The following is a 142,051-nucleotide window of genomic DNA, read 5'->3' on the forward strand; positions in this document are numbered from 1 at the left end:
CCGCCATGTTCAGAATGTATCTCCTGAAGAAAAGACTTGCCTTGACTTGACTCTTATAAAGTTTCCTGTCTGTGTTACGGTGCTTATTACATTCTCCATCTCCAGAGCTTTACAACACAGCGCTTCCTGGTGTATGATGCGGTGATACACCGTCAGCTCACCTGCACAATTCTCTCGCTGCATCTTCTCCCGCATCCTGCCCTAATCCGCTCTTTTCATCACATCGCAGGCTGTCGTCATTCCCGTCAGTTTGTCCCGGGGCAGTTTCATTTAATTCACACATTTAGATACTTCCTCAAATATGGATTTTCCCGTGGTTGTGTCATGCATTGATTTAATTACCAAAACCGGCGGGCCAGTTATGATAGAAAAATTTATATTTTCTCGCGGGCTGGATATAATTGTGGCCTTGAGTTTGACACCCGTGCAGTAAACACAGAAACGTGCACATTTACACAATTAAATAAATAACATAAGCGTTTAATTTATTTAATAAAAGAGCAACTGTTCAATGTGAAAAGTGAGTTGTGAATATTAAATAAATAAAAATCAGAGGGGGGCGGGATTCCGTTGGGGGGAGCACAGACAATGGTAGGGGAAGCACTGATACCGCTTTTAATACTCTGAGACGTGATATACTTAAAATTCAATTTTATTAAATATATGGCTCTCAAGGAAATACATTTAAAAATATTTGGCTTTTATGGCTCTCCCAGCCAAGAAGGTTCCTGACCCCTGGACTAGAGTGTAGCATAGATGTAGCATAGCTACGTAGGTTCGTTTTACTTTACTTATGTCATAAATGATCTGCGCGGTCAATTTGAGCTGCAGTCAAGACAGGGTCAGTTAAAAGAAAATTAAATCAAAAATCTGACACGACAGTGAAGGTGCATCGTCCTGATACAGGTGATTCAGCAGCTACAAGTGGTTCAGCCGCAGCGACAACAAGTGGTTTTGTTTGCGTTACTGAGTCCCAGGAGAGTGGTTCGCCGTCCAACCACCACCCGGCTGAAAGCTGTGAAACTCCGCTTGAACGCGGAAAGTCCAGCGCTAAAGTGAAGAGGGAATATCACAGCGACTGCATCAAATTTGGATTTTTTTGGACTGGAGATGAAGAGGATCCCAATCCACACTGTGTTTTGTGCTATCAGTCATTGGCGAACGAGGCTATGAAACCCGCCAAGCTCAAGCGACATTTTGAGAGTAAACACAAGAATTACTTTGGGAAACCTTCAGCATTTTTTGAGAGAAAGCGTGATGAATTTAAGAAACACATGACGAAGGCGCCCTCACAGTTTGTATTTTGCGTATCTCTTAGTAGCAAACGATCTTGCTGTGGGTAAGTTGCGGTACGGACATAAACTCAGTAATAAATGTAGTCTACGTTTCATATGATGTGTAAAATCTATCTGCATTTACTGTTTAAATGCATATGAATGAAATGCTTGTAGAATCCGTAGTTGTATTTGTATTGTTGATCTAATGTGTGAACGAGCGATACAGAGAAGGTCACATAAAGCTGTCATTAGGCTGTCATTTGTTATATATTGTGTGGTAAGCAGGCCTATTGTTTTTGGATATTTGGGGAGTTAGGTGGTCCTTGGTCTGAAAAAGTTTGAGAAACACTGGCCTAACCATGGCTAAAAATGGTTGGCAATAATTTAAATGATTGAAATCCAATTTATAGTTAAGCTATTTGTATGTTCCATAAATTGGTTCGTTTGTGAAGATTTACTGACTCTTTGCCACAAGAGACTGTGGTATTAGTTCTCACTAATTGTTGGCCAACAGTAAACAAACTGTCACGATGTGGTTAAAAAGAGGACCCAAGCCTAGTACACACAACAGGCAGGTTGCAAACCAAAAGCGAGCTTTAATAAACAAAGCCGAACACCACACATTGGTACAGTACAAAACTGATGGAGCAGGCCAGGGCAACAGAAAACAGGACAAACCAGGTTGGTACGAGGGAACACCAGGATCAACGCAGGGAACAACACAAAAGGAAACATAGAAGACGAACCAACAAGGAAGAGTGGGGGAAAACGAATCACAAAAGGCGGGAAAACACACAAAGAGAGTAAATAAAACGTGACATGACACAGTTTTCCAAGACTGGCATGAGCAGAACGATTTCCAATAATTATTTTTCTTATTATTGCTTTCATTGTTTGCAGTTTTTGGCAGTTGTAGGTTTTTGTTTGCAGCATCTCAAACTTGTTTTTGGCAATAGGGCGTTTTTCTCAGCACTCTTGACCAGTTTCTGGCAGTGCTGTAGCTGTGAATGGGCAGTGTTGGACCATGCTAATCGAAAGCGGCTGCGTGCCGGTTTTGGCACCATTTCACATATCGACAGAGCAGCGGATACTTTTTCAACTCCATATTCTTGCTGCAGGACATTTTCTGGCAGAGAGAATTAGCTGTGCAAGCCAGACATGCACGCACATGGGCATACAGACCAATACACGCATACACACACTCAGTCGTACTGAGACTCACAAGTGAAAAGATGTGTGATCAGAAAGGACAAATGAGACACAGTGTTAGTGGGAGTGGGTGCTTTAGGTGTGAACATGCAAATGACAGGCGTATGGACAAGAATAACCAGCCAATGTGTCCCTCTGTTTTCCTTCCCTGATTTCTATGAATACTAGAGGGAACTTTATACACATGCAGAGTAATTTGCTCACATAACATAGGGAGATGATGCGCCTTATACATTATACCTTATACATACCTTAGACATTTTAGTTGCTTGAGTCACTGAGAGATAAACTTCGATCATCGATCCATTTCATCCATGCTTTTTCTCTCACTTCTGGCTCCATTTTACTCTTTTCTCTATTGGTTGTTTATACCTTCAATTACTTAAATGTTTATGGATGTGACTCTATAGGCTTTCTTTACACTGTTTCACTTAGTGTAATCTGCCCTGTGTTTCTGTTCACCGTTGTGCTGTAGTCTCTGTTGTAAATGTCAAAGCAATGTTATAGCTGAAACGATCTCCAGTGGCCAGTGTGGCGTTTAAATCAATGCTTAAACTACACCAAGTTTTCCCTGCAAGGTTTTACAGGCTGGAGCTCACTTTAGCATACACTGAGTTCACTAATAAAAGGCTACAACCATTGTTAAGAATGAGAAATGGAGAGCTTGTATCAGTTCAAGTCTAAATAATGTGCTACTGATAGATCTGGCAATGTAATGTCTCCTGGTGAAATATATTATAATATCCTATTTACATTATGTCAGTTACACATTACAAATCCATGATTGTGTTTTTAGCACACAAATTCTCATATTGTCAATACGATGTCAAAGTGATGGATATTTTTGTTTTCTGACAAGCTGTAGTCTGCAAATAATTGCTATTTATACTAAAAACCACAGTGAACTCTTATGCAACTGGGACGGTGAATAGGCTAACTGTTTTCTTATTTTTATGAGTCCCTAAGGGAAATATTTGATATTTGATTGTCCTGCCATTAGTCTTCCTCTTTGATCCGCAGTCTCTGTGATCATACAGTCTTGGAGACTTGCCTGGACACGAGTTGCATCACATGCTGCTAAGTATTACGGGAAAGCTAAGCAACCACCAGGATCACATTAACCCCCTGAACAAACGCACACAGACATGCACATCAAAACCTAAACTGTGATAATCCTCAAGGAAGAACGACATAAATAGTCAGCTGCACAGGGGTCTGTATCGACCCTTTAAATTGGTAATTCTTTCAATATCTCAAGACTAGGTTAACTACTTGGTTATGCAAAAATATTGCGATCATGGTAAGTTAATATAAATATTAACTCTCACTACTCAAACTCAAACTATTGTTGTCACTGCAACAAATAGAGCAAACACTTCATACAGTCATGCTCACCTTTACTTTTACCTGAACTGTATTTCACATTACCTTCAGCCTTGGCACTGAAGGATATCATTAAAGCTACTACAAGGAGTTTATTCTGGTTATGAAATAGTCTCAATTTAATACTGATGCCTCTATATGACCTTCTTAAGCAAATGAGACCATCAGCGAGAATATTGTCTAAAAACCAAAAAAAGCTAAAAGGGTCAGTGATATAGCACGGGGTGAAAACAAGACTCCTTGTTGGGTAATTGAACAAAAGGACAGAGTTGCCGTATTTGAAAGGATTCAAAACCGTTCCTGATTTGGCCCTCTTCCTCTCAGAATGGTATCTCATTTTTTATTTATGAAATACACTGCGAGACGTGGTTTTATATCAATATTTGAAATTACGTTTGTAGCTGTGATGCTTATGGGAAATGCAGTCTTATTATTCTGTGAAAACACTACCGCTTTTGTCCACAGGGGTCACCAAAATCAATCCACAATGAAAGTTCTTGTAGTTAATTTAAACATAAATCACTCATTTGCAATTGTATGTAACTTGTAATAGAGTGCGCTGGATATACACACATAAAAGGGTGCACAAAGATACAGAGATAGCACACAAGATACTATTAGCATGCACAAACTTGTTTTGACACTAAGGAGGACGTTGCATTGATCAAACACACACACACTTCCTCTTCCTGCCAGATCTTTCTCACAGACTGCTCTCCCGAACGAACCACTTTCACATTTTTCTTCATTGAAAGCTAATGTGGTGTAAACATGATCTTTCATGCTGAGGTACCTCATCTTAGATACACAGGCCAGAGAAAATGTGAAGATCATTCCAGATGACAAATACCTTTTATCGTGTTCGTCATGCTGTTAAGGAACACATGCATGTTATTTCTTGTGTGAGGATTCGATCAGTCAAGTGTTTTGTGTCTTAGAGGAGAAAATGGGCCGTATAAAGCGAGAGGGTCGCCTATATGCAGTTTTTCTATGTGGATTAGACTGTGGATGATTGTACTTTGATGCAAATTTCATACATTGTGAACTGTTATCAAATTCCAATTTTACAGTTCTCACTCATCATCAACCACCACCAAAATGTATACAGCTACACAGCAAAGTGTCCATTTAAAATGTTCTATTAAACCTATAATACAAATGAAAAGGTGACAGCAATTTTCCAGCTAACAATAAAACCTGATGACAATGGTTATCATACAAAAATACCAATCCACATTATTACAGCATATTAAAAAATGCACATTTCCTCAAGTATTTGCCACAATATGTCTGTTGTGACTTGATTTGCCATACATTTGTACAAACATCAATTAAGGATATGTATACATTTCATTAAATATGCTATAACCTTACTGTAAATGTTAGACCCTGAAAATTGAAAATGTTCTGTTATACTGACGGATACTTCGGCTCCCTGTAAAAAACTCCTGAATGTCTGGATCTTCAGTTATCAGCGAAACAAGCTGAGCTAACTTTGGAGTCAACTCGGCTCGCAGCCTCTCCGGGACGTCCGTTCTATACTGTATTTTGTTGAGTTGTGTTCTCACATTGTTCTGAATGTTTCCAACTGTTTTCAAACCTTGAGAAATCCGTCATTTTAATCAAAAGAACGGTCCCTTTTTAATTTGCAAAACAAGCTGAGCAAACATTAGGGCAGCCGAGCAGCATCAGAGAAACACTGATGTTTTAATTGAAACTGTTTTATTCAGTGTTTTTACCTGTTTTAATCCCTTTTTCCATTTGATTTGGAGAGGAGGAGACCTTTGTGGATATTTAGCTCCTAGTAAAAAACACTTAAACGATGAACAATGAAGGAATCCTAACCAGGAGAAGCTGATTGCAATGACGCAATGGTGGTGAAGACAACAACTCCCGGGCTACTTCATGACGCCACCAAACTCCGTCTTTTGTTATTGTTTTGATTGAGAGACCCCCAGTGGCAAAAATGTTTTAATATTGAATAGATTATAGAATAATAAATATATTGACTCTAATCTATCCAGGTTTTAAGGTCCCAAATCCCCAGAAAACAAAACAAAGGGAAAGACTTCAGTGACCTCAGCGGTAGCTGAGAAAACAAGACAAAAGGCATAATGTCTTTTCAGCAAGATTCAGCAATGTACTGTTTCACATAACACTTATTGTGTTAATTTGTTTTCATGAATAAAACTGCAAATGTTAGTGTTAAAATGCATGACTGTGATGGAAAAGATCAACTATCACATGACATTTCCAAGTAAAATCGAGATGCAATAAACGCTTGAAAGCCCTTTTTCAGGAAGGAAGGAAAGAGCAAGTGAGACAGAGAGATAGTATATAGAGAGAGAAAGAGAGAGAGCAGTAGAGCACAGAGAGACAGATATCAGTGTAGGGAAAAGAAAAAGACCAACAGTCAGAGGGAAAAAAGAGAAAGTTATATAAAAGTGCTTTAAGGAGCTTATCGCTCATATGATAATCATCATTCAATTTGATCAGTTGGCAGATAGAAGGTCAAGAAGGCAGATACTCATAATTGTGCCTCCCAGCTCGTCCCAACTGAGTCGTTTCAGGTACCGGGTATCGTGTGCATCTATATATGTGTTTGTGTGTTCTTGTACTTCTATCTCTGTGAGGACCAATTTGAATTGTAGACCTTGTGACTAGGGACATTTTAAGAAAGTGAGGACATTATGGGTGTTCGGTGTTAGAGGGTTAAAGCTGCACACATGACAGGACATTTTCTCTTCACTCACGTGACGTGGGGCGCAGAGCCTTGAGGAATAAGAAGGTAGGCAGTTTTGTTTCTATGGTTACCTCCCCTGCATACTTGTGTCGCCTCTGGCTACTTCACACACAGCTGTTATCTCTGTGGTTCCCCTTTGAAAGGTCAGCCGGAACCAAGGTCAAAGTTGAAATCATTTTTAACTTTGAGCACTGCAGAGGTGGCAATTTCAAGTGTCGTGCCAAGCCAAGGGTAGAGTTTTAAGTGAAGATTTGGTGCAGGTTAGGTAGGCAAGGTCTTCACATGTATAGAAGAACAAATGTGTTTGTGTGTGTGAGACAGATACAGAGAGAAAGGTAAAGATAGAGAGTTAAAGGCCCAGAGAACAAGTGGTGATGGAGCCAACTGTTGCGTGGTCTCATGTCGCCTGTGTCTGGGCCAAATAAGTCGTATTTATGCACACCGCAAAGACAACAGCCAACGGCCAACTAGCATGTACTTTCTACACCTGTGTGAGAGGAAATAATTCTCCATAACAGCAGGCAGTGGTGGTTTGTATAAGCATTTCAAAAAGCCAAACCAAGAGACCTATGACTGCAAATATATGAGCCGTTGTTGTGATACACACATTAAAACAAAGCAGCGTTTGCAGAACATTTTCACATCACTCGCGCTCACCACTTAGCTTCATTTCAGGAGGCCATGTCGTTGTGAGAAGATCAATGTATTGTAATGGTCAGATGAGATGAAGATGAAAAAGAGTCTCTGTGTGTGCCCTTTTGACTTCAGTCGTTTGGTTTTTTTAATCATGTCCGTTTCTCTTCTTGTGCACTGATTCGCCAAGCAGAACAGCCAATCAGAAATCGGTGGCTGAATCTGTCGGCAGGGCCGAAACGTGCTAAAGTTAAACCCAGCCAACTGCTGGAACTTTTTCTTTTGAGATTGATGCTTCAATCTGTTAAAGTTTTTCTTGGCCAGTCAGCATCATCCAATCTGCCATTTCTGACTATGAGGTAAAATCTTCACACAGTCCAGCTGCTGCTTGGGGGCTTATTGCAAAGTCATCTTCAAAATACTCAAGCACATACTGTACAGGGGAAAAAATAATTATTTGTTGGTAGGAAAAGATAATAAGGTAAAAAAAAAATGTAACGTTTTGACATATGATAGAAATACAAAATTCTAAAACTCATGTGGTTAAAACAAATCAAATTGAAAGGATGTGAAAAGAAATCTTAAAAACATTTTTTATCCAAAAGGTCTTGTGAAATACATCCTCCTGTTTTCTTTCTGTATTGCCATTATGTAAGTCTTCTTTGTGCACAACTGAGAGTCCGTATGAATCCGTTCATGTTCACATCAGTTTGCAGGAATAAAGTCATTGTCAAGTAAAGTGATATTGAGAAAAAGTTCAAGCAGCAGTTTCCTCAACTTGTTTATTTTTCAGAACTGAATGCAATTTCATAAAGAGAAACAACATTCATAAAATATCCCACTTTTTTTGTCCTTATTTCCTTAATCAGTAAGAAGTTTGCAGCTTAATTTGTAATCACTCTCTAAATTGTTTCTCCAAAATCTTGGGTATCGACTAGGAAGATCCTGATGCACCATTTTTACTTTCTCTGAAAAATGATTGCTATTAAAAAAAAGAAAGAGAGAAATTAGTTCATCCTTGAAGAACAGTTGTTATCCTTTGTCTTGTTTGCTAAAGTGAATGATGAACTGCAGATAATGACTTTTCTGAGTAGATATGGTACTGTGTGTGTGTGTGTGTGCGTGTGCGCGTGCGCGTGCGTGTGTGTATGTGTCCGTGTGCGTGTGCGTGTGCATGTGTGCGTGTGTGTGTGTGCGTGTGTGTGTGTGTGTGTTTGGCTGTGAGAGAGGCGCAGGTGGTGAGTTTCAGGCATGGAAAGCCTTTGGAGACTCTTCAAACCACCAGGGACCAAAACCAAAACATTTCCACCACTGCTCTTTTTCTTTTCCCATCTCGTCACCACTCTCTTTTTGTCACACTCTTCTCTTCACTCCATATTCTTTTCATTTTTCTTTATATACTCCTACATCTTTCTCAATTTCCCTCTTTATTCAAGTTGTGTACACGTAGCTCCATCTAGTGGCAAATCCTATGGATGCCAATTTTCAGTCTGTGGTGTCTGTAAAGAATCACGATCATATAAAAGTATATTTTGTGTTACATTATTAGAGTTGGAAACCCCTAGACAAGCATTTGTTACTCTTTAAAGTTAGGGAATATCTTATCTTGTTTAAAATCACCTCTGTGCAAACTGTCAAATAAACTTCCTTTTTACAGCCCACAGGTTTGCATTGCATTAAAGACAATGTTACAACCAATGATATATTACAGGGATGCAACTATTCAGTATATATTAAAGGCATAGTTTGACAATTTGAAAATGTGTTTATTTGCTTTCTTGCGGAGAGTGAAATGAGAATGGAACACTGCTCTCATGTGTACGCGTTAAGCATGGAGTTAAAGCTAGGAGGCAATTAGCTTAGCATAGGCTGGATGCAGAGTTGAAAAGCTAAAACCACATTATGTTGGCAAGAAAATGAAAGTGTATTTCCCAAAAAATAAAACAATCAAATCAAAGGCATTGGTTCTGACTGTCCAACTATGATCCATGGAAGACAACATATAAACAAATAAACCCAGCAACCTTTTATGGAGGGTCAGAAAAGTAAAAAAACAATAAGTGCTTCAGAAATATGCAAGCCATGATGTCTTCCTTTTAGAAAATAACACTATCGGAATATGAGGTTCCAAGTTATTGAATACGGTGACGCACTATGAGTCTTGTTATTGGGATACAAATTATTACTTCCCTTTCTTCCACAGCCCCACCCTTGTTTCGTCTTCCACTCTTTCTCTCGGTTCCTCTTCTTCCTCTATCTATCACCCTTGCTTTCATTTCCTCCCTCCCTCCCCTGCCAGCCTTCCTCTCTTATTGTTTCATTTTCCTCCCTCCATCTCTTCTCTCTCTGCCCAGGGCGACCTGGTTGTTATGCTGTTTTAGATCCACTAGAGGGGTAAAGTGTTGGAGCAGAACAAACTCTCCTGTGTGTGTGTGTGTGTGTGTGTGTGTGTGTGTGTGTGTGTGTGTGTGTGTGTGTGTGTGTGTGTGTGTGTGTGTGTGTGTGTTTGTGCTCTCACCCAAAACACCTGAGGACATCCTAAAGACATTTTCTCAGTGTGCGCGTATGTTCCACCTGAATGCCGCAGGACTCTCTTAACGCCTTTATTCATCAAAGTGTGTGTATCAGGTGCTTGCCCATGGGGCTTGGGCTTTACCAAGAGATACAAATGTATGCCTTGCAGCTTTTGATCTATTTCTCTATCTATTAAGGAAGAGAAACAAAGCTACAACATTCAGTATGTATATTGGTTGTGACCGGTTCAACATTAGACTACATTTTTCCCTTGTATGAAATGGCAACATTCACTTTGGTCTACACTAAAATATCTCAACAACTATTGTAGATGTGACCATGTATTCATTGCCCCTCTGACCTTGATGATCCCCTGACTTTTCCCTGAGCTCCACCATGAGGTTGATGCACATTGGGCGGCAGTAGCTCGTTCCGTAGAGACGTGGCTTAGGAACTGGAGGGTTGCTAGCTCGAGTACAGAGTGTGGACTGGCACCTCCTTAGGCCATCGAACCGGTGCCAGTCTACACTCCTGGTCACTGCCAAGATGTCACTTCCTCAAGGCACCGGAACCCTACACCCCTCCGCGGGGTACTAATACTAGGATGGTGTCTACATGTCACTGTGTGTTGTACATGTGTGACGATTCAAAAATCCTCCATTTCCACATTGGTGGTTTTGAAAGAAATGTTTCTATAGCTGTTGGATGGATTTCTATTAAATTTGATACATACATCCGTGACCCCCTCGGGATGATTTGTGATGTACTGTTGTAATCCCTAGACCTTCAATCTACAGTTGCACCATTTTTCCGTACTTTAGTTTATGACAAAAAACCTGCAACGCTTATGACCTTCACGTTAGTCTCAGTTGTACTTTGTTGCATGCTAAACTAATATGGTGAACATTGTAGTTGCTAAACATGCTGACGTTCAGCATTTAATATATAGCCTCACACTTTTCTTTACCCCTTTTTCAGTCATTTATATGTCTCTTTGTGATCGCTTTGTGTCTCTTTACAGCTGTTTTGCATCACTTTGTAGTTGTTTGGTCACTTTGTAGTTATTTTGATTATGTTTGTAGTCTTTTTGTGCGTCTTTGTAGTCGTTTTATGTCTCTTCCTGTTTGGTACGGGTCTCTTTGAGCGACATTTTGTAGGTGAAGATCAGCGGTGCCACTGCCACTTTGGCCGCTCAGCCTGTGTCCGGCATGCTCGTTCAGTAATCTGTCCATGTTTGCAACCCCTTGTGAGGGTCTCGACCACCGGTTGTCAACCACTGTTTTAGACAATAGTGTGCTTCAACTTTGCTGGAAGTTTGGGCAGGGTACTTTCCTGTTTCAACAAAACAATGCCCTTGTGCAGAAGTGAGGTCAGTAAAGCAATTGTTTCTCCAGTTGGGTGTGGAGAACCTGACTGGCCTGCACAGATCCTTGACTTCAACTCTATCCAACACCTTTGCAATGAACTGGCAGGTTCAATAAAAGTAAATGACACAATACAGAGTCAGTTGAGGCCCAATCATAGCAATGGTGCTGTAGGAAATACAACAATGACTTTCGACGGTAGCTAAATATGGTTTTAACTTGTTTAATTAGGGGCAGCCTCAAAGTTCTTGATGCTTACACATCATGTTGGGGAGAGTGACAGTAACTCAACACCACACATCTCAAGACAAACTGCTATAGGTTCAGAGGATGCTTGGTGTCCATAATGATCTCTAATTATTCCATCCAGGTGTTTCATGGCCAGATGAGTGAGCGCAGTGGGTGGACAAACAATGGGCTCTGATGAGCTGACAATATTTAGGGGGAGAAGTAACAGCAATGCCTGAAAAGCACCATCAAGGTAACACTCACTCATACTTCCTCCTAAAAGTCTCACACTTATATTGACTGTGGGTTTCTCTAACTATGACACACACACACCAAGCTGTTCCCTCTTCTAGAATAACATTTCAGAAAGATGTTTTCAAGGTTTTCATTGCTTTCAACCAAAATATACGTGAAATCACACTTTGAGAACACCAATTTTGCAGGTACATGCCTGGCAGGTCTGAGATAGCCTATATAGTCATAACCATGATGAATATGGCAAAAATAAACATTAAGTGATTTGTTGATTGACAACTGAGCAACCAGAATATACTCACATTTACTGTTTTGTTTTCAATCATGTAAAATGCAAAATTCAATCAATAAACTCAAGTGTTAAGCTGCCGTCATAGTTGAATGAGAAATTGAAGGAAAAATAAGCAATATCACAATGTACAGCCGAAACATTACAATAAAGTTGAATCAATATAATATGTAATACCCTTCTGACAAAGTTAACATCATTAGCTTCACTAAAGTAAATTTGTTCAAAAGCTATTGCACTGCATTGTATTTCATATTAAAGGTGTTTGTGGTATTGTGTTCTGCCTGCTCCCTTGTATGACTGTGCTGCAATATGTTCAACTCGTGATTCATTGTAGTTTCAGTGGATGTTGGTTAGGTTTCTGGTTTGTTGCTTCACAAACCAGGGGGCTAATTCAGTGTGAAGATGCTGCCTTCATGGGATCCTCGTAACCTTTAAAATCCCATACTCAAAGTTGTATAATAAGGCTATAAACAAACTGTATGTGCAAATGGGAGAGACAGAAAATGTGCCCTGAAATGGGTAAAACAATCCATGGTTATTTCTGGAAACCTCAAACTAGAACATTTCTGTTTATAAATTGTCTAATTTATATAAAAAGGGAATATAGAGAAGTTGCTTCCAAGTGAAAAGTTAAAAAATCATTATGTATTTTGTGTCCTTTTCTATAAATTGTTTTCACCAACTGGCTTTTAAAAAGTTGTGTGTATATCAAACATTTCTTTGCCTAGATTTCTGTGTATAACCATATCGTTTTTAATAATAATCTGTATTAGCAGCTGTCAGTAGGCTTTTTTCATGTAAAATAATAATAGTATGGACATACTACTGAGAGTACTTTGAGGACTGTACTTTTATAGAATTCAAAATCAAATCAGCTTTATGCCAAGTATTTATGCACATAAAAGGAATTTGACTCTTAATTAATTATTAAGTTGCTCTCAATGTACTTTCGCACAGTTCAAGAACAGGAAAGATAGACATGGACATACAGCTAAAAACAATGTCTACAAACATGTAGCAAGCATCAAACATCAAACTGTTATTGTATACTTCAAATAACAATACAATAGTGCAGATAGATAGATAGCATCAAACATCAAACTGTTATTGTATACTTCAAATAACAATACAATAGTGCAGATAGATAGATAGCATCAAACATCAAACTGTTATTGTATACTTCAAATAACAATACAATAGTGCAGATAGATAGATAGATAGATAGATAGATAGATAGATAGATAGATAGATAGATAGATAGATAGATAGATAGTCAATAGTAGCCAATATGAGCTTCAAAAAGCAATACCGATGGTGGTGGCACGTTATTTTTCTGCTGATATTTTTGCCATTTCATCATCAGTAATTACGGCATTTCCCACAGCACATGAATGCAGCATTAGTATGGTGGGAGAGGCTGGTTTGTTGACTGACTTGGTATTCGGCTGCGCAGTAGCTGCCTCTGACAAACTGGCTACCTTCTCACAGTAAAAGCCATTCAGTTGACAAGATGTCAATAATGTAACTATCGCTGTACAGCTGTTGCCACAGTTTCTGACACAAGAGGATGATTGCCTACAGAGGAATTCCGTGTTATCCGGCCAATGTGTAACGTAGCACGACGTGGTTTTAGGTAGCATTAGCTTAAGTTATGAGATTGACAAGATAGACGGCTAAAGTTCCTCCGGAGAGAGATGGGTAACACTGGGCTGACAAGAGGTAGTTCATGCAACAGGTTAGCCAGCTGACTGCGACATGGAAATAAGAATATTTCCGGATGGACTTCTGTCATAAAATAGTTTTTTCTTTTGGGCTGCAGTCTGAGTGCTGGTTTTAAAGAAGCAGCAGTGTCCGGCTGTAGCTGTCAAACTCTCGTTCGTCCTGGCTGCAGAGCTGGCCTAGGAAGCTAGCAGCAAGATAGCTAGCTACACGCCTGGCTCATCTACCAAAGTAAGTGTTTACACTCATTAATAATTTATTGACAGCTTATATCGTGGTTATTTAAGTGCACAAACAGAAACCTCTAACGTGAGTTGGTTAAGTCGCTGAAATATATTTGCATGCTCTTGTTTGGATGGTAGCTAACACATACATTGGTGGGTCTGTAGGTTCCTAGCGTTAAGTTAATCTATTTAAGCTATAGCTAACGTTAGCACGCCAAATCACGGCCTTGGTGAGTTTGTTCTGCAACTAAGTTTCTGAAATTTCACTGGATATGTCCTGTTTAAATGTCGATTTGGAATTTTGCAAATTTACGTAACCTGTTCAATGAGCACTGAACTTGCCACAATAACAAACTGTTGCATGCGTCCCTTTTTTAGTTCTGACATTATTCACAGTCTTGTAATTGCTCAGATTTAATATGCATTTTGGAGCATTTAGTGTACAGCCAGTCTAAAATGTATAGTGCCAGGCTTCTTTGTGTGTCTTGCAGAAATTAAGGGAATGCACTGCTCTAGGTGCCATGTCCTCTTTCTCTCTTTCTGTGGGAAATGTAATTCCATCAAACAGCATGCTGGATGCTTCTGTGCTCACCGACCATATACGTGCTGACTCGATTGGACCATTATAGGAGTTGTGGGTTGACAGCAAATCAACTGACAAAAGTTTTGATGCGCAATTAGTCACCTTCCAAGTAAAAATGCTGACCTGTCACTATTTTCAGTTCCTCAAATGTAAGGATTTGCTGATTTTCTCTGTTATTTCTTTCTGAATTGAATGTCTTTTTATTTTGGACTGTTTCAATGTCCTCGGGCTCCTGTGGGATCTGAGAAATTGTGATGGATCTTTGTCACTATTGTCTGACATGTTCTAATGCACCATCAATGGATTGGTCAAATACATAATTGATAATGGCAATAATAATTTTCAGCCATTGCAGGTTTTTTATTTATTTTATTTAAAATATTTTACGACTTTGAATCAATATAGATGTGATGACAAAAACAACTTGATCTACATTTAGTATGGTAATGAAGCAGCATAATTAATGGCTTGAATATTCAACGCTTCCTAAAGCCACAGCTTTGCTCATCTGGACGCTGCAAATGTTCTCTTTTTTCATTCTACCATAACGTGTAACTGGTGAAGTACCAGGACAAAATAATTTGTTCGCACAATGTCTCAGCCAAAGAAACCTGAACTCCTTCATAGTTGCCATGGTGTCCTTTTTGCACACATTTTTGTATTTCTTTTATTCCTCTCTTGATTTGCATTTTTCTGTAACTTTGTCACACAATTGTTTCTAATGTTCCTTTTTATGAATTATGGAGTTTTTACTTTCACAGGCAGAAGTATTTTTTTCTGTTCAGGAAAAGAAAAGTCTAATTACAATAATTAAAACATGAAAAAGGAGAATTAATTGTTTTTACTTCAACAACATACTTTATGGGTTTCTTTGAATTGTTAGGATCTCCTTCTTATGAGGATATATCTCTTAACATGCCAAACAGACCTTTTCTCAGTCATTTCATTATTTATAATTCTTTTTAAACTGATAAAAAATAATATATTATGAAGTTTTGTTAATCATTACAAACCAAACTGAGTTGTTTTAATCTACATTTAATTTGAAGTGAGGATGGGACCCCAACAATGACTATGTGTTTTACTTTGTGGAAGAAATACAATAGCCATAATTCAGCCCTCAGTTTGATATAATACTGTCTTTGTGGGAGGGGGAGTAGGTTTGGGCTGAATAGTACAAAATGTTTATATTTCCAACTAAGAATTGTATATAGATTGTTGTCCAATAATACCTCGTAACCCAAGTAGTTACTCAGGAAATGATACATTTGAAACTTAATAAACGGCATTGGAAAATGTGATGTAATTTACAGTGAAACGTCGATGTATTTGATGTCTTTACTTTTTTTCCCAGTTGCCCTATTTTGAATTAGATTTACAAATGTTATGATCTTTTTCCAAACACTGGTTCCTCTGAACTGCAGCTTATGCTGGACGAAAACAGTTTATGCAACAGTTGAGACCATGTAACTTAGCTGTCTACAATATTCAATTCATCGCACTTTATCACAAATGATTCTTTCTGCTGACATTTTGCATTTATCTGATTGAAGGTTTCATGTTGTTGATGGCCTCCCTACCAGCCATGGACACTGTGACTGACACATGCCCCGCGGTGCACCAAAATGGCAACGCCCATCGGGAATCTCCAGACACACGACCACCTGCTGTTGTTCTGAAGCTTCATTTCTACCACAGCAGCCAAGGAGCGGCCGACTGCAGCTCCCTCAGCTACCCACCTGGAAACTATGTTGCTGAGGAGTTGTGTATAGATGCAGCCAAGGCGTGCAGTGAGTACTTCAAGCGTGCAAGCCTGCATAATGCACCCCCATTCATGTGTTTTGCTGTAACCCGGGGCATAGGTCCCGAGATAAGGTTATCAAGAGGCCACAGTGAAACCTATTGGCAGAGAAATCGTTGGCTTGTTCAATATTCTCAATGCTTTTGTTTACTGTTTGTCAAGCTTTCTTTACTCTGTCTTAAGGACTATCACAAAATATGTTAGCTTTGTCTATTTAGTTTTTTTTTTTTTTTTTTTTTTTTTTTTCTTTGCAGCGATAAAATTAAAGAGTCAATAAAAGTATGACGCAACTAATACCCTGAGCAGGGCAGTGCCGGGGGAGGATAGACTAACCCTCATGAATTGCATGTTTTGTGTTTGATGATAAAACAAACAGAACTGACATTTTAGACAATCTTTATTGACCTTTTGGTCACATGTGTTTGTACTAGAAACATATCGTTTTCAAGTTTGTGTCCTAAAACAACATCTATTATGTGCTTCTCTGAGTTTCCTCTAAATAAGCACAGTTTCTACAAGTATACTATCATTGTTTGTCCACTTCATTTATATAAATAACAAAGGAACCATTGGATCAAGCTAGTAACGCACAGTGTAGTTAACCTGTTTGTTGAATGTTGTATAATTGAATTCAGTGCAAGTTTATAGAACATACTGTAGTTTCTCATTCTTTGTTGGTCCTTTGTCTGCCCTAGGTATATCACCTCTGTACAGCAACCTTTTCGGTCTCTTCCGAGAGCGAGACCGCTTGTGGTATTCCCCCAACCACATCTTTCAGCTGGAAGAACTGGCTTCTGAAGATGTGTTTTTCAGAATAAGGTAGCATACATTATGTTACGTATGTTTGCCTTTTCAAGATTTAATTTTTTATATTCTCGTGACTTACTGCATTTTCTTTTTTTTTTTTTTTACCACAGGTACTACTTCCCTGGCTGGTACAGTGGTGGGGCATCCCGGGCGTATCGATATGGGGTCGCCAAGGGGTCAGAAAGCCCCGTCCTTGATGACTTTGTAATGTCATACCTCTTCTCTCAGGTGAGCACTTCTCCTTATTACATAAACAGGTTAGAAATGAGTCCTTTTTGTATGCGAGTCAGTTTAATAAAATGTTGTAATTTCCCAGTATGGTTGATTATGCATCATGTTAGATTGCTAGTTAGGTTACAACTTCAAATTTTAAGTAAATAATAAACAAATCCTGACGAAGATAGAGAAGTAACAAATGCTTTATAAACAAGCGCTGCACAAGCAAGCAAGTGGCACCAACAAGAGAGCTGACACTTTCCTCGAGTGCAGTTATAGCCGTCATGTGAGAGGAAACTCTTTACGAGCAATTTTACAACTTGCGCGCAAAAAATCGGCACCTCAATGAGTGAACAAGATGTAATTCCCATTCACTGTTTTTTGAGTGCATTTCAAAGCTTTATACGTGCTAAAGGTTTCATAAATCACAGCAGCCACACAAAGGAAAGTTTGTTCATATTGAAAGTAAGGCTGGGCGATATGGCTATTAAATATTATCTCCATATGTTTAGGCTATTCACATTTAAAACAACATTACTGTTTGTAACTCTTTGATGCGTAAGGTCATACCAGCGTGATCATTCTAGTAAACTGAAAGGGGAACACGGCTCATATGACATTTTAGAGCGCTTTAATTTTGAACAATTGAAATACAGTTTGCAGGCAGTAGTTGTTGTTTTTTTTCTTTTGAATGAATGTCAAATGGCTTATAGCATTCACTGGAGGGTCACTTTTATTCTCAGTTCTTATTGTCAGTTCTTGCACGCTCTTACCATAATGCCTAGAATATGCCTGTACCGCAAAACATTGTGGGGGCTAGTTTGACCGTCATTTTCGAAGTGGAGGCTGGCATCTTCCATTACTGTTTCTGAACTCGGCACATATGAACTCACTTTGGTCTTCCTCCAGGCTCTTTCCCTGTTTCCTGATTCCCTCCACATACAAAAGTGCACGGCCATACTCTCATCCATGCTCATACACAGCCGAGTGTCTGTTTGAGGGAGAGAGCCGTGACAGAAGCAGCGGCTTAAAAACATGACGTGGCTATTTGTACTCAATGTAGCAATACATATATCATCCAACCATAATTTAAAGGTTATTGTCAGGATGCCTTTAAGGCTCAATAACTGACAGTGTAGTTGTTGGGAGGAATATTCACCAAGTCAGCACAAAATCCACTAAATTGGGCACTGTAATCATGTTACACATTTTTGCCCCATTTTTACTAAACTCTGGATCACCATGGATGCCACATTACCAGAGGTCCCCTCTAGTTTTGTGTGTCTCAATGGAGTACATTTTCTCTGTTGGCTGCTTTCCTTCGACTGAAAACAAGTTCGTAGGTGTGTGTAGGTGTGTGTAGGTGTGTGTAGGTGTGTGTAGGTGTGTGTTGGTGTGTGTTGGTGAATCCAGGTTACTCGAGCCAGTGTTATGACTGGAGCTGCACCCTGAGTGAATTGAAGGATTATGTGGAATTATGCTTGTGAAAATCTGGTGGTTCGGGTCAAGCGTGAAAGGGAGAAGGGAAGCTCGACTGCAGCGGTCATTTGAGGGTGTAGCACATTGTGTTTTTAGCAGCCATTAAGCCTTTACTCATGCTCTGCATTTACTCTGGGCAGATGGTGTGTGTGTGTGTGTGTGTGTGTGTGTGTGTGTGTGTGTGTGTGTGTGTGTGTGTGTGTGTGTGTGTGTGTGTGTTCATCAGTTGGAGGTTAAATAATAGAACTACAAATCCAGATCCTGGATGAGGACGATGGAATTTGTGGTCATTTGATTAAATTGTGCAAGATGAGAAACTGACAGACCTGCACACACCTGTGTGCATTACGTGTCAGATAGGTTCGTCTGTAGCAGTAACCGTGACTGTGTTGCTCTCTGTGTGCAGTGGAGGAATGACTTTGTCAATGGCTTGGTGAAGATCCCGAACTCGCATGAGACTCAGGAAGAGTGCCTCGGTATGGCTGTACTCGATATGTCAAGAACAGCCAAGGAGAGACAGATGTCACCGCTGGACATCTACCACACGATAAGGTAATAGTGAAAAACAAAGGCTGCTTTTTGCTCTGATTCTTGGGGGATTATCTAAAATGAACACCTGCTAAGTGTGAGGGAAAGTGTTAATGAGCAGAGTACTAGAAACCAAAGAAGCTGCAGGAGACCAACGTGATGTCTTACGCTGAAGGTTTATTAGAGTCTTGTACAAGGAGAACAGATAATGAACAGAACGAGTGAATTCAGAGATGCAGTTACATCGTGTGCCACCATCCATTCTGCCAACCAGCCGCTCTCCCTCGATATTCATCCTAAACAAGGCCTTCCATCAGTTGTTTACCTAAAGATGGATCACCTCCATGGCTCACATTCTAAGTAAGACAGTCTTCGCATTGACTGTGTGATTTAATGCACGCTGCCTCGAGCATCACCCTCTGATGATTCTCTGGAGACGTTTCTATCTCCTCACCTTGTCAGTGAATACTCCGGGTCCAACTTAACTCTGATCCTGCAGCTGTGGGCCTTCAGTTAGACTAAAGATGAGCTTTATGTTTTGGAGAGATGACCTGACCAGAAAAAGAGACACTCAAGACGTCAGGGTTTGACCTAAGGCCTACTTGCATGTCCTCTAACATGAGAAGGATAGTCGAGGATCAACGTATGTATAGAGTCTAAGGTTTGAATATATATTTAAATGTATGCATGTAATAATGGAGAGGAGTTAGTCCAAGCACTAATTGTTGTAAAGGTGTAATTGATGAGTTTATGCACTGGTGGCTTCAAAAAGCTTAAAGTAATTTTAGAATAATAAAATTAAGTATTTCAATGAAAAATCCCTTTCTTCTCAAAGTGCTTGTTTTTTTTTTTAAATGCATGATAAAAGAGATTTTAAACAATATCATTTATGCTGACTACGTAACAAAACCAAAAACAAAGTAATGTTTCCCTCTCTCCTTCCTCTAGCTACAAGTCTTTCTTGCCAAAAGACATGAGAGCTCAGATCCAGGATTGCAACTTCTTGACACGCAAGCGAATCCGCTTCCGCTTCAAGCGCTTCATCCAGCAGTTCAGTCAGTGTCGGGCCACAGCGCGCGACCTCAAGCTCAAGTACCTCATCAGCATGGAGTCCCTGGAGAAGGCCTTCTACACAGAGACCTTTCAGGTCCGGGAACCGTCGAGCGGACAGCTCATCATCCTGGTGGCAGCGGACAGCGGCATCCAGTGGTGTCGAGAGAAACTCAAAGATTCTGACCAGGTTGGTTTTGTGAGTGCTGTCAATAAGCTTTGTTCTTTTTTTAAATATGTTTTACTTGTTGGACATTCATCTGATTTTTAAATGAGTGCAGTACTGGAGGCCTTTAGTTCCCAGATCACCTACATAAAAAGCAACAAATAGACATCAGTGCATCAGGTTATAATTCCCTTAAGATCCTAAAATGTCACCCAAAGAGATATCAAATGAAATCATATCACAAAAGGAAATAAGAGAAATGAGAGCTAAAGGGAAGTGGAGACAAGAAACAAAAACACAGAATTTTGTCACCGAGTATTTGCACTATTTCAGAATAAACTACCTCGGGCTTTGTAATGTGAGAAGATGTGTTGTGGCGATACCGACAGCACTTGCTAGTGGGATCTGTTCTTTGTTGGTTTGTGATTATTACAAAAGTTGTTACTTCTGCTGTTCGTCCAGGAGCTGCAGACGTTGTGTGACTTCCCTGATGTCACTGACATGAGCATCAAACAGGCCAGCAAGGAGGGCGCTGCAGAGAGTCGGGTGGTCACCATCAATAAACAAGATGGCAAGAATCTGGTAATTTCCCTTTTTGGAAGTATAAGTATGTCTTCACTCTTTTGTAACCAGCTAAATAAACTACTTTTTGACCACAGCCAGTGTTTTGCTGTCTCAAGAGAGGCCTGTAAAAGCAGAAAACGTATCTTAAATTAGCCGTAGGTCAAGAGTTAGAAGTGTTTTGTTTCTTACCCCGCTTTCAAGGCAGCAAGAAATATAACTTGGCGTTTGGAGTATAGTGGAAGTGTACACATCATGTCTAAAAGTGTTTTTTTAAATATATTTCAGGAGCTGGAGTTCCCCAGCCTTTATGAAGCCCTGTCCTTTGTGTCCCTCATTGACGGCTACTATCGGCTGACGACAGACGCACATCACTACCTTTGTAAAGAAGTGGCTCCTCCCAGGCTTGTGGAGGCCATCGCTTCCCATTGCCAAGGCCCCATCTCGTAAGTGAAGAGTAACAAAGCTTAATTTGTATTTTAAAGCAAAGCATTAGGAAAGGATCTCACTTACTATAAAAATAATCGAGTTTGAATGAATAGGAATAGCACGGTTTATTCATTCGAATGCAGCTAAACTACTTGTTCTGCTAATTTGTGGCTTCCTTCACTGCCTCACTTGTCAGACAAGCTAACAGACGACTCCTCATCAAAACTTTCCCAAACTGATAAAGTCCACAGTAATCAGCCGGGGTAAACTGCCACAGCCGCCAATTATATTATAATTTGCATTATTCACACTCCTACTCCTTCCACTTCCCATGTTTACAGCTGACCTACACCAGACATCTCTGTGTTGGCAGCAGGGAAATTGCCAATTTTGTATCCAGAATTCCAGAATATTGTACAAGATTGCTGCCAAAAGTGGTTTGTTTTTATGACATATCCCGGCAGGTAATACTGTATTTCTCTGCGGAGATACAGGTAAATAAACTGCTGTGATGGTTCTGCTTTTTGTTTATGTTGCAGAGTGGAGTTTGCCATCAACCGGCTTCAGAGGTGTGGAAACAAGCGAGGATTGTACATTTTGAGATGCAGCCCTAAAGACTTCAACAAGTATTTTCTGACTTTCCCTGTTGAGGTGGGTAACGCTCACACGTGATGGTACACACATTTCATCATGTGTATTGATAACTAAGATGAGAGTAAAAACTGCAATACAGCAACATTTCTTGTGTCTTGTTGCGTTACCCAAATCTATTATGGAGGTACTTACCATGGACTTGCATTCATCAGCTGTGTTTGTGCCTCTGTGTTGTGTTGCTCTTGGTTTATGGGACTGGATATTGTTGGAAATATATTTATAGTGGTGCTAATACAAAATGTACTTTTTTTACAAATTCTTTTCACTCTTGTTTTTTATATAAATTAATCACACTTATCAGATGTTTAATGTAATCTTTAATGTTGTGACAAACAGAAGAACTTGTCCTAATATAAAATACAAACTGACTAAATGATAATTTAATCAGGAAATATCTGATCTAATAATAAGTAAACTACGGCCATGCTTAGACTGATGACTCCTGCAACACATCACAACCTGCTTTGTATTTCATCTCGTTACCTGTGACGTAGCAGCAGGCTGCAGCAACACTTGACTGTTTTTATTGCTTGTAGCAAACACAGTTTAGTCGTACAGGCTCAGTACCGAGCTGCACTACATAAGGCTACATATACACAAATGCATTTTTTAAAGAGTTGTTTTTTATTTTAATTGTGCAATTGAATGCACCTGGACTAGTGTCTCAAAGTCAGACTTGTTGATTCCATGACTGAAACGCAAATGTTATGCATCCCCAACCATCTTGCATCCTCCTTGTGTCTGTTACTATAGGTGTATGAGGCTGTCGAATACAAGCACTGCCAGATAACCAGGTCTGCCAGTGGGGAGTTTAACCTCAGTGGAACCAAAAGAAACTTCAGCAGCTTGCAGGAGCTTCTCAACTGCTACCAAAAGGAAACCGTGCGCTCTGACAGCGTCATTTTCCAATTCAGCAAGTGCTGTCCACCTAAATCCAAAGGTAAAACTGACAGACTCTGGATTTGTATGTTTTTAAGAGATAAGTAAACATTAGCAAACGCTTTGTGTGTGCTACTATCTAATGTAAAAATGAAACCATTATATGCTGCAAGATTAATGATGGTATAATTAAAGTATAAGTGGGTATGTGGATGGATGGCTGTCCATGGGCCTCCAGCTGTATGGTGATCATACACTGCTGAATACAGACTGAGACAAAGTTTTGGACTTTTTGCCCCCCAAAAAGGAATCGACTGCCCTGCACAAGTTTTTGCTCATGTAGTGCACCCTTATATTAAAGTAAAGTAAAGCCAGTACAATGTGTTTCAGTCCTTGTGCTTTCGTAATTAAACCAGAGCTGGTCTGAGCTGCTGGGAATTTTAATAACGTAGTGGATCCATGTCCACAGAAATTGGTGATGCATAAATGCAGAGGTCAACATGTCACATACTCCATCTCTCAAGTTTCCGTCAGTTGGCTCAAAATTTGATTACTTTTAACTTCGGAAGCTATGAATCTTTTTCTTGAAAGTTTTCTACAACAGTTTTCTTGTCTCTCCACCAACAGAAAAGTCCTGCCTCCTTGTGTGCAGGAGCAACAAGGGCTCCGAAGTGCCTATATCTCCGTCTCTACATCGACACAACATCAGTCAAATGGTGTTTCACAAGATCAGGAAAGAAGATCTAGAATTTGTAAGCCGAGTTGTTCAGGTTGTCTGTGTTTGTATAATTCATTACATCAACATGTATTAGAATTGTGTTGTAGCACTAACTTACTTTACTAGAATCCTATTCTGTGCATTTTACTAACACGTACTCTGATTTAATTAAGACAAACACCTGTTAAGGGTTACATTTGAAAACTGCAATAATGGTTTCAGATGGAGAGTCTCGGACAAGGGACATTTACCAAGATCTTCAAAGGGGTCCGAAAGGAGGTGGGAGATTATGGACTCGTGCATCAGACCGAAGTTGTCATGAAAGTCCTGGACCAGGCGCACAGGAACTACTCAGAGGTCTGTGGCTTGTAAAGCTGTTTTGTTCGCAGACACACTTCTTACAGCCACAAATTGGTTATTGGTAAAATCACAAATAGTCAAAGGTATTAGAGGTTTCAGCAGATTTCCTTACAGTGCATTGAGGCTGAGAAATAACCAACTGCTGGTCATTTCAGGCAGTGGCTGATCATTTGTTTTACTTTGGCGGGTTTGTAGCCTTTTTCTGGATGTTTGTTTTTTAGCATTCAGAAATTATTTTTCGGTTAATTGATTTAAGCAGTTTTGATTTTTTTTACATTCACTGGTTTGAGCTTCTCAAAGATTTGCTGCTTTTCTTTGTCGTATTAAACAATAGATTTCTATATGATATTATGCAGTTGTGTTCCATTTTGTTTTACAATATTCTGACATTTATAGACAAAACCAAGAATCGAGAAAATACTCAACAGATTAAAGGAAAGTTTCAAAAAATTTCAAGTCTGTCTAAATTAGTCGGGTGCCCATACAAACATTGAAACAGGAAGTGCTTGCTGTAATCATTTCTCCTGCTCATACTGGCCATCAGAGAATCCCTTATTAACATGCTCCCAAGTGAGTGATGGGGATAAAATCCTGAACCCTCGTTTTGAAAAGTCTTTCTGAGGTGATATGGGTCTTTCTGACAGTTAAAGTCTTTCTGAGGTGATATGGGTCTTTCTGACAGTTAAAGTCTTTCTGAAGACCTGAACAATTGTGAAACTCTAGTTTTTAAAATGAAAATGATGTTGTTGTTGGTGTACCTTTTTATGTATATCATGGGCACATAAATAATTAGGTTTTCTATGTTCTCTGTCTTCTTCAGTCTTTCTTTGAAGCTGCCAGCATGATGAGCCAGTTGTCCCATAAGCACCTGATCCTTAACTATGGTGTGTGTGTCTGCGGAGACGAAAGTAAGTCGGCCTTAGAGAAACACACTCAACTTGCTGTCATTTTACTGTATGTCATCGTTTGTCAGTGAGGGAAAAAAAAAAAAAAAAAAGAACGTTTTAATACCCATTAATTTGTCAGACGTTATGAGCTTATAGGTCATTATGATGTCAAGAGTCTACCATGCTCCGCTATAATCTTGACCAGAGTCTGTAAGCTCGGGGCTCAGAGCAGTGATTAAACCACAGGCATGGTGGGCTATTCTTAGAAGGATTACAATACCCTGCACCATAATCTTTCACCTGCTCTGCTCTCTCTTCTACTGTAGGCATCTGTTTAGACTGGGTATCAGAACTGGCATTAACTAATTGGAAAGTTCAATATGATTTGTAAAGAAAGATCTAACCTGGAAACTAAAAGATGTTCAGATTCAAAAACTTTAATGTACCAGAGGTGCAATTTGATTTGACAGTAGTCAATTACAATACATGCAATACATCATAAAATATCACACGCAACAACGCACGTGATCCATATCTCCTGCACTGTCGCCGTGAATCACGGAAAAAGAAGGATGCAATGAGGTCTGGTGTTGTAGCTTGTTAAAGCAGACGGCACAAAGGTCGATCTGTATCTGCTAATGCCACCGTGACCTTTCTTCTTGTTGGGTAGTGTATTATTCCTATTGTTTGTTGCGTTTCTGTGTGCATATCTGGTAACTAAGATGTAAATATTTGGGTAATTATCTGCGCTGGAGACACTAAATATCCAGTTTAATTACAATAGAACATTTTACAGCTGTTTAAAACATCAAGAGTAAACAACCCAGTTTACAGTGAGAAATCCGATGTAGAGGATTCAGTTGAGCCAGTTTTGTCTGATAAAGGATAAAAATCAACTGAGCATACCACAATATTTCTCTCTCTTTTCTTTAACTGAAACGGTGACAAACACTGAAAACAAGTGTGAAACACTGTTGCTGAAAGTCTCTAAAAGATGATCACCAATGAGTGAGGCAGGTTAAGTGACGGTCGGTACACCAAATAAATACATGAAACACAAAGTGATGCTTTATATCAGTGGTGGATAATGTGACAATGAATCACATTGCTCTCTCCTTACTAGTGTCTTAGTAACATTATGTTTAAGTATTGGGTTGTAATCGCAAAATCCTGCAATGATTTTTAACCTCAACTGAAATGTCTACTCTTTTTTTTTTTTCAGATATCATGGTGCAGGAACATGTGAAGTTCGGTTCGCTGGACACTTACCTGAACAAGAACAAGAACAAGAACTCGATAAACATCCTGTGGAAGTTGGAGGTGGCTAAGCAGCTGGCCTGGGCCATGAACTTCCTGGTAGGAATCTGCTGCAGCTGTAGTTTTTGTAGATGCTGCAGAAGTTACAAATCGTAATAAATAGTAAAAGGAAACTGTAAGAAGAGTGACGAATTGTTTTCACAGTGTTGATAAGAGACTGATTTAATGTTTCCATTTCTGAACCTGCAGGAAGAAAAGCATCTTGTCCACGGGAATGTCTGTGCGAAAAACATTCTTCTGATCCGAGAGGACGACTGGCGGGCTGGGAACCCCCCCTTCATCAAACTGAGTGACCCCGGCATCAGCATCGCTGTCCTGCCCAGAGAAGGTGAGTTCATGTCCTCAACTGTAAAATGCCAATTTAATCAGCAGGAGACGGCTGTTTAACAAGGCTGTGTCGACAATGAGACGGTACCTTCTTAAATCCACGTTGCATTGAATTCATTTTGTTACAGAACACACGGGTAAAACTCTGGTATGCTATTAAAAATAAAGAGTTTTGTTATACAAGAATGATTGTGTTGTTTCCTAACTACTGGTTTGCAATCGTTGCATTAAATCAAACTGAATCAACTTTGCCTGTAAATGTTAATGCATAAGTTGACAAAGAAGAATGAACTAACAGTGGTGGGTTAAATGTGTTTGTTTGTGATCAGTCCTGATTGAGAGGATCCCTTGGGTGCCCCCTGAGTGTGTCGAGGACCCTGCCAACCTGAGCCTGACTGCAGACAAGTGGAGCTTTGGCACCACACTCTGGGAGATCTGCAGTGGTGGGGAGAAACCTTTATTATCACTGGACAACTCTAAGGTAAGGCTGGCTGGTATGACCTAGAACATATACTGCATCAAGGTACATATTTAATATTGGATGGTTACTGTGATATCATGTTGGTCAATTCTTTATTTTCTTGTCATAATTGCAATAAACGGTGTTTGAAATGCAGCACATGATGCAGTCGGGCTGTGATCTGCTGGATATCTCACAATTCTGTTTCTGTTTGAAATGACAACGTGATTTATGTATTTAGACTTCATATTCATCATCTCTCAATACAACACTCAACACTCACCCTAAATATTTGTCTCACAGAAAACCCTGTTTTACGAGGATCGCCACCAGCTTCCTGCGCCGAAGTGGACCGAACTGGCCAATCTGATCACCAGCTGCATGGACTACGAGCCCACGTTCAGGCCCACATTTCGTGCCATTATCCGTGACCTCCACAGCCTCTTCACACCAGGTTGGTGTATACGCTCCTAATGGTGTCACAAATCTGCTCATTGTAATGAGTTAATGAATAAGTAGCGACAGTTTTTAAGGAATTCTTCAGCATTTTGGGATTTTACATGTTAGATGAGAAACTCCATATCAATTTAATATCTGTGTGATTAATTTAGAGATTGGTCAAAGACATGATTAGTTAGTTTGTAGATATTAATTTGCTTAATTTCTGAGCTTCTCTCTTGAATGTATGTGATCTTTGTCTTTTTGCCCACAGACTATGAGTTGATCGTGGACAGTGACATCCTGCCAAACAGGACAGCGGGCTCCAGCTGGTCGACGGGGGGCTTTGAGAGTCAGGAGCCGGCCCAGTTTGAAGAGAGACACCTTATATTCTTACAACAGCTGGGCAAAGTATGTCTGCACCTCATGTCCCGCCATCTTTCGGCTAGTTTTGTAGCGATCAATTTGTCAGCCATTTGCAAATTCGATTGCAGATATAGTAACAGACGTCCATAAATACACAAAGCACAACTCTTCTCAACGACACCGTGCTTTGTTCATCAAACGGCGCTTTCAATTTGATGGAGAAAATGAAGAGAATTATTGATTGTTTCTCATCAAGCAAAATGCTTCATTAAAGCTCGGGCACGGTGTGGCATTTTACATGCTTACTTCATCTACTCTCGTTCACTATACGAGACGGGGACGTCCAGTGCTACTACTTCCAGAGCCCTTCAGAACTTCTTCGGCGGAGATAGCCTCTTCTGCCTTTATTCCTGTTTACAGCCATTTACAGAACACGTATGCAAACTGATTAAATCTATGTGCTCCAAATAGAGTAAAATATCAAATAAAACGTAAAGTATGACCGCTCACTTAAGTTGTTTTCTCTTTAAGGGAAACTTTGGCAGCGTGGAGATGTGTCGATATGACCCACTTCAGGACAACACTGGAGAGGTCGTGGCTGTGAAGAAACTCCAGCACAGCAGTGCAGAGCACATACGAGACTTTGAGCGAGAGATCGAGATCCTGAAATCTCTTCAGCACGAGAACATCGTCAAGTACAAAGGCGTTTGCTACAGTGCAGGTAGAGTTCACCTGTAATGAGTACTTTCAGTCTCCTAATCTTTTAGAACTGAAAAAACTCAATTGGGAGGAAAAAAAGACTTGCTGCACACATCCTCTTAAACTACATCCTGGTTCACCGTTTGTTTTGGTGTAACAATTATAATTGTGCTACTACTCAGTTAGTGTCGCCATTATTATTAGTAAATGAGGACGGTACACTTTGAGTTGTCAATCAGGGAAATCTTTACAGTTTCAACACTTTGTGGCCTCTGCATGACAATATATTAGTACAAATATATACAATATATTTTTGGCTTCTCTCAGGACGACGGAATCTCCGCCTCGTCATGGAATATCTACCCTATGGAAGTCTGCGAGATTATCTCATGAAGAATAGGGAGCGGATCGACCACAAGAAGCTTGTGCATTACACTTCTCAGATCTGCAAGGTACCTCCCTTTGTCCTGGTTTGTCTCGTGCTTTGTGGCTCCGCTGTCCACTGGAGCTACACATACCCAAATATATGTTGTTCCTTTCTGTGTGTTCACAGGGTATGGAGTACCTGTCCAGTAAGCGGTATATCCACAGAGACCTGGCAACACGAAATATCCTTGTGGAGAGTGAGCTGAGGGTGAAGATTGGAGATTTCGGCCTCACCTAAAATTCTGCCTCAGGACAAAGAGTACTACATGGTCAAAGAGCCAGGAGAGAGTCCCATCTTCTGGTCAGTCTCAACCGTTCTGTTGTTTTTATATGTGTATTATTGTTGTTCTCTGTAGCAGCAGTCTTCACCCTCCTCATGATGCTGCACAAAGTGCTACCACTAAAAAAGTGTGATTATCAACATTATCATAATCCCAGATTAGGTATTCTTCTACTTTTTTAAATTTGTCTTTGATGGAATATTGTTACGGAATCAAAACCTGTGTTACCCTGTCGTAGTGTTGAAGTCGACTTAGAGGAGCAGAACAGTCAGTCACAGTGGCTGTGTGCTATTTTGTAGGTATGCCCCGGAGTCGTTAACGGAGAGCAAGTTCTCTGTGGCGTCAGATGTCTGGAGCTTCGGAGTCGTGCTTTATGAGCTCTTCACCCACAGCGACAAGAACTTCAGCCCTCCAGCAGTAAGTAATAACACACACTCGCACACATGCATGCGCCAGCCTGTTCAACTTGATTTGTGGGCAAAGCGTAGAATACAGTAAGAAAAGGTGTGCACATTTCCCAAAGATTGTTTTAATAGCAAAACAAAGGAGCAGTGACAACTACAGCAGCCAATTCTTCAGAAGGACTTAATGACAACAAGGTTATCTCTGGTTTGAATAGTTGCAATAAACAACAGACTGCCTGCATACACATGTAGACAGTTTGGATATACTGACAAATACAAAGGCACCAACAGATGTAATTGATTTGAGAAAGAATACTTAAAAAGGACACAGATAAGTAACAGAAAGAAGCCAGATGAGAAAATGTTACTTGGCCCAGTGAATGGAAAGTTTACATTTAATAATCTCCCGGATGTAACTGTTGATACTCCGTTCTGTGAGATTACTGCAGAAAATAATTTCTGTACCATCGCAGAACTTCAAGCCTGAAATATCAGCTCAACGCAAAGCACTTAGCAGCTCGGAGCTAGCTAGCTAAAGTGAGCGACCCGTCTCGTCATCTCTCGATCAGGCGTTCAGACGCAGCATGAGTCGATCTACCTGAGACACATTAACAACTCCATCACCAAATGTATTGCAATGGACTGCAGGTGGTAGAGGACCGGGGGTTAACTTTACAGATGATTCAAATGACACAACTTTTAAACATATTGTTTATTGTGCAATGAAAGATTTTATGCCAGATTTGAAATTGCACTTTATGTCAAACTGTTGGTCTGTGTTGTCTAAGATAATTGTAGCATACAAGATATGGAGAATTAGTATTGAAATAAAAGACATGTTGACCAGTTTATAATGCTACTCATTGATTCACTGATCTTGCAAAATCCATTTGAATATTTTGAAATGCTTCTCACAGCAAATATTGATATATGCGATTAATTTAGATTAATTAATCACAAAGCTTGTAATTAATTAGATACATTTTTTTAATCGCTTGACAGCCCTACTTTTATTACTACTAGAAAATTGTGTAACTGGGGTGCTACAGTAGCCTAGAGGCTAAGATGCATATCATGCAGCGTCTCCAGTAGGAATCCAGCCCCGTGATTATTTTATTGCACGTCATCTCCCTCTTTCCCCACATCTCCTGTTTGCCTCTCAACTTGAACTATGAATAATTAAAGGAAAAAAACCAACACTGATAATGTCTTTTAAAATAGGAATATAGTGTTACTGAATGAAACGGCAAATTCATGCAAGCCGCACATGATACTTTGAAAACACAAGAAGTTTTTAGACAAAGACAAGAAGAGACGAAGGGCAGAGGTGCCAGTCTGTCAACTTCTTGAGAACAGTTTCTACATGTGCATGCAGTAGTTCAGGATCATGAATCGTGACAGCGCCTGCTGACCTGGTCCTGCTGGACACCGGGAAGCCTTATTGACATTTTCCTGGATTCATCCAAACTTTCTATTTCTTTTTTTTTCCAACACAACATAATTTCTGTCAAATGTTGTATTTGTACTATGTTGTTTATCCTGTACACACGACATCTATTGCACGTCTGTCCGTCCTGGGAGAGGGATCCCTCCTCAGTTGCTCTCCCTGAGGTTTCTTCCATTTTTTCCCCTTTAATTTTGGGGTTTCTTTTAGGAAGTTTTTCCTTGTGCGATGTGAGGGTCTAAGGACAGAGGATGTCGTAACCTGTACAGTCTGTAAAGCACACTGAGACAAATGTATAATTTGTGATATTGGGCTATACAAATAAATTTGATTTGATTTGATTCATGTTCTATTAAAAAGAACAAACAAACAACAGTTTGGGTAATAGCCTGACTGTTCCAGGGGAACATGTTCCTCCTCGACCTGACCTGCATCTCAAACTGTGAACAAATGCATTAACTAGACCACCTTTGCTTTGCTTCAAACTGTGTTGTATGTAATAGTTTTCAGTGTCTTGCTCTGGATATTTCCAGTCTCAGCCAGCCGAGCCAGAAATACAGTGAGATTTGTGCAATCTTAAATGTTCACGCTTTTCAGCGTTTTTCCTCGGTACTCGTGACAAAGCAGAGCCTGTGACTCCCTTACTGAGGTCCTGCTGTAGTTTGTCACGTTGACATGAATAACCTTTCTCTGCCAGTGTTGCGCCACATGTTTTGCTTCATGTTTGTCTCAATCATAACAGGTTTTTATTGCTGAAGTTGTTAGGACATCACATTACACAAACAAAAATTCAAAGGATCTTATTCCTTTTTTCCGTGAACCAAATAGATTTTCTTATTGTGTTTCTGTCTTGGCTGTCACCGTTCTCCTCCTCAGGTTTTTATGTCCATGATTGGGAATGACAAGCAGGGACAGCTGATCGTCTATCACCTCATTGAGCTCCTCAAATCAGGCAGCAGGCTGCCTCAACCTCTGGGGTGTCCCACAGAGGTAGGAACACGCTGGTTTCTCTCCGACTAGATACACCCGTCACACACACACATGCTGTAAACATATATATTTAGACTCCTACTCTAAACGGAGACCGCGGCTGCACATTAGCTTTAGTTAGATGCCCTGTATACATTATATTTGTTGCATTGCTTCTTTTTATGTAAAAATGGTTATCTGTATCATCTCTGGTAAATAAACTGACTCATCGATTTAAAAAAAAAAAAAGAATACATTTTTATGCAAATAGTTTGTGACCGGCCAGATGGCGTTGCAGCAAAGGTTGTCTTTGCAATAGCTTCTTTAAGTGTACTGTCAATAACGGCATTTGTCATTATGCAAATAAAAAAGAAGCTGGCACATCAAAACAGACATGACAACGTGCAAACGTCAAGTGCGACACCTAGTGGTAAAGTTTAGTATACATGTCCGGTGTTCGGTTTAATATCGAACCGGTTTGAAGTCTTTAAAACGGCTCAACCCTATGTCAAATTGTTGTTTTCTTATCTCATCCACAAATAATTCTGTCTTCCTGGTCTTTCTCTCAGATACACGAGATCACAGAAGAGTGCTGGGACAACGACCCCGGCCTGCGTCCTTCTTTCAAGGAGCTCGCCCTCCGCATTGACCTGTTCAGGGACAGTAAGGAGTTCTAGACAGAAAAATCACCCAAACTGCCCTGCACCTCTTCAACCGGGTCGCTCTTAACATAGCACAGAGACTAAGGCCAAGATGAGGTCCTTCTCCTGCTAAGTCCCAGCGTGTGGCAAGCAGGAAATGTTCAGAGAACTGTGGAAGGTGATGTTGGTTCAGATAAAGTTTTAAAAGAAGAGTTAAAGAGTTTGTGGAGACTATGAGTAGACTATTGCCAGGCCTAAAGCTAGAGATGCTTGTGTCAAACAAGTTTTGTGTGTGTGTGTGTGTGTGTGTGTGTTGTGAGTGAGTGAGTGAGTGAGTGTATATAAACAGCTAGCAGGGCTAGCTCTTGCCATCCCCTTTTCCCCTCACCTGAAGAGAAATGGTCTAATAGAGCCGAGTTGTATGTATGTATGTATGTATGTATGTATGTATCTACAGTATAATTGTGTACATATGTCCAGAACAATTTTATAATTTTATAAAATGAAAATATAGTAAATACTATATTTGAGCTACCAGCAAGATGTCAGTTTAAATGAAGTACATACAAAGTCGATTTTAAAAATCTGTTATTGTTTTATGTTTTCATTGTGAGAGGTGGTGTGAAAATTAAAGAGCTGATTAATATCTGTGATAAAATTCTTGTGGTGTATCACTTTGAAACTCTTCATTACTTCCACAGCATAAATGAATGTGCTACTGAAAAAAGCCCAACGTATACTGTCAAACTAAAGGGGAAAAGACACAAATCACAAAGAACACAATTTATAGAATCAGTTTGAATTAAAAGCATTTTCTTCAAGTTTCTCAATAACAATCTGAAGCATATCGGACTGTTTCATTTAGCTCATTAAGACTAGAGGATGTGGTAGAGTGTAAACACTACATACGTACATGTGTCAGTGCATCTTACAAGAAGGGAAGTTAATCATAGAGATGTCACAAATGGAATGAGCCAGCTCCAGATTTAAAACACTTTGGTTTACATTTAGCATGTCAGTGACTACTCATTTCAGGAATGTTGTCAAATAAGTTGTGTAATAGCAATTTAAATGTCTACTGTTTAATAATGTACAAGTTCCCTATGTTAAACAAGCCAACTGCCATTTGATGCTAACATAGGAGTGTCAGTTAGATCAAACCAGGACCAACTGCCATTTCATGTTAATACAAGACAGACGCACCCTGATTAAACTGATTAACTAACAAAAGACAGGACACAGCCAAATCCTGATCAAACTAATTAACTCACTGAGACAGAATAGTGAGTGTATCACCCAATATTCTGTTTACATAACTATTACCTTACAAGCATCAAAGGGCAGTTTGGCCCGGCCCCCTGTGGTTTTTCATCACCTCGTCTCCAAACCAAATTGTATCAAATGCCTGTTTTCTTCCAACCTGTGCCCTTCCATAGACTACGCTGTATTCTGTAGAACTGGTGCCTTTGAGATCTCAAATAAATGCACAAAGACAACTCTGTCTCTATCACCATTTATTTGATTTTATATACATCTCTCCAGAGTAAAGCAGGAAAACTTCCACAACAGTTGAGTCTTTAAACAGTTTTAGGCAAATTGTGTCACTTAAGATGTAGTCCACACAGCACTGTAATGTTTATAAATGTTTAACCATGCAGGCACCACGAAAATAATCTAAAGATCAGTTTTAATTTCTTCATTTATAAGAAAGATTTTTCTTTTCATGATCTGCTATTGCTCCCATATTATGGATAGGCCTACAATTAATTCAGAGAGAGAACGAGAGTTTCTGTCAACAAGAAACACATTTTACATGTATCGTCATTTCCGTTTAGTACTTATGAGGTTTATTACTGAACATTTCTGAGCTCCGGGATAGGAGTTACATAATTTCAACAACCACAGTCATATTCAGGGTTATTAAATAATGATTTCACAATCAGAATATCAATAAATACAGACGCAAATAATGAATAAGTAAAAAATAAACGCACCCTGTCAGTAAAAGTGGTTCATGAGCCTCTAAGCAGGCACAGTGCACACTATACAGAGTTTGGGTGAGTGAGAGAGAGATAACTGAATGCATGTATTAGTGTGGTGAAAATGAACAAATATAGAAGTTAGAGCTTTGGTGTCATTCAAGAGTCAGAAGTGTTAATTATTTTCAGCTGAAAGGACAGATAACCTGCATGTGTCTGACCCCGAGTATACAGAAACATTTATACAGTAGAGTTGCATGGGCAGGACTGTAGGTAATGCACATGTCTGTCTACCAAATGGGAACAAAGCCATAGAGACATACAACTGTTAACACCCGGCTGCTGATTGCCTGACAATGGTCACAGTCAGTGGCGCCCTACTGTCTGTCCATTACTAGCAGACAGGAACATCAGACATGTGCATTACAACTGTGATGCACATATCAAACAGCAACTTTATAGAGATCAAATATAACCAGAAGACTATATGATACATTTCCACGAGAAATAGTATTAGCACAGCACACATGTGTGCAGAGATAAACTCCGTCAGAAGTCTCTCCAGCTGATCCAGAGGTGATCAGAAAGAGACTTCCCTAGGAACAGGTTTTGACAGCTGGTATATATATATATACCGGTACTGTATGTCTGTGGAACACGAGCGGCATAACATCGGACACTTTTCAAGCAACAACATGTTGAGGACGACAGGAGTGGGACAGTAGCGGGGGACAAGTGAGCTTGATATTTTAATGTATTTTTGTTTAAAACTTGGTGACTTAACGATAACGTTATTTGTGTTAATTTTTAATAAGCATTGTACGTTTGCGGTATGTTTTAAAAGTCTTGTACAATACAAATACAGAAACATTAATGCAGTCTAAAATGTCCTATCTTGCTTAAAAACTTTGGTTTGAGGTTTTGTGGCTGTACTTAAAGCGCTGTTGTACTCGAGTGGTGCTTGTAGTCTTTTAAATGCATTTTAATTTACATGCATGAAGGAGGAAAATTATTAGAGAATTCCTCAAAAATGAGAGTTATTACTAAAGTGTTTGATTGCATGGTCACTGTGTATTTTACATTACATTACACTACAGTTCATTTAGCTGAAGCGACGTACAAAAAGTGCAAACAATCATGGGGATACAACTCATAACAGCAAGAATCTTGCAAGTACATTAGCTTCAAATAGGTACAATCGTTTAAGTGCAGAACACTGTCTTCAAATAAGCCAGTTTGAAGTGCAACATACAGAAACAATAGAATACAAATGCAACTATTAGCTATAAATAAGCCAAACTAATTTCCCAGTGGTGGAAAGTAACTAAGTACTCAAGTATTGAACAGAACTTAAAGAGCCTACGAAATGATATTTCGTCAGTGATATTGGGCTTGGTATATGATAGAGGTTGCATTTCTATTGTGAAATGTGCCATATATATTTTTTATTATTATTGATGTATTCGTAATAAATCACGATTATAACTGCTTAAAAATTACTTCTGCTAACAACAATCGGTCGCTGCGCCGAGATCATCCACTTCGGCAATGTTCGGGCGATGACATCACAAGTAGAATACATTGAAGCCTCCAGCAAAGACTGTTGTCAATTATTATGAGAAAGAATGGACAACAATCAATCGCCAAGAATAATTGTGAAGCGATGTGTTGTATGAGGATGTGGGACCGTCTCCAAATCTAGCTTTCTGTGGCCAAAGATGATAAAATGTCGCATTTATGGACAAGACAAGTGCATTGATGAAACCAACGATTTGTGGGCAGCACTTTGAGAAATCATGTTTCGAACAAACTATGCCAAGGAAATGAGATTCAAAAAGAATTTAAAACTGAACGCAGATGCTGTGTCCTACAATACTGCCGAGACCCCCGCTTAAACACGTCCGCCGATGCAGAGTCCTCCACCAAAGAGACGACGAAATGCATTCGCCAAAAGGGAGAGAGCGAAGGTAAGCCGTGCTACTGTTTAATTTATCTATTGTTACAAGCATAAAGCCATAATCGGTCTAGGCCTACTGTATGTAACGAGTTTACACCAGGCCCTAGCCGATATCTTTGTGTTATTGGTATGCCATATAGCGATACATTCTGTAACATACAAGATAATACAGGTCAATGGTAATCACTTCAACCTTATTTGCTTATTTATCTATTTATTCTGTAACTTTGCCAGAGTGACCATTCGACTCCCCAAAAATACATCAAAGTTTCTGAGCTCTACACATTTATGCACACAAGTAACTTACTCATTACGTGGCCTGATCACATGCTTGTTATCTGTCCCTCTTCAAATACCTTTGGTAGGCTGTCTGCAACACCCAAACATCCAGACACTTTGATTTGAATCCTGTGTGATCTGTTATGCAGGTTATGTTTGCACCACGTCCCTCATATTCATTGAATTCCTCCATGACATCCTTTTCTTGGCAGCAGCTCTTCAATTGCTTCCATAATTGTACAGTTTTCACATGTACACCTAAATGTACAAAGGAAGAGTGGTAAGGACATGTACACAATATGCAATATCCAGACAAAAGGCCAATATTAACGTCATCTTAATTTCATACTATTCATATACCTGTGTTTCACGACAGGCTCGTAAGCAGCTCATAAGCCTGTTATGGTCGTACGGAGGTCGGATTTATCTAGTAGCAACTTTTTACCCGTTTCACGTAAGTCTCGTAAAGTTACGACATCGTAACTTCCATGAACATCTGGTAAGTGTTACGGCTACTATAGGCAGCCGTGAGACGGTCAGTATACAGACTATACTTTATAAACCAGCGCTGTCCTCCGGTCTGTTTGTTAGCTAATAGCTAATGCTTTATATACAGCCTCGTAATATATGACGTTTGACATCAGACACAACGATAGAACCTCAACCGCAGAAACTTCGAGAAAGAATCAAGTTATCAAGCTTTACAGACACTGATGTGTCCAAATAGAGAAATAATTGAATATTTAGGGATCGAGCAATTTGCGGACAACTAGTCAGGTTTCATAACAATTCAAGGAAACCAAGCTATCGACTCGATATAGGATAGCTTGCGACCTATTTACGATCGAAGATAATGTTACGTTTTATTATGATGTATTTACTATATATTGAGAAGTTCTATGAACTATAGTCAAATGTATATACCTGTCTGTGTTCTGTTGTCTCACAGGATCTCCGCCAAATCCAGAATCACTGTCACCATCATCCACATGTTCGCTCCCGTCTGTGTCTCCATCTTGAATACTGTGTCTCCAGCTGCTCTGTTTCCACCACGTTAAACTCGCCCGCATGATCTAAATCCACGACACCGGCATCCTCTTCAATAAACTCCTCTTCTTCAAAGTGCAACGAGTCTATTGACGACTCACTGTCACTCGATTCTGTCGAAATATCCGAGCCAGAGTCCGACATCGCCACGTCTGCCGTGCTGTCTGTGTATTCAACTGGTGGACTGTGTTCTACTTGTGACGTCAGAACACGGCGTCGGCTGTTTCCGGTAGCGGCAATGTCAATATCGGTGGTCGACATACTAAATCGTGATTTATTAAATACTGCGATCATTGTGTCATAAATAACACATAATTTTACAACACAAATAGCATTTACTATCATCAGTAGAAATTCATGTTTATCATTTCGTAGGCCCTTTAAGTACAATTTTGAGGTACTTTATTTGAGTTTTGTATGATACTTAAGAGGGGAATATTGCACTCTTTACTCAACTGCATCTATCTGAGTAAACTCAACATTACATAAATAACACATTCCTAACATTTTTTGTCTCGGGGCCCCTTACAAAAGACTGTACCTGGATGAGGCCCCTCGTCCCATTTTAATGTATCAGATGAAAATTGAGGATTCTAATCAAATCAACTACTAGATTCAGTTGTTTATATGGTTTTATTTAAACCACTGTTAACAATCTAATAATGTCTAATACTGAGACATGATTTCAGTCACATGGGACATTTTACTCCAGAACCAGTTTGGCTTCTTTTAGATCTCTGAGTTGTTTTGCTTGAAATACTTTTGTGTGAATTTAAACCCAGCACCTTTAAAAACAACAATAGACAACACAACACAACTTTTTATTCAAACTGAAAACAAAAAAAGGATGTTTACCAGATCCAATGTTGGTTGATGTATCTCTGTGTGTTTTGAATGCTCATTTTCATGAGCCCGGCCAACCATTTATCAGTTTGTTGCATGACAACCATTCAGCACAGGCAGGAGAGCAGCCTGCAGAGAGGCGGTGAACATGAAGTCCAGGAGACCCCCTGACGGGGGGTATGGCTGGATGGTGGTCGCATCAGCCTTTTTCATCATAGGCCTTACTGTTGCCGTCCTCAAGAACTTTAGCCTCTTCTTCCTGGACATCCAGAGTCACTTTGGAGTCCTGACCAGCACCACCTCATGGGTCACCTCCACTACGATCGTCACGTTTCACCTTGGAGGTAAAAGACAGGGTTTTCAGCTAAAAGTTCTTTGTTGTTTTTAACTCAGCATTGTTGTTTTGATTTTTGTTCTCAGCTCCAGTGGCCAGTGTGCTGACCATACAGTTTTCTCAGAGAGTGGTCATCATAGTTGGAGGTCTGCTGTCGGCCTCGGGGATGTTGCTGGCGTCTCTGGACCTTAGTCTGCCGTGGCTCTACCTCACCATGGGCATCATGCAAGGTAGCCCACTCAGGACATACTGTGAACCCCAGGAAGCATTGCTGCTCTTTTCACTCACTATGTTTGGTTAGTTTTAGTATGAAGCCAAATTTAAATCTACAACCTAATCAAAGACTTGTTGGGTCATCGTACTTCTTAATGCCGTGGTATGGAACTTTAGGGTCAGGACCCCTCGAAGGGGTTTCAAGATAAATCTGAGAGGTCGTGAGCTGGTTAATGGAACAGAAAAGAAAGATATTGCTCTTCTACTCAAATTAATGTTCTTTGTTTTCTGACTTTTATGGAACTTTGTTTTTATTTATTTATTTTATTTTTGTATATTGTTTTACTTTTCAGTTATTCTAATTAAATATCATTTGAGGTGTAGAGGACATTGCAAGCAGACACTGCTTTATTTTAAATAGTTTTTACCCTATCACCCTGCAATTTATAATATTTACAATTTTTACATTTTTTAAATATCTGATTACATGTTTCCGATTAATCAAATGAAGGCCCTGAAGTTAGTGTATTGTTGCATTGTTGAGTGGGAACAGAACCATAATGTATATCAGAAAATTAATCTGCAACTATTTTGAGAATTGATTTAATAGTTTCTGTAATTTTTCAAACAATAATTCTTAAAATTCATTGTTTCCAGCATCTCAAATTATATGATATTAAACTGAATTTATCTTAGGATTTGGACGGATACAATAAGATGACGCCAGCTTGGTGAAATTGTGATGGAAATGTTTGACTATTTTCTGACGGTTTATAGTCATAATCAGTTAAGGGATTAAATTGAGAAAATTATTAATTGACAATGAAAATAATTATTAGATGCAGCTCTAAGACATACGTTGCTTGTTTTCACCTGATAATTCTTCCACAGAAATCAGATCTTTGAAAAATATGGTGGGTGGTTCAAAGGGGACTACTTTGTTTCGATGATACTTCATCAGAGGACGCCATTCTTCCAAAAAGAAATTAGATGGTTAAAGGTTTCCATCTTTTGTTTCCAGGAATGGGCATGTGCTTCTCGTGGATCCCTGCCAACAGCATGGTGAGCCACTACTTTGTACAGTGGCGTCCCATCGCCTACGCCATCGCCAGCTCTGGGGAGTGCGTCTTCGCTATCCTGTTCAGCCCCTTCTTCCAGTGGCTGATTGAGACGTACAGCTGGCAGGGGGCCTTGCTCATCATAGGAGGCCTTCAGCTCAACCTGTGTGTCTGTGGTGCTCTCATGAGACCCCTAGAGGCTCATGAGAGCACCCTACAGGACACCAAAGACAATCTAGAAGCCAATGCCGCTGAGCTCCCGCCAAAGAGGAAGGTTATCTTCCAGTTCTCGCTGATGAGGAAACCTGAACTACTCCTCTACATCCTGTTTGCCATCTTTGCAGCAGCGGGGTTTTTCATCCCAACTCTCTTTCTAGTGCCCTTCGCCAACAGTTTGGGGATGGACAAGTACTGGCCAGCCTTCATCCTCTCTATGCTGGCATTAGCAGACCTGGCGGGGAGGCTGCTCTGCGGGTGGTTAGCCAACATGAGGCTGGTGAGGAACCTGCAGCTGCTCACCATGGCGGTCACTCTGCTCGGGGTGGTGCTCCTGCTGCTGCCCATCAGCCACAAATACTGGGCCATCCTGGTCTTTGTCTTGCTCTACGGGTTCCTATTCGGCTGCGTGGTGGCCATTCACATCACCTCCATCGTGGACATTGTAGCCCTGGAGGGTTTTGACAGCGGACTGGGACTCTTTATGCTTTTCAGGAGCATCGGGGGCTTCATCGGCCCACCTGCTGCAGGTGAGTTTAAATTGTCAGGTAGAAAAAAAACTAGCAGACTGAACATACAGACACGTTAACGCTGTCATGAAAGACAGACCTAACAGTGTGCATAGTTAGTAGGTATGTTAAGCTCCAGGAGCAATGAGAAAAACATTGTTCATCTCTTGGCCCAGACGGGAACATCTCAAGAAGAACTATTAGATGGGCTGAAATTTGGTGCACTCGCATTCATGTCCCCCTCAGGATATTTTAATAATTTCATCCAGCATTATCATCAGGTCAACATTTCACTCTGTCCTGAACTTTGGTTTATGACCTGCAAAACATAATGACAATGAACATAGTAAACATTATTCCTGCTAAACGTCATGTTAGTATTGTCATTAGTGGCATGTTTGCATGATGCTGTTACTCTTAAACTGAAAGCATCACTGTGCCTAACTACAACCTCACAGAACGGTGAAGCGTGGCTGTTGATCTCAGTTTCTCAAAGTGTGGCCCACGGGCACTCAGTAACATTTTGTGTGGTCCCTGAAAGTGACATGGCAAGAATGTTTTAATCATCCTCAGCTCATTTCAATACTTTCACTGCTCGACTACTGTGTCAAACTGCACCTCCCCAACAAACGTCTGTGAGGTTAGGAATGACAACTTGTAGAAAGGCTAATGCATGGCAACTAGTAGCACCTCACGAGTGTTGCAGGAATTGCGCTCCGTCATCAATGCTAGTGCTGTTAGCTAAAGTTGTTGATTGTAGAGGACAACTCAGCATGTGTGAACTGTTCCTGTGCGGCCCTCAATCATATGACTCCCTAAATGGCACCCAGTCATTAAAGCTTTGAAAACCCCTGTTAGTATTTAAAATAAAGTCATAATGTAGTATGCCATAAAACATTACATAGAATGTTGTAAATAAAGTCATAAAAAAGTCATAGTATTTAATAAAAAATTTGTAATATAGTATGCCATAAATAAAATCTGAAAAATGTCAAAAGTCATAGTATAGTATCCTGTCATCTTCAGTTTCTTCTTCTTCTCGTATTTCTTGTGCAGGCTGGCTGGTGGACCAGACAAACGACTACAGCGCTGCCTTCTACCTCTCAGGCGTCTGCCTCATTACCTCAGCAGTGTTTGTCGTCCTGGTCGACCGCGTCATTCAGAGGAGAACATTGGTGGAGGCTGAAGTTCATACGTCAGACGTCCAGGACAGCTCAGAAGCAGGAGAGGACAAGTGAGGCACTGTTACATAAGGATGTTTACCTCAATATGAGCCTGAGGGGCCACAAAGACCAAATGCTGCGTGGTTTGACCTAGTTTGACATGTGATGTAGGGTTAGTTCATTGACAATTAACTTCACCAGTCCAAGCAGAATCTCAATGTCAATCAATAGCCCTGGTCCACGCGTTTATATATAATCCCTCATAAACCTTGATACAATTGAAATCAATTACTTTTTCTTGCTTGGGACTGAAAGGGTGCATACAGTTCTATTTTTATTTTTTTATTACTGCCTTTACGTTCCCAAAGCTAAATGCAGATCTCAAACAGCCGACTCAAACTCTCTGGAGCCGCCCAACATGAAACTGATACCAGGATGAGGATATTTGTAGTGGCTTTAAGGAATCTGTGCTATGTGTTGGACAAATTGCTCAGGAGTTAAAGCCAAACAACTCAGCCCTCACACTGAGCACGTTTCTCATGGTTGAATACTTTGTGTTAGAGCTTAAATGATTAGTCAATCAAAGTATATGAATCTGTAACTATTTTATTAATGGTTTGTCTTTTTCTTTTAAGCAAGAATGCAATTTCAGAGGACAGCTGTGCAGTTTAAGGTGGAAGTGGGATGGAAGAGATTTAGTTTTTAATGTGTGCACTTTCCTGTGAATAGTTTATCACAAATGTCTAGGAGCATACACAAAGTAATACTATAGTATGCAATAAAATAAATAGGTCATTAAAATAATCATAGTGTATTAGATCATTTTTTATTATTACTATATTATGCCATAAAATAAGTCAAAAATGTCAAGTCACATAAAAAAAAAATATATAGTATGGAATAAAATGAATTAAAAAGCAATAGTATAGTAAGCCATAAAATAATTATGAATGTCAGTATAGTATGCCATAAAAATGTCAAATAAATGTATAATATAGTTTATGTGAATAAGGAGGAAATTTCCAATTCAATTTGGGATAAAAGACCTGACGGAGACAAAAGACATCAGGGAAGCACTGCGATTTGTAAAGCGCTTTTCCACCACTTGTGATTCAGTTTGTCAGAAGTCACCGGCCATCACTGGGTGGCAGTGTTGACTGACATGAGAATTTAAACTGGTCGTGAAGTTTCCCTGTAGTTCATACAAAACATGTACACACTTAAAGACAAAAATGTTTATTACACAGAATTCTTTTTTCTACAGACAAAACAGTTTAGATTAGAAAATAGTTGATTTAAAATTACGACTATCCATCCACTTGGTTAACAAATGTCACAATTCACATTAAAACATTTTCATACAACAGATGCATATTAACAAAAGCCTACAATAAACTACCTTCTATGGTTTTGTCATAGTATTTGAAAAAAAGGGAAAGTCAAGGCAGCTATTTTACACAACACAATTGAGGCACCAAGGGCATTTATTATATATGTTGGGAGTCTAGAAATAAACTGTACTCCACTTAAAATACAGTATTTCAGAGGTGAGTCACGGAGCGGCCTCGGTGTCGAAGGGTGCACTTATTTTGCAACATGGAAAAGCAAAAGTTGCACCTTTGGTCCATTGGAAGAGTTTGAGTAGGGGAGAACCCCGGGACCCTTGTTAAAGGGGTGCAATCAGAGACAAAGCCCGGTCCCAATGTCCACCTCTGGCTCTGCTTGAGGGAATTACCCACAATCCATAGGGCATTAATATTAAAAACAGGGATGACTAATGGAAAGTCTTAAATCGTCTAACTATCAAACTGACAGAGCTGGAAGCAAACAAAAACGGTCAGTCTAGTTTTATTGTCCCATTGACAGTTTTGGTTTGTTTCAACCTAATTTGCTCAAACATACTATAATAATATAAAGCCCAATTATTCTGTGAGCGAAAGTCACTCAATTGTTTTTAACTACACTGAGCATCAGTGGCACCAGAAATTCTTCTGCCCCAGCTGACGTGATTTCACCCCATTAGTGAGCCGTTATAGCCTCCTGCTCTCACATGTTCACTGAGCAAACAGGTGTTAAAGTCTGTGAGGTCTTTGAGTTTAGACATTGGGACTGGAGCACAGGAAGAGTCTATGAGGAGGCTCTCTTCTCCTCGTACGGAGACTCGTAGGCCTCCATGGGTGGGCAGGTGCACACAAGGTGCTGGTCGCCGTATATGTCGTCGATCCTGGAGATGCTCGGCCAGAATTTGGTCTCGGGCCTAATGAAGGGCTGGAAAGTGATAAGGGGAGGATAAATATCAGAATAAAGTCCTGTAATAAGGCTTATTAAGCTGTGCAGACATTACAAAAGGTATTTACTGGAAGGCATTAAAGCACAAACTAAGTTTATCAGAAGTAACTAAATACAAACGGTTCTGTAAGTACGCTGTGAAATTAGTGAATAAAAAAATAAAACATACATCTCAGTTTCAAATGTCTCGTTTTGTTTGACCAACAGTCCAGAAACCAAATAAATTAAATTTACAATTCTAAAAATAGAAAAGCAGCCAATCCTTGCTCTTAAGCAGAAATGGCTGCAACAAGCTCCTTTGTTTTTGTTTTTGAGTAAATCTTTTAATCACTTATCAAAAAAGATACAATACATTTTCTGTCAATCAACTAATTCATCTTATGTGTGTTTTATGTGCAATGGCTTTGGGATATCCGTCTTGAGATTTTCTCCACCATACTTAGGGCTGATTAATCAATTAGTCTTTCGACAGAAAAGTCCCATTTAAAATGTTTCAAGCAGAAATATCAAATTTCCCCTGTTCCAACTTCTGAGGGTTTGTTGCTTTTATTTATCGTGATTTTTCTCCAACTAGTAGCCTTCAAGCAGTCATGGTGCTGCGCTTGTGAATCAGAGTCTTTGAGTGTGGTACTTCAAAGCATACAGCTCTACTCGCGTCATCAAACAGACCAAAACTAACAATGAGTTTATCTAACATATTGTATTGCTGCATTATAATATATAAACACATAGGAGATATATATAGCTATAGAATTATATACACACACACAATATAAATAATAAATTAGAAGACAATAATGATGCCAAACTACTACAACTTAAATATGATCATTAGAGATCGTATGGACAGTTTAGAGGTGAAATACTGCTTCCCGTTTCTTTAGAGCAGGTGGCTCTGAATTACACATTTGGACCTTTAAGTTGGAAAGATAATAAACTGTAATAAAACTGTAGTCCAAACAAATAAGTACAGAGGCTGTTAACTGAATAAAACAACTCAAATGACACTGGTACTTTTACTGTACTCCGCACAGGTTTTGAAACAAAAAAACAATTCTTACTTCTTACCACTAGATGGCCATAGATGCCATGAGAGGATTATCTTCAGCACTACAGAAAAGTTGTAGCAGGCAGTGTGTAATAAAGTCAGAGGGATGAGGACACTCACCAAGGGGAAAGCAGCGTGCTCCCTGGAGTAGGGTCTGTCCCAGTTGGAGGATGAGATGCAGGCCAGAGAGTGAGGAGCCATCTGCAAACACACATGCAGAGTTTTATACGAGCTGCTGGAAATCTTTTCACCTCATATAAATAGACAAAGCAGGCCAGCAGCGTACCTTGAGCGGGTTGATGCGGGAGTCCATCCTTCCCTCCTCGATGTCTGCGATCTCCTGTCGGATGCCAAGCAGGGCGTCGCAGAACCGGTCCATCTCAGCCTTGTCCTCCGACTCTGTGGGCTCGATCATGAGGGTACCAGGCACCGGCCACGACATGGTGGGTGCATGGAAACCTGGACAAGGACAAAATAATAACCAAAAAAATAAAGAATTCAGAAACAACTTCTATTGGTTGTAATAAACATTTGTGGGTTTTTTTGTCCTCTATATTCAATGTCTTAACAAGGTGCTTCCACCAAATACTGTAGCGCACATATTATGCATTAAGTAATATACTGTATACAATTCAGCCTACCGTAGTCTTGCAGCCTCTTGGCCACGTCGACAGCCTCAATGTTAGCGGTCTTCTTGAACGGCCTCACATCCAGAATGAACTCGTGAGCTACAAAACCTGTTGAGACCCAATTACAGAACATTTTAGAATTTGATGCAAGGTTGTTTTTGTTGTTTTTTTATAAAGCGATAGACATCTTTGGAAGTGCAGACAATTTGTCAAAACACATCGATAGAATAATACTTTTCAAAGCCATACCTTTCCTGCCTCTGAAGAGGACCTTGTAGTGGTCTTCCAGCCTCTTGGCCATGTAGTTTGCGTTGAGGATGGCCACCTCTGTAGCGTGAAGCAGTCCTTTGGATCCCATCATCTAAACACAGGAGGGGTGTTAGCTGTCATTTTAACTGATTAAAGCGGTTTCATTCAAAAGCTTCCACTGGACATATTTATGTAAGGAACATTTAGAATGAACTTTCGCAGACATCCAGGTTGAAAACTTTCTAAAAAGGTTCAAATGAAAGCTAGAGTGAGGGACTTTTACATATAATGTTCATTACATTAAAGCCCACAACAAGTTCACACAATAACCCTATTATTTACTTTAATCTTTTCTTAATCTTTATCTGGAGCATCAACTCCAGAAACTTTCTTTACAGAAGCTTGGACGCTTCTCGAGGATTTTCTGGCATAGCTTTCACCATACTCCAAACTGCTGCCCCGTCGCTGTGGTCTGTCCCACATGATAATTAGTGTCACAGTCAGAGGAGAGAGGGAAAGATCTTAACTACAGCTTTAAAGCAAACTGAATTTTACGACCCAAAAACTGGCCAGTTGCTTCCCTCGTCTTTAAAACAAGTTCAAAATGTGAACATTGTTAATCAGGAAGAAGTGTTCCTAAGCAACATTATTAAGTGTTGACAACAGTCACATATTGACTATGTGCAGCACCGTCCTGATATTTCTTCTCAGGCAGTTCATCTCAAACTCACACTTTGTCATGTGAGAGTCACATGAACAGGCCAGGTAACTTTATCAACACTTACTGTGTGACAACAACATGTGAAGAAATGAGGTTTAAATGCCTGGAAATAGCAGTTACAGTAAATAATTAAGACAGAAGAGCAGTTGTCCATGACTTGTTGTTTGTGAAACATTTTATGCCGTGTTGTCAAGATAACAACAACCACAACAACTCTGACCATCTGTGCTGACCTTGATGTAAGCCCAGGAGATTGGCAGGATGGCGCTGGAGCCCCAGGGGGCGGCGCTGATGGTGCCCAGCGAGCTTTCGGCGTTGACTGAATACATGGGAACCACCGGGTGGCTCGGCAGGAAGGGGGCGAGGTGGGCCTTCCTGATGAAGAGTAGATGAATGTCATGAGAACAAAACATGATCAAAGCGTCTTGTTGCTTCAACACAATAAACATGCAGGTGTGTGCACATACTCTGAACTGACTGATCCTAGCATGGATGCACAAACCAATTGAACATTTTTCCACTTCATCAGTGCGTCTGGATCATAATCTAAATTCTGACTTACACTCCAATCGGCCCCATGCCAGGTCCTCCTCCACCGTGCGGGATGCAGAAGGTCTTGTGCAGGTTGAGATGAGACACGTCAGAGCCATAATCTCCAGGACGACACAGGCCCACCTGGAGAACAGCGCGAGGAAGAAAAATTACATTACATTACATTACAGTTCATTTAGCTGAAGCTTTTGTCCAAAGCGACGTACAAAAAGTGTAAACAATCATGGAGATACAACTCCGAACAGCAAGAATCTTGTAAGTACAGCTGTCTGCTGGCCAGAAAATGCACCCATCATGGTTACCATTTTTACTTTAAAACAAACAGGACAGAAAAAAACACAAGCTACTCTTATTACCAACTTTTGGATAGTGGTAAATTCCTTCCATATATAGACTGATAATGTGGAGTAAAGAATGCCTAACCTTGAATTTACTGACAGACCTTAAATCCAAGCTCCTACAGGAAAATGAGTGCACAACAGATGATAATAATAATAATAATAATAATAATAATAATAATAATAATAATAATAATAATAATAATAATAATAATAATAATAATAATAATAATAATAATAATAATAATAATAATAGTTACTAGAGTATGAACATTATTTAGTTTAAGATCTCAGACATGGAATTATTAGTTGTAGCTTTACTAAGCATTTATATATGTGAATAAATGTCCATACTATCCATATCTTGCAAAACTAATTGTTTGAGGCCCTTAAGATTTGTACATGTGATTTGTGTTATTACTTGTGAATTCTCATTGAAAACCATTTGAACATCTAAAAGTAATCCTGAGATTGCCCAAAAATACCAGTAAACGAGGAGCTTGCATTATAAAAGTCAGAGGGGGCAGGTCTGTAAGTCGGTCAGTGATTGGTGGAGCTGATATTGGCGTAAAAACCATCATCTGCATATTATAGAGACCAAAGGTTAGTCATTTACAGCATGATAACACAAGTCTATAAACCTTTATCGTATTAGCCTTCAGTTTTCACAAGTTTATTATTAAATGACAGAACAGAAACATTATCTTTTGCCATTTCCCCGCTCACCTGGGCGTTCATGTTGGCACCATCCAGGTACACCTGGCCTCCGTTCTTGTGAATAAGATCACACACATCACTGATCTGCTCCTCAAACACACCAAAGGTGGAAGGGTAGGTGATCATCATGGCTGCAAGACTCGCCTTGTGTTTATCCACCTGGAAGAGGGGGCAGGATTCAGGAGACTACAACATCATTATTGCTAAAATCATATTGCAGAGTGTTGGGACTCGAACCCAAATTTGACCTGGCATAAATTCAAGTAATGTCACATCAATATCTCTGTGATGTATTATTTTTCCTTGAATTCAAAGCAGCCAGGGTCTTTATCTCTGATCACATGGTTCATAAAGTTAGTGAGCAATCCAACGCAAGACTGCATAACTGTCACTGTGGATTTAAAGTTGTATCCAGACCAGTTACCAACAAATGTTTCACAAAAAGTCCTATTGTATATCTATTTACCTACCAGTAAAGGGATATCCTTTACTGGTAGGTAGATCCTGCAATTTAGCACTAACCTATTTTATTCTTTATTATGGTGTAAAAAAAAAAAAAAAAAAAAAAAAAAGGGTGCAGTGTCTGGGATTTCCTGTCTTTAAATTATTAATATTGCTCAGGCTTTAAAAACACTGTATCCAACAAATTACATAATGCAATTTAAGCAGAGTCTGTAAATGGCCATGTCTATCATACACAATTCCCAAATTAAAGATTTGAAGTCTCAACCTGTTATCTGCAATGTTATTAAATTCTCAGCCTTGATAAAGCAGCTTTGTGTTAATCCAGTGGAATGCAAACAGTCCGGCTCTCACCAGCGCCTTCAGGTGCGTCATGTCGATGTTGCCGTCCTTGTCCACCTCCACCACCTGAACCTTCATGCCAGCCATCTGAGCACTCGCTGGGTTGGTGCCGTGAGCCGACTTGGGGATCAGACAGACCTGGAGGTGAAGAGAAAAATATAAATTTAACAAGACAGAGAGTTGCAACACATTTGTAGTCTATGTAAACATTTATTTTTGACAAATTCATGCTATGACTGAAGGATGACGTCTCACTATCCAAGAACAGCAGAACAGAACCTCCTCATATATTAGGACTACAAGAGGTGAACATTATTAATATTCATCTCCCTGAGTGAGCTTGAATCTAACAACGCTCCTTTGTACAGGAAGGAGACCTAAAGAAGTCCTGGACAGACAGTTTAAAAGCAAAAAAATTAAGAAAACTTAACGAGTAATAATAAATACTATATTTACTATTATACTGTAGAATTAATATTAAAAGATACATTTATTAAAAACGAGCAGGACTATTAAGAGTTTATTCTGTGTGGGGAAATGTTGCAACTCTTTTAGCTTTTGTTTTTTTTAATGTTTTACCACCACTGGCACCAATGTGTAACCTGTAATTGATTTTTATCCCTTATTAGGGCGACACTTCTGGAAACTGGGACACTTAGACCTTTGGGTTTCGGTAACATTGACAAATGACTGACTGGGACGGCTGAGCATGACTTTCAGTTCCCAAAGTCTTAAAACCTCCAAATATGGAATCTTGAAAGCAGCTAGCCTATAGTGGGATCACAGCGTTTTCAGCCCCTTTGTTTGCACAAACGCTTGTTAGTTTGGACCTTGACTGTTTCAAGGGATCAGGCCACTATCTAAGATGTACTTTTGAGGGAGCCATTAAAAAACAAAAGGCCAATTAACAGTAGGCCTACAGGAAAAAATAGTTTAGTCAGCCAGTCTTTAATCTGAGGGGCCGCCTTATCTTGCCTTGTCCTCGAGCTCTGCCAATCAGCACGTAAGGATACTGAAGGAATTTCTAGCCAGAATACTTTAAACACGTTAATATGTGGTTTCAAAGTGACCTGTTGTAACCTGTAAACAATACAACTGTCTGGAACTTTGATAGAGCCTAGGTAAATCTGTGGCTTATGTACTCGCTCTTTTTAACCTCAGTCAGCTAAATTAAAAAAGGAACTACTGGTGATAAATCATTTCTTAGATATCAGCGCTGTTACTGTTGGCATAATGATGGAACATACGACAAAATGATTGCTTTTAAAGCACTTTAATCTTCTTGAAAAATATGGATGTTTTATTTTTGAATAAAAAAAGGTTTATGCACCAACGGAGGCTTAATATAAATGTGCTTTCTCTTTCAGGAGCCTCTGGTTTACTTACTTACTACTTTACTTTTCTTTAGCTCCTTTAAAATTTGGGGAAAACCTTTATTTGCTTTTTTGCATTTGTTCGACTGTGTTGTGTTTGGCTTATGTCTGTGTATCAAAAGTGACGCTACAGCCAGCAGATGGTTAGTTTATCTTAGCATAAAGACTAACTAAGGTCCAAAGGTAACAGCACCTCTAAAGTTCACTAATTAACAAGTTATTTATGGTTCGTTTAATCTTTATGCTAAGCTAAGATAACCGGTGGCTGGCTGTAGCTTCATATTTAATGCACAGACATAAAAGTGCTTCTTTAACACTTTTCAAGAAAGCAAATAGCAGTATTTCCTAAAATGTCAAAGTATTTCTTTAAGTATATCGTTTTGCTGTGACATTGAATATGGCTTTTATTGTAGCGTTCCTTTGTATTGTTTGCTTGTAGTGCAGATAAGCTGGAAACTGAAGCTTGATAGACATTTATCTAGTTTGTGTTAGGTAGCAGATTCAGATTAAAGCCTCAAGTGTTATTAAATCCTATTAACTTCCACATAACACCAATTCATTCACAGTGATGTTTTGGTATGACTGCACTTACACTCCTCGAGTTCTCCCCCTTGGAGTTCAGGTAGGCTTTTATGGCAGCCAGGCCAGCGTATTCTCCCTGAGCACCACTGGAAGACAAGCCAAACACACCATGATCAGGTACTACTACACATAGACATACGCACGCACACGCACAGTTCAAAGACCACTCTACAGAAATTACCAAAAGGAGAGAGACAGATGGGCTGAAAAGCTAGCTGCTAGATAACTCTCCAGACCAATGTAGCATGATCTCGTGGTCATAAACACTCTGCTGCTGATAGACAGACTTTGACTACTGGTTACTACTCTATCACTAAAGTCTGAAACCAACTTCAAAGTCCTAGATACAATAGGAAACTCCTGGTTTCAGAATTCCAATAAAAAAATAAAAAAAAAGTTCTCATTTCCACTTCTCTACCCTCAGACTTCTGGTAACTGTTCTCTCTTTTATCAAGAAATAGGTGTAAAAATATGGAATAAATTGTGACAAATCTGTAAATCATTAAGTCCCACACTGTACTACAGGTTATAAGGCCAGAACAGTCTGCAGACTTAATACATTTAACACATTAGTCTATTGAAACATATAAGTTCAGGCGTTAAAATATTTCATAGAAGGTTTTTGGTAGAAAATGCCTTAAATGTGTTAAATAATACAGATAAAAGCTGTATGGGAAGGGAACTGTATATTTAAGCATCTCTTTACTTGTGCGAACTAAGAGCAGAAATGGTCGAGTTGGTGTTGTGGATACTGGTATATGCAGATTTGTGCTGCAACAAGGCAGGTCTTACCTGTTTGGTTGGAAGGAGATGTTGTCATAGCCCGTCACCTCACAGAGGTCCCTCTCCAGCTGTCTGAAGAGCTTCTGGTAGCCATCAGCCTGATTCAGAGGCACGAAGGGGTGGATGTTGGCAAACTCCCTCCAGGTGATTGGCTAAAGAAGATAAAGGACAGCAGTGAGCAGGAACTTTCTAAAAACCACTCCATGTTAAGCTTTAAGCTCTAAACACGTTTTTCACATATTTTGGTCACATGAAAACAAATAAACCATCCATAACAAACGAGCAGCTCCATTCACGGAGGAAGGCCATGAGATATGATTAAAAGCTTTGGGAAACATCAAGTTAGTAGACCATGTGAATTTCCTGACAATCAAATTCATGTCAGTTTTGAAGATATCTAATTTGTTCTGAAGATGTGTCTTGAATTACTCACCATGAGCTCTGAAGAGCTGTTTAGCTTCATGGTGCAGGAGCCCTTAAGAAGAAAACAACATGTCACCACCACATAACTTCATATGAATTTAAATTGTTTGCAAATCTGAGTATCTTGTTTTGACTTCAGGTAGTACTCACCAGTGGGATCATGCTATGCACCAGGGAGATGTCCTTGTTCTCCAGACGCTTCATGTATCGCACAATGTTGGTCTCAGAGTGATAACTGGAGACAAAGATCAAATCAGTGGGATTAACTAAGGGCACATTATTTCCAATATTTGGTATGTCACTAAATAATGCAAAATTGACAGAATTACCTGCTTACTAAGTGTATTAGTAGGAAGATTGATCAAGCATTTTTTTGCAAGTATGTCACAATTATGTCAGAGAGTAGACGGAGGACTTAAAACATTAGAAGCCCTAATAGCAGACTATATTTATAGCACTAATAAAGATAGTATGCTGCACGTTTTGCAGCCAAGAGAGATGCTCTTGTTGCCACTAAAGCTTGTATAGCTGAAAACCCCATTCCTACAGTAGAACCAACTTGTTACAATGCTTGATGCGCTACATTCTTGCTTAATATTAGATCATAAACTGGTTTCAATATGCAACCATAACACAAAAAACGAGAACTAAAAACACTTTGAAGCATACCAACCCGTTTATCATGCCACAATCGTAACATTTAACACAAATGCAGGAAATCCTCATATCAGCGATTAGTACCAAAATGCCTGCGCGCCACATTTTCGTCTTTTATGTAATGTGGTGATTTGACGTCAGTGGCGAGTGCAGCTGGGTTCGATACCAGACGATCAAAATGGAAAATTTGATTACGATAGCCCAACATGTCATAAAGAAATAAAAGAGTTTGTGCGGATTGATATCACTTATATAGTGCTACATTATGTACTCTAAGATTGCAAGTTAACGGAGAATACAAACCTGTTAAAGACCTGGTGCGTGAGGTACTTGCTTGTCCTCTTGAAAGGACTTCCCATGATCCCCTTCACCCGCTCACCCATCTTCTCCGCGATCAGCTCCTGAAAATTGAAGCAGGTGGCATTTTATGTTACAGCTACTTATTATAAATAACAATCACTATGCAACGCTGAAGCAAGGATACAGATAGAAACTATAATGACAACTAATGAAATATAAAAGGAGTGAATGACAATCAACATACAGCTGAAGATTCACAGCCAAAGACCCAGAGCAAGTCGTCCAGGTCCCTCTCAGTCACCGTCTCATCCAGAGAGACACCCAACTGTTAACAGAGATAGAAACTTTATTTAAAAACATTATAAACAGCATTCCTCTGATATTCAAGCCTTCGTCATTTGGCACCGATTGACTGAAGTAAGTTAAAAACAGTATAATTTAGTTAACATAACATCTTGTTACAACAGTTTACGGAGATGTTTGATAACCCAGGAGTAGCCAATCCACTTTATCTAAACTGAATGGTAGGATTGTAGATTAGGTCTACTGATGGATTAACTGGAAAGCTTTAAAAGCAAAACTTTAATAAGATTAAGACCAAATATATGTATTGAAAACACTTAATTCTCTATATAAATTACAGTTGGTTTACCACAGCACTCAATAGCCTCTTTCTTACTTGGTTTGAGAATTGCTTCAGAGAGCAGAAGGCCAAGTGTATCCTGGATTTGTACCAGAGGGTCAAGTAATAAATTAAGTCTTTACCTGGCAAGTAAATAAAATAACTGCTCTGATGTGACCAACAGGCATTACACAGGAGTAATACAAATACACAGTAAATGTATCAACATTAGAAGAGAGAGATATATAATATTAATCATCCAGTAGACTATGATCCTCAGGTGTATTAACCGGTTGGTAAACCACAAGTGCACGACTTTCAAAGGTTGTTCTCACCACTCCCTCAGTGTAGACCCTCAGGTTTATCTCCCTCTGTGCGGCTCTCTCAAAGATGTCTTTAGCTGCCACACTACAGTTGATCTTAAGAGTGTCAAAGAACATCTCGCTGTGCAGCCGGTGGCCTGCTCTCTTCAGACCTGAAACATAGTGTGCAGTTACATACGGCACATTCTTTAGATGCATAATTAACTGAATGAATGTGTATATTTATTAATGTTAGAACTGGGTAGGAAAAATTATTTCCTATTTTTCCCCATTATGCATTATGACCAATGATGATATATTGATCTCTGTCTAGTCATCATTGGATCATTTGTCCACAATGTGTCAGATGTAAAATGATTAATTTCACCACAAATTAATGGCACCATCTATATCAAAATCACACAAGGAAGGCACTATACTAAATGATCCTGGTGCTGCATCAATAAAAGCTCAACTTCAAGCTCAAAAAACAAGAAATGTACCTTCAGCAAGGATCAGAGCAGCATTGTGTGTCCTCTCAGCGATGTGTTTGAGTCCCTGAGGACCATGATACAGAGCGTACATAGCAGCCATGTTGGCCAGCAGAGCCTAAAAGTCAGAGGTTGAACAACAGGAAAGTATTGTTTGGTCAAAACAAAAAATACATAACTCACTACAAGACAAAAAAAGTAAGTTTATTACAGACATGAAAAAACATAATTTTTACTTATTGCTCATTGACAGAAACTACAAATAAATATTTTTTTAAACCACAGTCTCCCATAATGGTTGTTCCAAATGATGTAACTTCTTACTTTATTTATATGTGGAAATGTACAAATTGTGAGTCTGGTCATACCTGTGCAGTGCAGATGTTGCTGGTTGCTTTGTCTCTGCGAATATGCTGCTCTCTGGTCTGCAAAGCAAGCCGATACACCTCTTTACCAGCTGCGTCCCTGAAACGTAAAAATATGTTTTAATAGTTCCCAAAGTAAGCTTTTGAGTTTCCTCTATTGGTTTTCTTGCGTGTACAAGGAACGTCCCTCTCATGAAATAAAATCTTAGTTCCAAGTTATTCTGATCGATGAGTGTAGCGTCTCACCTGGTGACTCCAACCATTCGACCAGGCATCATCCGGATCAGGTTGTCTTTAACAGCAAAGAAGGCAGCGTGGGGACCACCATAGCAGAGAGGAACCCCAAACCTCTGGGAGCTTCCCAGTGCAATATCAACGCCAAACTCCCCAGGGGGACGCAGCACACAGAGGGCCAACAGATCTGTGGCACAGCAAGCAAGGGCCTGGACAAGTAGAGGACCACGGTACAACCAAGTCAATGGACATCCTCTTCGGTCAAAAAAAAGACAACTATTCTGACTAATATGTAGCAGCTGGTTTGCAGTTATGCCACATATAAAACCAGAGATGAACACTTCATGTAAAATAATGATCAAACCAAATCTTGATAATGGTTCAAGCACATCCCATCCATCTATTTAAAGTTGCACAAAGCCAGTGCCATGATGTAAATATACTACAGTGTCGTCGGTGTAAAACTTTAAGCGGCGCTGCTGTGAAAGGAGAATCTAGGGTGTGTGCTGTATCACTTCCTTGATACGCCTTGAGAATGATATTAGGATATTGGATATGGACACAAAGAAAGTTGCAAACCTAAGATCTTGTTCCTCTCTTTTGATATAAAGTAGTCACCAACTTGCAGAGAAGCCTGAAACCAGGTCCGTTATCCTTTTTTAAAATTTGTGGTAAAAGCTCTCGTACCCCTCCCTTGTGCGCACGGTCCACAAGGTCTGTGAAGTCTTCCACCCTGCCATCAGTGTCTGGATACTGGAAGAGCACACCGCTCACATCCTTCCCACTGAAGTCCATCTCATGTGGCAGCTTCAACACGGTTTTCACCCCGATGTAGCTGCAACGTGACAGTGAAAACTTAGAGGAAATATAGGTAGAGGTTTTATACTCTAAAAATAATGTTTTACTATAGAGCAGCTCAATGGCAATTAATGCAATGAAATAAGATCTGCTATTCCTGTTCACCCCAATTGATTTATTTTTAAAGAGCTCATATATTAGTCGCTTGTGTGCAATACAGTACATACTTGGCTCTGGTCTGCACCACTGCAATGGTCTGGGGATGGCAGCGAGGGTCAATGTAGAAGGTTCTTCTTTTGTTTTGTCTGTGAGGAGTAAACTCAATTAACTGGTCAGATATATATACATATTGTCTATGTATCAAAAATGTATGCATTAGCAGAGTTTCTTCTTATGGCCAAGATGCAACTTCTTCCCAAACAGTGAGAGTTATTTTTGAAATGATGAGATTTGATTTTACAGCACAATCTGAATAGCAAAGATTGTTCTCCACGTGACTGCTTGTGTTTTGGTTCAGATTGTAAATACCTGTGGCAGAGCTGCATGGCCTCAGCAGCAGCCGTTCCCTCGTCGAGCAGTGAGGCGTTTGCCATAGGCATGCCGGTGATATCACAGATCATGGTCTGGTAGTTGAGGAGGGACTCCAGGCGACCTTGAGCAACCTCCGGTTGGTAGGGTGTGTACTGAGTCACCCTGAGGACAAAACGGATACAATGAAACAACAGAACAGTTTTGGCACGGAGACAATAGCATAAAGTCGGTGGTATTCAAGCAACAGAGACAGGACATTGGAATGCATTGCATGTCTGCCCCAACCCCAGGATTTTGGAGAAAACGTGGTCAAGGATGGCTGATTTAGAATTGCGTGAAAGAAGATTTTATCCAGCAGAAAGCAGGAGAAGCACATCATCAAAGCTCAAATGAGTCACAAGGCTTCCTGTTAGGGGTATGTTACTCTGCAGCACAGCACTTAAGCTTTAAATGAGAAATAAAACCTTATGAATAAACATCATTAGTTATCTGTGAGAGGAAACAAGCTCCCTGCACTTTCAAATATCCATAAGGGTTCTTCTAAGGGAGGGTCCTCTGAGAGCACTCACCAGCCGGAATTCTCCAGGAGATTGCGTTGGATGGGCGGCGGTACCGAGCAGCTGTAGTAGCCCATGCCAATGTAGGACCTCCATACTTTGTTCTTTGATGCAATCTTCTGTAGAGTGTCCAGAACCTCATTCTCACCTGTAAAATATTTAATTTGTGATTACTGTGCATTACGCTGCATGGTAGGGTTGGATAACGTAAGAATATAATCCAAAAAAACTACACCGTTTATAATACCTATTGATTATTGGATAGCAATACTAGTATTATTCTCATTTACCGGCCTCCTAAACCTCATCCCTCTCTGATTTTACTGAACTCCTCACACTAGCCTCATCCATCTCCCCACGCCTGTAATTGCTCGGTAACCTTAACATCCACATGCACTCCCCCACCTGCAAACTCTCAGCTGAATTCTCCACTCTACTGGACAATTTTTGTATCAGCTCCTCCAAACCCACAACATGCTCCCTTGACCCTCTTCCAACTCCACTACTGAAGTCCTGCCTCCCTGTCCTCTACTCACAAAATATCACAAGAAGAAAACAAAAGAGCACCTTACAATTGAATTTAGGTAAGAAAACAAATCATAAATAAGACATTCCTGTCCATCAAGAGACAGACTACACCCGTGGTTTCTTTCCCATTGGCCAGTTATTTATCCTCAGTCGCTGGCGCTGTAAGGAAGCTCTGCCAATGCAAAACCAGCCTATGAGATTCCTCTGGCCTTCCTGGCTACCTAGCAACTCCAAGGAATGGACAATACCGCCATCTGAACCAAGAGCCCTAACTACTCCTGTTTATGGAAAAGAAAGACACCTCTAAGTCTTTGGTGGTGAGAGGGACTGTAGCCAGTATAGAAACGGATATTTACAGCTTCTTCTAAAAAGGATGAAGGGTGCACAGTCAGTGTGGAGGTGGTGGTGAATCGTCCAAATTCAGTTCAGAAAATAATGATAAAATATTATCAGCAGGTTCAGGGTGAGTCGTTAGTATATGTGTGTGTGTGTGTGTGTGTGTTTGTTTAAGTAGAAAGGACAGCTTTCCCATGATCCCGGAGTTCTACAGGGCAGCAAAAAAAGCCTGATTCAGAACCATCTAGGAGGTCTATTGTTGGAAGGAGAATCCCTCGCCGGCTTTGCAAACTGAAGCCCTCCAAAGCTGAACAAGCAGAAAACCAGCACAGCCTCCAGTTTGTTCCTTCAGCATGGCTGCATTATGAAATCTGACAGTCAGAGGAAGGGCCGACACAAGAGTATCAAAATGACAAGTTGATCTGGAGAGTACCTGAGGATTTGTAACTTCTGTAAACTAACAATCTTTTCTAAATATTGGATTTCTGGGGTTAAAGCCGACAGTCTCAGGCGAATGATCTCTACTGTCGAATCAATGACTCGAGTTTACGCCAGCATTTATTTATCGTGCACACTCACACACAAAGTGAACAGAATATGTAACAAAGTCTACGCTAGGGTAGGGTTATAATGCAATATTATAATTATTGATTTTAAGTGGTACTGTATGATGACATGGCTATATTTAGAGCTGAAATATTAATTTGCCGATCAACATAATAATTTATCAAAGTAGTTGCAAAATCCTTAACAGTTTAGGTTTTGTTTTTTTTTGCAAGAAAGCCCAAACGTTACCTAGTTTCAGCTCCTCCCCTCCCCGAGTGTAATGTGCTTCTTTGTCTTGTGTGGTAGTAAATTACCTTTTGAGTCTTGGGCCATTAGTCAGACAACAAGCTATTTGTATTTGCCACATTGGGCTTTTTTATTATTATTATATATACCTCAAACTGTTAATGAATGATTTAAGAAAACATTTGGCAGATTAACTGAAAGTTAAAGTAATGTTTTGTTGCAGCATTATTAATATGGTGTATAACAAAATTCTGCTGATTTCAAGCAAACTGGGATTAAAAATGAATACACTCGAATGTGTATCAAGTGAAGTGCTGAAAGGTTGATTTCATCCATACTGCCTGTCCCTACTGTATTCTTTTCATTTCACTCATCTGCACACATAACAGCCCCAGTTCAACACATTAACATAAGCCTCCCTCAAAGCAGGGGTCTATTAACATTCGGAAAGACATATTATTCACAGTCAGTCATAATTTATTCAGCTTTCACCAGAGTTTACAACTGACAGAAAAAACAGCTGCTTTTACAGAGGGGTTACATCTGCTACTAAAGCCAATTTACTTTAATTTACTGCCTCATCTCTTCCATTATTTACTGGACATCCCCTCTGAAAGAACGGCTTTTCTCAGTCTCCAGCTTCTGTTTATTTTTTGTGTTTATTTTTATTTTTAAATAAGCCAAAGCAAACTCAGTAAACGGGAATGTATCCGGGGCTGACACATATTACATAGGAGAAAAGAAAAAAAACACATTCAGGCAAATCCCCATGCAAAAGTCACCTTATTAGGAACCCCCTCTGCTGTGATGTAATGTGAACGCTGTAACCAGATTGAACTGGACTTGGGACCGGAGCTCAAGGCTAAACTTTACACTCCAGTTGCCATCCTATGAGCATTGGCTTCCCAGCAGGAGATTGGTGCCGCTCGCCGAGTTTCGCAAAAACAACTCCAAATATGTTCAAAGGAAGACTTAACAGGGACGGGCGCTCCACGGCACACAATAGAGGTGCAACCTACATTCCAGCCATTCACTTAGCTTCTTTTGACTGAGCATTTAATGTGGAAAAACCTCATCATGCAAAATAGCTGGAGACGAGTGCGATAAATAAGGTTTTTTTTACATGCATTTAGATGATATTTAGTATTTTAAATACGGCTTGGCACAATTACGTCGAGGTTGATCGAGCAGCCTTTCGCCGTTATGATGTCAGATAGAAATGCTATTATAGCAATAGTAAATACATTAAAATGAAGGTAAACTTACAGATTGGATCATCCATTTTCATACTCCGCTTGATACGGATGGAGGATGGAACTGTGTTTTCGATCAACTGGTCGATTGACTGCGGAAAAAAAGCATTTTAATTAATAAAAGCGCACAAAACATGACTAGGAATACAGAATAATATCAATATACTGCGCAAAGCAAATGCTTCCATGTTGGAATTTGGAGTAATAAAAAAGGGAAATCGTGTTATTGAGCCCTATTGTTTGGGGGGGGGGGGGATGAGTAGCCTAAATCTTACCTCGAGTCCCAGAGCATCCAGCATTTCTCTCTTCTCCCTCTCACCTGGACCAATGTGCCTCTCTGCAAAGTCATCATGTCTGGGTAATAGTCTTTCTATCTGTCTGGAGGAGACGGCCACAGACGTCCTCAGACCCCGGGCTGCCCAGCTGTTTCGGATCCTGCACTGAAGTTTCCAAACCACGCGGCTCTTGTCACTCAGATGCCCGCACGGTGCGCTGGGATTCACCGACTTGGCCAAGAAGATCCCCCAGGACTTGGCGCAGCTCTGCATCTCTAAATCACTTTGCAAGACAAGTCTGCAGAAACTGGTGAAGCCTTTTCCTCCCCTCGCACGACAGAGTTTTCCCCCCACTGAGACTGATGCGATCCCTGCAGGAGACTCTGCCAACTCCTTCAAACTGCAGAGTTTATTCAACTGCACAGTTGCACAAGAGCGGACCAATCAGAGCGGAGAGGGTACGTGACGCAGTGACGAGCCCCGGTTAAACAGCTGCTAAACTTTCTCACGTGCCCACTGAGCAAGAGGAGAGACAAGTTTAATCACTCCAGAGATATTTCAGGAGAAAGTTACAAGTCCAAGCTGAGCCCTCGCAGACTTTAGCCCACGTCAAGTGTGTGCTGGGCGATAATGTGTGAGGGCAAGAGTCTGTAAATCCACGAGAGTAAACCTCAGATAATGGATCTGTGAGTGCATCACATCCACAGTAAGAGTTCAGGGAGGAATGTGTCCACACATTGAAAGGCTATAGAGGGAATACAAATGCATCAACAACTTCTCTGCCAACATCGTTCATTTTATAAAATCAAACGTGGATCATGCTGTAAAGTCTGTACTGAGGAAAAGGAGCCACTGAAATAGTTTCTCTAGCTGATATGGCCAAACTAAAGAGCTGCATAATACAGGACTGTCTCAGAAAATTAGAATATTGTGATAAAGTTCTTTATTTTCTGTAATGCAATTAAAAAAACAAAAATGTCATGCATTCTGGATTCATTACAAATCAACTGAAATATTGCAAGCCTTTATTATTTTAATATTGCTGATTATGGCTTACAGCTTAAGAAAACTCAAAAATCCTATCTCAAAAAATTAGAATAGTTCCTCAGACCAAGTAAAAAAAAGGATTTATAACAGCAAAACAAAATCAAACATTTGAAAATGTCCATTAATGCACTCAGTACTTGGTTGGGAATCCTTTTGCACGGATTACTGCATCAATGCGGCGTGGCATGGAGGCAATCAGCCTGTGGCATTGCTGAGGTGTTATGGATGCCCAGGATGCTTCAATAGCGGCCTTTAGCTCATTAGCATTGTTGGGTCTGGTGTCTTTCAGCTTCTTCTTCACAATACCCCACATATTCTCTATGGGGTTCAGGTCAGGGGAATTGGCAGGCCAATCGAGGACAGTAATGCCATGGTCAGTACACCAGTTACTGGTGGTTTTGGCACTGTGGGCAGGTGCCAGATCATGCTGGAAAATTAATTCCTCATCTCCATAGAGCTTTTCAGCAGACGGAAGCATGTAGTGCTCTAAAATCTCTTGGTACACAGCTGCATTTACTCTGGGCTTGATGAAACACAGTGGACCAACACCAGCAGCTGACATGGCTCCCCAAACCATCGCTGACTGTGGGAACTTCACACTGGATTTCAAGCAACTTGGATTTTGCTCCTCTCCAGCCTTTCTCCAGACTCTGGCGCCTTGACTTCCAAATGAAATACAAAACTTGCTTTCGTCTGAAAAGAGGACTTTGGACCACTCTGCAACTGTCCAGTGCTTCTTTTCCATAGCCCAAGTCAGACGCTTCTTCCGTTGTCTTGAGTTCAGAAGTGGCTTGACCATGGGAATACGGCTATTGTAGCCCATTTCCCGGAACACGTCTGTGAACAGTGGCTTTTGATACCTGGACTCCAGCTTCAGTCCACTGTCTTTGAAGCTCCCCCAAATTCTGGAAGCGACTCTTCTTCACAATGCTGTTAAGGCTGCGGTCATCTCTCTTGGTTGTGCAGCGTTTCCTGCCACATTTCCCCCTTCCAACAGACTTTTTGTGGATGTGCTTTGAAACTGCACTCTGTGCACAGCTTGCTCTTTGAGAAATTTCTTTTTGTGTCTTACCCTCCTGATGGAGGGTGTCAATGATGGTCCTCTGGACAGCAGTCAGATCAGCAGTCTTCCCCATACTTGTGATTTAGTTTACTGAACCAAGCTGAGTGTTTTTCAAGGCTCAGGAAACCCTTGCAGGTGTTTCGAGTTAATTAGACGATTCAAGTGATTCGTTGAACACCCTACTAGTATACTTTTTCATGATATTCTAATATTTAGAGATAGGATATTTGAGTTTTCTTAAGCTGTAAGCCATAATCAGCAATATTAAAATAATAAAAGGCTTGCAATATTTCAGTTGATTTGTAATGAATCCAGAATGCATGACATTTTTGTTTTTTTAATTGCATTACAGAAAATAAAGAACTTTATCACAATATTCTAATTTTCTGAGACAGTCCTGTATGTTTCTGTTTCTTCAGTGTGGAGGAAAACATACTCTGCCTGAAAAGGGGAATTAATAATTAAAAAAGCAGCTTGCCGGTTAGCTTGAGAAACCAGGTTAAGACTGGATTTCTCTTGTTGTCAGTCATGTTCAGTCAGAACTTTTAATTAAATTAAATAAGAGCTTTACTTAATCAAATTTAAGTTATCGTAAGACGAGGACATTGGACACATGATGTTTGACATCTAATAATGCAATACTGTTGCATTAATTAGATGCAACTGTGCTAGCAATTCTGCTAGCTGATTATGTCCACAATGGCCTCCTGCTGATCAACAAAATCTAAAATGCACTCTACTAAAAGCTATGTTTTTTGGTTAGTAGAGGATCAAACTGATATACTATCGACAACCTCATCCGATTTCTAGCCGTTGGTAGACATTTAGGGTAGTAATAGTAATCCGTTTGTAAACGCAATATGTCCAAAAAGGTTAAATAATATATTTGTCATATTAATAGAGTTTGTAACTTAAGTCGAGTAGCAACTAGTTTTATAGCAGAAGTTAAGCCAGCATTGAAAATAATGGGGCAATGAGACACAGATACATGCAAACATAAACTGTCTCTGTAGTTTGAGGGACATATTTGAGGTTAATGTTGGGCTACAGTCTATTACATTAGAGGAAACATAGACACTTTGTCACTGCAGCACATAAGAACATAAGGACAGAAATAAGAACAAGTACGGAGTAAAACAAAAAGATGGTAAAAATAGACCGAACTTCTTGAAAACTATACTTGAAGATGACACGGATGCAGAAAAGTGTCAATAAGTAACACACTGCTGCTACAATCCATCCATCCATCCATCGTCTACCGCTTATCCGGGATCGGGTCGCAGGGGGCAGCAGCTCCAGTAAGGAACCCCAATCTTCCCTTCTCCGGGCCACATCCTCCAGCTCCGACTGGGGGATCCTGAGGCGTTCCCAGGCCAGTGAGGAGATATAATCTCTCCACCGAGTCCTGGGTCTTCCCCGGGGTCTCCTCCCAGCTGGACGTGCCTGGAACACCTCCCTAGGGAGGCGCCCAGGTGGCATCCTTACTAGATGCCCGAACCACCTCAACTGGCTCCTTTCAACGTAAAGGAGCAGCGGCTCTACTCCGAGTCTCTCACGGATGGCTGAGCTTCTCACCCTATCTCTAAGGGAGACGCCAGCCACCCGTCTGAGAAAACCCATTTCGGCCCCTTGTACCCGTGATCTCGTTCTTTCGGTCATGACCCAGCCTTCATGACCATAGGTGAGGGTAGGAACGAAGATCGACCGGTATATTGAGAGCTTTGCCTTCTGGCTCAGCTCTCTTTTCGTCACAACGGTGCGGTAAAGTGACTGTAATACCGCCCCCGCTGCTCCGATTCTCTGGCCAATCTCTCGCTCCATTGTCCCCTCACTCGCGAACAAGACCCCGAGGTACTTGAACTCCTTCACTTGGGGTAATGGCTCATTCCCTACCCGGAGTAGGCAATCCACCGGTTTCCTGCTGAGAGCCATGGCCTCAGATTTGGAGGTGCTGATCCTCATCCCAACCGCTGCACACTCGGCTGCGAACCGATCCAGTGACTGTTGAAGGATCACAGACCGATGATGCCATAAGGACCACATCATCTGCAAAGAGCAGCGATGAGATCCTCAGGTCACCGAACTGCAACCCCTCTCCTCCACGACTACGCCTCGATATCCTATCCATGAAAATCACGAACAGGATTGGTGATAAAGCGCAGCCCTGGCGGAGGCCAACATTCACGGGAAACGAGTCCGACTTACTGCCGAGTATCCGGACACAACTCTCGCTTTGGGCGTACAGGGATTGGATGGCCCTCAAAAGTGACCCCCTCACCCCATACTCCCGCAGCACCTCCCACAGTATCACCCGGGGTTCCCGGTCATACGCCTTCTCCAGATCCACAAAACACATGTAGACCGGATGGGCGTACTCCCAGGCCCCCTCCAGGATCCTTGCAAGAGTAAAGAGTTGGTCTGTTGTTCCACGACCAGGACGGAATCCGCATTGTTCCTGTTCAATCAGAGGTTCGACTACCGGCCGAACCCTCCTTTCCAGTACCTTGGAGTAGACTTTACCAGGGAGGCTGAGAAGTGTGATACCCCTGTAGTTGGCACACACTCTCTGGTCCCCCTTTTTAAATAGGGGAACCACCACCCCGGTCTGCCAACCCCTAGGCACTGTCCCAGACTTCCACGCAATGTTGACGAGGCGTGTCAACCAAGACAGCCCCTCAACACCCAAAGCCTTCAGCATTTCTGGACGGATCGCATCAACCCCTACGGCTTTGCCACTGTGGAGTTGTTTGACTACCTCAGTGACTTCCATCAGGGAAATTGACGATGATCCCCCATCAGCTTCCAGCTCTGCCTCAACCATAGAGGGCGTGTTAGTCGGATTCAGGAGTTCCTCAAGTGCTCCTTCCACCGGCCGATAACCTTCTCAGTTGAAGTCAGCAGGGTCCCACCCTTGCTGTACACAGCTTGGATGGTTCCTCGCTTCCCCCTCCTGAGGTGCCGGATGGTTTTCCAGAAGCACCTTGGTGCCGACCGAAAGTCCTTCTCCATAGCTTCTCCGAACTTCTCCCACACCCGCTGCTTTGCCTCTGACACGGCAGAAGCTGCCGCCCTTCTAGTCCTTCGATACCCTGCAACTGTTTCCGGAGTCCTCCCGGATAACATAACCCGGAAGGACTCCTTCTTCAGTCGGACGGCTTCCCTGACCACCGGGGTCCACCACGGTGTTCGAGGGTTACCGCCCCTTGAGGCACCTAAGACCTTGAGACCACAGCTCATCACCAGCAGCTTCAGCAATAGAGGTTTTGAACATCGCCCACTCAGGTTCAATGCCCCCAACCTCCACAGGGATGGCTATAAAGCTCCGCCGGAGGTGTGAGTTAAAGATCCCAGGACAGGGGCTTCCTCCAGACGTTCCCAGTTCACCCGCACATTAATTTCCACATATGCAGATGAGAAGAAGGTTTATTTTTAGGCCATGCCAGCAGTGTGGTTCGTTTACTTTGGTTCAGACTGAAACATCTCTATTGAATGACTTGCATACATCTTTGGTTCCCAGAAGCTGAACCTTAATGACTTTGGTGACAATCTGACTTTTCTTTCCTAGCACCACCACGAGGTTCACATTTGTGGTTTTGAGTGAAATATCTCACCAACCTTTGATGTAATCACACTGGTGACCCTCTGACATTGCATCTTGCATCTTCCTGAGCTTTACATTGTGTTTAATGCTAATTAGCAATTAGCATGCGGTGCCTACATACAGCCTTTTACAAAGCTTCTAGCATCACTGTAGACTCTTTTTTCTCGTCTTTGTTTAAATACATAACGAAGAGAGTTTAATCTCTTACATGAATGACCACCCCAGTGGGGGTAAATCCATCAAATTGCTTTTAATTAGTCTGCACATTAGCTTCTGTTAATAATTCAGTTGTATTATCATTGTTTTTTATCATTGTAATGAGATTTAAATCATCGCTTCAAACATATTTTAAGCTCTTTTGATGTGGTATTTGTGACTTTTGTCTCGTTCATTTCTTTCGCTGTTTTTGCAACTTTGTTTAGATAAGAGCTATACAAATGAAGTTATTATTATTATAATAAGATCAGATAAGTCAGGTGGACAGGTGACCTGACAAAGAGAAACCTTTTATTCGGTTATCACCCTTTTTCTTATAAAGATTGGCCACTGCTACCTCTGGAGAAATGTATTTCCTCGGTGGGAGTTTCTTCTGGCTGCCAGTAATGTTTACACTTAGAGAACATCGAACATGTTTCAGTACGAATTGATATATTACACACCTCAAGTGCTTTCTGACTTGTTTACGTTGAATCACCTGCTATTTAACACGTTTCACAAATGATACATAATATACAAATGATCTTTCTTTATACAGCACTTTTCAAAACAAAGTGCAATATATATGTAACATACCTGCTTCTTTTGACATTTCTTTTTAATGAGGGCAGCTCAAAACATTCTACAGCACCCTTTTGTAAATAATTCAGAGGGATCAGTCAGGGGTATTATTACATCCGTAGTCATTCAGCTTGAGCCACCATCCAAATAGTCAGAAATACCAGTTAGTATCACAGGTAAATGCATCCTAAAATACTTTTTAAATGTTCTGCTTTTTTTCAAGGAAGGGTCAAAAGAGGTCAGATATATCTCTTGTGCAACGTTAGATCAGGAACACCATTTAACGATACAGAGTAATACTGGATAAATAATGTATACTCAATCAGCAGACTTTTAGGGAAATAAATATGCCACATTGTTTTGCCAAAAGTAGGTGAATTTTATATTGGTATTTGTAGGTAAAACTTGATTCCTTTTTTTATAATTCAACATTGCTGGGTGACTGAAATAAGACAAAAGTGCTGAGGCTCAGACCTGAAACTATTTGAATACATTCATGATACATTTGGTCGTCTCTGCCAGCAGGAAGCTGTTAGTTAGAAATTGTAACCGAACACACAATGGAAAAATGTCGTGACAACAGACTTCCTGAGTTGCTATTTGTTTGATTTGGGAAAATAAAAAAACAGACTTCTCTCTGTGGCAACTAAAATATGGACTGATAAAAAGCTTCTGTATATCACGGCACTGATAACGTTCAACAAAAGGAATAACGTGTTATCAGTACTGTGAGATAATAGTAAACATTATTGCTTTAATGCCACAGGTGGAATGGAAAGACAGTTCATCCAGGTAAAACAAGTATTTCCCCTCTTTAATAGGACATTCAACAGCAAACGTCTGTTATCAGCGGCTTTGTTCTTCTGTGATGTTCACCCACAGACTCAGATATGGGTTTGATGAACTGGTTGTGGGAACGACATCAGTTTCTAATGCATCAATGTTTTTCACTTCCATTCGCATTTTTGTTTTATTTTCTTGCTAAACGGGGATATCTGTCCTTGACCTGCAGGTAAGTAATTACAAGTCGATTGATTGATTTTTATGAAATACTAAATTACATTTTACAGTAAGTTACTCTCAGAGCCTTAAATAATACTCAGTGAGGCCATATATTTGGATATTATTTAGAATTTTTAGGTTCATGTTTCATAATCATTTACCATATTGTAATTTTGTAAAGATATATTTTTTTATATATTCTTTTAATAAATGTACTTCATAAATCCTAAAGAGGAAGTGCAACTTATGATAATTTTCATTTCATCTGTATAATCTAATTGTTTGGTCTATTAAATGTGAAAAATACCCATTGCATTTTTTGCAGAGTTCTCATTTATGTCATCAAATGTCTTGTTTTGTCCGATCAACAATCCAAAACTCAAAGATATTCAGTTTACAATTGCAAATCCTCATATTGGAGAAGCTGAAATCAGAGAATGTTTTCATTTTTGCTTAGAAAATGGCCTATAAGTTTAATAAATAATCAAAACAGTGGCCAATTGTCACCAGGATTTCTGTCTACAGGCACCTTTTTGTTTCTGTTGGAGGATGCGTCCTGGCAGTCAGTCACGATGGGCATCTACAGCTCGCTTCTCTTCACCTCCACCTTTGTGTTTATTCTGCTCGTGTGCTCTGTGGATCCCCGCTGCCTCCACACCTGGGTGTTTGGTGCCCAGATGTTGTGGCAAACCTTCTGGCACCTGCTTATACAGTACAGGGAATACTACCTGCATGAGCCTGTCAGCATCAGGTACTAATCTTGAATCAGTTCAGCCATATGTAAACTGACACCTTCATCTTTTGCCAGCGAGTTCAATCAATATCAATTATAAGTAACCAGTTTGGGAGTATGCTTTTTTTAAAGAAAATTCTATATTTTTCTTATTATCAACAATATTGATCCTGAGATACTACTAACAAGTATTACCTGATATAAATCATACCTCTGTGACATAGGGCTTCATTGTTGCACAACATTATTAAAAACACATCAATGAGCCAATATAGTTGCATTAGGGGATATTTCCCTCTTTCCCACAAAAGAAATGGAATAACATCCGACTTCTCCTTTAAGATGCACAGCTGTAAAAATATTACACAACACAGAGAGCTACTGTTAGGTCTCAACACATGTGTCTTATTAATATACTTAATGAGAGGAAGTCTAATAAAGTGGATACCCACCTTCTGAAGAAACAAACAATCGGAATATTGCATGAATGGAGAAAGTTGCGAATGCGTACCAACAAAAACATTTTTTATTTACTTTAAGAATCAAACAGACTTTGAACAAAACAATCTCATCTCAAGTAGCTGTCCTGGAGCTTTCGACCACATCACACTGTCCTCATCAGTTTTGCCCATTTGCCATTTGTCTTCCATAATTCTGAGCACCTCTGGGACTCATCCATGTTGATAGTTTTGTCAGCTGCAACAGTGTGATATGATCAAACACTCCAGAGATGCTACTAAATGGACCTTAAGGTGAGTCTGTTTAACAAGAGCTGTTTCCACCGTTAAGCTTTGAACCCAAGTTGTTGCATGATATTATGCCCTGGGTAAAAACATGAAATGCATACAGATACTTAAACATGGATCCCTCTTAAAGACGAAAGAGCTTCAAAATAAATTAACAAGTCTTCCACTTTCAGATTGTTTGTGGCAGTGTCCTCGTTGATGCTGCTCACCCAGAGAATCACCTCGGTGTCCATGGACCTCCAGGAGAAGCGAGTTCTGCTAACATTTAATGCTTCATCCAAGAGGAAGGCATGCGTGATGCTTCTCCCTCTTATCAGCTACATCCTAAATTTCACCACACTGCTTGGGGGGCCTTTGTACTCCTACAGCCGATTTGTGTCCTTAATGTCGGGGATCAGCCTCAACACTCCCCCTAATCCACTGAGAGTAGTCCTCCTAAAGTTGTTGCAGGTGTTATTGCTGCAGTGGGTAAGGTATTATCTTGTCCATTTTCTGAAACATAACACATATGATCCCGCCACCTCTATCCTGCTCTACGGTGTCCTGTGGGTTTGGGGTCTGGCGGTGGTTTTAAGGATCCAATATTATTCTCACTGGAGGATCAGCGAATGCCTCAATAACGCAGCTGGGTTTGGCTTTTGGGAAAATTCACCAGGAGACTCACCAGAATGGAGCAGATTATCCGATGGAGATTTCTGGACCATCGAAGCGTCGAGCCGTATGTCTGAGTTCGCCCGTCGATGGAACGCCACAACAGCCTCATGGCTGCGTAGGCTCATTTATATAAGGTGCAAACGCTTCCCGTTGTTCATGACCTTTAGTTTCTCACTGTGGTGGCATGGCTGTCATTTAGGTCACTTTTGGGGAATTTGGACCTGGGCAGCGACAGTGGAGGCAGATTATCATATACACGGCTACTTACATCCAAAACTTTCATCAACATGGAGGAACATATACACTTGTTTGAGCTGGATAAACACTCAAATGATTGTTGCTTGTATTGTTGTAGCAGTAGAATTAAGAAATACATCTGGTTTGAGACTTGTATCTATAACATACATAGGTCTGTTTCCACTTCTTAATATAATGCTGCTCTTTATCTCATTAAAACTCAACACAGTTTAGTAATGTGGTGATGTGAGCACACTCCCATACCTGCGACAGGCTTGTTCTGTCATTTAAATATAGGAATGAACTTTGTGTTGCTCTCAACATAGGGAGTCTCACTGTGTTGAGTTATTGTTGATTTTGCTGTGAATACTGTTTTGTGGAATTAGGAAAAAATGAGAAATTAAGTAAAAATTGCATTATTCACAGCATAGCAATGGGTAATGTTATTCAAATGATTCCTTGTCTTGAGCATTCTTCAAATAGGATGTACCTGAAATTCATGTTTCAGCCACTATTGCAAAATTAACTGGATTTCAGGGGGAAAAGCAACATTATTAAACATTTGGGCTCAGGGTTGTTCTCTGCTATCACACACTGAAGATCACTGTTGTCATTCAAACCTGCATTAAGTGACATTTTCTATATTGCCATTTAACCGTGTCATGTGAGCGAGCAGCTCCAAAAGCTGCAGGTCTGTTTTACGCTTTCAACCTTTTTCATCGCATTGTTTAGGTTGTGCAACCTGCACATATACTGTGATACTGTGGTTGAGTGAAAAAACTCAATAAATAATTGGCAGTGGCCTCCATCAACCGGCAACCAATGACTCATGAAGAAAGTTAGACTAAAGACCCAACCTAGAAACTAAACTGCCAGCATCCTTTATAAGGACTGTTTGTCTGCTCCCTAGTGGTAACAATTGCTTAATGCAGCTTTGAGGTGTATTGAGCTACAATACCAACACATTACTATTTCCCATATTATACATGTTTATCTTAGGGATGGCTCATAGCACTTATTCATGTCCAATACCACAACCTCAAGTATCTGCTGATACTGATACCAACCTGAACTAATACATTTGTATGGATACACTTTGCTTAACTAAGCCACTGAAACAATATCATGCTCAAACTGTAAAAGCAAATAATCTACTCCCCTAAAGGAAGAAATGTATAACCCACAACGAAAAATAATCAACTGAAAGTGAATTTTGAATCTGTAAATGTTGTTTGATGAGCAAATAAAAGTATTCAATAACTTTACTGAGAGGGTTAAAATCACACAGCTTATATACTGTACAACGTTGTGACGTATTGTTAATGTAATAAAACATGTAATTTGTTCTGCTTATCTCACTTATCTGACTGTTTCCTCATTTTGCAGCAAAGTCTCTTTTCTTTCTTTCCACAAATTGCCGACAACAATGCCTAAAAATAACAACAATCCAAGGTTTCGGTTTGACACAAATTTCTTCCAGCAGTCCTCTGGTCTGTGAATGTCCAATGTGTAAATCTGAAAGAGAGGAGAATAAAATATCACAACGTATCGTAACATTCTTATGGAAAACTCATGTTTGAGGCCTATGTTCTGTTAGAATAATAACTAAAAACCTGTTACTGACTTTAAAAAATGTTTTATCGTGTTAACTTACACATTCACTCATGATACTCCATACTAAACTCAACACTTTTGGTGGCAAGCTTTCAGACTACATTGTACAACTCCATGTTCCTCACCTGATGCGTTAGGTGAAGGGCCACTGTGGACAGAACAGCATAGTAAGGGAGAGTCTGTTCAGCATTGACTCCAGCTACAACCAGGCCTGACATCATGGCCACCGTGAAGCCACTCAGCCAAGGTTTGGTTTGCTCCTGGAACCTCAGCGCAGTAGATTTGACTCCAACCTTGACGTCATCCTCTTTATCCTGGTTATCAAAGACAGGGAGCCCAGTCTAAATAAATATTATCCTACTTTAAAAAGTGAGACATTAAGATGATGTTGCATTCCAGAGTGACTGGAGTCAATGGTACGTGGTAAAAGAAAAAAGAAAAGTGAACCTATGGTTTAAAGCAGGGGTGTCAAACATGCGGCCCGGGGGCCAAAACCGGCCCGCCAGAGGGTCCAATCCAGCCCGCGAGATGACTTTGCAAAGTGTAAAAATGTGTTGTTTTGATCATAAAGTAAAATACTGTTCCAGATGCCAAAATGTTTTGTGCCTTTGTAGATACCCTGTGTGTAAATGATAAACTGAGGCACAATATTGTTGAAATTGTACGTTTTTTTCTTAAGAATGTCAGGTTCATAATGTTTTGTAAAAACATTAATTAAATTTGAACATTTTCAGAATGTACTTTTTTTTGCACTAAAACGAAGGGGAACATTTGGAGTTGACATTATTTATAGGTTATTATGCTCTGATGTTACTGGTCCGGCCCACTTGAGATCAAATTGTGCTGTATGTGGCCCCTGAACTAAAATGAGTTTGACACCCCTGGTTTAAAGGGACTGTTCAGCCTAAAATCAAACCTGTAGTGCTGTTAATCAATGTGTTGGCGGTATATATATATATATGCACACTTCCTTCTCCTGAGTGATACCATAGAAAGAAAATAGTTCCTATATGTAACCGCTCACAACAAGGTCTGTGGATCATCTTGAGTAACTGGGTCATGATTTCTGTCGAGTTTTTTTCAAATGTCTTTTTTTGGCGCTTTGAGCAGCACAAGCCGAGTGCATCTAGTTCCATTATATTGGAGAGAAGGCAAATATCTCTACGGCCGATATCTCAGACACTCGGCAAATCACACCAAAACAATCTAGATTGATAAATATTATTACAGGCCAGAGGAAAAATATGTATTTTTGATCTTGGGGTTAACTGTCCCTTTAAACATGAGTGATGAGGCTTCTCTACTAAATGTGAGCGCTTGGGAATTTTCAGGTCAAATAACTGCTTTATAGAAAACATAAATCAGAACTGCATATTTCACCTGATGTGCATATATTGTGTCATATATCAGCGTCCACATCACTCCTGAGAAATACAGCGGGAGGCATACGGACCAATCACAGAAGCCCTTGACAGCAGACCAGCCGAGCAGCGCTCCCCAGTTGAAAGTGAGGCCTGAACGGAAGTAACGGAAGGAACGTGAGACCGACTTTAGCTTTGCTGATGGGAAGAAGTATTTTAGATGTAGAACACCACATGGGAATTTTATACCATACATACCCAACACAAACTGCGGCCAATAAGTGATCCTCTTCATCAGCGGGTAGGAGATGACAAGCGATAATGAGGCAGCACCCAAAGCTATGCTGTGAAGAGCATTATTAAAACTGTAAGTCAAACTCTGTGAAGCCATTACATTCATTAACAACATTTTTTGTCTGCATCCTAACAAACATTCCTTGCTCTTGTACATGAACACACTGCAAGTGACACATCTATAAAAAGGCATCTGGTGATTGATGTTTAAAGTTATTAAGTATGTCTTAAAACAAGAGTTTAACTGATCACTAAACAGATCTAATGAAAACATAAGGATCACTGGGTACCTGTAATAGTTCAGACACAAGAGAACCCCAAGTGCCAGAGAAAGCTGTCCTCCTAAGAAGACGAGTGCCTGCATCTGAGAAATCTCTCCCGACGCAATGGGTCGTGTGGCCGTCCTGGAGACCTACACAAAAACATCATCACTTAGAGTCAGCGCAGAAATCCTGTTAGGAACGTATACTTTTTGCTATAAAATATATAATAATATAGGAATAAGTGGGGTGTTATTGGCTGGGACTATGTGAGTGACAATGCATATAAGTATAAGGCACAGGTACATCCCATTAACAGCATCTTATTGGCTATTATGACTTTGTAAACACAGTATTTATAGTTATCAAAGAAAACATCATTAAAAACGACAGAAAATTCGATTTTTTTGTTGTTGATTAAAAATGGAGTTGAAAGGGCAAAGCATAAAATAAGAAGGTTTGACCAAATGTCACCTGTTACTCTCAGCTAATGTATGAATGGCTATATATTAGTTTTATATACCTTTTTATCAAAGTCTTTATCCCACATGTCATTGATGGTGCAGCCTGCTCCTCTCATGAGCAGAGCACCCGCACCAAACAGGGTGAGCATGCCCAGATGTGGGAGGCATCCGGGGTCGGCAGCCAGAGCAATGCTCCATGTACTGGGGAGGTAGAGCAGCCATGTCCCTACAAAACAGACACACCATCACTCAAGTGAACTGATCAAGAGATTAGCATCTATTTTTATTACAGTGAATTGTTTGTTTGTCTACTTTTTATTCCTCATTTACCACTTTTAGTATCACTTTCATTTTACCCATTTGTATCTTGACTCTGTAACAACTGTATCTTATTCTGTAAAGCACTTTGTAACTTTGTTTTGAAAAGTGCTATACAAATAAAGTTTATTTATGTATTTAATGCTGAAGGTTCCTTAAACTGACTGAAACGATTACATTTTTCTGTCGATTGATTTATCAATAAATTGACTCATCAAATTAATAGTTGTTACTCTACTTCAATTAGACCTTGGAGTGGACATTTATGTTTTTCATATATCTTTTAAGGGTGCATAACCTTTTGGTGAAACTCCAAGCTGCATACGTAGAGTGACGGGAGTAAAAATATCTTACATTTAGTTGATTTGCAGTGATACACAGAACATCACACTTTAAGTTCAAGGATGCAATAATATTTGAAGAGAAATATATTTGATAGCAAATACCACCTTTAATATGAACTTTTGGAAACCTTCTTTGAAAATTGAACTGAAAATCAAGTTATTATTTGCTTTAGGTCACTATTATATTCTTATAAAGTTGGTTATTACACAACTGTGTGAATTACTAAAAAACAAGATCCCAAAAATGCAGATTTGACAATATTCCAAGCATCTGCACTAAAAATATTGCTGAACCAATCCCCAAATTGCTTTTTGAAAGTAATATTTATATTATGTCCATACACAGTATCAATCTCTCTATAAAAATATCATATAAAAGTACAGAGATAAATAAATGAATGCACTAACCAATGGGTTTGTCCAGCCTCATCAATCGGAGGTATGGCTGGACAGGCGCTGGTGCTGAACTCACAATTGTAGCAGCTGATAAACTAAAGGATCTTCTCCCATATTGCTGTGTTTCACGTAGTCTGAGTGACGGGCGGATAGCACTCTGGCTGTAAAACACTCTTCTCAACGCACTGGAATCTGAGAGGAGACTCGCAACTGTCGTCCTCCGTCCTTCCGTGTGAAGGAAGATGTTCGACAGGGGGTAGAGACAGGAATAAGAAGATCCACGATGAATCCTCCTCAGGGTATTCAGAGTTAAGTGGCTGGACAGCTTGGCTGGCAGCATTGTTTTTCTCTGAGGTCAGATTTACATTATCTTTTTTTCCCTCAGAAAATGTCACCCCTGAACACACAAATAAAAACACACACAATGTTTTGTCAATGGCTTTTTCACAAAGGAGGACTGATTTGCTGCAACAGGCATTCCTTTTGTGTTAGAGTGAACCAGCTGCACAAAGACTGAGATGTTCATGTGTCAGAGAGCTGGGTCCCTTTTAGCTTTAGTTTGTGTGCTGCAGAATTACCTTTTAGAACATTAGAGCACATATATCAACTGAGCCCATACATAAACAAATGGAGGTGAAGTGCAAAATAAAATGTATAAGTTCAAATATAATTAAGTAACATGTGGATGAGAGTAATAAGCAGGTCAAATTTAAGAACCACTACAACCACATATATGAAAGATGCAAATATAAGAGGTAAACTCATATACAGCAGAAATAATCTCATATGAAACAGATAGAATGCCAATAAAAGTAAAAACTTGAATTTAAAACAGATAATGATAAAAGTTCATAAAAAACATTTAACGAACAGATACAACCAGTTGATTAAGCACATAAAGAAAAAAAATATGTTACAAGTTTTCTGAAATGTTATGCTTAAATTAACAAATGAGGCATTATCTTATTTAATTATCTGTGTTAATGTGCATACATTTCTGGAACAGAAATCTGTACATTGGAATGTATGTGCTACTTAAGTGGAAATGTCTGACTAAGAGTATGAGAAAAAGGCCTTCAAATGTATTGTAAAATCCATACATTCTGCAAGACATAACAGGTGAATAGGGTTAAAAAAAATATATATATTATATTTTAAGTTTAAATGTGCAAATGAGGCATTATCTAATGCTGACTTTTACTGAATTTGGAAAAATCTACGAACGCAAATAGACGTCCGTAAAATAAACACATACATGTGTTTTCTTTGCCTGAAATAAGACATGTTATGGGAGCGAAATAGCCCAAACGATCAAAATTAACCAGTGTATGAAAACCCCCCAATATCTTTGCATGTAGCCCATTAACGAGAAGCTGCAGTGCAGCTGTATCGGCATTAATATGACTATATTACTATATATATATATATATATATATATATATATATATATATATATATATATATATATATATATATATATATATACACAATACTATATATTATATACTATAATATTACTATAATATTATTAATATTACTGTAGTTAATAGCCACAAATAAACTCTGCTGCTAACTCTAGCTTAAGTTACAAACTATTTGTATTTAAGTTGACTTGTCTTAAACTAAATACAGTGTGAGGTTACAGTGAAACAAACTTACATTGTAGGTTACAGTAGAGAAAATATAATTGTTAAACTAAACGAGACACTAGAAGGTGGATACTGTGGGTCACTGCTGCACTGCTGTATGCTCTCCTGTTATTGTCCGCCCGATATAGCTCCGGAGGAAACAATGTCAGTACGCGGAACCAATGACAGCTAAAATGCGTCGGCACATGTTTTAGAAAATCTCACCAGAAAGTAAAGATAACACGAAGCTAACCCGTCCACGATTATATATATATATATATATATATATATATATATATATATATATATATATATATATATATATATATATATATATATATATATATAGCGTGTAACGTATTTTAAATTAATAATTTACATCCATCAGTATTTCTTGTATGCTTTCTCAAATATGTTGTGGTCAATATATCACGTTGGCTGCTAAATCACGGTACAATTAATAACATATATAAGATGGGTTTATTAAGTAGATAACGCACGGCCAACGGAAAATAGAGTAAAAAAAACCCAAATGTTGTCAGTGTGTCTGGGCTGTTACCAAAGTTTTACTAACAAAGTTGGTCATACTTATCAGTAGGGGAAATGTTATCAACGCAAAGTAGTGAGAATAGGGAGGGGGGGGGGGGGGGGGGGTAATTTCATGGCTCACTTATGACTTGTTAATAAATATATTAGGTCGCTTGTAATACTGAAACATTAAACAGAGGCCTACCACAATGGATGGAAAAGATTTAGAAAAAAAGGGGATACGCGAAATCTAAGTACTTCCGGTCAAATTTAAATCTGGTTGCACAATTAAAGCACGAGTGTTTGGTGTGATTTTCTTTTCAAAAGGTCGAAGATCCCAAAGGATCTGTCAGAAATAACGCCACCTCGAGGTACTTTGGGCTAATACGAGCATGTAGCCTCTGAAATTGAGTGGCTGGTAAATTAATTTAATGTTTCATCAGGGACTTTAGACCAGAGTCTCCTCTTAACGCATTTCGTGAAACTGAGTGCCCTTTGTTTGCGCACAGCGCTTCTAACTCGTTTTGTTTTGAAGGTTAAGTGACTGTCGGCGGAAGTGAAGTGAAATCCAATGATGTGTTTGTTGTTGGAGCGGAAGCACAAGCCAGAGAGAGTTGTACTCGCGGGAAAAATGGCGGAAATGTATCGTCTCCTAACATTATCAACATCAGCGATTCAAAATATTGCAATATAAACATAGTCCGGGATTTGTCGACCTAAGTGAGTACATTATTTGAATCCACTGAGTATTTTAGTAAGTTGTTTTTGTCCACTTTGTCTTTTGATTGGGTTGTTGAAAGAGTTCGTGCCAGGTTTGCCTGTAAAGGGGCTGCTGGACTCGCCTTACGTTTCCTTCCTGTTGAACATACCGGACTGAGGTCCCAAGTTGTTTCTACTGACATTGTTGTAATGCTGTTTCATTTATTTTCCTTTATTACCAAAGTGGTGCAGTATATATCTTGTTGTCAATATTTCATTTTAAAACTCCTGTAGAAACCCTCAGCAGTGCACTTTAACAATGGTACAAAAAAAAAAGTAGCAATCATATATATGTGGCTGGTTTTGTACCTGAAGCAATGCAATAATGTATGTTTTCAATCCTCTAGGTGAGTCACAGCTGCGTCTTCATGTGTGAGGCTGTGTTTGGAGAGGAATGCAAGATGCAACAAGGTATTTATCCCAGTCAATTTTCTGACAATGTTTGAATGTAGTGCATGAAATTAAGTTGAGTTTTATTCAACATTATCTGTTATTTACCCCCTCAGATTCAATTAACTTTTCCTCATCTGGCCACATGACAGAGAATCAAGTTATCCCTCAAGAATCCACAATCAAGTCTTTCCAGTGTTGTCACTGTCCTCTCCTCTTCAAATCCAAGGTCTACCTTTTTGAACACCTCAACACGGTGCATGGCTTTGATGTAGATGCTGCTCTCAAAGAGGCTGGTTTGAAATACCCTGGTAATAACAAAGCCAACACTGACAACAACTGTACACGTTCAGGAGATGATTTTCAATGCCAGCACTGTGATTTTATAGCGTGTAGTTGGGATGTTTTAAACGATCATGACAAACAATGTCACAAAAAATTAGAAGATCAGAATGTGATAGGAAATCTAAACCCAGGGGCCAAGATAACTGTCATCTCAACAAACCAGCACAGTGGAGCTGCAGGAGCAAAAGAGACTACCCCCTCTTTTTCAGTTATGTCTACCTCAAATTCTAAGTACGCAATTGTTTCGTCAAAAGATCTGAAGACATACAAGAGGCCATTGCAAACAATTACCAAGTACTTTGTGGCAACATCTGGACCAAATGTGAAACCCGCAGTGAAGTTAGCTGATAGCTCAGAGCTTCCAGACAGCACCAAAGGAACCATCATTTTGCAAGAATCTCCCTCAAGCTCTAGCCCAAACAGTAGTGGTGTGTTTAAAGTCACTGCAAAGTCCTTGATTGATATCACCCATGTGTCTCAACGTTTTTTGCTAGATGACCACCTTTTAAATACTGACCTGAGACCACCAAAGCCCAAGGAACAATCAAAAGAGACAGTTCCTAGCAACGCTGGCAAGAGGACCAACAATGAAAGCTCAAAAAGTCCTCCTGCTAAAAAAGCAAAGTCAGACAACGAGACGAAGCCCCCGGAGGAAGCAAGCGCAAGTAAACAGCAACCATCGAGCAACACAGAGATCTCATTTGACTTTAGTGAAGATGAAGGAGAAAAGAAGCTTCCGTTTACCACCGATGTGTTGAAGGCTTTGAAAAAACATTACAAGAAAAATCACCTAATACATGCGGTGGATAATTCCTTGATGTACTGCAGATATTCGGCGACTGGATGCCATGAAGGATCATCTCAGTCGAACAAATGTGAAAAAGCACTCGGTCCAGAAAGACGAGGAGGGATTTCTCCTGAGAGTGCCTGTTCATCAAATAAGGAAGTCAAAAATCCACCCTCACCCCAACATCCCATCTCCCCTGGAGCAGATGTGGGCTTCTATCATTGCAACACCTGCAAGTTTAGTCATAAGTCAGTTGTTGTTATGCATGTCCACTACCAAAAAAGCCATCCCGGTAAAGAAGTTACAATGGACAAAATCAAGTCAGCTCATGTCACGTCACATAGAACATCACAGAAGATTCCAGATAAGACTCCAAACCCTGTGGCAATCACTGGAACATCTGCACATCAAATGAACATCTCAGATACTTTTAAGAAAACAAAAGACAAAGCTGAGCTGTCACAGCGTAAGCACGCAGCAGAAGATTCTAAGACTCATTCAGAGTCTCCCAAAACTATGAAAGCGGAATCTGCGGAAGACGGAAATAAAGGCAAGCGGTCGCCTTCAAAACGAATGAGAGAAAGGGAAAGTTTAACCCGCATTTCACCTATTAAATTGTTCTACTGCCAGTTTTGCAGTTATTCAAGCACCAACATCAAAAGCGTTGTTGGTCATCATAACGCAAAACATGCTGTGCATGCACTAACATGTATTGAAGAGATCTTAAGTTATAGTGCTGAGGTGCAGAAAAATAAACTTCAAAGTGAAGCTGAGGCCTCCCCAAGTACTAAATCTTCAAATACTAAAACTAATAAACAAGTTAAAGTATATAGTGAAAAAGTTCAACATGAAGAAGAGAATGTTTATGCGTGTGCAGAAAACTTGTTTTACTGCCAGAAATGCAACTATGGAAATCCATCTGTAAAAGGTGTAGCAAACCATCATTGCAAAATTCACCGAAGTCTACATTACAGCAGGGAACGCACTCTTGAACATACAGCTTTGATTCGGGATGAAATTGAAAAATCTAAATCTCAAGCAAAGGACTTCCCCTTCTCTACACGTCTACCTCTCCCTCTTATAAATGAGGGCGATGAAGATATGTTCTTCTGCCACTTTTGCAACTATAGGCAGTGTACTAAGGAGTATGTACTGCGGCATTACGTCAAAAGACATCGGGGATTTATGGTTACGGGCGAACAAGTTTGTCTGTATACCTCTGTGGTTCGTGAAAAGACTCAGAAATCGCACCTAAAAACAACTGCAAATCAAGAAGTCGATCATTTCAAAGTAAAGGAAAATAAAAAAGCAGAAAAGCTTGGCAAATCCGTCTCAGTTTCAGCCGCACCCTCAGTGACACCCTCACAAACACAGAGGACCCTTCAGTGCTATAGATGCGCATACAGCACTCAATATGTGTGTGTTTTGAAGAGGCATATATGGAAAGTCCACAGGGCAAACCGCACGGTCTCGAATGTTTTGAGAAAGTGTTACAAACAAGGATCTTTGCAGACGGGGTATCACTGTGACATGTGTGTTTTCTCTCACAAAGATGCAGCAGTAGTTTATGAACACTACCATGAGCAACACCCAGGACGTAAGCCGAGCCTTGATTACGTGACTAATCAGTTGTATGTCGGTCCCAAACTTCCTAAAAGGAAGAAACCTCAAATAAATCACAGCGATGACACGGATGGCAGATCACCATCTCAGAAACCTGGACAAAACGAAAGCAAGACTTATTCGTGCAGAGCATGTTCATTTAAAGGCAGCTCATTGTCAATCCTCGCACGCCACTACCGTGACGTTCATCCGTGGTCTGTGAAAGAAGACGGCTCGGTCCTGGGTGTCGTCAAAAACAAGAGACCAAGTGCGAGCAGGCTGGTGGAAGACCACAATAAATTGTCTGGGTCATTCGAAACCTACCAGGTACCTCTTGAATTTGATGATTCACCTGGTTTGTCTCCTGAAGAAACAGCATCTTCCGAAATGCTCACGTGCCCTAACTGCCCATCAAAGTTTTACACCCAGCACGGTCTCAACACTCACTGTGGAATGAAACACCATGAAGCTGTAAATGAAAACGCAGAGGAACCGCAAGAGCAAATCCAAACACGCATGTATGTCTTTAAGTGTCCACATTGTAGCTACGTGAATACCAATTATCAAGGAGTTCTCACTCACTGCCAGATGATGCATCCTGCCCTCGAATCCAGGGCGGACAATTTTCATTTGGATGAAGCACATTTATCCAACTGGGATGACTGTTTGAAAAGAAAAGGTCCCGGCAATCCTGGGAATTTGAAAATTAGTGGCTACATGTGTTTAGACTGCCCACACATCTGCTCAACGCTGGAGAAGCTGAAAAAGCACTGCGAGAAGGAGCATACGGAGACGCCCACACCATCAGCTGTGAGCAAACTAAAACAATATAGGACTCTAAGCAATCGGCTACCAGTATCACAGGTTTCCTTTTTAAGTAAGAAAGTGTATGCAGTGGTTAGGTGCCAGTTCTGTGCTTACTGTTGCAGCACAAAACTTGCGCTCGGTCGACACATGCTCGTTCACCACAGGAAGGCGCCTGCTGCCAAGGTTCAGGAATCTGTGTTCAAGTGCATCTTGTGTTCCAATTCCTATTTCACAAAAAAGCGTCTAAGAAGCCATTATTTTAATAAACACGGAAGGGACAGCTTCTTAGAATACTTTGCACCGGTATACAAGAAGGCCGACGAGAAGCCAGAGCCCACATCTCACGACCCTTTAACTCAGGCAACAAGAAAACACTGGTGAGGCATTTGAATCTAGCACGACGGCGGAGCAAACCAAAAAAATGGTGTACAGGTGTCCAACTTGTCCCTATGTGAATGCCAGCTACCACGGCACTCTCACTCACTGCCAAATGAAGCATCCAGACATCATAGCCAGGGCAGATGAACTTCAAACGGATGTAGTGCTTGTGAACAACATGGTGGGCTGTACCATTGGCTCAGGTTTTAATGAGAGAGGGTACATATGTAAAATGTGCCCACAAATCTTTGCATCATTGAGGAAACTGAAAGTCCACCATGTGACGGACCACGATGGTGCCGAGCCCAGAGCTTCTGAACGACCTGATCACGGCTCTCATGGCTCAGAGTTGATGGATTTAAAAAACAATGCAGCAGTGAGCGCCACAGAAATGGGCTTCAGCCGCGACCTCGACACTCCGAAGACGTGTGAATCCAGCATACCGTACAAGTGCCACATGTGTTCCTACAAAGCATACTATCGAAGATACCTGCAATGTCACTACAAAAATACTCACAAATTGGATGCTCCTGTCACACGCAAGCTTCTCGAGAATTATGGCAAATATAAACTCAACAATGCCAGCCAACTGCCTGGAGCTGAATGTGAGGAAGGTGCAACCCTCACATGTAAGAAGTGTCCGGAGTTGATGTTTGAATCAACTCAGCTGCTTGTTGCCCACTATGCTACGTGTCATAGCTCAAAATGCATTGACTTCACTGTGTTATCACAAGGATCAAAGAAGGGTAGCACAGGTCTTTACAGGTGTGTCCACTGCAACAAACAAATGAATGGGATTAGAAAGCTGTGGTATCACCTGGATTGCCACAGAGAGAGGGACATAAAGAGGGCAAACGCCGCGATGACAACGGCATCACCTGTCATTACGACAACACCAGAGGCCAAATCCGTCAAAGTAGGTTGACTGCCGATATTCACACTTTTCGATCTTTGGCTACGTGCTTTGCATACACTTTGTTGACTTCTAATGTGTTTCATTTTCAGCTCGGTAGGCAAGATGAGCTTCTCATGTTAGAAAGTGTTGAGGAACTGTCCCAGTGGAACGTGGCGCCAGTACAGACCTTCACTTTGCCGCTGAGTCCTCTGTCGTCACCTTCAAATCCAGCTGATGAAGAGCAACCACAGCTGAAATCGAGAGAACACACTTGCAGACAGTGTCGGCGGACATTCATGTCACTGAAAGGTTTGCGTTCGCATGAGCGCAGCCATGCAGCCGTGGCAGCCATCAAGAAGCTGGACAACCTGCCTACCTCAGTTTTAAAACACGAGTAAGAAGTCATTTTGTGGTTTGGAGATAGTTATTGGGGCCAAAAGAAAAAAGGATGATTCAATCGGCATTTGATGTTGTTCACCATACTGTCATTTACAATATTAGCCTTTCAAAACAATAAAGAAAACACACTTATTTCCATGAGAGCTCTCCAGTTTGCTTCCTTTGCACACATTCAAGTGCTTTACAGAGCTTATTAATACTATCACAGTATCCTTGATACAGTGTTGTTAATACTTTAAATGTATTAAATGAACCATACATTACACAAATTAGATGTCCAGAACACCCAACCTTGATTTAGTTATTGATGAGCTAACGGTGATTATATCCGCCTGAATGTTTTGTTTTTTATCATCTCAACAGCATTAACAAATACGTCCTGTACAAAATCGGGACTATAAAGCCCTTCCTGTGTAGTTTCTGCTCCTATCGGACGACCGTCATGGGCCTGTGGAGGAGCCATTTTATGAAAACGCATAAAGGTGAGTCACCTGTATATAACGCACCATTACCCAACATTCAATAATGTGGTTACGTTTAGTTTAAAAGTTGTATTGAAGACCAGAAAAAAAACCATTCAAGCTTCATTTGAAAACCTCTCTAGAAGCTTTGAATGTAAAAAAGATGACGTTCAGTCCTAGTCGCAGGCATATTGTTCTTTCATAGCCGCCTCTGTCTTTAACTAACACCTCTGAATGTTGTACATTTCCAGCAAAACAACAATACAAGCAGAGATTGTGGGTGTTGCATATTCTCTGTTGTCCTAACTATAAATGTTAAACCCAGATATTGTGTTCCGTATGATAATAATCCACGTCACTGCGCAGATTAAACGGCACTTATTTATTGTGACGTTGCAAGTTTTACTGTCTTTCATTCCATGTTCGTACCGCTGCTGATGCTTAGATGACATTGCGGATCCTGATGAGACTGACAACCAAGATGAGCAGAGGGCCGACAAGGAGCCTTTAAGTTCATCAGAGGAATTGAACTATTGCATTGAACCTGAAATTACTGAAAGCAAGTCATCCCTATTGTCTTTTATATATCATAATGTACCTAACAAAATGTATATCAGTTACACACTTTTGGCATTATTGGGTATGAGACTGTTATTTGTTGTGTTTTGACAGAGTCGCTGTACTTAGAGCCCCCAGATGTGCAGCGGCAGTTGAACCATTATAGCTTTATGGCACAGGCTGATGCTCTGACGAAAACTAATAGGCAAGAATCCACATTACCTGATGACTGTCTTCTTCACTGTGAGTTCTGCAATTTCAACACTGGACACCTGTCTAGTATGCGACGACACTACCTAAATCGCCATGGAAAGAAGATCTTCAGGTGTAAGGACTGCAGCTTTTTCTCTGGTTTAAGGTAAGTGACAACCACCGTGAGTCTTTATGTTTACGTTAAAAATCTGTTTTATGTCTTTTCTACTCCTCAATCTCCTGTCTTTTTATTAGGAAAACCCTGGAGATGCACATGAAGACGGGTCACTCGACATGCCAGTCAGAACCGAGTCATCAAAAAGACCTCCGCTGCCCTTTCTGCCTCTACCAGACCAAGAACAAGAATAACATGATCGATCACATCGTCTTGCACCGTGGTGGGTTAGATGCTTGTCAGAATTCATGTTCCCACTCACATCCTCACCCGACACGTTATGTTCAGTGTTTTTGTTTCTTTCGCTTTCAGAGGAACGCGTTGTGCCAATAGAGATACGTCGCTCGAAGCTATCGCGGTGCCTTCAAGGCATCGTCTTCCGCTGTCACAAATGCACTTTCACGAGTGGAAGTTCTGAAAACCTGCGTATGCACATGACCAAGCACGATGACATCAAACCCTACAAGTGTCGGCTGTGCTACTTCGACTGCACTCGGCTGAGCGACTTGGAGGCACACCTGAGTGATAAGCATCAGGTGAGGATTTGTTACTGAAACCCTCAATGCATCAAAGGAATTTTTAAATGCTCCACTTTCAATGTACTGGAGTTTGGAAAAAGTAAAGGGCATTACAGACCGCTTCTTTTGTGACACACTTTCAGTAGCCATTGTAAAAATGCATTATAGAAAATAAGAGTTACTCACTGTTGTTGCAGCCACAACGTTTGTGCCAATGAGTTTAATATCCAGCACTGCAAATCGCAAGTGGAGTCAGTTTCATTTCTATAGCCCAATATCACACATTTGCCTCAAGCGGCTTTACAATCTGTACAGTGTCCAACACCTTCTGTCCTTAGACCCTCGATTCGGATAGAAGACCAAACTCCCCAATAAACAACCTTTAACGGGGAAACATTATTAAAAATAAATATTTATATGACAGGCAAAGTGCACAGGTTCTTATCTGTACCAGAGTTAGCTATAAGTATTGATTTACATCGGGTAGTCCCTGTGCAGGAAACGGAGAATAACATCTCTGTTAAGAAAATGGAATGAACCTCGGGAAGAGCAACTGAATAGGGATTCCTCTTTTTGGACTGGACGGACAAGAAATAGATGTTGTGTATAAGCACACAGTGGAGTACTAGAATGGGAATTATGGCTCAGAAATATAAACCTCCTTTTCTTTTCTATTTTATTGTATTGTTTATTTAGCAGAAACGATGCGGGAGACATGTATCGTACCAGTTATAGCTAAAAGCCATATTCCATGCGTAGTTTCTGGGCGGAGGCCACTAGTGATGTGCAGGTTACAGAGATTAAAGATCAGCTGTGGTAAATAAAACCTCACACTTTGTAAAAAATAAATAATTTAAAAACACATAAATCGACATCATATGAACAACTAAGAAACGATACAAAAAAATAACAACCACTCCAAAACAAACAACAGAAGCAATTAATTCCCACTGGGCAGCCCCCCATCACTAATCACTAATGTAAAACCAGACACTGAGTAACCCCGGTCCCTGAGAGTTCATGATTTCTGGGCTCCTGGAAAGGTTTCCTGATTCTTGTCTATTTGTAATTTGATTTATTTGATTGTTTGTTTGTTTGTTTGTTTGTTTGTGCAGGTAGTGAGGAATCATGAGCTTGTGGGTCAGGTCAGCCTCCATCAGCTACAGGCGAGGGTTGGTACGATGCCAGAACAGGAAGAAGAACCGTCTTCTAACTTTGAGCAGCACAACAACGACAGCGAGGATGTAGAAACAGATGAGTTTGTTACCGACTGTAATGAAGCTCCACATAAGACACAAGCTAAGGACCCGGCAGAAAATCCCACGAGGGAGGACATTACACTACAGACCGAGGAAGCAGGTCCGAAGCAATGGGAGGACGGCAAGTATAAAAAAAGCTCTGCCAAGAGCTTTGTGTCGGTCCTTCAGTATGAGAATGTAAAACCAAACCAAGAAAAGCATGTGCAGGATCCACAAGAACGAGCAGTTGTGTTTTTGCTGGCCCAACCCAAACTCAGAGACAATGAGGACAGCAGCAATACATTCAGAAAACAAAAAGATGCGGAAGCAGAGGGAAGCTCAACAACATGTGTCAAAATAGCTGAAAAAGCACAGGCCCCTAATCCACATGATAAAGCATCTCAGCATAAAAGATTGGACATCAATGCTTGGGTAGAAGAAAATACACTACATCATATCCATAAGACGCACATGAATGCAGATCCGGATACAAGATTTAAGACTGAGAAGAACATGGAGACTGAGGTTGTAGATGATGTTCGAAGTGAGATGGTATTGCTGGATGAAGAGGGCAGCATCCCTCTGGCACACGAGCCAGAACATCTAGTTAATAAGGAGGCTATTTCAGCCCTTTCTATTCTTTTGCCCAAGTGTGCACAACTTAAATTAAGCCACAAAGAGAGCTCCGCCGTCTCGTTGCCAAACTGCAATAATGAGCAAGTGTACAAAAAGATTGCGGAGGTAAGAGACCCTTACGAGGACATGCCAGTACTAGAGAAGGAATATCTCAAAGAAGAAATGCAGCCTCTTGGTTGTAAGGAGAAAGATCAGAGTCATCATCTGGAGCAAAAGCAGGACAAAGAAGATGAGATGATCACTGAAGACGACGAGAACCGATGCACCAATCAGAAACATGAGGAGAGTGACGGGAGGAAGGAAGCTGCTAATCCACTTGCGCCCGAAGGTGAGTTACTGAATTGATCACAATTAGTATTCTACAAATAATTCTAAACATAATTGACAGAACATGAGTTTTGATGGACAGCAAAGCACCTGCACGCATTGTTTTCTATGTAAGCCTGCACTCCAGCGACGCATTGACACACGTCAGCCTGGATATGTTACCATTTCCCTGCATCACGATGTGGCAAGGGCAAGAACTAACGGTTATTATCTCTATCGATTAATCAGCTCATTATATCCATTAATGGTTCAAATGCTTTCATCTGGTTTTCTTTGAACAACAGTCCAAAGGTGTTTACAATGACGTAAAACAGAGAAAAGCATCAACTTCTCACAGTGGGAGAGCAGGAACTTTGAAATGAATAATTAATGATAAAAAATAGTTGCACATTAGTTTTGCCGATTAATTTAATTGACTAATGTTTTCAGCTCAAGTCAACAAACATCAACTCTCCATAAAAGCAGCTGTTTCATCACATTCCCCCTGCATCAATCAACAAACCTGCTACTTCTTCTGTCTGTATGATACTTCTAATGTACGGTACAATAGTCAAATGATGTGACTGCCAGTGTTTCAGATAGAGCTAGTATAGTAACAATAGTTATTTTAATCACTCATAGTATCACACATTTAATGAGCGAGCTCCTTAATCCTTTTTGCTTAAATTCAACTTTTTATCTTCAAGTATGACGCATGTTTGACAAAATTAGGACAGCATGCGAGTGAACACGGTTAAAAAAAACTAAACCTGGAAACCCCCTTGTGATTGTTTTGATCAGTCATTTAAGCTCTAATGCAAAGAAATTAAATATTTGCAAGTTCCCAGTTTTTCAAATGTGAAGATGTTCATGTCTCATCTGACATAATCTAATTAGCTCTGTGTGGGTTTCGTCCTTTTTCTCAACTTTTCTATTTGACATGGTGATAAATTGAATATACTTTTACTGTTCTTATTGACAGCCAGAACAAGCAGTTTGTCACTATGTTCATGACATTTATAGATATGGATATAGATTAACCTTTTTTAATGGTGGGAAAACAGCAGATGAATAGTGGGTTGCAGCCCTAGTTTGCGTTGGGAAACTGCATGTGACACCAGTTAATGTCTCTTGTTCTTCAGATGCACTCACAGTCCTGGATGGAGCTGCTGAAGTCCTGTCCCCAGCAGCTACAGAGGAGAAGCCGTTTACCTGCGAGTTTTGTGGACGAAACCTCATGAACAGCTCTGAACTGGAGCGTCACGTCATGCGACATCGAATATAACATTTGTCTTTATGTTGCGGACGGTAGCAAGCACTTCACACTTTTGATGTTGTTGGTGGGAAGCTAGATTTTGTATTCATGAACCGTCCTCCACCCTCTTACTGTACTGTGTAAATCTGTATAACCTGGTTAGAATTAAATTGTTCATATTTTATTGATTTTAACCCTTTTTCTAATGAAATGTTTTTATGGTACCGCTGTTAAGCGTAGGATTTAATTTGTACGATTCAGAAAATAAACTTCAGAGCCAAGAGGGTGTCTGTTGTGTGACACGTTGTCATTAAGATCTTTTTTAGATTTGTTTTGTTTAAAGACTAATCCTCGTTTTTTACGTTTTGTATTTCTGCTGTTTATGTGAAGGAAGATATTATTCATTAATACTGTAAAACATGCAAAAATATTTACACTGAACTATTGTTATATGGATCATCCATGTTCAGTAAAGAACTACTAGACCAACCTTAAAACCACTGATTGTGGTAATGCCTGTGCTGCCTTCAGGTGCCGTTGGGTATTTGACCAATTGTTGCGTACTGTCACTTAACAAGTAAATGTGTTCACCAATAACGGTATTGTGTTTGATATTCAATATAAATAATACATTCTGTTTACTTTTTAACTCTTTTGTCCTACATCGTTTCCTTTTTTTGTAAATAAACAGTGTGATTGCCACTCCTGATTTATCTTTTCCTGTCCTCTTTCTCTTGGTGCTATAACCCTCTGTTACAAATTAAAGCCCTGCATTGAAAATGTTACTTAAGTAAACGTATTCAAGTATAATCTGGAAAATGTACTTAAAGTATTACAAGTAAAAGTAATGCAGAAAATCGTCCCCTGTGACTATATTAGATTATTATTACTCATGTATTAATGTAAAAGCATGATTTTTCTGTTGTAGCTGGCTGAGGTGGAGCTTATTTTCAACTGCAACTAATGATTATTTTCATTATGGATTCATATTTGATCTATTGTGTGGTTTGTTAAAACTCCATCATAATTAAATGGCATCACATCCAAAGTGAAGCTTTCAAAATGATTGTTTTGTGCAACCAAGGAAAATCAGAAAATCTTCACATTTGAGAAGTTGGAGCCACGGAATATTTTTGAATGGAAAACGATTTTTATTTTTTTAAGTTGCTCTGATAGTCAAAATATATGTTTTCTGTCCAACATTTTTAATTAGTAATGTCTCCGATAAATGTAAATGTAGTCAAAAGTACAATTTCTTCCTATTTCGACGTAAACGTACTTACCATTTCCATCTCTGGTGGCTCGTCTCATGAACGAGTGTGAAAGGCGGAAATACGAGTTTACGGTGACCTCCTGAACGCAGCTTTTTCGTCTGTATACGGTTACGACACAATCTTGTCATCCAAATGTAAGAGGACACCGCTTCCTGGTGTGGACTTATAATACCGGACTGATGGAGGAGAGAGTGAGAAGGTAGACCTCAGTGTGACCTGGTGTGATTCAACCCACGAGTCTGCGGAGATAGTGTAAGTAAGAAGCTGCTCAATGTTTCTGTGGTTTGGTTAAATGTGTTACAGTGTCCGAGGAGAGTGATGCTGATAAGTGTTGGACAGTCTCACTGCCGGATCGATATCATACTCCGCTGCGGAAGCAACCACTTGTAGGACATGTGTTTTTATTTATTCGAGCAACAGTTTTAGGACTCATTCCTGCTTCTTCTTTGTTTTAAGTGTTGTCAGTGCATTTACTGTGGAGTTACAGACTGGGATCAACTTTGATCTAAGCATTTTCAGTAGTTATTTCCTCCTTCCTCCTTGAGCTACACCTTTTTCCTGTCTTTCCTGATGCCTTACTGTAAGAAGTTGTAAATGCAGATGTAGTTGATTGCAACTTTATTGGCTGACATCTACTGTTGTAAACATCTATTTGTTTACATATGGGAGAGTCACCTTGTCATATGAATAACTTTCACATTTTTACACAGGGATTAACTGAGCTGCATATGGGATGAAACTGTTAATGTTCCTACTAAAATCTATCCCATTATCTGCAGACTAATTTACTGTCTGTATCAATGCTTTATTTTACAGGTCCCAGAGTTTCCTATCATTGACAAACAAATTAAAATAAAATCAATAAAAATAAACAATTGACATGTTACTGTTGATTCATAAGAAGTTTTCTGGAAATAACTTTATAGTGTGGTACTAATTAACTACAGAGACAATTGAGACTGTTCAGTTGATATTGCAATTAATTAGAACCTATACTGGACATGTGCAAATGTAAAAATGTGTCTACATATTAGATTCTTGTCAATTCGATTAGATTATGATGCATATTAAAGTAGGATGTACATGTGATTAGCATTTTGTATTATTATTATTATTATTATTATTATTATTATTACTGTTATTTTTTTTATAAAGGAATTATTTGATTTGTTGACTAAAATGTGACAATGTTTAGATAAAAATTCAACAAAATACATAATATTTTAAAAAAATACTACAATCCAACATTCAACATATATGGAGAATACATTTTCCAAAAATAAATGAATAATGAGTGGAATATTTACTTTACTGGGTTTTAAAGAAGCATGTCTTTTGAGGAAATGTACAAATATTTCCAAACAACACATTTCTTTCTAGGAAGCTCTCAAGGAAGTTATTTGGAAATAACAGACCTGTAAAACGAAGCTGTTATTTGTAACTGTGGTACTTCCCAAAGGGTCTACTTGTTCCTGTTCTTCAAGATTAAAAGTCAGGCCTTTTGGCATGTTTAATGCACTTTAAATGTACTATGATTTTATGTTCATGTCAGTGCTGCTCTTCTAAAAAATACCATATGCGTTTTACTTCCAAACAGGAACAGAAGAATCACCTTATTCAGTCTGAGGAATGTCAGCCATGAACAAATCTGCAGACAATGGCGGCTCCTTCTCGTCAAAGGTCATCAACATTGTGTTTATCACGCTGCTGTTGGACCTGCTGGGATTTACATTGATTCTACCTCTACTGCCTTCGATTTTGGACCATTATGCACAAACAGGGGTTAGTTTTGTTTTGTTTTTTCAATAAATAGCATCTACAAGGTACTTTCTGTTACAGCAATTTAATGACTTAAAATGCATGTTTGAAATGCATTGGCTCTTTATTGAAACAAAAGTAAAATCAGGATAAACCGTCAGATAAAGTGTGTTTTAAGAAGAGATTTAAAAGATGATTCAAACAGCCTTATTTGAGTTATATTTGATTGCCTGTAAATTTGAGACATAAATATCACTTGTGACAATATTTTCACCAGCTTGAATTTGGAAAATATGGATAGCAGATTTCCCTTGCAATATAAAATAAAGGATTTTGAATGGTGTGTTTTTGAAAGATGATGTGCAGAATGTGATGCTCTGTTGAACAAAGGAAGGCTTTATGTGAAGAATCTGTTCCATGAAAACCAACTCAGGAGTTATCAGAGCAGCAGTCATGATCTGTGTCTGTGTGTGAGTCTGCATGCTCACTCATGCTGAGTGGACCTCTTCACAAGTATTTGTATTGTCCCTGTGTGATGTTGTTTGTGTGTCTTGTTGGACAGGATGGTGTATATCAGTCTCTGCAGAGTGTTGTGGACTGGTTCAGGGAGGGTGTGGGGATCCCTATGGAAAAGAAATACAACAGTGTCCTGTTTGGAGGTATACTGGATTGATTTCACCTTCAGTGTAACTCATGTGGAGCTCAAACTTTTGTGACACTATGACCAATTAATATTTGAATAATGCAAAGAAAGTTAATTAATTTACGTGCTGCTTGGTTTGCCTCTCAGGTCTGATCGGGTCGCTGTTTTCTCTGCTGCAGTTCCTGTCGTCACCTGTAACCGGAGCTCTGTCAGACCGCTATGGCAGGCGGCCCTTGCTCATTCTTACCACAGTGAGTAAAATGACATATTACACCTTTTTGAATGACTTCTTTGCAATATAAACCTCAGTATCCTTTCACAGTGCAAGCCACTAGAGTCATTCACTTGGCACAGTTCACACTCCACTTGTGAAGAAAGAAACCACGCAGCTTTTAACGTCAGCCCTGATTCATTCAGATCTAATTGGGTGCCTTGTGTTCCAGTTAGGGCTGATCTCCTCGTATGCAGTCTGGGCCATTTCCCGAAGCTTCAGCATGTTCCTGCTGTTTCGAGTAATTGGGGGCATTTGTAAGGGCAACGTCAGCCTCTGCACAGCCATCGTGGCCGACTTGCCTTGCCCGAAAGCACGGAACCGAGGAATGGTACGCACAGACTTTCTTTGTCCATAACATGAAAGGTATTGTTAAAATATGGCATCTACAAACACCCAATAGTGTGTTTGTTTAGGTTAGACCTTCTAGTAAATGTCCTAAATGTTAAAACTACCTTTAATATTATCACCACTAGGCTATGATCGGCATTGCCTTCTCCATGGGCTTCACTGTGGGCCCTCTGATGGGAGCCTACTTTGCCCTCAGCTCCAGAACAGGAAACGTCTTCTACCAAACTCCAGCTCTACTCGCCTTGGCCTTCAGTGTGGCTGATCTGCTCTTTATATGGGTCATGTTGCCAGAGACGCTCACAAAGGATGTCAAGGTTTGTTATGGAAACATAGTGGAAACATTCACACTGCCAATTGACAAACTGAATCACACACAGTTTTACTCAAAGAAGATTTTGTGCAGCATGTTGTGCGAGTTAGATGAGAGGATTGATACCACTCTCACATCTGACCTCTCACATGCAATTTGAATCCTTTTTAAATCCTATTGGATCTTGTGCAATAAATTACATTTATTCCTGTGCAATAATTACATTCATACTTGTACAATAATTACATTTATTCTGAAGCAATAATTACATTCATACTTGTACAATAATTACATTTATTCTGAAGCAATAATTACATTTATTCTGAAGCAATAATTACATTTATTCTGAAGCAATAATTACATTTATTTTAATGCAATAATTACATTTCTTCTAGTGCAATAATTACATTCTTTCTTGTGCAATAAAATAAGATACATTCCAATGCAATAATTACGTTTATTTGAGTGCAATAATTACATTCATACTTGTACAATAATTACATTTATTCTGAAGCAATAATTACATTTATTTTAATGCAATAATTACATTTATTCTGAAGCAATAATTACATTTATTTTAATGCAATAATTACATTCTTTCTTGTGCAATAAAATAAGATACATTCCAATGCAATAATTACGTTTATTTGAGTACAATAATTACATTTATTCACAATAAACGCTTTCTATTTTATATACTATCTCTTCTATTTAGCTTAGCTCAGTATAGAGGCTAGAGACAGGGGCAAACAGCTTGCCTTGCTCCGTCCAAAATTAACTAAATCTGCCTACTTGCAACTCTGAAGCTCACTAATTAACATCTTGTTTGGTGAATTAGCACAAAAACCGAAGTGTAATTTACGTGGGGTGTTGTGCCGGACTACTTCTTGGCAGGGAGCAGGAACTTCCTGACAAGACTCTAGGAGGTAATTAGTAATTGTCGGGCTGAAGCTGGGTGGGGCTATGCTGGTAATTACCTGATGCAACCAAACTCTATGACCTAATAACAATAACAGTGTACATTTTCCTGCACTAACAAGTACTACACAGGTAATAGAAGAGTGAGTAATCTTGTACAGTCTGTATGCGCCCACACAGAAGAGGTCCAGTCAGGCAACATAAGTGAAAATATTTGTGTTATACAAATACAATAATACATATATGTAAAGAAATATATATATATCTGGGTATATATGTATATAAGAATTTGTATAATTAATTGTATATTGTTTTATTCTATTTTAATGTATTTTATTCTAATTTAAATATTTGTATATTAAATATGTGTGTGTATCCTGAAGGGGCTACAACTTACATTTTATTGTTCAAACCTGTGTAGTAAAATAACAAATAAATGTACCTTGTAAAACATGTGAAGGAGTCTAACATGTAAGCTCACGTAAGAAATCAAGTGACGGCAAACATAAAACATTCATTCAACACGATAATAAATGGTTAATACATCATCACAACCCACTAATTGGTAGCCTATGATTAACACAGGGGTAAAGTCAAATATCAGTTTGTTTTCCTTTGTGCCTGAAAACCTTTTTTTGACGGATAATCTTTCGGATACTTTTTCTTGTTTTATTCTAGGCTTCATCTTCAGGGTTCGGGGCCTCCAGGGACCTTCTGAACCCGTTATCTTTGTTCCATTTTTCAGCTGTTACCAGAACAAAAGATCCACCTCCAAAAGAACGTGAGTGCAGCACATACTGGATTCCTTTGTGAGGCAGAAGCTTACACCGATTTGACCCATTATAAAGCATGAATGAACTTTGGCGCACTGATAGATAAAAGTTGAAAATGTCTTTACAGGAATGCAGAAACTTCAAGCATTGGGCCTGGTTTATTTCTGCTACCTCTTCCTGTTCTCTGGTCTGGAGTTCACGCTGAGTTTTCTGACTCACCAACGCTTCCACTTTACAAGGTATGAAGTCAAAGATAAAGCTGTATACTCTATCAGTTACAGTAAACGCACCTGAACAGCAACCCTGTGATTTTTAAGAGCATTTTTCTCTCACCAGTATGCAGCAGGGAAAGATGTTCTTCTTCATTGGTGTCATCATGGCTTTGATCCAGGGGGGTTATGCTCGCAGAATCAAACCTGGCCAGCATATCAAGGCTGTTCAAGTGGTAAGAGCGCCTTCTGTTTACATCACAAATAACTTTACAATAAAAACACTCTTTACACTGCTGAAAAGACATGATGCACCACAATCCTTTACTGAAAATGTCTCTCTCTTTTTTTTTAAGGCAATCATAACATTAATCCCAGCGTTTATTCTCATCGGGCTCTCATGGAATATAACAATGCTTTACGTCGGCTTGGCGTTATACTCATTTGGTGAGCTCATTTTATATAGTGTGTCATGTTAACACAAGTTAAACCCTTTATCATACCTAGGAATGTGTGAAATTAGTGAAATGTAATTGATAAAAAATGGTTTAATGCATATGAGATATAAAATGCATATTTTTTAAAAAGGCCAGTAAAAACGATAATACCAAACCACATAGAACATTTTGAGAAGACTTTTCAAGTGCACGGTCAACATGTGGTTTGTATATTTAGTATCTAATAGTGTAAATAGATAAACTACATAGTGCTTGCAAAAGTTGTACTTTTCAAATGTTTTTTTTTATATTCAAAATAAATACTGATGTATCCTGTGTTTACATTTCATGTCACTTATTGTTGTTACAGCGGCTGCAATAGTTGTTCCATGCCTGTCGACGCTTGTTTCTGACCACGGTGAGCCTCATTAGTAATTCATATTTATGGAAACTTATAAACTATTTTGATTAGACTATAATGTGCACACTGTTGCTGATTATATGCTATGGATGTCCGACCAGGGTCGGCCAATCAGAAGGGCACAGTGATGGGGATTCTGCGTAGTTTGGGCGCTTTAGCCAGAGCACTGGGACCGGTTCTGGCATCCTCTGGTAAGGAAGACCGATGGCAGTAATTGCACCAAATGCTGCTAAAATCAGAAATTTGACATATTTGACCTACTGATGTACTGTGTATAAATACATTTTTCTTTAGCTCTGTGCTTTGTACTGATATTAACGATTGTGTTTTCTTCACAGTTTACTGGATAGCTGGAGCTCAGATCTGCTTTTTCCTCACTTCGGCCTCTTTCATTATTCCTCTGGCTCTCCTGAGAACAGCCAGAAGTCTAAAGGAGGAGTGAGAGACAGAGACTCTGATTGCAGAGACATTTTATAGTTTAAATGAATGTTATGATGTTTACAAACAAGCACTGATGTCTTACTGTGACATGAACAATAATAATAATGAGATGTGTACTTTCTGCGCTGTAAGCCGAGGATCATCCCATGGAACAAAATAATACAAGAAGATGAGGCTCATGCCAAAACCGAGGGACATTATTGAACAAATGAGAAATAAGTGGACATCATGCCTTTTTAATGAGCACATGTAGACCTGTGCATATTGTGAAATGTATGGGTATGGGTATGTATGGGTTAGGTTGGGTTAACGTTTATGCTCATAGATATCATTTTATAATGCAGTATTTTATCAAATACTCAGATTTTATATTTTACAAAGCAGCATTTTATTTTAGTTTTAAAAATGTGAATATTGTATTTTCTTTTTATAAAAAAGAGTTAACGAGCAAGTCAATATCTATTATGGATAATTATTATTATCTTACCCTAAAGATTGTACAAAAAGGTTTTCAATAAACTTTATTGCAATGGTGGAAAGTAACCAAGTACATTTACTTTGAGGTACTTTAATTTAGTATTTCCTTCTGCTTAATATTTTTACACAACTACATATATTTCATTCCATTACATGTATCTGGGTTTTTTTTGTATTGCAGGTGAAAATGTCACTAAAAACATGTGATCCAACTATAAGGTGCATTTTTATAGATTCTTCTACCCAACATTATAGAAATGAGTAAAAAATTAGCTCCACCTCAACCAGCTACAATATTAAAATACTACTTACATGTTAATACACAAATACTTATCAAAATATTCCTTATAAATTAAATGTATTATTTTCACACTGAATATAATTGCTGATAATACTTTTTTTTTTTTACTTCAAGTGAACATTTAAAAGTAGGATTTTAACTTGTAACATAGTATTTTAAAATGTGTATTTCATTTTAAAATAAGACAACATCAGATAAACCTTTATTGATCACCAGAGGGGAAAAAGAGCAATAGTACAGATGCATAGAGAAAGTTAAATATAGAATAGGAATATAAATATATATATATATATATATATATATATATATATATATATATATATATATATATATATATATATATATATATATATATATATATATATATATATATATATATATATATATTAAATATAAAAAACTATATAAGAACATGTAGACAAAAAATGGCACGGTAAAGTGATAGTTGTATGATTAAAGTCACAATAGCGGCAGGGTCAGCAAGTCTATGTTAACAAAGTACACCACACTGATGATATGATTACATAATGGCACTTAGTGTTTGTCTAGAGATGTAATATAGAATATGATGCAGAAATCAGAACATATTAACATAATATAGTATATGATAAATTATGATGGCATGGGGTATGACATGAGATACAGTATAAGGTGAAATAATACTATATCTCATGTCAATATAACAGAATATGTAGTACAGCAATATAACATAGGATTGAAGAGAAAAGAGAATCAAATATAACAGTATAAATATGACAAACTCCATCAAGGATGCACAAAATGAACTAAAATACAGGACTAAAAGTGTTCTGACCACTATAAAATACCTTGTTTACATCATGATATTACTAATTACTAAATACTATGTTGTACTTCCACCACAGCTTTATGGAATAAGCACTTACAATGTGAGTGTGAGCTTTGTGTTATCACCACTGGCTGATGTTTGAGCTTTCTTTTTAAGATGGTTAAACTGTGGCATGCCGTCATTTTATTGATACTCATATGAAATATATATTAAATAATTACATATTATCATTATATATTTAAATATAATATATTATATTTAGTTCGTGTTGCTTTTATCTTTTGTATAGTATAGTTTTCTAGGCTGTAAGCCAGAAGATGTCGCTGTTAGCTCTCCTCACTGCACCCAATCATCAGCTGTATCAATCAGGCTCAACTACAGCTAGCTGCTATGCTAACGCTATCAAACAGGTTGCTTAGCCCGAATAGCCCACACTGTTGCGGTAGTTATATAAATGCAGCAGCGTTGTGACAGGGAGCTTGACAACACATGGAAGATCGAGTGAACATGCGGAGATGTGACTGCATATAGGAAAACCTGAAGATGGACAAGGTAGTTAACGAAAAATAACGTAACGGTTGTTTTTATAGCTAGCACGTTAGCCAGTAACGCTAACGTACGCATATGCATGTAGCTTGCTGCTAACTTTTAGCTAACTTTAGCTGTTGTGAATGTGTAGCTGAAACTATAAGATAACAGCTGTTTTTATAAGACAAATACGCTGCGTTTCATAGAGCATTACCTTTTGACAGGCTACCCAAAAGTTACGACTATGTAACGATTGCTAACTTAGATGTTAATTTGAGCTAACGGCTAAATAGTTTAATAGTTAACTGTACTAGAAACTAAAAGTTAAGCCTAGCTAACATATTTTCGTCTGAGGGAAGTGTGAGTCTAAAACAAGGATAAAGTGATCAGGTAGTTTTGAAACAAGTGTGGCAATACAAGGCTTCACTTGTTGTTCAGCCAAAGGTCGTATTCCAGCAGACTGTTGACAATCTTTACTGTTCCCCAGGAGAGCAAACTGTCTACTGCTGTCCTGCAGTCTTTGGACTATAAACAGCAGCGGAGACAGAAAAGGGAGCCCGCAGAGCTACACACAACCTCATCCCCACTGATGTTTCCAAATCCGTATGTGTCCGACCAGAGTTTAAGAGGGTAGGACGATGATCACAGATTGTTTCTATTTTTTAATATCTTGATTAAAGTAATCAATTACTTGACATGTGTTTTTCTGGATTGTTAATGCATGGTATAGCCTACTACCTGTCTCCTATGTTGTCTGTTTTACTTTTCAAATTATTAGAACACACTATCCTGGATAGGCTTCAACAATACATAATAACCACTAATAATATCTACCTAGTGACCAATGGGGTTCGACAAGGTGGAATACTGTCACCTGTTCTCTTTAATCTGTATATGGATTAATTCTCTAAAAAGTTAAGAGTGTAAGACTGGATGTAAGGTGGGAGATAGTGACTGGACACTGATGACTTTGTTCTGTCTTCTTTATAGTGATGGCTTACTGCATCTGCTCAGAGTTTGCTCTTTTGATCTATGTGATGCGCCAGTGTTGCAAACTGTATGCACAAGCCCATATGTGGCACGTAAATTTCATATGTACAGATGATGTTGACTTTTAATGATTCATTCAGAATCTCTCTCAAGCTTCCAAGATGGACAAGTGCAAGTAATATGTTTGTGACTAGTTATGTTCCCACCTTCATTCTGTGCTGAGGAATTTATGTACAAATTTATGTCGATTTTAATTGATTAAAAAATGTAATTATAATGGCCTTAACTGAGCCTAGACAAAGTGACACAAGTTATTCCTCTTGTTTTTGGAAACATTGGAACAAATGTCTGTATGTGTTTTGATCACTGTGGACTGCAATGATTATATCTCTGTGTTGTTGTCATCATATTGTATTTATTTTATTACCTCTATACTGATATAGAGCTATGTGTGTGAAGTTAAGTTGAATTGAATGAATGGCCTGATGTCAAGCCACTTGTTTTTGTGACTTTCTAAACTTTGTAAGGAACTGGACGTCAGGTCTAACCCCAAAGCAGAATACATCAAATGGGGTGTCAGCAGCAGGAAAAGGAGATGATGTGTCAAGGAGTCATGGCTACAGCAGCAGCCGTCGTGTTAGAGACACCAGTGAGGATTTACTCCAGAGAGATAGGGCCACACGGGATGCACAAGCAAAGGTTGATTTAATTTTTTAAGCAACAGAAAAATAGATAAAACTAATTTTCTTTGTGAAATTAATTTCGGTGATTTTTTATTTATTTTTTATCCATCTCTACAGACATCAAAAGGCAACAATGGCTCTCCTGCTCATGGCAGAGTTCTCGGCAGAGTTCTCAGCAGAAACTCACTGGATGCACAGAAAAAAGGTACTTATCCCACATGGCATTGTTAACTTTTTCCCGAATGATCCCTGGTACTTATCATTTTTCTTAACATAATTTTATCAGCGTTCACTACCTCAGTTCTCACTTTTAATCATGTTTAATCAACTTTTTCTTGTAATTGCACTACAGGTTTAAGAGGAGGCAGATCTGCCCCAAACTCTGTAGAGAAGTCAAAAGCACTGCAGACAGACTATGTGCCATTTGAAGTGAAGATGACTGATTTCCCAGAGTTAGCTGGTGGTTTGCTAGGCAAACCAGGACGCCCTCTTGTTCAGAGAGAGAGCTGGGGTCCAACTCCTCCCTCCTCGAGCCCTCAAACACAAACATCGGCATCTTCCTGGAAGGTGAGCTTACTGAGATATTAGATGCAGTTTGCAGTAAATGCTTTACAAACGTGGAGTTCTACTCATACATTTGTTGCTAATGTAATTTATTTCTATTGAATAGTCTGTCAGGAGAGGACCCCCAACACAGCTTAACCCCCAACAAATTGCCAATAATGCTAAGCCAGATTCATCAGCTGCTTCACCAGGTAGGTGAAAGTCCTTGTTGTTGGGCTTTCAATGACTGTTAGTCAGTGTCCGTAATATTTTAGAATATTTATTTATTTTTGTGAGCAGGTCAGCTGGTGGTGACATCCTGGGCTAATGTCGCCTCTCAGCCTCCAAAGAAACCTGTCCCTGAAGAGAAGACAACCAGCAGCAACCACATGCAGGTTAGAGGACATTCTGTGTGATTTAGCTTGACAGTGTATTGCAGGTCTTGAAAAGTCAGACCATAGAAGGTATCAAAAAGTCTTAAACTTGAATATTTATTCTTGCCTGAAAAATGGTTGTTTAGTCTGTTAAGTGTCAGGTAATTTCTTACGTAATACAATGTAGTTGTCAGGTAAACTTCTGGGTTTTCCTGCACTCCCACATTCACGCTTCATTGTACTCTGTCTCTTAATTTTTGCGTTTCTTCAGACGGAAGAAATGGCTGCACAGCAGGTAGAGGGAGCGCCAGGGAAGAAAAAGCGGAAGAAAAAGAAGAAGAAGATGAAAGGTGCTGGTGAAGATGCAGATGCTGAGTCAGAAGAGCCGGCAATGTATCAAGAGCCTCCAAAATTTGAGGTTAATAAAAATGTTTATCTATATTTTCTTTCAATTAGATTTATTTTTAGTAACTTTTGCATGGAAGATGATTTTTGTTGCCATTTCTTCTACTCAGGATGAAGAGGAGTTCCCAGGCTTGACTCCTGCTCGGCCTGGGGTTGATAGATTGATAACAAGCAGCTATGCAGCCAAACTATGCAATGAGGTACGTATCATCAGTTTCTTCTCCCAGATGGGATCACATTATAATTATAATACTGTGTCTTTTTTCTTTTTTTTGCTAACGTGCACATTACATTGGTGAGAAATGAACAGAATAATGTAATTCAAAGTATATAGTACCGTTCAAAACGTGCCTGAACAGGCTGAATGTTTGAGATTCAGGAACATTTTCTGTGTGTGAGAATGGGGAATGGGGATCGCTTCGCACTTACTCACGCACCCACATGTAACAAAACAAAAACATTTTGTGCGATATTTTTTTTTTTTCTTCTTTCTATAAAGCTTTAACAGAGGGGGCAGAGTAAAATCCTAAGACCCCTTGTGGTTACGGGCCCAGACATAACTACTGCGGTTATAAAGTAGAGCATGGATCAGCAGCGGCCTGCTCGACAGTCTCAGTCTGCAGAGCCCTGAAGGCCCCCCTCCCGATGCTGCAAAGAGCATAATTCACTTGATTATTCAAAGTTTATTTATATTAAATGTTGCATGTCCAAATTGCACCAAATTCAACACTCCATGTCCTTGGGTCCCCAGCAATACACCCGCCAAGTGTAAAGTAGTTGGGATGAACCAACAGAGAGTCCTTGCTTTATAGTTTATAAACTATTTTGGGTTTTGTTTTGTTACAGGAAAACCAAAGAGAAGGTGTTCAGCATCAGTCTGCCGACCAAACCAAGGAAAAATTGCCTGCATCAAAAACTCCGCTCACAGAGACGACTAAGAAAGGACAGGTTTGTATTTTTCTCGTACTTGTAAATTGTGTCTTTTGATATTACCCTGGAGAAAACAGTAGAGATTGTTCTTGGTCTCCTGATTTTTAGAAAGCTGAAAAGGTTTCTGGGAAGAAAAGCAAAGTTCCTGTTCAGCTGGACATTGGAAACATGTTGGCCGCCCTGGAAAAGAAGCAATCTCAAAAAGCCAAGCAGGACGACAAACCACTCATTCTCTCAGGTCTGCATCTTTGCCTCTGATGCAATGGCTTCCTAATTTCTCTCTTTCTTTGATATAGATTATTTTAAAGTATATTTTGGTTGATGTGATTGTCTTGGGACAATGCTTATTGATCCAGATCTGTTGGTGCAGGGCATTAAAACCTACCCCTGAATACAATGGTTTCTTTGTAGTTGGTGGAGGACTACCTGTGAAGCAAGCATTAGTCCAGAAGAAGCCGCCCTGGCAGCAGGATAAAATTGCACACAATCCCCTGGACTCCACCAGCCCTTTGGTGAAGAAAGGCAAGCAGAGAGAGGTGCCCAAAGCCAAAAAACCCACTCCTCTCAAAAAGGTAAGTCAATTCACTTGCTCTGGAACAAACACAGATGCACTAGATTTCAGCCTTTTTGTTAAGTTTATTTCTGGCTGATTCTCAGGTCATTTTGAAAGAAAGGGAAGAGAGGAAACAAAAGCGTTTGCTGGAGGAGAGAGGACTGCTGCCTGAAAATGAGTTAAAACCTGCGAGTGATGCTACAGAAGAAGAAGAGCAGTGTGACACAAACACCACAGGTCAGATCAAGCATGTGAAACAATACAATACATTTCAGTCCTACTGCAAGTTAGTACATCTTTCATTTGACCTAATATTTGATATGTATTTGGTGCTTCTGTAGTCTCAGATGAGGTTGGAAGTCCTACAGAAGAACTTGATGATCAGTCGGAGTGTAACGGCATAAACCAGATGGTGAAAGAGGGTGATGAAGAGGACGACAAAGACGAGATCGTAGAGCAACAAACCACCTCACCGGTGCCTTGCCCAGCCAGTCGACCCAAAATCCACAGCAGAAAGTTCCGAGAGTAAGACTGTAAACCGTGCAACCAGTCACAAGTTGTAAACTTAGTTGGTTGTCTGTACAGAAGAAAAAAAAAACATTTAATCTCTTTTTTTTCTCACATTTCTGTTCATTCTAAATGAATATTTGTTGTACATGTCAGCTATTGCAGCCAGATGCTGAGCAAAGACGTGGATCAGTGTGTGACGGCTCTGCTGAAGGAGCTGGTGCGTTTCCAGGACCGCCTGTACCAGAAGGACCCCATGAAGGCCCGCATGAAAAGACGCATTGTGATGGGGCTCAGAGAAGTCCTGAAGCACCTCAAACTCAGGAAGGTCAAGTGTGTCGTCATCTCACCCAACTGTGAACGCATCCAGTCCAAAGGTACTTTGTCCTTGTGAGAGCTTCACTGTTTGTGAAATAAAGAAGTTTTCAGGAACATAATTTATAGAGGACCGTCAGCATTTTCTCTTAATTTGTGCCAATCTGTACTTAAAAAAACAGCTTTTATTTAAAGTTTATTTTTGAGGACAGTTGAGTGAGAAAATGTGTCTACATTAAACCAGGTAAATCAGAAAGGTAAGGGCTGCAATTGAGGATCATTTAAATTATTGATTAATTTGCTGATTACCACCTTTATCCTACTCATTTACCAATTTAAACCTGGGAGCAACAGATGTGCACCAGTTCTTTAAACTGTGAGACTGACATTCATAGAGAAATGTGACCTTTCTTTGCAGGAGGCCTGGACGAAGCTCTTTACACCATCATCGACACTTGTCGTGAACAAGGGGTGCCGTTCGTGTTTGCCCTCTCGAGGAAAGCTCTGGGTCGCTGCGTCAACAAGGCAGTGCCTGTCAGCCTGGTGGGCATCTTCAACTATGATGGTGCACAGGTGGGGTTTATGCTCAGCAACAATAAATACTAATCACTAACAAGACCGTGGTTCTTGACATGAGCTTAAATGCTGTTACATTTAGCATATGAATAAAACATTTTTCAAACAAGCTGAGAACTTTGTCTTTCTTACCCGCAGGACTTCTATCATAAGATGATCGAGTTGTCGTCTGAAGCCAGGACGGCCTATGAGGTGATGGTGTCGAGTCTCGAGCAGACCGGCCAGGCAGAGGCAGAGGAGGCAGTGAGCATTGAGGAAGAGCTGCACATCAGCAATCTGGCTGAGGAGGCCGAGCCCAGTCCTGACGCCACACATCCAGAGGAACCAGAGTACAGTAAGTTACTGTTGTGATGCCTGCTCTTTATATGAATTGGTCTGACGAGGTAAAACCAAGTGAAAGTTGTAATATATTAACAGATTTCACCATTGAAAGTCAAATAATTCTTTTTTTGTATTTTTTCTTTCAGTAAAAATTTGGAAGAAAATGTTGGAGAAGGATTGCAACCACACATTTCTGAACTTTGAGGAGCAGCTGAGCTCCATGCGCTTGGACAGTGTATGTACTGAAAACACTGATGAAGATGAGAAGAGTTGACCGTGGCGAATCTCTCTGTGCCTAAACAAAAAATGAACCCGATCATGCTCTCGTCATATATTTAGAAGCAACTAGGATGGACTTAATCACACATGCCGAAAAAGAGCAATACAAGCTGCTCTGCTGCAGTGGTTCTTCTCAACCTGAGGATTTTGCCAGGAAATTAATCATGTTGCTAAAGTTTGCAATGAATTCCTTTATTTTCTTTTTACAGAGATAAATTAATGTTTGTTGCAAGATAATTGGGCAGAGCTGTGTATTTTAAGAGTGTGTGGGTTATAAACTGGAGAGGTTTAATCACTGACTTATTAGGTCCAAACCACTCACTTGAAGAAATCCCACAATATGAACTTTGAACCATGTTGTCTGTGAACATGACTAGAGGATGTGCAGGGGTTTATGTGCTGAATGTGATTAGAATATCAACCAGTTACAGTTCAAAGAAATCGCCATAATGCTGCGTTTTATTTTCCTCTTATCAATTCAGTTTAAAGTATTTTTCCAGCATTTTTTCCTATATTGGAGGGAAACATTAGAGAGTTGATTAGAGAGTTGACTAGAGAGTTGACTAGAGAGGGAGAGGAGAGGAGAGGAGAGGGAGAGAGAGGAGAGAGGAGAGAGAGAGAGAGAGGAGAGAGAGAGAGAGAAAAAAAAAAAACTGGGGGCGTTGGAATTACGTGGTCAGTGTCTTATATGGGCTCAAATAAAGGCCAATAAGATTTTAAACTTGTGAAATGAGGGTTGTATCACCCTTTGTAAAACTGTGGGGGTCTACATAAGACATTTTGAATGTAGAAAAAGATTTGTGGTTGTAGGAAAGATTTTTAGAAACTCAAAGCTCCCACATTATGTATGACACTGAACAAACACTGCTTTTGGCTGTTAAAGCAAGGCCAAAATTCTTACTTTGAACATAAGTGTGTGTCCCAGCACAGTACATGCTGTATATTATCTTGGCAGTATACTGTTTTTGCTGTTTGTACAAAAAACATATTAATAAGAAATTATACAAGACTTGTGTCGTCAGTTGTCAATCAAACTGCGAGTCTAAAAATGCAAATATTTAAGTTTTAGATTTCCTTTGTGCACTTTATTGTTGGAGAATTCGTGTGATATGGATTTGTAACTTCAGCGTTGCACACAGTGGGAAGTTTAAGCGTTGAGGCTCAAACCACTTATTTTTTTCTCAGCGATTGTGTAACCTTACCGCTAATGTAATTTGTGAAGACATTTATTTACACATTCTCAACATTTTTACTACAAATGTTCCTGTACTAACAGTTTTTCACAGGTTTACAAAGGGACTGAATTATCTCTGAACATCATTTTACAATCTCAAAATCTTATTGATCCTTATTTGAGCCCTCACTCTTAAACCTCTAGGCCACCATGACACATCTGGTGTCGAGTTTAGACTTAAAAAAGGAGCTATGATCTTTCTTTGCATAAGAAATTCATTTGTTTTTTACATGGTTGTTTTTTTATCCTGATTGCACTACATAGTAGAGCCTGTGTTTTTATTTAATTTTTCTGATAATACCAAAGTACTACACACTTTGTAGTACTACCTGTGATTAGGTGTGAATAGCAGCATTTGATAATGTTTAGAAATGTCACATTTCAAATTAATTAAGTTAGATTTCAGAGGACTGAAATGAAGATTGTAAAGCAGAGAAGACTTCTGATTGTCACCTATGAAGACTTGAATAGTTGCTAATATTAACATTTCAGTTGTGAAAATGAGATGTAATGTAAGATGTGGTAGGCAATCCTATTGTTATTGGAAGTTCTTGTGGAATTATCTCTTGGTACAATTTTACAGGGAGCAGGAAGGAGACGGTTGTTGGGAAGTTTACGAGACATTTTGACATGTTACAACAGGAAAAGCACACGTGTTACTAACTGAATTACTTATTATAAATCAAAACGTCCACAGTCTTAAATTCCATATGAATCTTACAGCAAAAGTTTGACATTTTGGGAAATATGCTTATTTGCTTTCTGGTGGAGAGTTATATACCACTCTCGTATTAGTCTCTTAAATATAAGACTGTAGGAAGCAGCTGGTGACCTTAGTTTAGTATTTAGATTGGATATGACCATAGCCTTCATGCCCCTCTAAAGCTCCTTAACTTAACACTGTATATCTCATTTGTTTTATCAATGCAAAACTGTTGTGTTAAAACAACTCTTCACAGGTTTGTGGGGTGTTTATGTGCTATGACTCTCTTGGCTATGAGCAGTTACAAATGACTGTTCAAGGCAAAGAAATAATCCCAAGAAAAATACTCTCTGTAAAGTGGCAAATTGTCATTATTTAAAATGTTTCAATAAGTTCTGTGGTAGAGGGAACAACCGGAAAATAGGAATTTAAAACTGCATGAAGATTTAAACACATTTCCTGCTAGAATGAAAATACAAATAATATTTTCTATGCATTAATAGTCTGAATTTTGAGTTGTCACATGTTAAATAGGAAATTAAAATCAGAGGAAAGTTTGGTGTTGATTTATTTTCTTCTTTAAAGCTAAATATCTAATGTAAAGTTTAATTTGCATAAAGAGGACAAATGCAGTGTTTACTTTAAGTGAGTGTGGGTCATTAATAAACAGGAGGAGAAGTGGACCGAGTACGCTGCCCTGTGGCATTCCAAATTATAGACTGAGACAAAGAGTCTTCATAACTAAAAATATTAAATCCAACCTCCTGGGATTTGTTTAGATAAACCTGAAGGAAATAGAAAATAATTTGATATTTTTGTAATTTTAAATGATTATCATTTCTCAAAATATATTTGAGTAAGTAATTGAATTTTGACCTAAATAAAGAATCTTGGAAAATGTTTTGGTTATATCTGAAAATTGTCAAACATTTTGTTTATTTGGGGAAATTAAAAGACAGCTTGAAACCATACATCAGATCAAAACAGAATGCATGTTTACTCTTTAAGCTTCTGCCCTTAAACTGAGGCAATCCTGGATTTCAACTGCACTACGCACAGTGCCCTTCAACACCAAACACAGCGCTTTAAATGTGCAACAATGAGCAAACATTTCAAAATGCACTGTCTGCTATCTTTGTTTCTATCAAACATGTCACCTGTGTCGACACATTGAAATGATCTTACTACTACTCTCCTTGATTTGCTTGATATCAATTTTAAATCCCTTGTACAATGTGATATAAAGTCACCTCTGTAGACTCTACATGTGATATGTTTGATTCCAAAATGATGTCCTGTCTCAAAGTTAAAAGTACACCCCAGGCCTATTTATAATGTATTAGCAATTTTAGTCCTTACTTAAATATATTTTTAAAAATGAATAAAGAAAATGATATGTGTAACAATTTGGAATAAAACTAAATATGTCAATGGAGTTATAGGAACAATCATTCTTTAAAAACCAGTTGCATTCTTTTGCAGAATAAACTTAGACGATCATGTTTATGTGCAGTTCTTCCAGATAAATCTTCAGTTTAACTGGATCAAATGAAAGCACAATCGTATGAGCAAGTAATACCAGATGTGCTTGTTTACATTAGAATATATGTCCCCTCATTAAAAAATGTACTTCCATGAGTATTATGTTGTATAGTGATGACTTTGAAAGAAGCAGAGCAAGTCTCTTTATTGTGTACACATCCCAGATAAACCAGAATGAGTGGGTGGGGTGCTGTCGGAGCTTTTTTTGCGACGGGGGGTAGTTCTCTCTCCTCCGCTCTGACTTTAGGTGTGTGTGCGGGAGCGAAACAGTGGTGAATGCGCAAGGCGAGAATATATATATGGGGGAATATCTATGTATATTCTTTTTAACGGTGCGCGATCTACCCGCACTACACTCGTGATCGACCTTTTGGGCACCCCTGCGTTAGAGGTACGTTAGATACAGGACTGTCTCAGAAAATTAGAATATTGTGATAAAGTTCTTTATTTTCTGTAATGCAATTAAAAAAACAAAAATGTCATACATTCTGGATTCATTACAAATCAACTGAAATATTGCAAGCCTTTTATTATTTTAATATTGCTGATTATGGCATACAGCTTAAGAAAACTCAAATATCCTATCTCTAAATATTAGAATATCATGAAAAAGTATACTAGTAGGGTGTTCAACGAATCACTTGAATCGTCTAATTAACTCGAAACACCTGCAAGGGTTTCCTGAGCCTTGAAAAACACTCAGCTTGGTTCAGTAAACTAAATCACAAGTATGGGGAAGACTGCTGATCTGACTGCTGTCCAGAGGACCATCATTGACACCCTCCATCAGGAGGGTAAGACACAAAAAGAAATGTCTCAAAGAGCAAGCTGTTCACAGAGTGCAGTTTCAAAGCACATCCACAAAAAGTCTGTTGGAAGGGGGAAATGTGGCAGGAAACGCTGCACAACCAAGAGAGATGACCGCAGCCTTAACAGCATTGTGAAGAAGAGTCGCTTCCAGAATTTGGGGGAGCTTCAAAGACAGTGGACTGAAGCTGGAGTCCAGGTATCAAAAGCCACTGTTCACAGACGTGTCCGGGAAATGGGCTACAATAGCCGTATTCCCATGGTCAAGCCACTTCTGAACTCAAGACAACGGAAGAAGCGTCTGACTTGGGCTATGGAAAAGAGGCACTGGACAGTTGCAGAGTGGTCCAAAGTCCTCTTTTCAGACGAAAGCAAGTTTTGTATTTCATTTGGAAGTCAAGGCGCCAGAGTCTGGAGAAAGGCTGGAGAGGAGCAAAATCCAAGTTGCTTGAAATCCAGTGTGAAGTTCCCACAGTCAGCGATGGTTTGGGGAGCCATGTCAGCTGCTGGTGTTGGTCCACTGTGTTTCATCAAGCCCAGAGTAAATGCAGCTGTGTACCAAGAGATTTTAGAGCACTACATGCTTCCGTCTGCAGAAAAGCTCTATGGAGATGAGGAATTCATTTTCCAGCATGATCTGGCACCTGCCCACAGTGCCAAAACCCCACCAGTAACTGGTGTACTGACCATGGCATTACTGTCCTCGATTGGCCTGCCAATTCCCCTGACGTGAACCCCATAGAGAATATGTGGGGTATTGTGAAGAAGAAGCTGAAAGACACCAGACCCAACAATGCTAATGAGCTAAAGGCCGCTATTGAAGCATCCTGGGCATCCATAACACCTCAGCAATGCCACAGGCTGATTGCCTCCATGACACGCCGCATTGATGCAGTAATCCGTGCAAAAGGATTCCCAACCAAGTACTGAGTGCATTAATGGACATTTTCAAATGTTTGATTTTGTTTTGCTGTTATAAATCTTTTTTTTTTACTTGGTCTGAGGAACTATTCTAATTTTTTGAGATAGGATTTTTGAGTTTTCTTAAGCTGTAAGCCATAATCAGCAATATTAAAATAATAAAAGGCTTGCAATATTTCAGTTGATTTGTAATGAATCCAGAATGCATGACATTTTTGTTTTTTTAATTGCATTACAGAAAATAAAGAACTTTATCACAATATTCTAATTTTCTGAGACAGTCCTTTATAGGCTACGTCAGCTGACGGTGAACCCTACAGCCAATGTATTGATAACGAGTGGATACCCTATTCCGACCCTATGTTAAGATGATGCCTGACGACGGAGTAGCTTATTAAACGTGTTTCTACAGTACAGCTAGCGTTTTGGGAGCTTATTGGGGTTTGAATATAGCTCATAGGGTCCCTGTGAGTAGCTCATCCTCACCTCTTCACAGCACGTCTTGATGAATACATCAGCCCATCATCAGAGAGCATGGAGGATGCTGAGAGGCTGCGACAAGAGTACATTCTGTTCTCCAGCATCAGCATGACGTGAACCAAATGGTACTTTTCCAGCTGCGTTGGCCAGACGCTCTGATAGTTTTGTATAAGTAAGTGATACGCTATCAATAGATTTGACATACGTATAATAATTTGTTATGTATTCGTTATGTATACGTCAGCTACAACACCGCTGTGGAAAAGTTGGATGCATTTGAAATTTTGAGCAATTTTTCATATACACCAGCATATGTTTCTGCCATACAGAACTGTGTGACAGGGCCGTATGTCTGGCATGTTCGGCGTATCGTCTGCGTCCTTCGAACGATCACAACTTACCCTTAATTTATATCAACGTATTGCCGATATTTCGTATACACCAGCATACGTTTCTGCCATACAGATATGTGTGACAGGGCCTTTAGTCTCAACACGTCCCTTGCAAAGACCAAAAGCAACAGATGAATTGATCCTGCTAAGAAGTCTGTGTTGTAGTGTTCCTCTGTTGTCCAACAAAACTCAAGAAGGGCTCTGTGAGGACAGTTGATGTTTACCATGTTCACCATCTAAGTTTAGCCTGTTAGCATGCTAACATTTGCCAATTAGTACTAAACAAAAATGTACAGCTGAGACTGACTCATTAGTTTTTCAGGTATTTGGCCATAAATCAAAGCATTGATGGTGCTAGCTTATATTATTTAGAAATGTTACGTTTATTATCTAGGGATATGTGTAGAAAGTTTCACAATAATACATTCAGTAGATGTCAAGATATTTCACTCAAAATCAACAATGGTGGCTAGAGGAAAAGTCGGAGGATCACAGAAATCATACAGATTCATCCTTTGGAGAGCATGAATATCTGTACTAAATGTCATGGCAATTCATCTCATCATTGTTGAGACATTCAACTTGGAACCAAAAATGTCAACCTGTTGGTGGCCCTAGAGCAGAGGTCGGGAACCTTTTTGGCTGTATTTCCTTGAGAGCCATATATTTAATAAATTTGAACGCAACTTTATGCGTGCATTTATTTTAAGAATAACACGTCTCCGAGCACTATAGCGGTATCAGTGTTGCATTGAACATGTGCTCTTTTATTAAATAAACTAAACGCTTACGTTATTTATCTCATTTATGTGCACGTTTCAGTGTTTACTGCACGGGTGTCAAACTCAAGGCAATTATGACCTATTTAACCTCTTATGTATGTTGTTGTTGGTGTTGTTTTTGTTGTTGTCCTGCATTTTAGCGCCTTGAGATTGCTTTTAGCTTTGAAAGGCGCTTTACAAATACAATTTATTATTATTATTATTATTATTATTATTATTATTATATCCGGCCCGCGAGAAAATATCATGCCACCGCCGATTTTGGTAATTAAATCAATGCATGGCACAACCACGGGAAAATACATTTGAGGAAGTATCTAAATGTGTGAATGAAATGAAAGTTGAAATGAATGAAATGAAAGCTCAGAAATTAAAATTGAACTGCTCAGCAATCCGTTTGCAGTTGACTTAAATATGTTCCATATCTTTTTGCACTTTATCCAATATGTGTATCCTGTTCAATAAATGTGGACCGTGTTTGGCCCTCGACGTAGTCCCAGTTTTTAATGTTGGCCCTCTCTGTGATTGAGTTTGACACCCCTGGTCTACTGCTTGCTTTGCGCAGTTTCTCCTCTGCTGTTTCGCTAAGCGCAGGGCTCTGCCCCCTACACACAAGCGCACACACACACACACACACACACACACACACACACACACACACACACACACACACACACACACACACACACACACACAGAGGTGTGTAAGTGTGTGCGCTGTGCAGTCAGAGACAGAGCGGAGGAAAGGAGAGGGGAGAACTAAAAACAAATCCGCTGCTAAATGTTTTACTTTAAAATGACACAGTCTGCGAGTCATATCGCATCATCGAAAGACATATGTTCCTGACCCCTGGCCTAACAGATGGTGGCAAACAGCTGTACATCACAGGAAATGTCCCATCACCTTCCACCAGTTAATGGTTTCTTTATGTTTCATGGTTCTGCTTGTATGGTATGGCTGTTGCTGCTCCGGGAATGATGAAGTGTTGTGTTACTTCCTTCTGTCAAATAGAGAGCTATTCTGGTAACATTATGGCATACCAACAATGTTTGTGAATGTATACAGCAGTGATGGCAAATATGATGCTGATGAGGACAGTTTTCATGCTTGGACGTTTTCTTGAACTAGAGCGGCGTATTAATAGTGGTCAGTTTCAGGAACCTTCTAGCTGACAGTGCTCATTTATCTCTCCTGGTCTATGGAACCTGCAGTCACTTATTATCTGTGATGCATGGTACCTCTCTGATGCACTCTTCAGTCTAAATGTGTTGGTGTGTGTGAAACTGATGCTTTCAGACTTTAGCACGGGGTCCGGATCCACCTGAGTCACACGCACACACTTCGGAGCAGAGAGACAGCATTCTAACACTTAGCAGTCCACTAACTTGTTGCTCTTGCTACTAATATTAGTGACTAATACCAAGTAAGAGTAGAAGAGCTAAGGGTAGGGAAAAGACAGCTAGATGAGGCTAATTGATGCAGTGTAAAATGCCATAGGCTTATGCTAATAGTGGTGACTAGCCTCATATAGGAATATGTGGTTAAATAAAATAGTAGATGCCTAGTTTATATTCAGGTGTTAATATTAATATTAAAACAGTTAAAGAAAAAGGGTAATCATCTCTAAAGCATTCAGAGAGCTTCACACACACACACACACACACACACACACACGCTTCTTCTGTCTGTCTGACGCTGCCCGTGTGTGTGAGCGTCAGATGACGTGCAACAGACATGGGTGTTGTAGCTTAATTTGGTTTGTCAGTAACAGGGAAACTTATGTTCCTTCTAACCCTTACCATGTATGTGCCCAACAAAGAACATAGAACCAATGATATTCAAGTATTTATTTAGAGAAGCAGACTCATAAAACACTTTAAAACACAGCACAATGCATATCTCATTGACTTTATTTCATGTAAAGCCAGGGAGAGGGAGAAGAGGGGGCATTAGATGTGGAGTGGCTGAAGTTGGTCCTGATCTTGTCCTTTACTTGTCAACTGCAGCACAACAGTTGCATCCAAAAAGTAGGCTGCTTGGTCAGATTCCCTGTTAAAGCCTTCTCCTTCTTCTCCTTCTTCTCCTTCTTCTCATTCTTTTTGGGGAAGTAATAGAAACAAAAACAACACGTCAGTACATAAACACAAATAAATGTCTTCAGTTCAACAAAAAGAAAACAATCAGGAAGGTCACAAATCCTTCATATTGTCTCTGCTGGTCTGTTCCACCTGATTTAACATATTCTCGTGTAGTCTTAAAATGGTCTTAATGTTTAGAATGTCCTTGTAAATGTATACCAACCTTTGAGAAGATATTGCGGAAGTGGTTGCTCCCCTTTGTCTTGGTCTCCATAACATCAATTTGGTTATTACTGAGACAATCAGAGTCAGTCTGAGACTCGTCAACAGAGCTCTGTCTGAAGGTTTCTTGATCCTCCATGTAGTCCACCATCTCTAGCGGAGTGGACCTCAGGGCTGCTCTGTAGGAGGTGTTGGAGGGTGTCACTTGAGAACAAAGAGAGCCCTGTTTGCTCTCTCCAGCGCTCCTAGATGTCAAGTCAGACCTTACGGCCTCATCCAAATGTTCAAGTGGAAATGGCTGAATCCTCTTTTTCTGCCATCTACTGAAACACCTCTTCCACTGTGTCTTGGCAGGCTCAGTGACCTCCAGTGTTTCGGCAGGCTCAGTGACCTCCAGAGTTTCGGCAGGCTCAGTGACCTCCAGTGACTTGGTAGGCTCAGTGACCTCCAGTGTTTCGGCAGGCTCAGTGACCTCCAGTGTCTTGGTCGGCTCAGTGACCTCCAGTGTTTCGGCAGGCTCAGTGACCTCCAGTGTCTTGGTCGGCTCAGTGACCTCCAGTGTTTCGGCAGGCTCAGTGACCTCCAGTGTCTTGGTAGGCTCAGTGACCTCCAGTGTCTTGGTAGGCTCAGTGACCTCCAGTGTCTTGGTCAGCTCAGTGACCTCCAGTGTCTTGGTAGGCTCAGTGACCTCCAGTGTTTCGGCAGGCTCAGTGACCTCCAGTGTCTTGGTCGGCTCAGTGACCTCCAGTGTTTCGGCAGGCTCAGTGACCTCCAGTGTCTTGGTCGACTCAGTGACCTCCAGTGTTTCGGCAGGCTCAGTGACCTCCAGTGTCTTGGTAGGCTCAGTGACCTCCAGTGTCTTGGTCAGCTCAGTGACCTCCAGTGTCTTGGTCGGCTCAGTGACCTCCTCCAGTGTCTTGGTAGGCTCATTAACCTCCAGTGTTTTGGTAGGCTCAGTGACCTCCAGTGTCTTGGTAGGCTCAGTGACCTCCAGAGTTTCGGCAGGCTCAGTGACCTCCAGTGTCTTGGTCAGCTCATCAGCCTCTGTCTCCAGGTTTTCTGGATACAAGTAGCTGTGGCATACGTTTGTAATTGTCTCGTCAACGTTCTGATCAAATGGTATGACCATAGGTGTGACCATATCTGAGATGTCTGAATCAAGGGAGGAACACCAAGAAGAAGGAAATGTAATTTCACTCTCCTCTCTGTTTGAATCGATCCTTGAGCAAGTGACCTTTTTGTTCTCTAAAACTTCATCCCAAAGCATTGGCTCATCAAGATCCGCCAAAGCCTGGTCAAAGAATTGGTCGGTAGTCTCAGATGTCACTGACTTCATGGAGAATGCAGGGGAGATGGAGATTTCATCCATGTTCTCTGCGTCTTTGTCCATGTTACTGGAATCAGAAATCTAGAGGAGATGTAAAACAGCATTTTTGCATTTGATCATTTTACTTATTAGCATATGTGATCTTATTATATATTTGTGTGTGAAAAGTAATCTTTAAACTCTAAACCAAATCAGTGCTTAAGTGTCTGTATCATGCAATTACTTACCTGTCTGTGTTCAGACTTGTTTTGTCTTTGCTTTTCTTGCTTTTCTCTTATTCTGAGCCTTCTGTCTTCAGGTTTTCTCAGTTGGAGTAGTGTGCTTTCCTCTTGTAGTGAAATGTGTGTAGTTTAGTGCAGATACTCTCTGTGTAGTGTTCACTGTGGGGAATAAGTCTGAAATGAACTGAACTGAAGTGCAGGATGGAACACTAAGGTGACTGTGAGGTCATCAGTGTTCTAATTTATGTACATAAATTAGAACATTCTAAAGAATGTGTGTGTGTGTGTGTGTGTGTGTGTGTGTGTGTGTGTGTGTGTGTGCATATGTGTGTATATGTGTGTATATGTATGTATATATGTGTAGAGAGATAGAAAGAGAGAGATAGAAAGGTTTTTTCAGTATCAAAGAGAAAGTTTGATATTGTCATGGCCAGATTATCCTCTTTGGAAAAATGGGCAAAATATTGCTGTTGTGCCCCTGTTGCAGTTACTTCAATTTAACAGCACTTTATGAAGGAATATGTATCATGTGAAGGGTCTGCCTTAATTGATATTGCACTTTAGTGATAGAAATTCTATAAGAAATGGGCAATTAGTTAAAATATCAAAAAGCTGTTGACACACTATAATCTGGGGCTTTTGGGACCCTGAGGGGACTGGGGCCCCTGGGCATCCGGCCTTGGCAGAGAGACCAAAACGAAAGTCCTGCAAGTATTTATTATCTACAGATAACACAAATGTACAGTAACCCCCCCCCCCCCCCCCTCCTAAGAACAAGTTATAATAATAATTATATTAATAACAATTCAGTTGTTTAGTTGGCGTGTCGTGTAATTATATGTGGTTTGATTTTCGGATGTCATTCCCTCTCTTTCATCCCCACGTTTCATCTCCCTCTCCTCTGTGTAATTAAAAACTGTGTTTTGTCATGTAACGTCCTTTATAACGTGGGTACTGATTATATTAGAGGAAAGAAGTAGAGATAACAGGTTAAAAAATATTAGAAAAAAAGTTATTAGACATTATTAGAACAATTTACAAACAGTATTAAAAATACTTGAGAAAGGTTTAAAAGCCACACTGCACATCTCCTGGGATATTCCAAAGATTAGTAGCTCATGAACGTTAGACCTCAGCCTGGAATTAGAATAAACCAGTGAAGCATTATCAGAGGATGCTTTACATTACAGTTCATTAGAATGGGCTATCATGTTTTCACTGTGTTCATTTTCAAGGAATGTGTCAATAATAGTTATAGTTAATAAAACTGAAAAATCCCCTTTGATCAAGACAGAGATCTAAAATATTATGCACTACCCATCTATGCCATTCTCCTCAATTAGACATTACAGTAACAGTTGCATGACCTATTATAATAAAATGTTGACTGTGATAGAGACATTCATCATTATTGTTTTGTTATTTGTTTTGTAACTTTAATTCATCCAGATCACTTCCAGTCCATTTTACAATACCTGAAATCAGATGTTTGAACTTAGTTATTAACATCTATGTTATATAAAGTCCTACAAATGTACTTACTAATTATAACAAACACTTCAGTATAACCTCTAACCTAACCCATCATAATCTTGTATTGTATTTGTTTTCTGAAGCTGTTCTTTTTTTTCTTCCTGATGAAGTATCTACTGTTCCTTCTCAGATTCTCTATTTGGAAATGATAAGGCCGTCAAAACAAAGCCCCATTGAAGAAGTTAACCTGACGTTTTTCATCAAATACATTAAGATTTTCTCCGAGGGGTCGGGAACCTTTTTGGCTGGGAGAGCCATAAAAGCCAAATATTTTTTAAATGTATTTCCTTGAGAGCCATATATTTAATAAATTTGAACGCAACTTTATGCGTGCATTTATTTTAAGAATAACACGTCTCCGAGCACTAATAGCGGTATCAGTGTTGCATTGAACATGTGCTCTTTTATTAAATAAACTAAACGCTTACGTTATTTATCTCATTTATGTGCACGTTTCAGTGTTTACTGCACGGGTGTCAAACTCAAGGCAATTATGACCTATTTAACCTCTTATGTATGTTGTTGTTGGTGTTGTTTTTGTTGTTGTCCTGCATTTTAGCGCCTTGAGATTGCTTTTAGCTTTGAAAGGCGCTTTACAAATACAATTTATTATTATTATTATTATATCCGAAAATATCATGTCTGTCATAACTGTCCCGCCGGTTTTGGTAATTAAATCAATGCATGGCACAACCACGGGAAAATACATTTGAGGAAGTATCTAAATGTGTGAATGAAATGAAAGTTTTTGGAAAGCAAAGGGAAACACACCACAGATCTCTGGGACGATGTGAGCTGGACTGTTTGTGCGACATAACGAAGCATCGCACTGTTAAACCTGCAGCTTCAGGGCCGTGTGATCACAGACATGTGTGATGCCAAGCTGCCTGTGGGAGACTCTGATGCAGAAGGAAACTTTGGTCACTACGTGTTTCCAAACACTGACAAACATCTCCACCTCTGTGTTCCCGACAGCATTCTGCTGATCAACTGAGAGCATTTGCCGACTTTGCAGCTCAGAAATTAAATTGAACTGCTCAGCAATCCGTTTGCAGTTGACTTAAATATGTTCCATATCTTTTTGCACTTTATCCAATATGTGTATCCTGTTCAATAAATGTGGACCGTGTTTGGCCCTCGACGTAGTCCCAGATTTTAATGTTGGCCCTCTCTGTGATTGAGTTTGACACCCCTGGTCTACTGCTTGCTTTGCGCAGCCCCGCCCTTCGCGAGTGTGTAAGTGTGTGCGCTGTGCAGTCAGAGACAGAGCGGAGGAAAGGAGAGGGGATAACTAAAAACAAATCTGCTGCTAAATGTTTTACTTTAAAATGACACAGTATAATTATTTATTACTTGTTAATCATGTTAAAAAATGTCAGCTCAAAATTGTCTGCGAGCCATAACGAGTCATCGAAAGAGAGACATATGTTCCCGACCCCTGCCCTAGAGGAACAATCAGTAAATCAATAAAGATGGGAACAATTAGTACAATTTTGATGCCAAGCTATTTCACTGAGTAAGTAGAAACTTTGACCGACTGGGAGCGTGAGAGGGAAAGTCAGAGGATCATCAACGTCATTAGAATTTATCGCCAAGAGACCTTGAATATTTGTAACATATTTCACAGCAATCCTTCCCATGGTTGTTAACCTGGTCTGAACCTCTAATGTCAACCTCATGTCAGTGCTAGAGGAGAAGGTCAGGGGATCACAAAAGTCATTCATCCTCTGGTGACCATGAATGTCTGTGCCTAAATTCATGGCAATCCAGCAGATAATGACACAAATACAGAATATCTGCAGCCTTTTTCTTTAACTCCCAACGGTAAATCATTCTGGACATGTGTCATTTGTATTTGGACATTGCATATAAAACAAAACCTTACATTAAAGGTGGGGCAGGGATGGTATCTACATATTCGCTATCGATGATTTCTGTGCACACAGGAACCTTTCTTGGATTGTGAAGGGCACAGTCTGTGTAGTGGTTTCTCTTCTCTCTACAGGATGAGTCAACTGACACATTTTGTTTCTGCAGGACGACCATATTGTCACTGTGCACCTCTTTCACCCTGCTGTAGTCCTCTGGTATTCTCTCTTGTCTCTGAACGCCCATGTAGCCAAAGGTCTTAAATGGGACGTTTTCTGTCTCGAGGATGAGAACATTGTCACCGTTCACCTCTTTAACTCTGAGGTAGTCCACCTGTTTCACATGCACCCCTTGTATGTTTTCAACATGTCGTTGAATATCCACATAACCGCTGTTTGTGAATGGTTTGTTGGTGCTTTCTATTTCATTCTTTCTTTCCTCAGCCTTTTCCCAGGCACTGTGGCTGAAGGTGGACTCCTTACAATGGATTTCAGAGGCTAAGTGGAAGCAAGCGGAAATAATCAAGCTTTTGCTCCTTTTTTGAGAATTGGAGAGAAGCCCATCTTCATTTTCAGTCACAATTAGATACTCCTCCATCTGGTCCTTCCAGACCACCACAGGAGGAAAGCTCTGGTTGATGATGAGGGCGTTGTCGACGTCTTCGGGTCCCCCACTCTGTAAGTTATTTAGAGTTAATTTCAATACATTATGACCTCACTAATATCAAGTCCAAAGCACTTTTTTGGATAAGTTGGAAATACAATTCCGATTCAGTGTTACCTTAAGAAGTTGAGCATCGACTCCTCTTATCTTTGGACCAGGAACAGGTGGCAGAACACACAGCTTCACACTGGGGAACAAAGTGAGTCAAAATGTTCTCATCTTGACTTTCTATAAAGAATGATACATCATACATTTTTGCAGGAGATACATACTATTTCCTCTTCACGATTAAGGAACACACTGCTGTTATACACAGTATGGCAGAGAGGCTAGAAACCAATATCCAAAATGGTCTCTCATTCTGAAGATCTAAATAAAACAGGAAACAAAGATGTTCAGTCATTATTAGTACTTGTAACACTTGCTATCTTGACAAAGGTTTTCTGGAAAGAACTTCTGAGACTTACAGTCAGAGATTTTCACACAGGTAGTATTGCTCCACTCGCTCCAGAAGCTGTGATCTAGTCTGCAGCGCACCTGCGCCGTGTACACCCCCCCAGGATGGACACTGTACAGGCTGAAATGACTTTGTGTACCTGACGTGTACTTCTAGAGTAAACAAAAAACTAAAATCATGTTGACCTGGTACCCAGATTTAGGTAACATTTGGGTAAAACAGTAGTTGCAAACAAAAATGTCTAAAAGCATTGCAATATTATATAACACTAAAGATACCTTGAATCAGAACTCACTATATATACTGTAGTTCCATACATTACCTGCCATGTGGAGGGATGGGGAAACATACAAAACCAACACTAATCCAATTGTCATGCTGCATGTCATGTGTAGTTCACTTAACACATTTAAAAAATAAATAATTCATATAATAAGGTGGTACATATAAAACTGAGATATGATTACTATTTTGTATGAAACGTTTTGAACTCATGTTAAGTATGGTAAGAGGGTAGCTGTAATAAGCTTAAGCCTTCACCTTTTCGGTCAATATTTAGTTTTCTTTTTGTTTTCCTTTTAATTTAATACCTTTAGTGTTATTTATTTATTTATTTTCATGTGCATTCTTTTTGGAAAAGTACTGCTGATTACTACTACAAACGCATTTATTTTACCTGATTTATAGTTTGCTCATTTATTATATGCTAAATGCAACAACAACAACAAAAAACAGTATTCCAAGAAAATGTTATTCCAAGAAAATGTTGGTACGGCCCATACAGTATACTGTTAATCTGTGTTATGGAGTTGGGTCAAAGTTGAAACTCCTGTTGACAGTCCTCAAGGCAGCTCTGTTATTGCCCTCTGCTGGATTGACTACACAACCATTTGAAAGTTTCCCTAAACCTCGAGAGAAGTTATAGGTAGTTTAATTTCTTCCTTGTTGGATGTTTGCAATTCAAACCAAAGCGAGATTTCTCTCCACCCCTATCCCAGCCTCACTTGCTACCAGTTACATTTTACAATCTGTTTTAAAATCTTCCTGATTACCTTCACAGAGAAATGAGGCTTCAACCTTCTGAACTTTTAACCCACTATGGACCCGACTGGCAGCCTCAGATCGTCTAGCTGGGCTGTTCGAAGATCCTGAGTGGCTTTTGCTATGAGAGCCATCTTCTCGCTATCACCATTCTAGGAATTTATATATTATTTAAAGTATTTGTATTCTAATATTTGACTTAATTATATTTATAATTTACAGGTTTCTTTTTACAAGCCAGTCCCTTGTTTTAATTTTGTGTGTATTGTTTTTTTCTAGAGGAAAATAAAGTAAAAGAGACTTTCCCCCCTTCCTTTGAGTTTTTTTGAGTATTTGTCTTGTGTTTGTATACAAAGGAACATACAAGTGTACTTTTTACAGGCAATGTACAGTAGTCTGGATGTTCCTGTAGACTTGAACTGTTTCACACTTTGCAAATGATGGCTGGCACAAAGTCAGTCACGTCATCTCGTTTGACTGAAAATATGGGGCCTATGTTGTACATAGCTGATGTAAGTAAACTAGGGCTGCAACTAACAATTAATTTCATTATGAATTTATCTGACAAATACTCTGACAATTCTTATGTCGAAAATGACCATTACGACTACCCTAGAGCCCAAGGTGGCAGCTAAAATGCTTTGTTTTGACTAAGCAACACTCCAAAATTGAAAGATATTCACTTTACTATCATAGAGGACTGATACATATTCACATTTGAGTATGAATCTTTGAATTGATGGCATTGTTTGCTGAAAGTAATTGTCGCAGAATATCTGTTTCCTAATCAATTAACTAATTCATTGTTTCAGCTCTAAGACAAGCCTATAACAGAATCTGAAAACATGTATAACATGGATTTATCTATTGTCTAATGTTGGTCCCTTTAGTAAAAGAATCCTATATTTAGCATTTTGATTTTATTTGATTAAATGCAGATCCCAGACAGTACCTTTCATAGACACTCACTGTTCTGTCCTGCACAACAAATACAATGTGAAGCCAATGAGCCAATGAGAACAAATTTTGTTTTGGGAACTGAAAAGGGTAAAAACAAAGCTGTAATACTACTTGATCACACTGTGGAAGATACTGTTTATGTGCAAATTATCTTATTTTAATTTATATTTTATATATATTAACATTTCAAGCTCACCTTCCACTTGCTGCTGTTTTCTTTTTTGACTCTTAGTTCATATTTAATGGTGACCCAGCCGGACTTGGTGTCTGTGTTAGATGGAGGATCCCATCTGACATGGAGACACGGACTGTTCTCTCTCTCCTCCACCAGCACCGTTACGTTTTCAGGAGCATCAGGCTTCACTGTGTCGAGACAGAACAAAACAAAAGAGTCCAGAGCCACATTGGCATTGCATTGCACTAAATACTAAAGCCAGCATGCAAATAGGCTCACAATGACAAAGCCAACATTATGGAAACCCATTTCCGCCAATGTGATGAGCAAAAAAAGATCCTGTAAGTCATTATAATGAGTAACCTTCCTGAAATAGGGACTTAGAGGCCTGGTAGTCAAAATATTGACCTTGATAAATATTGAATGTTTTTCATTATTTTGAGATGCAAATTCATTATTTTGACAATGTTTTTTGTTATAGTTATTTTCATCTTACTAATTTTTTGCCGGAAAGGTCAGGGGTCACCAAAGTCTTAATTATTAATATCTGGGGGGCAGATTGAGGTATTTCAGTCTGGCTCATTAACTTGTCAGACCCCAAATTGTCTTTTAAAGTGTATTTTATTTATAAGAGGAAATCAAAAATAGTTAAGTAAGTTTAGATCCCTGGGACAATATATAATTAAGTGGAGTGACCATTTTCCTTCATGGGACAGGACGCTGCTCCACCTGTAAGCACAACTGCCTGCATAACCAAACAAAAGCTGTGAAATTTGATCCGAAACACAAGTTTTACACCGGGCACAAACCAGTTCCTCCTCATTCTGTTCAGGATTTATTTTGTCACTGTGTACTTTTCCATTCCTCAATGAGCTCCAGAAGGCTGCACAGCTGATAAAACTGTGCCAATCATTAGCTGATACAATACAGATCATTTTTCTGCTGTGCGCTTTCTTCTACTGCAATGAATACACAGATCGAGTGTATCAAGTGTATCACTCTTAGTGGGACAAAAAAACACTGTTGAGTTTAGCAGATAAAGCTATTCTTGATTATTAATACTAATTTATAGGCAGTTTATAGGATATTTTCAATATACAAAAGTTTACTGTAATAACATTCTCCATAAGTTACCATCTTTGTTATTCTGCATTTTGGTTTTCTTACTTGCCTTCATTGTCTTCCGTTAAGTACAGATAGAATTGTGTTGTTTATATCTTTATTTTTACTTTTATTAAAAAATGTTTTGTGCAAATGGGGGCCCAAATCTCTGGCAGTAAAGAGGAATCATAACTCAGTATGTCTCTCATGAGGTTTAACTGATCTCAACTACATTTTCATGGGAGAAACAAAACGTACCGATTTCCATGACATCCATCTTAAAAGGGTCTGAAGTGGCATTCCCCAGGGCATTGGAGGCCATCACTGTCAGGTAGTAGTCGACCCAGATGGAAGTGTGGTTCTTGTTGAAGAAGCAGGAGTTCCTCCCCGCCGACTGATAGTCCGCACACTCATACGTTCCCTCCAATCTGCGAGTAGACAAAACAAGACCTTTACTGACCAGTGAACACTGCTCGGGGCATTTTGCTTACAGGACAAAGTCAGCATTGTAATACTGTGCTGTGGGCAGTAAACACATGTTGACATTCAATGAACAATAATGACTGATAATCAGAAAAGAGTCAGGTGTGTGATGTCCACATAGTTTCCTCACTGACCACTGCAGCATGTCTCTCTCTCTCTCTCTCTCTCTCTCTCTCTCTCTCTCTCTCTCTGTCTCTCTCTCTCTCTCTCTCTCTCTCTCTCTCTCTCTCTCTCTCTCTCTCTCTCTCTCTCTCGCTCTCTCTCTCTTTAATTTAAAACAAAATTTACTGGACTGACCTTTCTCTCTCGTAATACAGGTGGTGTGTGGTGGGCAGCCCACCGTCGGAGCCTGGCTCCCACCAGCAGGTAAACGTCTCCTTGTCGGGGGACCTGCAGCCGAGGAGGACCGGTTTCCCTGGTGGAGACATGCCTGGCAACACATATTTATTAGTATATATTTAGTAATAACTCCTATAGTAGATCTTTATACCACTAGAGGTAAATGGGATGCTTTTGTACTTTTAGTGAACCAACCCTTTAAACAATAACGCAAAGATAATGTCATTTAAGCCTTTCAACTTACTGTTGGACTTCACAGCTGCAGACAGCAACACGAGCAGTGCCACCCCAAGATCTCTCCTCATCCTGGGACAAACTGTCACACTACTTGGCCTGGAAAAAGGAAGTGACATTACAAGCTTGCATTTAATGAGGCAATATAAACCCGTGGCTTGGCTGCGTGTCTTGTTTTTACCTAAGACAAGGAGATGTAGGGGAAAACAACGAGCACAACCACTAATTGTATGTACATGTTGTAGCCGACACATACGGGCCGTCATCACATGCTGAAGAAACATGATATACTGTTATGTAAAAAATATGTGAGAATTAACATGAGTTCAAATATAATTTGACCAACACCTTTTCATCAGAGAAGGGATCGCAACATTACCCAAAAAAGTGTTATAAAGTCAGATCACCTATTGTCTCAAATCACTCACTAGTGTTGCTCTATGAATCTAAATGGACTTTAGACCATTTTTATGTGTGTCCTTATTCCAGGGAGGTCATCATTATTCAGATCCAAACAATACAAACTACAAACTACAAACTACAAACTAAAACTAAAACCACTACAAATTATCAAACACTTTGAAACGCATTTATCCCAACAGCTGTAAGGACATTAAAAAAACAAAAGTTTGTGACACTATTAATATTATTACAGCTGTACACTCACCTATCCGACCTTATCTACATTAAACTGATGTTGACACAACAGAGGAGAGCAGTCCGCAGTCATTACCTTAGATGATCTTTTCACACCTGACAACCGGTGTGTCCTTCAGCTCAGGTATGAAATGATATGAGCAAGAGAGGTGTCCTCCGAGTCATGGAGTAGGAGGGGGGAGGGGTTTGATGTCGTCACGACTTGCCCATCTGATCTGAGTACAGCCAGATAGCTCAGGCGGAGCAAGATGTCTCACTCCTGCCTGATTAATTGAATGCTTATACCTTATAAACAATTGTATTTACACAAATGCAGATTATTTTAAATCTGGGTGTTTTTTGAATAATACATTGATGTTATGTTTTGTTTTCATAACATGTTTTCCTATTGTTTTTGTGGGAAAACAAATACGTTATAAAAACAAAAACATATATATTCTTTAGTGTCACTGAGACATATCAACAGTGAAAATGAATTAAAACTACTTAACTCACTAGAACTCACTAACTCACTATATTTGAAATAATCTCCTCTCTCACTATATAAGACACTTGATTACGATGCCCCTAAAGTCCCAAAAGGTGATATTCTTTTTAATATTGTGTTATCATCTAGTTTGCACATATTGTAATAACTTTTGCGCACAATATCAAAATATATTACTTTTATTTTAATTGTATTATTTAAATTATTTATTTTGGTAACTTTACTTCTTAATTTAAGTTTTCGTTTCTTCTTTTTTTATTACATTTTTTACAAATGCCAGTTTGAACGTGTATTCAAATAAATACATTTATTTTTTCTTCGATATTTTTTAATATACAACACTCAAGTGAAACAAACAAACAGACAACAACAACAAACGTTCGTCTTTCTGTCCCCAGCGCGATGTTGCGATGGCCTCTAGTCGCGGAAATGTTCGAGACCCAATGCTCACCCCGCGCTCATAGCTCGCGCTGCTGGGCATTTCATTGAAGATGGAGGAGTTCGAGAGTTGACCATGGGATAGACCATGGGTGTCTAAAGAGAACAGGTACGGCTACACACACCTGTAAAACCACTGAGAGACCACAGGGACATTCAAATGTCCCTGTGGTCATTTCAAACTAATCAAGTCTATGGTTAACAGAAGAGGAGTTATACATGAAAACCTAATTAAAATAAACACCACCACTGCAAAAGTGCAACTAAATCAAAAAATTAAATGTGGGCTCTTAAACATCAGATCTTTATCAACGAAAGCTGGATTGGTAAATGATTTAATATCAGATAATAAGATTGATTTATTTTGTCTCACTGAAACCTGGCTGAGACATGAAGAATATGTCAGTCTAAATGAATCCACTCCACCTGGTCATATTAATACTCACATTCCTCGAGGTACTGGCCGAGGAGGTGGAGTTGGGGCCATATTTGACTCAAACCTCTTGATCAATCCTAAGCCTAAACTAAAATATAACTCTTTTGAAAGCCTTGTTCTTACGCTCTCAAACCCAACATGGAAAACAATAAAGCCAATTTTATTTGTTACTGTGTACCGCCCTCCTGGTCCGTACTCTGAATTTCTATCTGAATTCTCAGAATTTTTATCAAATTTAGTCCTTAAAACAGATAAAGTAATTATTGTAGGTGACTTTAATATTCATGTGGATGTTGATAGTGACAGCCTTAATAATGCATTTATCTCAATATTAGATTCAATTGGGTTCAGTCAGAATGTACATGAACCAACTCACTGTTTAAACCACACTCTGGACCTTGTTCTGGGATATGGTGTTGAAATTGAAAGTTTATCAGTGTGTCCACATAATCCTCTTTTATCAGACCATTTTTTAATAACTTTTGAAGTCCTGTTACTGGACTACAAGCCAGTAGGCAAAATATCCTACGCTCGATGTTTATCTGAAAGTGCTGTGACTAAATTTAAGGAAGTGATTCCATCAGCACTTGATTCAATACCAGGACTCAATATCAATATAACAGAGGACTCCAATGCTAACTTTAGTCCCTCCCAAATTAATCATCTTGTTGATAGCGCTGCAGCCTCACTGCGAATAACACTCGACTCTGTCGCTCCTCTTAAGAAGAAGATCATAAAACAGAAAAAGAAAGCTCCATGGCTTAATTTACAAATCCGCAAACTAAAACAAAAGTCGAGAAATCTTGAAAGTAAATGGCGTTCCACTAAATTGGAAGAATCTCGTTTAGTCTGGTTAGATCATCTTAAAACGTATAAGAAGGCTCTCCGTAATGCCAGAGCAGCTTATTACTCTTCCTTAATAGAAGAAAATAAGAACAACCCCAGGTTTCTTTTCAGCACTGTAGCCAGGCTGACAGAGAGCCACAGCTCTACAGAGCCTTCTGTTCCTATATCTCTCAGTAGTGACGACTTTATGAGTTTCTTTAACGATAAAATTATAATTATTAGAGACAAAATTAATCTCCTCCTGACCTCAATTGGTAATGACTTAACTTCAACTGTTGGAATTTTAAAAACATCTGTAACTCCTGAAATATATCTAGACTGTTTTACTCCAATCAACCTTAACCAACTAACTTCAACAATCTCATCGTCTAAGCCATCAACCTGTCTTTTAGACCCGATTCCAACTAAACTGTTTAAAGAAGTTTTACCCTTAATTAACACTTCGTTATTAAATATGATCAACCTGTCTTTATTATCTGGCTACGTACCAAAATCCTTTAAAGTAGCTGTAATAAAACCACTTCTTAAAAAGCCTGGTCTTGATCCAGAGATTTTAGCCAACTATAGGCCGATATCTAATCTTCCCTTTCTCGCTAAAATCCTTGAGAAAGCAGTCGCAAAACAGTTGTGTGACTTTTTACATAATAATAGTTTATTTGAGGTTTTTCAATCTGGATTTAGAGTTCATCATAGCACAGAGACGGCACTGGTGAAAGTTACCAATGACCTTCTATTGGCTTCAGACAAAGGACTCGTCTCTGTTCTTGTCTTGTTAGACCTCAGTGCTGCTTTCGACACTGTTGATCATGACATTCTACTACAGAGACTGGAACATTGTGTTGGCATAAGAGGAACCGCACTAAGCTGGTTCAAGTCCTATTTATCTGAGCGATCTCAATTTGTACTTGTTAACGATAAATCCTCCATGACAGCCAAAGTCAGTCTCGGAGTTCCGCAGGGTTCTGTACTTGGACCGATTCTATTCACCTTATATATGCTTCCTTTGGGCAATATTATAAGGAACCACTCTATAAACTTTCATTGTTATGCGGATGATACCCAATTATATCTATCAATTAAACCAGATGAAACCAATCAATTGGCTAAACTTCAAGCATGCCTTAAGGACATAAAAACTTGGATGTCTAGCAACTTTTTGATGTTAAACACAGACAAAACTGAAGTTATTATACTTGGCCCTAAACGCCTCCGAAACGCATTTTCTAATGACATAGAAGCTCTGGATGGCATTAACTTGGCCTCCAGCACCACTGTAAGGAATCTTGGCGTCATCTTTGATCAAGATCTGTCGTTTAACTCCCACATAAAACAAATCTCAAGGACTGCCTTCTTTCATCTACGTAACATTGCAAAAATAAGACACATCCTGTCTCAAAATGATGCAGAAAAACTAGTCCATGCATTTGTTACTTCAAGGCTGGATTACTGCAACTCATTGTTATCAGGTTGTCCAAAAAAGTCGGTTAAGACTCTTCAGTTGATCCAAAATGCAGCGGCACGTGTATTGACTAGAACAAGGAAATGGGATCATATTACTCCTGTATTAGCTGCTCTGCACTGGATCCCGGTAAAATACAGAATAGAATTCAAAATCCTTCTCCTGACTTACAAATCAATTAATGGTCAGGCTCCAGCATATCTTAAAGATCTCATAGTACCTTATAAACCAACTAGAGCATTACGCTCCCAGACTGCAGGGTTACTTGTGGTTCCTAGAGTCTCTAAGAGTACAATGGGAGCCAGAGCCTTCAGCTATCAAGCTCCTCTCCAGTGGAACCAGCTTCCAGTTTGTGTTCGGGAGGCAGACACACTCTCCACATTTAAGAGTAGGCTAAAGACTTTCCTTTTTGATAAAGCTTATAGTTAGGGCTGGCTCAGGTTTGCCCTGGATCAGCCCCTAGTTATGCTGCTATAGGCTTAGACTGCCGGGGGACACCTCCCTGCTCTCTTCCTTCTCTCCCTCTCTCTTCTTCTCCCTCTCTTCTTCTCCCTCTCTATCTGTATGCATTTATGTAAATATATGTTACTAACTCACCATCCGGGGTATCATCCCCGGAGTGTCTGTCTCTCATGTGGCAGGTTGCCACTGATAAAGTTTACGTCAGGATCATGAATCGTGACAGCGCCTGCTGACCTGGTCCTGCTGGACACCGGGAAGCCTTATTGACATTTTCCTGGATTCATCCAAACTTTCTATTTCTTTTTTTTTTTTCCAACACAACATAATTTCTGTCAAATGTTGTATTTGTACTATGTTGTTTATCCTGTACACACGACATCTATTGCACGTCTGTCCGTCCTGGGAGAGGGATCCCTCCTCAGTTGCTCTCCCTGAGGTTTCTTCCATTTTTTCCCCTTTAATTTTGGGGTTTCTTTTAGGAAGTTTTTCCTTGTGCGATGCGAGGGTCTAAGGACAGAGGATGTTGTAACCTGTACAGTCTGTAAAGCACACTGAGACAAATGTATAATTTGTGATATTGGGCTATACAAATAAATTTGATTTGATTTGATTTGAAATGGCCTTAAATTCATGCAGGCATATCGCCACCACGCGGAGAAATGAGGAAGCAGTCTGTTGGAGGGTGTGGAAGAACACGAGAGAAAAGAGAAGAAGAAGGCTAGAGAATAAAAAACGTTTCTGTAATTCATTATAATGACAAACTTTCTCGAAATAATAACTTAGTAATGTTATCTCAAAATAATAAGAAGCTCTCTCAAAATAATGAGTCAGTATCTAAAAATATTGACTTCATATCTCAATATAATGAGAAATGGATACTAACTCATTATTGTGACATACTTAGTCTTTTTTTTTAAAGAAAGTTTCTAATTTTAAGATACTAATTCATTGTTTTAAAATACCAAGTCATTACTTTTAGTTAGGCTACTAAGTCATTATTTAGAGATACAAAGTCATTATTTGGAAAAAGTATAATGACTACAATTTCTTCATTCTTCAGTATTGGCAGAAAAAGGCTTCCATACTTTCCTTTCCTTCCTCTCTTCTTGCAAATGTGTTTGACAGAAAATAACTTTTACAATCTCCTTCACTGTCTTCTTCTTCCTTTTTAGGTTTTAATTGCAGTTGGCAAGCAGTGTATCAGGTGCATTACCTGCTGCTTTGGCGTGTGAATCAGAGAAACCTATCCAAAGACAATTCTTCTGCTTGTTTCAAAATAACTTTGTGACAACAGTTTCCATGTCGTAAACAAAAAAGACGGGAAAATGTAACAAAAAAGATGTCATGTTTTTGATGCAAAGTATATTTACTCAAGTAGGCCTGCTATACTGAAGTACAATTGTGAGGTACTTAATGATTTATTGCTACTTTCCACTACATGTCAGAGGCAAATATTGTACTTTTTACTACATTTAATGGATAACTTTAGCTCCTAGTTACTTTACAGATTTAGATTATCAATACAAAATATAATAATAATAATAATAATAATATATCAACTCATAAAATAGTATGTAATATTATAGGTTAAGCTACCCAGTAGTTTATAAAGTAGTATATGGTGGTGGTGGTCTATATAATATATAAATAGGTCATTCTGCATAATGAGTACTTTTACTTTTGTACTTTTACTTAAGTAAGATTTTGAATGCAGGACTTTTACTTGTAACAGAGTAATTTCACACAGTGGTATAACTACTTTTACTTAAGTAAAATATTGGGAACTTCTTCCACCACTGCCCAGTTCCATACTACATACAAACGTTTCTTACAAAGTGCATACAGTATCATATCTACTGATTTCACTGTTTTATATCAGTTATAATTTCCATGTTGTTTTGTTTTTTCTTTGTTTGGCAGCATGTGCTACGTACCAGACTAAATAACTGGCAGTGTGTTTTGTTTGCCTTGTCAAATGATGGATTTTCTTTACTAAAGGATGACAGGGCCCGACTCAACAGTTAATTCGAGAAGACACCACTATGGTTCTGCACCGCAGAAGACACTAAAGTAGATCCACTCATATCTTCATCGACACCGGGCACCTTCTCTCCATGCTCAGCAGAGATGACATCCTCCGGCAGCTCTTTACCTTCACTTGACTCGCCATCTTCTTCACTAAGGACCAAGACCGAGAAATTGATGCAACAGAACAATGCAGACTCTTGGTTTGCTGAAGTAATGAAGGACATGCTGGCTAATATCAACCCAAACATTTAACTAGATGTTAGATTTAAAGTATACAGGATGCTATTTGAGGCGGCGCGGGACTCCAAAACAATCATAAATAAGAGACAGCTGAACTTCTGCATATAGTTTGTTTTTGAGTTTGTTTGTTTGTTTGTTTTTTAAACTTGTGTCAACAAATAGTGTACATAAAAATAGTTTTGTATTCACTATGTTTGTTTGTGTGTGTGTGTGTGTGTGTGTGTGTGTGTGGCTTGTGTTCACACAATATAAAACTGGTGGTTCCAGGTAGGATATGATGTAAGAAATGTGTCATGAAGAAGAGGAGGGGTCTTCAAGACTTGCTTATGATGGGTTTTGAAGCCCAAAGCGCGCTGTGATTGTCTTTCAATTGAATCCAGTAAACTTCTAGTTGATCAAGATACTTATTTATTTAAAGTGAAGCATTTCAAAAATACCCTCAGCCGAGGACACTTTCACACACCAAGTCCACAGTCCGAATCAATAAAGAGCCAGTTAGCTGTCTGTTGGTAAAAGTGAAAGTGGTACAAAAACATCATAAACATTTTGCTATATTCTCGACAGAAGGGTGTCGTCGTCCCTCATTGGTCCATGTTGTTATGCCCCTTGGTGGGCCGTCTTGTTGTGACGAGATGGAGGTAGACCTGAAACTCTTTGAAGAGAACCTACAGTGCTTCACATTCATAACTAATATAGTGCTCATTATACATTTGTGCAGAAATACATGTTGTGCAATAATACATTTTGATTGAGGTGGACGAGTACATGTGATAATCATTAAATGTGACACAATACAATCAGGAGTTTATTTACTTCACACTTACCTGAGTACAGTACAGTACAGCCAAAGAGTGCAGACTCTGCCTTTTTTCACTTCTATTTCACTGGAAATATTCAATCACCATCTTTAAGAAATAAAAGCTTGATAGACATGAAGGTAAATAAATAAAGGCCTTGGCATCTAGCTAGCGTTATAGATAGCAGCGGCTAGCTCTGCTAGATTAGCTACCAACAGGTATAACCCTACAGTTGCCTACAAAAAATTAACTTAAAGTAAGTGAAAACTGGTGGGCCTACCTGCCAGATGGCTATGAGTAACATGCCAATGCAAAGTGGCATATGCTTGAACAGGGAAATACTACAAAACATTAGCATACATTATGTGCCACAGTTATTTCAGAACAAGTCAGGTCACTCATCTGAACAGTGTTTAATTACTGAAAGAAAGTAAACATTTTATTGGTGAAATGTATCTTAAACTCTGAATTCTCAAGGTGGCAGCTTTTAGGTTCTGTTGTGGAGCATTTTGGCCAACCTGAAAAAGATTGCACCGTTTTCCTTTCTTTTCGTATTACAAAAAAGAAATCGCTCACTTTCGGCGCCTTATCTTGACGCATACTCACTCTTTGGCAGTAGCAGTCTGTTGCTGCGTGGGGGGGAAACCAAGACGGTGCAGTAGGTGTGTCTGTAGTATCACGTTAACCATTTCTTCCAGGAAGTAAACTTTTTTTCGTCTTGCATTATAGTGTTGTCAGGTATAATACCAGTGTCTCCAGTCCAAACAGCGTTAATGTGAAACTTTTCTCACCCGCCGCCATCATGTCGGACTCTTTGGACCGGTCCACGAAGATCAAGTTGTTGAAGGAGCCGGTCGTGAAGAAGCTCTGTGAGGTTTTGGACAAATCCAGCAATAAAGGATGGCGAAAACTTGGAGCGATAGTCGGCAATGACAGACGGATTAAAGTCAGGTAGGGTAGTACACTGTTTAAAATCACAATGGTATGGTTGTTAGTACAGTCCTATATAGTGTCTGACTCCAGCACTGTGTGGTGGAAAGTTTGAATGAAGTCTTTATACAAACGACCAGTGAAGTCTATAATACTGAAAGGAAGATTCTTGAGCAATAAACTTGTCTTTATTTATATTTATTCTCTGCGCAGAGAAGGTTCAACAATCATACAGAGTGCAAGCAGTCTGGGTGAGGAAGAACAATTGTATATCTGTGTTCATAGTTTTTTTCTCTCCAGGTAAAACTATCTATTAAACTAGAGTTTAATCTTAGGTCAAAGGACTCCGATATCTAACCGTACTCATCATCTATGTGATAAGTATGTCATTTATTCAGTTAAACATCCACCCCTGTTGTCCTGTCTCTTAAATTATATATTATATATATATATATATATATATATATATATATATATATATATATATATATATATATATATATATAAAATCAAAATCATTTCTACAATTGATTTGTCATGAAAGTCAGTCAGGCACATCAAGAAGCAAACAAAACTTTGAGCTTTGTTTACTCAAATGAAAAGTACGCCTATAAATACAATTTATTATTATTATTATTATTATTATTATTATTATTATTATTATTATTATTATTAATAAAACAAACCACAAATTAAACTAAAACATGTTATGGTAAATAGGGTCAAAAATATATACTTTCTAGTTTCTTTAAATTCATCTATGTCATTTTCATCAATTGAAATAAAACAGGAGTCAATAATCAAAATTTCCGCATCTCACCGGTTCTTTAGAAGAATTTGTGGACTCAATTCAGGTCCTTCAGCATCTCATTGCAGACGACCAGTAAACCCTTTCGTCTCTGAATCTTTGTCGGAGGTGAAGGCAGAAGGAGTCCTTCTGGAGAACTTCCTCCTTGGGACGATCTTTCACCGAGATGCTGTTCGTGACGCCAAATTGTGGTGGAAAGTTTGAATGAAGTCTTTATACAAACTACCAGTGAAGTCTATAATACTGAAAGGAAGATTCTTGAGCAATAAACTTGTCTTTATTTATATTTATTCTCTGCGCAGAGAAGGTTCAACAATCATACAGAGTGCAAGCAGTCTGGGTGAGGAAGAACAATTGTATATCTGTGTTCATACAGGGAGTAGAGAGGGGGGGGGGGGGTGAAAGACCCAGCTGGGATAGACACAAGAAGAATATCATGGTTAAGTTAAGTTACAGAGATATGCTGGCATATGTTCCATTACAACTGTACGTTATGTTATGACATGTCAAATGCTTATTTTCTCACTATTTATATATGGATCTATACTAGCACCGAGACCATCTTCTATAAAATGTATTGGATATACTGTACATGTTAGTATTAAAGTGCCCTGTAATAACTGTACTTTATTAGTGCTAATATTCAATTAGGAAGATATTGTCATGCACTGTATTGCAAGGGGCTGGATTGTATTTGCAACCTTCAAAATTAAATAACTAAATACAGAGCAGGATTATGAAAAAACATAATAGATTTAATGAACATTGTGATGATAATACTTATAGTATGTTTGCTCACCTACTATGAATAAAAAGATGTACATTAGGGATACAATCAATGTAATAGATAACTGTTAAAGTATTAGTTAGTCTTCACTGCCCTGTCTATCCTGCTTCCAGGTTTATGTATTTCAGAAACACAGGCAACAGAAATTAAAGGTTCAATCTGTTATGTTTTGACTGTAAGCATTACAGGTTTATTATCACATATAATTGACAAATCTTACATTTTATGAAACAAAAAAGATTTGTATTCAGATGTAAACTAGTAATTTTTCTGGTGTTTTAAAAAAATATATTAATCAACTCAGGATTGAAAGCAGTTTCCAGTCATGTGTTTAGAATTTCCGTGCTGTACCTTAAACCCTGTTATTTACATTTAGATCATAATTGTACCTTCTGTAGTGATTACAAGATCTAAAAAATAGCATTTAAAGCACAAATAAATCCATAATACCAACACCATGTAGTGTTTACATTATTTACTTCTCCTATCACCTAGATGCTGTCTAGTTCTGTATCTTCCTGTACATTTCCATGAATATATTGAGCACTACTGCTGACCTCAGTGACATTCCTTATATGTATCCACATACTTGGTCATTAAAATGGATTCTGATATCTGAAATATGACGTGCTGTCAACCTCCTGCATCGTTCCCCAGCTCGGATGACATGGAGATGTGCTCTCTGAAGGTCTTGGAGCTGGAGGGAAGCCCGAGCCGCATGCTGCTGAGGCTCATGGGAGAACGAGGCTGCACCACGGGTCACCTGGCTGACTACCTGCAAACTGTGGGCAACTCAGAGGCTCTGCAATGTCTGAAACCACCAGGTACAGTAAATACGCCTTTTGTTATGCTGTCAAGTATCCAAAGTAGGTTGGTCTTTGTTCTCTGTTTTTGTCATTTTTAGCTTAAAAGGGGACGTATGACTCACACTTACAGTAGATGTCAGCAAGTTTACAATCAGTACAACACTAAACAGGCTCGTCACTCATCCAGGGTTACATCAGTTTGGGTTTTTCAAAGAGGAAACTTGTCTTTATGTGTATCCAGAGTTGTATTACTGGAAAATCTCGTAAATATACAGCCCTGCAGATCCTCATTCAGCCCCAGTCGGTGGCTCTTATATCCGGACACAATCTCCGCCTGAGCTGCCACGCTGTGGGCAAATCTCCAGTACAGTACCAGTGGTTCAAGACCAAAGAAGAGGTGAGCTCCCACCCCTCCCCCTCATCTACACACTTCACAGGAAGGTGTTTTTGATAAAAACCTCTGTGTTTGTGTCTCTGCTGATGTGATATGTTTTCATAAACCCGCTGCGCTCCATCATGTTGCATCATCTCCTCTTCATTCTTCATACTCTTAAAGATAAAACAAACTGCAGTTCATGTGCAATTTAACAGGTCTGGGCTTGAAATCTTCATCACTGCTGCTCCATTTTCCTGCCAACAATTCCTACTCGTGACTCCATGTTGCACCTATAACACTTCATATATATTATCAAGATCAGAAACATGACATGCTGTTACACCACACACGTAGTGAGCCACTTCCCGGGCAGGTCTTCCAGATTGAGAAATCCATCTATATCAGCTCTTCATCGGTCCATAATGTTGACCTCAGTAGCATTCTGGAGGTTTTGCATTGCATCTGCAAACATTTCATTCCCTTTCAATCATTCGGCGTCTCGACTGAAGCGTCAGAAGGGAACCAGAATAACCTAAATGTAAGAAAAGATGTATATAGAGTCTCTCCGATCTCGAGGAGATTTACCTGCAGCTCCCTTCTTGCTGGTGTCTAAACAGACCGTTAACTCCTAAACCGCTCAACACTCACATTACAACCTACACATGGGCTGCATTTTATATATGAATGTTGTGACACTGATAGAGTTTCAAATATTTTTAATGAGTGTCTTAAGTCTTAAGTGTTTAATGAATTATTGTTGTGTCAATGTTCTTTTCCATTTATATGAAATAATTATATTAATGTACATTAACGGTTATAAAACAAAAGATGAAGGATTGTATTTTGAAATTTCTTTAAATTTAATTAATTATTAAATTAAATTAAAATTGACATTAAAAACATGTGTGTATACATAATAAAGGGCCACTGAAAGTGAACGGGACATGTTCAAATGACTCAAGAGTAAGGCGATGAGACCGCCTTTCTCTTCTGTACTGTAATAATGTTACACCTTGCATATTAGTAAATGTGATTTAAACTTCCTCACAACCTCAGGTGCCAAACAGCTTCTCTCCAGACCTGGTGATGAGTCCAGTCCATCTGAAGGACGCTGGCTTTTACATCTGCAGGGTCAACTCTGGAGATACTTTTGAATTCAGCCAATGGGCTCAGGTGGACGTCCTGAATGTCACCATGTCTTGCGGTAAGATATTGCAGGTGTTTAAGTCTCGCTCCTGCGCTGTGTGCTGTTTGTATAACTTACTTTTCCCATTGAGAATGTAGTAGATGATATACTAATGAAGTCTCCTCTCCTTCCACCTCCAGGCCAGAGTTATCACTCCTTAGAGGGTCGGCTGAAGTTGGTGATCCAGCCTTTGTCCCAGCGGCTACATGTTGGGGAAATCCTGCAGCTGGAGTGTGGAGCCGTGGGGCGGCCGATCCCTCGATACCAGTGGCACAGAAATGGAGTCCCGGTCCCCAAAGCCACAAAGAGGGAACTCATGGTGAGAACATGTTGTCAGAGAATATGTATCACATTACTGTTTCCAGAATTCTTGTTCTTGTTTGGAGTCTGTTTTGTCAATTTATAGTTGTCAGACGTTACAAGGCACAAGCGTTTTCTTTTTTAGGGATCGAGGCTTAATAAGAAGCATCTGTGCATTTCAGATTCCGCACTCGATGCAGGATCACCACGGCAGGTATCGCTGTGAGATCAGCAGCAGCACCGAGAGAATGTGGTCCAACGAAGTGGACGTCGTGATTTGTAAGCAACACCATGTGCATATTTTGATGCTGCAATTACAGTCGAGTAAAACCAGCTCTATTGTTATTGTGTGTGTGTGTGTGTGTGTGTGAGTGACTATTTGCTCTGCTCTTGACTGAAAGCACCAAGGATATCTGTCCAGATTTCAGGGGCAATGGAGTGCTCTGAAGGTAGAGTTGAAAGCACTGCTGCCTGGTGTATTAAATGGCAATAGGGTAACAATTAGCTTTTAGCTATAGCTGCATGCAAATGTTAATTATAACTCCTGTAACTGCATGTGGGTCATGATCCGGACTATTGTCACATAAACACTAACCAGCACAAGGCTCACAGGGTTTGATCTCCAGGTTTCACGTGGATGAATTTTGATTGACTAATGTCATTTCTTTCAATCAATTGTAAGTTAAACGACGGCTGTATTCTATATTTCTCTTATTGTCAACACATGAAAAGACCAAATCCAACAATTGTTCCTCCTAACCTAATCTTTTAGTAATATACACACAGCCAGATATACTGTAACATTGCTCTGTGCCTCTGAAAAACACAATAACTATAAACACACATTACTGAGCCACACTGTTGCAGTGGGTGACATTTGTTATAATAATATAGAATAAAATGATTCCTCAGATGAAAATAGTCCCCAACAAAAGCACTAATTATTTCTGTTTGCTACAAATGACAGAGCCCAGCTGTTTCAGTAAATAACTGAGGCTTTTCCAAAAGTAAAACCCTATATTAGTGACCTAATGATTCATTCTTCAGTAGGAACCAGTGGACTAGTTGGAAGCTCGACAGTATCGAGAGGCGGAGTAACACGGTGTTGGTTTTGTTGTATTCATGGGATTTGTTGAAAATAAGAAAACCATAGAATAACACCAGCCTTAATCTTAAAATGTAATATCATAATCAGTTGATTGGATTGCATGACGATTGGCTGCAAGGCGTTACCTTCCCTTTGACTAATCACTTTTTCCCACAATCAATAAAATACTTTTACAACGCCGACGTAAACATGCTCAGCTCATGTGATGGTAATGTTCTCCTATTTTTGATTCCTAGATGATATTTACGCCATTGGTGGAGGTAAGAGTGATTACGTACACTCATGCTCATCAGTATTGATACATTCATACTTATTCAAACTGATATGTTCCTGACTCTCTATATGTTCCTTTAATTGTGACATTGCAATTTTAGGTTCCAGTGAATTTTTCCTAAATAGTATTCCAGAACAACTGTATGGTAAGTTTCTTTCAACACATTTCTTTATGTTAGTGAATAATTAAAAAAAGGACCCGTTTGTTCTTATTTTAGTGATGAGTCGTGATAAGTGATAATATGGCTGATACACAGTTCTATATGTCAACTTGTGTACTATCCGGATCTTTGTCCTGATCTGACGCCAGTTCCTCTCTCAACATTAACACCAAAAGAAAAGATGTGAAACTTTCTTGTAACATGTGATGTCGGCAGCTACACAGGTGGCCAAAATAACACGTTACAGCAACAACAACAGAGAATAGGAGCTTTAGAATAGATTAATCACGTCTCTCTAAAACACTGTCAGCAGAAGAGGAGGATTACAAGTCGGCTGTTGTATGACATCAAACCGCTATTAATATCATTGTGTTTGGTATTCAAAGTAATAAGACCCACTTACTTCCTGCCTGTATTTCTGTGTAGTTGTGGTTTTCATCATTCATCACTACCTGAATTATTGGTGTAAAGTTTAAGATTTCTTTTCCTTTTTAAAGTGGAATGTTCTTCTTGCTGCAGCATATAAAGTACAAGCAAGCAAGTGGGATGAAGAGTCAAGTCAAGACAAAAAAACATGTTCTGACAAGACTCCACATTGAGATGGATCAGTGTGGCAGGAAGAACAATCTACTGACAATGAGCGTACAGTTGGTTCAATTCCCCCGACAGCTACAACAAAAACCAACATCCATGAGCCTCAACAGATGTTGTGCAGGGCAGCTGCCTCGTACTGTTCTGCCTTTCTGTTGATGTTTCAGTTGATAATAGTTCATCTCAGATAAGCCACCAAGCAACAACTAAAGTATGGTGTCATCTTCACATAGTTTAGCTATAAAGTATCTTGCTCAGTGCATATCTTGGTCATAACTCTTTAATAACTGTAAAGATCCTAATACATTTTTTTTGCTTATGTTATGTGTTAAATGTAAAAATATATATTTATTGAATCTTTTAAGTTTTTTTTTCTTCTTTTTTGCAATACTTACTCGATTCTATTTAGTGCCGTTGAGTAACTAGTTACATGTAACAGCATTACGTAATAAAATGAATTAATACATTTAATTGTAATAAGATAAATAAATGTTTTTATTAAATCACAGTTACTAAACAAAATGTTGGTGGTTACTTCTGGTAAAAAGCTTTTCATTCACTCTGTGTCTCTGTGCCAATCTTAATTCAGGTTGTATTGATGCCACCTTGAGAGTTATTTTACATTTCCGGTTCTCTTGTTGGTTCTTAAAGACGTTTCATTGATGCATACGAGTTGTTTTCCCTCCCATAGTTTTACAGAGTGGTTTTCTCCCTCTCGCAGCGACTGACAAAGTGGCTCTGCTGATGGGCAATCTGTCTTACCAGAACCACCCGCAGCTCAAAGCTCCCATGGTGGACGTGTACGACCTCACAAACCTCCTGCGGCAGCTAAACTTCCAGGTGGTTTCACTGCTGGACCTCACAGAGTCGGAGATGAGAAACGCTGTAGACGAGTTCCTGTTGCTGCTTCACAAGGGAGTCTATGGTATGTTGGGATTTTACCACTGGATGGTTCTACACAGCCGTAGATCCAGAAATGCTCACTTTCCAAAACATGACATGAGTTTTTAGATGATTGAAATACACACTTCCCTCTTTAGGTCTGCTGTACTACGCTGGTCACGGATATGAGAACTACGGGAACAGTTTCATGGTGCCGGTAGACGCACCAAACCCGTACCGGTCCGCCAACTGTTTATGTGTGCAGAGCATCCTTAAACTGATGCAGGAGAAGGAGACGGGCCTCAATGTTTTCCTGCTCGACATGTGCAGGAAGAGGTGAGTCAGTGGCTCAGTCCTTTAAGTTTATTACAGTATTATATATTAAAA

The 142,051-nt window shown here is 39.4% G+C and overlaps 11 protein-coding genes across 15 annotated transcripts in view; 8 read left to right on the forward strand and 3 right to left on the reverse strand.

Moving 5' to 3' along the window:
- The first annotated feature begins 13,302 nt into the window (after positions 1-13,302).
- Positions 13,303-33,389, forward strand: jak2b (Janus kinase 2b). Its single transcript, XM_029439062.1, is given in 25 exon segments — positions 13,303-13,848; positions 15,978-16,214; positions 16,921-17,044; positions 17,143-17,260; positions 19,134-19,279; positions 20,204-20,495; positions 20,934-21,053; positions 21,321-21,478; positions 22,001-22,112; positions 22,869-23,055; positions 23,622-23,746; positions 23,935-24,069; positions 24,893-24,980; positions 26,182-26,315; positions 26,466-26,604; positions 26,933-27,084; positions 27,367-27,517; positions 27,776-27,912; positions 28,399-28,588; positions 28,894-29,018; positions 29,120-29,227; positions 29,229-29,293; positions 29,573-29,690; positions 31,998-32,111; positions 32,660-33,389. Coding segments are annotated over 24 exon segments (3,378 nt in total). The 5' UTR covers positions 13,303-13,848; positions 15,978-15,982; the 3' UTR covers positions 32,768-33,389.
- A 5,595-nt stretch (positions 33,390-38,984) lies between these two features.
- LOC115013105 (monocarboxylate transporter 12) lies at positions 38,985-42,404 on the forward strand. The gene is made up of 4 exons (XM_029439102.1): positions 38,985-39,180; positions 39,257-39,400; positions 40,405-41,187; positions 42,223-42,404. Exons 1-4 carry the CDS (start codon positions 38,985-38,987, stop codon positions 42,402-42,404), a joined length of 1,305 nt encoding a protein of 434 aa, XP_029294962.1.
- A 1,145-nt stretch (positions 42,405-43,549) lies between these two features.
- Positions 43,550-61,151, reverse strand: gldc (glycine dehydrogenase (decarboxylating)). The gene is made up of 25 exons (XM_029439065.1): positions 60,879-61,151; positions 60,617-60,695; positions 57,707-57,842; positions 57,135-57,299; positions 56,834-56,911; positions 56,496-56,643; positions 55,821-56,017; positions 55,578-55,674; positions 55,222-55,327; positions 54,752-54,891; positions 54,039-54,119; positions 53,798-53,895; positions 52,988-53,072; positions 52,848-52,889; positions 52,424-52,566; positions 51,642-51,717; positions 49,689-49,814; positions 48,882-49,031; positions 47,828-47,940; positions 47,499-47,640; positions 46,545-46,656; positions 46,308-46,403; positions 45,953-46,125; positions 45,787-45,867; positions 43,550-44,597 (listed from the first exon to the last, which is right to left on the reverse strand). The coding sequence occupies exons 1-25, from the start codon at positions 61,149-61,151 to the stop codon at positions 44,457-44,459; spliced, it is 3,078 nt and encodes a 1,025-aa protein (XP_029294925.1). The 3' UTR covers positions 43,550-44,456.
- A 7,789-nt stretch (positions 61,152-68,940) lies between these two features.
- Positions 68,941-70,972, forward strand: mboat4 (membrane bound O-acyltransferase domain containing 4). Its single transcript, XM_029440338.1, has 2 exons — positions 68,941-69,119; positions 70,021-70,972. Exons 1-2 carry the CDS (start codon positions 68,941-68,943, stop codon positions 70,970-70,972), a joined length of 1,131 nt encoding a protein of 376 aa, XP_029296198.1.
- Positions 70,973-71,985: 1,013 nt separating this feature from the next.
- coq2 (coenzyme Q2 4-hydroxybenzoate polyprenyltransferase) lies at positions 71,986-77,586 on the reverse strand. Its single transcript, XM_029439104.1, has 8 exons — positions 77,449-77,586; positions 75,802-76,186; positions 74,791-74,957; positions 74,298-74,419; positions 73,972-74,057; positions 73,733-73,866; positions 72,478-72,666; positions 71,986-72,253 (listed from the first exon to the last, which is right to left on the reverse strand). The coding sequence occupies exons 2-8, from the start codon at positions 76,127-76,129 to the stop codon at positions 72,098-72,100; spliced, it is 1,182 nt and encodes a 393-aa protein (XP_029294964.1). The 5' UTR covers positions 76,130-76,186; positions 77,449-77,586; the 3' UTR covers positions 71,986-72,097.
- A 631-nt stretch (positions 77,587-78,217) lies between these two features.
- LOC115013076 (zinc finger protein 462-like) lies at positions 78,218-83,044 on the forward strand. 2 transcript variants are annotated; one of them, XM_029439051.1, is made up of 4 exons: positions 78,218-78,316; positions 78,481-78,665; positions 79,052-79,115; positions 79,211-83,044. In XM_029439051.1, the coding sequence occupies exons 3-4, from the start codon at positions 79,073-79,075 to the stop codon at positions 83,014-83,016; spliced, it is 3,849 nt and encodes a 1,282-aa protein (XP_029294911.1). In that variant the 5' UTR covers positions 78,218-78,316; positions 78,481-78,665; positions 79,052-79,072; the 3' UTR covers positions 83,017-83,044. The 2 variants fall into 2 exon arrangements, with proteins under 2 accessions (XP_029294911.1, XP_029294910.1); XM_029439050.1 differs by lacking the exons at positions 78,218-78,316; positions 78,481-78,665 and adding an exon at positions 78,882-78,966.
- On the forward strand, positions 82,910-90,357 carry LOC115013081 (zinc finger protein 462-like). Of its 2 annotated transcripts, none has more exons than XM_029439063.1 (9): positions 82,910-83,929; positions 84,019-84,302; positions 84,671-84,789; positions 85,214-85,327; positions 85,441-85,684; positions 85,774-85,916; positions 86,006-86,229; positions 87,327-88,413; positions 89,534-90,357. In XM_029439063.1, the coding sequence occupies exons 1-9, from the start codon at positions 83,057-83,059 to the stop codon at positions 89,674-89,676; spliced, it is 3,231 nt and encodes a 1,076-aa protein (XP_029294923.1). In that variant the 5' UTR covers positions 82,910-83,056; the 3' UTR covers positions 89,677-90,357. The 2 variants fall into 2 exon arrangements, with proteins under 2 accessions (XP_029294923.1, XP_029294924.1); XM_029439064.1 differs by lacking the exon at positions 89,534-90,357 and adding an exon at positions 88,842-89,453.
- Positions 90,358-91,034: 677 nt separating this feature from the next.
- LOC115013099 (major facilitator superfamily domain-containing protein 10) lies at positions 91,035-98,002 on the forward strand. The gene is made up of 13 exons (XM_029439096.1): positions 91,035-91,172; positions 92,518-92,702; positions 93,241-93,337; positions 93,469-93,572; positions 93,765-93,923; positions 94,069-94,257; positions 95,850-95,952; positions 96,072-96,183; positions 96,281-96,389; positions 96,510-96,600; positions 96,961-97,008; positions 97,113-97,202; positions 97,350-98,002. Exons 2-13 carry the CDS (start codon positions 92,550-92,552, stop codon positions 97,451-97,453), a joined length of 1,359 nt encoding a protein of 452 aa, XP_029294956.1. The 5' UTR covers positions 91,035-91,172; positions 92,518-92,549; the 3' UTR covers positions 97,454-98,002.
- Positions 98,003-99,400: 1,398 nt separating this feature from the next.
- Positions 99,401-106,623, forward strand: LOC115013085 (selenocysteine insertion sequence-binding protein 2-like). Its single transcript, XM_029439071.1, has 18 exons — positions 99,401-99,590; positions 100,054-100,196; positions 101,084-101,255; positions 101,357-101,444; positions 101,592-101,806; positions 101,910-101,994; positions 102,083-102,177; positions 102,428-102,574; positions 102,672-102,761; positions 103,408-103,509; positions 103,600-103,729; positions 103,903-104,063; positions 104,149-104,281; positions 104,386-104,569; positions 104,708-104,928; positions 105,285-105,439; positions 105,581-105,776; positions 105,910-106,623. Exons 1-18 carry the CDS (start codon positions 99,582-99,584, stop codon positions 106,035-106,037), a joined length of 2,454 nt encoding a protein of 817 aa, XP_029294931.1. The 5' UTR covers positions 99,401-99,581; the 3' UTR covers positions 106,038-106,623.
- A 13,542-nt stretch (positions 106,624-120,165) lies between these two features.
- On the reverse strand, positions 120,166-125,677 carry prlrb (prolactin receptor b). The gene is made up of 8 exons (XM_029439095.1): positions 125,617-125,677; positions 125,331-125,463; positions 124,809-124,978; positions 123,471-123,637; positions 121,284-121,425; positions 121,089-121,185; positions 120,934-121,003; positions 120,166-120,828 (listed from the first exon to the last, which is right to left on the reverse strand). Exons 1-8 carry the CDS (start codon positions 125,675-125,677, stop codon positions 120,166-120,168), a joined length of 1,503 nt encoding a protein of 500 aa, XP_029294955.1.
- An 8,422-nt stretch (positions 125,678-134,099) lies between these two features.
- Positions 134,100-142,051, forward strand: part of malt1 (MALT paracaspase 1) — a 13,334-nt gene continuing 5,382 nt past the window's right edge. The window contains exons 1-12 of one of the 3 annotated variants that reach the window (XM_029439070.1): positions 134,100-134,118; positions 134,289-134,407; positions 136,639-136,805; positions 137,063-137,184; positions 138,220-138,367; positions 138,490-138,668; positions 138,832-138,928; positions 139,051-139,098; positions 139,994-140,017; positions 140,132-140,176; positions 141,504-141,707; positions 141,823-142,000. In XM_029439070.1, coding sequence (XP_029294930.1) covers positions 136,649-136,805; positions 137,063-137,184; positions 138,220-138,367; positions 138,490-138,668; positions 138,832-138,928; positions 139,051-139,098; positions 139,994-140,017; positions 140,132-140,176; positions 141,504-141,707; positions 141,823-142,000 — 1,202 coding nt within the window. In that variant the 5' untranslated portion in view covers positions 134,100-134,118; positions 134,289-134,407; positions 136,639-136,648. Of the gene's footprint in view, positions 134,119-134,226; positions 134,408-136,638; positions 136,806-137,062; positions 137,185-138,219; positions 138,368-138,489; positions 138,669-138,831; positions 138,929-139,050; positions 139,099-139,993; positions 140,018-140,131; positions 140,177-141,503; positions 141,708-141,822; positions 142,001-142,051 lie in introns of those variants that run through there. The other 2 variants (XM_029439068.1, XM_029439069.1) reach the window with 2 other exon arrangements.

Source organism: Cottoperca gobio, chromosome 9 (genome assembly GCF_900634415.1).
Source record: "Cottoperca gobio chromosome 9, fCotGob3.1, whole genome shotgun sequence".
Taxonomy (NCBI): Eukaryota; Metazoa; Chordata; class Actinopteri; order Perciformes; family Bovichtidae; genus Cottoperca; species Cottoperca gobio.

Excerpts from the sequence above, each read along its gene's own strand:
- LOC115013105 (XM_029439102.1), top strand. The coding sequence starts at position 38,985 with ATGAAGTCCAGGAGACCCCCTGACGGGGGGTATGGCTGGATGGTGGTC. Across the intron at positions 39,181-39,256 it reads CGTCACGTTTCACCTTGGAG|CTCCAGTGGCCAGTGTGCTG; the intron begins GTAAAAGACAGG and ends TTTTGTTCTCAG. Across the intron at positions 41,188-42,222 it reads CATCGGCCCACCTGCTGCAG|GCTGGCTGGTGGACCAGACA; the intron begins GTGAGTTTAAAT and ends TTTCTTGTGCAG.
- gldc (XM_029439065.1), bottom strand. The coding sequence starts at position 61,151 with ATGCAGAGCTGCGCCAAGTCCTGGGGGATCTTCTTGGCCAAGTCGGTG. Across the intron at positions 57,300-57,706 it reads CTCCTGGAGAATTCCGGCTG|GGTGACTCAGTACACACCCT; the intron begins GTGAGTGCTCTC and ends TTTTGTCCTCAG. Across the intron at positions 46,126-46,307 it reads CAAGAGGCTGCAAGACTACG|GTTTCCATGCACCCACCATG; the intron begins GTAGGCTGAATT and ends GTCCTTGTCCAG.
- mboat4 (XM_029440338.1), top strand. The coding sequence starts at position 68,941 with ATGGGCATCTACAGCTCGCTTCTCTTCACCTCCACCTTTGTGTTTATT. Across the intron at positions 69,120-70,020 it reads CATGAGCCTGTCAGCATCAG|ATTGTTTGTGGCAGTGTCCT; the intron begins GTACTAATCTTG and ends TTCCACTTTCAG.
- coq2 (XM_029439104.1), bottom strand. The coding sequence starts at position 76,129 with ATGCTGCCAGCCAAGCTGTCCAGCCACTTAACTCTGAATACCCTGAGG. Across the intron at positions 74,058-74,297 it reads TTGTGTCTGAACTATTACAG|CATAGCTTTGGGTGCTGCCT; the intron begins GTACCCAGTGAT and ends TGCTCTTCACAG. Across the intron at positions 72,667-73,732 it reads ACACAATATATGCACATCAG|GATAAAGAGGATGACGTCAA; the intron begins GTGAAATATGCA and ends TTTGATAACCAG.
- LOC115013076 (XM_029439050.1), top strand. Across the intron at positions 79,116-79,210 it reads GGAATGCAAGATGCAACAAG|ATTCAATTAACTTTTCCTCA; the intron begins GTATTTATCCCA and ends TTACCCCCTCAG.
- LOC115013081 (XM_029439063.1), top strand. The coding sequence starts at position 83,057 with ATGGTGTACAGGTGTCCAACTTGTCCCTATGTGAATGCCAGCTACCAC. Across the intron at positions 83,930-84,018 it reads CAGAGGCCAAATCCGTCAAA|CTCGGTAGGCAAGATGAGCT; the intron begins GTAGGTTGACTG and ends TTTCATTTTCAG. Across the intron at positions 86,230-87,326 it reads ACCTGAGTGATAAGCATCAG|GTAGTGAGGAATCATGAGCT; the intron begins GTGAGGATTTGT and ends TTGTTTGTGCAG.
- LOC115013099 (XM_029439096.1), top strand. The coding sequence starts at position 92,550 with ATGTCAGCCATGAACAAATCTGCAGACAATGGCGGCTCCTTCTCGTCA. Across the intron at positions 94,258-95,849 it reads CGCTCACAAAGGATGTCAAG|GCTTCATCTTCAGGGTTCGG; the intron begins GTTTGTTATGGA and ends GTTTTATTCTAG. Across the intron at positions 97,009-97,112 it reads GACGCTTGTTTCTGACCACG|GGTCGGCCAATCAGAAGGGC; the intron begins GTGAGCCTCATT and ends ATGTCCGACCAG.
- LOC115013085 (XM_029439071.1), top strand. Across the intron at positions 104,064-104,148 it reads AACCCACTCCTCTCAAAAAG|GTCATTTTGAAAGAAAGGGA; the intron begins GTAAGTCAATTC and ends GCTGATTCTCAG. Across the intron at positions 104,282-104,385 it reads GTGTGACACAAACACCACAG|TCTCAGATGAGGTTGGAAGT; the intron begins GTCAGATCAAGC and ends GTGCTTCTGTAG.
- prlrb (XM_029439095.1), bottom strand. The coding sequence starts at position 125,677 with ATGAGGAGAGATCTTGGGGTGGCACTGCTCGTGTTGCTGTCTGCAGCT. Across the intron at positions 124,979-125,330 it reads CTGTATTACGAGAGAGAAAG|ATTGGAGGGAACGTATGAGT; the intron begins GTCAGTCCAGTA and ends GTCTACTCGCAG. Across the intron at positions 121,186-121,283 it reads CTGTGTGAAAATCTCTGACT|ATCTTCAGAATGAGAGACCA; the intron begins GTAAGTCTCAGA and ends TGTTTTATTTAG.